Genomic DNA, 144,179 nt, shown 5'->3' with positions numbered 1-144,179 from the left:
CAATCTTTACTTAAATATACTGTTTTATTTAATGGGAAACCACGTCCCAAATCTAATATAAACTCTTTGAAAAGTGCTTGGTGTTGTGCAGCTTTTCAGACCTTCTATCTCAATGGCAGGTGAACCACTCTCAGAAACAATTTTCAATAAGTGGTATCAAGTGGGCCCAAAATATCCATTGACCCTGAAAGCAAGAAAATAGAAATAGTCACTTCAAACTATGTAATTTGTATTCTTCAATAATGTTAGAGTGAATAACATCCAGCTAATCTGTAAAACTCTCAAACCATTATAATTTACCCTATAAAATAGCTTCATTGTCAAATAAAGAATCTGTGATACTGGAGGAGCACTGTATACTCAGCTTTTACACAAAGTCAAGAGATTTCTGTAACGCTCTCAGGAATGTAACCTCCACAAAAATTCTCAAGAAGACATAGCCTATATTTTTTGCACAGATCACGACAATATAAAAACACTTCCAGAAAGTGAATGACAGCAATTTAAGAACAATGGATTAAAAACAAGATCTTTAGAATTCCTTAATATGAGATTATTCAAAAGACTTAAGTAGGATAGAAAACCCAGGGCTTGCCAATAATTTATATTTTACATTATCAAAAGGCAATAAAAAAAAAATGAGTTAAAATAAACATAAAATAAAAACCTCTCCCCTGGCACTGATCAGCAGAACTGGAAAGCCATTATACACAGAAGGAGCAGTTTTATTTCTTGCGGACAACAGTGTATAAAAAAAAAGAAAATTCAACCACCTCTTCCTCCCAAGCAGTCCATATTTCAAAAGTCTAAGTTAAAGGCCATGAGCACTTACTACCACTAACAGTAGTAACTGTAGTAACTAGCACAATTCTTCCTCCACCTTTCAGAGTATTGAGCGTATCACTATGTTAGCATATTAGCAGATACACACTTCTTATAATTTCCAACCTAACTATGAATGTTTGAAAGTACAGTACTTCATCCTTATACCGCAGACTAGACTTTTCTCTAAACATGGACACATAATGCCCTCTCCTCCTTCCTGCCTTTTAATAGCAATCTGTTTATAATACGATCATATCAGCATGCAAACATTTCTCCCCACCTAAATAAGCCAGACTTTCATGTTTTCTCATAGAATCAGCTCTCCCTTTCCTTGAAAGTATTTGCATCTCAACACCTCTCCTCCATACACACAGATATTCCATCCGGAATGAGTCTTCTTGGATGCAGGTAATCAGACTGCACGTGAAAGGTCTCACAGTTCTCATACAATGAAATAAATACTTCTCCCACCTTACAGAAAATACCTCACATGACAGAAACCTGCATATATATATTATTCCCCCCCCCCCCCCCCCCGAGCCATCAATCACAACCATCCTCCCTTCCCAGTCAATGTAGTTTTGCAGTACTATCATGGCATAGAATGCAACAAAGTCATAGAATACACTGGCCATATTTCACAGCCAAACATCTAGATTGAATCATAAGTCTATCATTAATATTGTCAAATGCAAGCTATAAGGGAAAAGCATAATAGTGATAATGACATAATTCCAGCATCCATCTACAAATGTGACTGAAACTAGCAACATCTAGATGTCACATGGTCTGTGGGAACCATTCAGAATATTTTAGGAAAGTCCTAAACTACTTCAATGAAAATGTATTATCTGATCTCAGGTCAAATTCTTCAGACTTCTAGCAGATACTATTAATTTCAAATTATCCCACGACTACCACTTTATTTGGGAAAAAAAAAAGTATACAATTTCCTACTGTAACATGATTACATGCATCACTTATGATTGAAAGAAACTTAACTTGGTATTAAATAGAATTTATACTCTTGTAACAAGGAAGAGAAACCACAGTGTACAAGGTGTTCTACTGAAATATATTGAAAAAAATTCTATTTTAATTAATTTTGGCCTATGCACCAGTTATTCTTATAATCATTTTATCATATCATTAATGAGATTTATTCCAGTTTATCAATTAGTTTTGTTTTCATATTGTTCATGCTATTACTTTTAATTTTATTATGTTAGAGTTGTACAGTTTCTAGAATTCTTTCCTCTTTAGACAGAGCAAATGTTATATTATTATTACTTTAGATTCTGACTTATAGGATGATTGGTACAAAGAATATTTGATCTGGCAGCATATAAGGAAAGAAGGTGAATCTTGAATGCAAACACACGTAATAAGAAGTGCTCAGACAGAAGCAAGGCTTTGAATTCTTCACACTAGGAAGCAATACAAACTGTGAAATAAGTAGATAGTATCTGGCCCAGACACAGAGGGGTATATTGGGTCCAAACAGTTCCTATCACACAGACTTGTCCATTGCACAAAATTTAAAAATCCAGTTAAATTATGGTGTCTCCCTTGTGAATAAAGGGAGTACATAAACTTCATGACATAATTTATTAAACTACCCTAGTTCTGCATATCTATTTTAAATATTTCTTTTAATAGTTTTGCACTCCTAGAATAAACTGCTGCTCACAGACATCCTATTTTTTTTTTAAAGAAGCCCTTTGTTACACCATCACTTCTCTTTTTTTTCCAGTTTAGAGCTGGCCAGTACATTGGAGGAATCATTTCTCATACATGAATGGGAATGAGAATATCCGTTCTGCTCATGTCATATTGCATCTTGCTAAATACATCCCAGTTAATAATGGTGCCTTTTCTTCAGGTATCAATACCATAGCAGTAGGTAAATGTGCCTCAAACGTATGTTAATATGCCTTCAATACACATACTAAATACTTACAGTAAGCCCAACCTGAGAGAAAATCCAAAATATAACATAATATGAAGTGCATGCCCACACTTTGAGTTTCAGATAGATGTATTGTGAATGCCAGTAAAGCTCTCATATATTTAGGTTGTGTTATATCAGCCTTACTACAGCTGTAAAATGGAGTAACAGCAAAGTATAACAAACCTTTAATAACTTTTGCAAAACCACAGGCTGCAGCTTTCCAGCCTGCATTCTCCCAGTATCTAAAAGCACCCCTTGCTTTATGTTGGAACTCTGAGAAAACTGAAGAGAATTTACTGTCAAATCTCCACAAATCAGCAAGTTAACTTTTGAGCCAATACTTAATAATACTTGAGTAGTAAACCAATGATATTTCAGACACTATATTGTGGGAGTAAAGCACCAGGGATGCATAGAAGACAATTCACCTTAATTTGAGACCTTTTTTATGACATAAACACTTTAGTCTCAGACCATTTCTGCTCCATGCTTCCACAGCAGTTAGAACAACAAGGTGCTGTTTACCAGGCTTCCTAAACATTCTATGGAAAACAGGGGATGCAGATCACATAAAGCTGCTGTTTGGTGTGTGCCCATTTCCAGTGTTTTGAACGTGTTATTGTTTTTCCAAGCCAGAAGGGAAATGCAAACTCCCTGAATGGATTCCAGCTTGAGAATTCTAAATAATCTTCATTTGGCAGAAAAAAATTAAGAAAAGACAGTTAAATATGCTATGTAGGTAAATACCATTCCATGCTACCATTGGATGTTTACGACATCATTTGCTTTAGATGTCAAAATATTATCCACTGCAATATCCAATCCAAAATGAAATGTAAAAAATTGCAGCCTCTAAAAACAAAAACAAAGTTTGAACCATGTCTCCCACATGAAAGTAAATGAAAACATTAAATTCCTGCAGAAGTTTCAACTTTTGAGCAAATTATTTTTCTAATGGAAAAACTATTCCACAGCTTTAGAAGATTAGTTGTAATAGGCATCCATGGTACGTATCTATACTGAAGAGCTTTGTAACTAGTGTAATAAAAGTCACCTTTGTTTCCAGTTTGAGCCAACTGGATTAGAATGAACTTAAAATCTATAGTTTAGAAGACCTTGTTTACCAAAATCTAAAACTACTAGAAAGTATTTATTCTTCTTCAATAATAAAAGGAAAGAAAATATATAAGCAATCTGTTTTGGGAATGTGATTTAAATAAAACTAAACATAGCAGAGAAAGCTAACCTGGAAATAAAACCTGCACATCACCTATCTTGTGACCAAATGCACCTCTTCCAAAACTTCCTGAGAACATACTTTCTCATGCATTGTTTCACTGTAAGTAACATTATAATTACATTACCTGACTGTGGAATTGATTTATAGACAGAATGATTGTAATAATGTCTGCTTTTAGTTTTGGTAGAGAAATAACAAAGGATTCATGAGGTTTTGGTCAAAATATTATTTCATTGAAATATATGAGATACAATAGACCATAAGGAATTTTATGTCCACTGTGCCCTTGGCAAAGTAGTAAGACTTCTTTTTTTTTTTTTTTTTAAAAAAAAACTTATTATTTTTAAAATTATCTGTCTTCCTATCAGAGGAATAAGAAGGTTCTTTTGTTCTGTCCTAAGAAATTCTGCTCAGTAGGGTAAAAAAAGAAAAAAGTTCTGCATAAATAGGTAAGAATTCTGAGGTGTCTATCAATGTAAGGTTTCAATTCATCTTTTTAAACTTCAATAAGACTTCTATGACATCTGTATCTTACAGCTGTATTTTCAGCAAGGTAATGTCTTTGCCTTGGACTTCAGAATTAAAGCAAGCACATTAGTAGTCCCACTGAGTGTAATGGGAAGACATGCAAGACAGACTACAGCTGGGGCCAAGGAAAGTACCTCTGTACTCCACTAACAGACTTAGAAGCTGCAATACAGGGACTTTTGGTTTCTCATGTTGTTATTGAGAAACCACTGGCACAGATCTCAGGTAACATATCGGTGGAAATCAACACCACCTGACAGATATGTGTTTGCATAGAAAGTCCATACTGAGCACAAATGAAAGCTAAACCTGTGCCCTTGTACACAGGTTGACATAAAGTGATTCAGAGTTCAAACTTTGAAACATTGTAAGTACAGGGGAAAAATAGTCTCATGGCCCATTCTTGTCGCACCTGATGTTTTTCCACCATGCTTGAAAGTTCCCAGAACAAAAATAAAATTGAAATTATGTATTTTTTGAATCTATGCCAAAAAAAGATATTTCCTTTCTCGAGAAAGAGATTTGTTTCTCCAGTTCTGAAAATCTATTTCATTATTTTCCTATGATTGCCTTCAATACCCCACCTTTCCTGGAAGGAAAACAAATCCACCTTCCTAATTTAACTGGTTTTATACTTTTTTTTCTTATTATGTATTTTTTTTCAAAAAATATCAAGTTAACAAGCTTGTGACTAAGCCTTGCCATCTCTCTTCATTTCATTATCGGAAAGAACACCCTCAAGTCAGTCATGTTTCAGTTTCCTGTTCTCTTGACTACATACCTGTCCTCTTTGAACATGCCAGAGCAATTTTTTTTGCTTTAGAAATAAATTAATTTTCTGCTTTCTTCCAGAATAGCTGACATCATTTACAATAAGTAATGGTATTATTAATACTATGAAAGGTACTAATTTTTGCATATGGATGATTGAAATAAAGACTTAGATTACACTGGAATCATAATACTGCTAATGGAAAGTTAGCCTTACATATTCATCCTATATTCCACTTCCTCCTCTCTTGTATACATACTATTTGAAAAATACTGTTAGCTTAATTTCTGAGTACTATACATTCTGATTTCTTCTGTTAATTATCTTGATGGAATTAATTCACAAAAATTGTACTTTTCTCAGTATGAATGAAATACTTTTTATTTTTAATATATTAAATTCTTGACATAAAATAATGTTAATCAAAGCAAATAAACTACTGTATTTTACACATGGATGCAGGTTAATGTACACATTTAATGCAAAACACTTGGAAAATGTTCATTTACTTTAGGCTCTGTACATAGAAGCCCACAAAATCTTCAGTTAAGCTTCCAAGTCTAATCCAAGATCTACTTTTTACAGATAACTTCTATTCAGAGAGATTGCTGAATCCGTATTTGGGACTAAATTCTGCTTTTGTGTTATTTATAATCTAGATTAATATTTGGCTCTTGGGACAATATACACTATGCTTTTCCCTAATTGAATTGCTATTGACCACTATACTGCCCAGAGCACATGAGTTCAGGAATTTTCATTGCATATATTTTCTACAAAGCACAAGAACTTAATGACTGCTTATTTAAAATTACTTGGGTTTACCACCTCTTCGTATTCTGTCCCCATCCTTTCCTTCTTTGACTAAAGCAGATTTATAGAGGAGAATAAAAGTATGGGCTTGACTTTAAAGAAGTTATATGCTGTTGTTGCAGAAAACATGCTGGGAACAACATTTAGTTTCTGTGTTTCTTCACTTGTTTAGGTTAAATCAAGCGTATTTTTAGGAGCAGACTTTGAAAACAGAATTATCTGAGTACATTTCTTTGCATCCCAAATACTTTCTGGAGAGCTCATGTCACATCAGAGGTGTGCCTCGGTGGACCTAACTAATCAAATAGATTTTAAAATCCAATCAAATGAAACTAAGCAGTCTTGCTCCTTAGGGACACATGGTAGTAAATGAAACACCTAACAATGAAAGAGGGAGATAATAGCAGTCACAGGACTACATTATTCTTACACACATATGTATATAACATACAGAAAAGAAAATGTCTTGTGCAGCATGAATAGTAAATTCCATCCTCAATAGATTACCTCAGTGATAAACCAATGTTACCTCAAAAGGTTGTCATTTCAGAAAAAAAAAAATAATCTTTATATGTAAAAGAAATGTGTTTTTAAATACATATTTCAGCCTTCAAAATGTCATGCTATTGTCACATAGGAAAAAAATGCCTGTATAATAGAAAAAGTAGATGGTGTAGCAAGCTGTAAAAACAATACTGAAAATATTGTCTTAAAAATTAGTATCCTTTGTTCTGTTCCATGGGTTGCCATAAACCTCAATGAGAGTACTTTAGAAAGGCCTAAACTGTTTACAGGTGATGACAATTTCACCGGTTTGATATTCATAACAGCAGGAAACAGCACCTGCAACCATTTAGTGGCAAGATGATATTATCTACAGAAGGTGTGGCTTTAATATACAGTATTAGATTAATGTCAGTATCTCACAGGACAGTATGAATAAAAATATTAATGCCAGGATAAATGCAGTTTCAGAAACTGCTGACATTTGGAAAACAACTATTTGACACTTGAACCCCTGGCTTAGTTTTACAATTTATATGAGGTGTCCAGAGCCGATAGGTAGTTTATTAAAATGTATTTGCTATCATGAAATAAAGATTTAAACAAGTTCTGCTGAAATTGTAATTGAATTAAAGCTCAAAATATTCTTCTGCTGCAGAATCCAAGTGGCTGTCATGTAAATTACCTGCTTTAAAACCAAATCAAGTAATAACTATCTGTGATTTTCAAGGAAGGACATTATGATCAGTCATCAGGTATATTTTGCAAAAGCAGTCCCTTGACCTTTGGGCTCTTCTGTCACTTACCAGATGGGTTGGAATTTAACATTGGTGTGATACCAATGGAACTGGGCCAATAAGGAGTAAAAAGTTGTAGTGATTACATAAAGATATAGATGTACGATTGACCCAATTTAGCAGAAAGCACTCATAACCAACAGAATAACCAACTTAGCATCCATCAGGAACACAAGTATTTTTTCAGTGGTTTCTCTTTTTACTCTTTTTCTCCAAAAGCTACACAAAACAATCACATTTGAAATCAAGTGACTGTTTTAATTATGATAGTTTGTTTTACTGATATAGATATACTCTCACACTTGGCTGATATTTTAGAATTCTTCATTCATTATTTTATTACTATTGGTCCCTTAAGATTGTCATATTGAGTTTTCATAGTCTCTGAAGTAATGAATATTGTAATTAAATCTTGGTTAAAAGTAGTTCATGGCCAAATGGTGCTCATTTCTTCCAAGCATCTGGTTGCAATTCAACTTTTAGGTTGCCAGCTTTTATAATTCTTTGACCCCTATCAAAGAACTTTTTAATAGAGCTCTTAATGGCTATTTACATGGGAAGATGAGAAGCAGAGAACAAAACTACAGAAAAAGCCAATCAGGCACTAAAATTCTGATGGCTTTTACCACATCTTATGCTCTTCTCCTTCAGAATAATCACAAGGATACAGAAGTGAAAACAGGTGGAGTTAACTAAAAAAAGTCTGTTCATTGCCCCAAAGGGACTACAAATTACATTAACAGTTAGATCCTGTCCTTAATCCCATGGAATTCAGTGGTAGTTTCAAGTAAAGCAGAAGTCAGTCCTACTTGTTATATATATTCATGAAGTTAGAATGTGAATTCTACACATAGTGAGAATCTACATTTAGTGAGACCTCCTTATGCAGATGCTGAGTAACAATTAGCATGAGAGCTGAACTTTTGTCATGCTCTGATTCAACTCTTTCAGGTGCCACGTGCTCTAATTCGCACTACATCTTGGACAAAAACGTATCACAACAGTAGAAGGAACTAGAAAAGACACAACACGGGGGATGCAAGGAGAGGTCTGGTAAGAGCTGCAGTGGGGAAAGAGCTATCTCCAGTCAGGCTCGGAGGTAAACAGGCCTGTGAGAGCTCTGTTGGATGCTGTCACTGAGATCCACTGACCTAAAGTAGACAGAGCATGTGTCCAGAGGGTTTTGAGATGAATGAATGAATGAATGAATGAATGAATGAATGAATGAATGAATGAAAAAAGGAGCTGCAGAGGAGGATATAACAGGCATCATAAGAAATGAATGAGCAGAATATGCAAACTTACTAAGTTGGAGGACACAGGCTAGGGAGATAAGCCAGGGTACCTGTCCTCACATCAAGTATAGTCCTTTCCAGAGCGTGAACAGAGCTTTCCCTTGTCAGAAAAACTCCATAGAAACTTGGGTAATAAGTTAAATATTCCACCCTTTTCACCCAGGAGTTTAATCAAAGGGATGCAGTATAATCTACGTTTCTACTCTGGCAGACAGTTTTGGATCATACTGCAAAATCAGCATGTGCACTCTTAGAAAACTGCTGTGACCTAGAGTATACTGACATTGTACTACACAAGTTCAAAAAATGACTGCACCTTGCCCATACCCAAAGGGGCCATAACAGAGAGGGGAGGCAGAATAGGTTTCCACCTCCAAGATGATGTATGTAGTCCGCAATTACCTCCTGGCTGTACTCTTTCAGTTTAGGTAGTAAAGTACAAGCCATATATACAACTCCGGCACCAATATTATGTCCCAAATCACAAGATGGGGATCACTTACTCCAAGTTAGGCATTTATTGTCTATTCATTTTCTATAATGCATCTTGAGTGATCTACAGAAGAACTGAGCAGTCACAGCATTCAGCAAGGTCAGTGGAAGAGCTCTTTTGGGAGTGGGGGACATACTCTAAAAGGGTCCTAAATGTCTTCAATATAAGAGATAGCATTATTTGGTATTTCTGACTTTATAACTCCTGAATTTCTAAGATAAAGATATCAGCTTCTTGAATTACAGAGGGACTGGAAAAATACATCAAAATTGGCAAAATCCCTAATCTTTCTATTGATGAACACCTCAGAAATTAATAATTCTGTCTTGACAGCAAAGTTTGAAATAACATGCAGTAAATAAACTCACATGCACCTATAGATCAATAAGATGGAAGGTAATCAATGTTGTGTTATAAGTGAGCAACCCTTTGGACTAAGTAAAACTACCATCCTAACGAAAAAATAGTATGAAATCACAGCCTAACAGGTGAGGTTTTTGACTCTGTAATTGCAAACATTTAGGAAAACGATAGATAAGTATTTTTTAGGAATACACAGTACAGTTGATTTAATTGTGGACCTATGACAGCAATTAGCGGAGATCAAGATCTCTCCCAGTGCTATGATTTTGTGAGTCAAGACTATTGTAACACCTAGTTATGAGCAAGAAAACGCAAAAACTGTGTGAGCAAACTTTTTCAATCTTTTGCTAACTTCTCACTGGTTAACTTAATTAAAAACAAAAAAAGTGTTATTTAGTTCTCATTTCTATTCTGTAAAAGGATTATTTGGCAAATACACTCTAACATGTTGACAACCATCCTGCATACATAGATAGAAAGATATACATGCGCATATATATATATATATATATTTAATGGATATTAAAACCCCCTACATTTTCCTCCAAACAATTTTAAAACTCAGATTGCACATTTAGGTGGAATGTTTGCTGTCCTAATAATATCAAAATATCATATATATAAGTATGCACAGAACAAAGCCTCCAGAGTGTAACTAAACTGTTTGCAAACAATGAGTACCCATATGTTTCGATACAGACAACTTTAAACTTTTAGAATAAAACATTGTGTGGTCTGCCCAGTCTCAGATAAAAATACTACAGCTATCAATTTTCTTATTAAGAAGGCTTTTCTAACCACTATAAAAATACGAACAACACCTTCTTGTTCTCCCAGACATTAATTTTCTCTTGGTGGACATTTCCTTATTTTTATTTTATTGCTTTACAAAGAATGGCATACTGTTGTGTCATTACCAATGTAAGGTTTATCTCTCTTTCCCTCTGTCTCTAGAGGAAAGTATATCTCTAAAAATAAAACAATTCAGCAGATTGAACCATCATATTCTGTTTTCTAGATAAAATTAAGTCTATTTCCATGATCTTATAAACAGCAGACTATTACAGTAAACTAAAATAATCCTCTGACAAGGAACAGAACACAAGCCATTTCACTCGTGCTCCTCCCACTGCTGGCAGGACTTGCAGAAACTCAGCCCTAACCAGCAGAAATATACCTGAAATGTTAAATATGGTTTTCCTAGACAATTAAAAGCTTCCAATCTACAAAGTTTTGCACAAGTAAAGATACCTCAACATAAAGTAGAAATGTTTCCTATGCATTGATGTTTGCAGTGCCATCAGAAGGGATCTGGTAAGGTGTTTTTTTTCATTAGGGGTTTTTCATCTTTATTTAAAGAAGCCTTTTTAGATCCATTTTTAAAGGTGTATAATGGATTGAAGTTTGGCAAATTCTCCACCTGAATACCAGTATTATGTAGATGTAAATAAAACACATGAACATCACTCTTTTTTCAACATCAGTTTTGCTATTATTGTATTTTTGGACTCCTAAATTGTCTTTAACATGGTAATATTGAGAAATATGAGTTAGATAAATTACACCCTCAAAACCCAAACACCCCCCCCCCCAAAAAAAAAAAAAACAAACAAAAAACAAACAAACAAATGAACAAAAAACCCACCACTTTTTGGAGAAGATTTTCAAGTGGGAGTTTTATAGTTTGAACAAAGGTTGAGAAGTTGTGGTTTCTAGCCTTAGAGGAGTTATAGCACTGTCAATGGGACACTTGCCACAAGCCCACAACTACCTATCTAATAGGATTAGCTAAACAGCAAATCATGCTGTGTGCCTCTGGCATCTGTCACTGTCTTACAATGTCACTGTACCAGCTCTTCTATTATATTTCATTACAGGCACAGAAAACTACTCTATGTATATGCATTATACTCTTTCAATACTTCCAAGGTACTCTGTCTACTTGCAAGAAGTGTGTTTAGCCTTGTAATAACATCAGTATTTTGTTAAGGACTAAATAATCATTAAATAGTAAAGATAGTAACAAAGTTAAATTAGAGGTCTATTGATATAGAAACAGCCTGCATACATTATTTGGAAAAAAAAAAACCAACAAAACAAACAACACACCAAAAAACCCCCCAAAACAACAAAAAAACCAAACCACCAAACCAAACAAAAAAACCCCTAAACCCAGAAAAAAACCACCACCCCCAAAAAACCAACCCAGATAATCAAAATAATACAGAAAAGAGTCTAGAGCAGATGATGGTTTGTAGCAACTTTTGGCACAAATTGGAACCAACTACTGGCAAAGAAACATCTGAAACCTTTTTGAAGAGAGATCTTGCTGGATCAACAAAATAAAAATAACACTATATAAGATGCTGTTCAGCATTCACAAATAATGCATGGAATAATTTCATTTCCCCATTTTACCTCTGTTTTCTTGAGATTATACATTAAAAGTCTCTTTTGTCTACCATGTCTGATCATTTCAGACAAAAGATTCCAAGTCACAATGAAGTAAGCAAATATTACGCTTACAATGTTAACCTATATCCACTTCCACATGACCAGGCTGACACACCCTGGATTGCGCATTTATCTGATTTTGATCACTGACTAGATATATCACCAGCTTCTAAGAAATATGTCAAATTGTCATCATCTCTTGAACTCTTGAGAAAAAAAAAATAAAACCACTGTAGCAATAAATAATTTTGAGCCTAAAGTTCCTCGTTTTTTCAAACTCCACAGGTGTAAGAGTAGTTATCACCCTAGTTTTGCATCAGTGCAGTTACAAAGTAAGTTGAACAGCCTACTAAGAAATAAGAACATGAAAGTGAAGCTTAGACCTCCTTATTCCATCCATGATTTTCCTTCTGAAAACTTTCCTCTAGAGCCCGAAGAGTTTTCTTGTCTTCCTGACAATACTATGACTGCCTTATATATCACATATGAATTTCTTTATCACAGGGTAAAGCAGAACTTCCTTTAATAGTAAGGATGAAATTTAAGTGGAACATGAAACTATGCAGAAATATGGAAGTCAGGCTTACTGTTGACATTTGAGTCAACGTCCCAAACCAAAGCAACCAGCCTTAACCTGATTGATTTATGTATCACACACATGTATTTCAATGACCTGAAGCAGTTATGTTTTCAAAGAACATTAAGAATATGATCCCTCCTGGTACAACTGTTGGCTTTCTTTTAAGACTAATGAGAACAAATTCTACCCAATCCTAGACCAAGTGGAAAATTCAGTTAGCTTGACAACTGAATGACGGTGATATAATTACTAAACCGTACAGCTTCCACAAGCTCACAATTCTTTCCATGTAATAATTAAAGAAAATGATTTTTAGTTCAGTGCACAAGATGCTCTCTAACCTTATAAAATAAATAAGTAAAAGTAAAAATAAGTCTCAGAAAAAATCTCTTAATATACCTCAGCATTTTTCATAGCTTTCTTGTTAATCACAATCTATCCTTCTATTTCTGTGTTTTTACTTTAGGGGTAGGAAGGGGAAAGAAGTGTCTTTTACGTCCTATTCTAATACAATACGAAATGCTCAGGAGAGCAGAGAATGGTGTCTTGATGGGTTTTTCTAACATTCTTACACATTCTCTCTCACAAGACTAAACCCAGGAAGACGGATGGTGCTTTCTCTACCTCTGTGGTAATTAGATTCCACTTATCTATTCAGGGCTTGAAAATACTTCTTTGCCGACCCACTTAATATTTTTGAACAGCAGAATTATTGCAAATAGCAAGGTGAAGGCAAAAGTCTGAGCAAGATTTGACTCATTCAAAGTCAAAAGAGCAGTAAAAAAGTAATTTGGAAATGTCTATCTGAAAGGACGGCATGTTTCTAGCCCTTCAGAAAGTCCCTTGCAGATCAATTTCACCCAAAACAAATACACCCCAGGTTCCCTGACTACCTGGGGGATATTTCCCAGGAGGTTTCAAAAGCAGGAGTTTCTCCATGTTTTTTCAAGTTGCATTCAAATAACAACCTTTTTTCCTTAACTACACTGTGCTCTGTTATGTTCCTGTACTGCTTTCTCCAAGATTAGGAAACTACACAGAGCTCGAGGAATTGGTTGTATCCATTAAGTAATCAGTCCAAAAAAGGAGTGTGTGTTGGGGGGGAAGCAGTTAATTGCAGTCACTGGCTTTTTGGTGCTGGGACTGCTGGACTCCTGGCAGAAAATCATGCTGAGTAGAGCCAAATCTGAAGGCTTTTAAGGCAACTATTGTACCACAGAAATTTCTCTTGAATCAGGAAAATACTGGGTGAACTAATTCTATAGGAAATAACACAAACCCTTCCACCCAGCTGAAAAAAACAGACAAGGAATACCTGAAGTAAAATTATTATTCTCAGTTCCAGTTACTAGCTCATTTCATACCTCAGGATTGCTTGACCGACAGGGGTTATGTTTTTTTTAATCTAGATTGTCATGCTGAGGGAATGACAGAGTTTGTCTCCCTTAAGATCCCTGCAGAAGAAAATGTCACAGAATTAAATTTTATTTCCTATCTTTCTTTCGTTTGGTTTTATTACTTACAAAGAACTTGGATTCCAAATTTCATACAGGATCTTTTAGTTTTTTGAAGAAGGAATGAAGTTTGGTGGTTTTTTTATGAAAACATGTTTCTGAATATGTATTTAATTATATCCACCCACTGAGCAATGGCACATTAAAGAAAAAGAAGATCAGTTTATAAATTTTCAAGTACAACAGAAGTGCAGAGAACACGAGAAAAATACGTAATTTGTTGAACTAAAATTTGGCTAGCACGCTCAACCCCAGTCCTTCCCAAAAATATACACATGGTGGGAAGAGGAGGGCATACTACATTACAAGTGGTCAATTTTAGCTTGGCAATTCACATAACTCTAAGTAAAGCATACTCCTCTTAAAAACGGTGCTCAAATCATCTATATTTTTAAAGATTTAAATATGCAAAAATGCATCTTCCAGGGAGGATTCTTACTTGGATTTGGAAACCTGCATATATAGGTATGTATGTAAAATTTTTGAGTTTGTTCTTCCGTGGAAACAGCAGGGAAATTATGCTGAGGAGTTTGATTTATATTTCCACTTGCTGACAGTCTTTGCAGAATGATACAATGCCTTACTCTATGAACTCCATCCTCATTATAATATCACACTTGGGAGTCAAATGTTTTAATCATTACAGAGGATGTAGCAATTCAAGTGGTCATAATGAGATTAATAAAGCAAGAAGGTCCTTCAGATAGAACCTTATGGCACGTTAGGTCTTGTTAGAAGACGAAAGTATCTTGCCGCTGTGCAGCATATTCTGAAGGGATTGTCAATAACTGTCGCATGGTTGTTCATTAATTGTGATTCACTGCTTTGAGAAATTTATTTTTCATCTAGGAAACCAGAACCCTGGAACTTATTACATTTAGGATGCTGCAAATTCATACCACCCTACAGCAAATTTCAGGACGCCAAAAATTTCAGGAAGGTTCCTCTAATTAAGGTGTTCAGTACAGGGGGGAAATGAAGTTGGCTGCTCCTGGCCTAATGGAGTAACATGCTTTGCTGATCTGCAAACAGATAACATATTCCTGAAGCTATAAACGGGCTTTCTCCTCTGCTGGGAAGAATGCTATCCGCACATTAATTACTCCCGCTAAAAAACACTCCCTGCACACCGGGGCCTCGGTTAGTATGTGTGTCATACAATCACAAGCCTGCGAGTAAAAACATTTTCAAATTTCACTAGATTTATAGCTAACTGTGATACATTTGCTTGACTTTAACATAGCTGCTAATATTCAAAAAGCAACTGAATGAATCTCTGCAAACCAAACCCTCCCCTACACCATATTTTCTGATTAAATACAGAATGATATTTGACAATTTACCTTTGTAGTTAGAGCAGCATGTGGTGAGGCAGGCCAGGGCCAGGGCCGCCATGGCGCCAGGGCACAGCGATGGCCGCCTGCCCCATCAGGCAGGGTGCAGCAGGCAGGGCAGGCCTGCTGGTGGTGGCCGCCCCAGCCCCCAGCCTGGGTCAGGGGGTAGTGGTGAGGGACATCCAAGGCCGAGCCAGGGAGTCACTCTGTGGTTCAAGGTTGGGCTGCGGTGCGGTGGTTGCTGGTCTGGTCTGTGGAGAAGAGGTCAGTCTGGAAGCCATCCCGGGGCTGGGGTCCAGGCTGGAGACCCCGGAGCTGGGGGCATAGGGCGCAGCCAACAGGCTCTGGGCAGGCAAGGCTGGAGGCCCCAGGTGAGGCTTGTTATGGCCATTAAGGCTGATTAGTGCCCTCAGGGCCCTGACGCGTGCATCCTAAGGACACATTTTCTTTCATTTTGCAAACAAGTGAGAACTGGGAGAAAATCCTTCCATAAAACCGCAATTTATGTGGGGAGATGGGAATGTAAACCTCAATTTCATCGCTCCAGTGGCTCCAGCCCTGCTGCAGTGTGGAGCAGAGCACACAGTCCTTTCCAGAGCAGCTGACAGCCAGAGTCACAGGCAAAAGAAAAGGATGTGTCTGACTGTGGCATGATGGCTCAGGACAAACAAACAAACAAACAAAAGGTTTTCCTGTAAAATAAATACATACCCACACAGGCTGATGTCTCTGAAACACAGTAGTGTAGAGAGAGCTGGCATCCTTCATTTTCCTGCAGACCCGAGCTATCAGTGAGGAAGCCTCCCAAAGATTTGAGTCTCACCTTAAAAACAGAATATAAGCATGAAGACATTAATAACTATTCCTTCCTGCAAGGTTCTTTCAAAAATCATACCTGTTTGGGAAAGATGCATTTTAATCACGTGCTTAAATAACATTCTGAAATTTCACTTGAGATCTCTGTCATATTTGAAAACAAATCCACCTAATAAAACAGCTGTTATGAGACCTGATCTTCCTAATAGCATGGTCTCAAACATTTGAATGCATTCTTCAAACAATAAATCACTTCTTGCACTGACCTTGTGAATTAGTTCCTTTATTTTTAATTTTGAAGCTACACCAAAAGTAGATATTTCCACTGTCAGCTGTCACAATCTTCCTTTAAATGGTTAAAATGTAGTAGGATACACAAGATATTTGTTCTAAGAAATGTATGTTCAGGGAAGAGACAGAACTGCTACCTGAGGAAGGACACTAAGTGATAAACCTGGCCATTTCTTTACAAGATAAATTTTCTTCAGTCAGAAACTATAGAGAAGCATCTGTCCATAGGAGCACAGAATAGCAATTAAGAGTATAATGTGGACCTTGCATACCATTAAAACCTCGGGCACTTCTGTTGAGAACATTCTTTAAGACATAAGAACGACTATGTGCATATTTAACTCATCAGGGAATTATATATCCAGGTAGTTACTTAAAGTTAATCCCCCATAAGCCAGAATGGCAAAAAATTCAATTTCAAGAGTTGAGGAAAGTTTTCCATATATACACAGGATAAAGAATGACTTAGTTTACCACCTGTCATCCTAACAAAACTTTTCCCCTTCCAGACAGACAAGGTAGTATGTTTACTTTTTATGTTTACCCAGACTGCTGCAAGAATTTCCTATAAGTTTAAAGTAATACTTAGAGAAGAATAAAAAATAAATTAATTACATCAAAACATGTCTACAACATCACAAGGTTACAACCAAAGCTTTTGATTAACTGCCTAAACTACACTTAATCCGGGTGCTTCAAATTCTGCTAGAAGAACAACACGGAGTGCCATACAGCCTAACCACCCCAGTGTTCAACCCGGTGTGCCACTGGTGTGCCAAGGTCTTTACCAGGTTGAAATATGATGTTTACAGGGTGGGGGAAGAGACAGGGAAGGAACGAAGGAAGGAAGGTGTCTTCCCTGGGAAGGCAAGTCTTAGTTATGCTTATGTTAGTTATGCTCATGTTTTTGCACATTCTTACCATTTTCAGCTTCCTTCCCACTGGATGACTGCCACTGATAGCAGGTGCCCATGTGTCTTCCCCAGCATCACCAGGGTGCGGGTGGTTACCCACTGACCCCCAGAGCTGTGATGCACCAACGGACCAGGGCTGCCAGCCTTTCCCAGCTCTGTCACTTACAAAGCTGAAGCTACAGCCAGGGAAGGCCACAGGCACAAGGCTGTTGAAGACAGGAAAAATAGTCCCAACCAGACCTGGACAATGCAAGCCCAGATAGCTCTCAGGGCCCTGCTCTGCCAGGACATTGAAAACTATGGCCTTCTACTGACAACAGCAAAAATACTGAGCTTCTGATCCCCTCTTCATAGCCACTGAATGACAGGCCATCACTCAGGAGTGCAGCAAAAACATTGCAAACTGTACAACCCCTCAAGGATTCTGGATCCAATACAAGCAACATATCTTTCTGATGTGCTTGCTTTTTCCTGCCTAGTCTTGTCTTATGAAAAGCTGCATAGATCTGAGGGAGTCTCACATTTCCTTTATCACCATGCATGGCCATTACTTCACCTGGTAAGTGACTGATTTTTATAGCCAGTACAATTTTCACTGTCAGTAAAAACACTAAGTCGTGACTCAACAGACTTCCTGCCTGCTACTCAGAGCAGGGAATCTGCTTCATCGGTTATAGGCCTGGGCGGTGCAAACAAACACTGGGACTCACCGTGTGATTAATATGATTACTTTAATAAACACCATAGATCAATACTTACTAGCAAACCACTATCCCTGTTGATATAATGGGGGTAGTGATCATATGGTGATCACCCTTGATAGTATTATAATAAACAACACACAGAAAGGTGAAGAAATAAGACTACAGAGTTGATCAACACACTATAGTAAGTTACAAGCAGAAAAAGTAAATAGACATATGACCTGCTCAGAGGGAAAGTGCTGCCTGACTATGATAAGAGACCTCCACAGAGGGCTTGCTCTCTGAGTTGAGATTTTAAACCCTTACAGTAACGTAGGCTTTTCTTATGGATAACTTTGATAGGCAAGCCTTTAATATCAGTTTATACACAACATGGAGGTGTTACAACTCTGGATGTGTATTCCCTCTATAGCCGATAGATAGTTTTTCTCTTTGGGCTTTGTTCCCATTGAGACAGAGGGTGTGAGCAAGATGGTGTTATCACACACACACTGTAGGGATCTAGGGCATCAGAAAGGAGAAACTCCGCAGCCTAACCCAGTCCTGCTCCTCTCCTTATAGCTTCAATGGCTGTTTCCTTTCCTCAGCACACTTCCTCTCTGTTGTGGGTTTTGTTTTTTTTTTCCAAATAACAGCCTGAACCTCACACACTATGATTGTAGCACTTACAACTATTTGCAACTTAACTTGCAAAGTTAAGCTCAAAATTCTTGCAGTTGTTGCAAACCACACTGTTACTTTTAAGGGTGCAGTATAATTAAAATCACACTTTTTTAACATAAGCATCTATTATGAGGCAGGTCATAATCAATAAGGTAGTTTATAACAATTTCTAAGCACTGAGTAAATGTATAAACATGATTAGTTCCCACATAAATGAGTATATGCTGATTAGAAAACTCCAAATTCATAAATAAAAAAATAGCCAAATTTTGATCTAAAAAGTCACCTGAATTTTGAAAACAAATACCATTGTATATATCATGAATATATTAAGCTGCTGTTTGCTGGCAGCTTCCCTAGAGACAATTGGGAACATTTCTTTTGGTGGCTAGCTCATTCTCATAGATACATATCTCAGAAACACAATAACACATTCCCAAAGTTACTAAATCAGAACCTTTGTAATAAAAATAACTATTTCTAGCAAATTCAGAAGTGATTAAATACCTTCTGTATATGTAGTATTTTGGTATTTCCATAACTGAGAACTTCCACACCATTTGTTAATATCTATATGTTTTAAAATATCTCCAGGGCAGCAAAGAGTGAAGTCTTAGTGTTAGAGTGCTACACTTTCTAGTGTGATTTAAAAAAACAAACAAACATAAAAACCAAAACAAAAAAAAAAACAAACCACAAAACAAAAAAAACACTTCCAAACTGTAAAGTTTTTTTTTTAAAAATACTTGATCAGTTCAACTTTGCTTCTTACAGCTATGAAACTATTGTTTTATAAACACAACAAGTTTCATCCATTTATAGATTATATATGAAATATTGCAATAATAGGGTTTGTATATTGGCAATCTACTAATTATTATCATTATTAATAATAAAACGAACATCTGTCCTCATCCAAGGAAACAACGCTGTTCTTGTTTGGCTACAGAAACACCTGAAACTGGATCTTTTTTTCCTTATTACCTATTATGCATATTTTTCTCTGATTTTAACTTCAGCCAAGACAACTGATCTGGAAAACCCTTGCAAGTTTCTTTTTTCAAATAGGCATATTAGCTAATAAAACAAAATTAAAACCAGCTAATGCAAAGTTAAACAATATATAATTAATGATAGACAAATTGTTGGAACAGAGTACTTACTATTCTGTGATATCAGTGGAAGAGAAAAATAGTTAAGACTTTAATCAACACCTACTTTAGTTATCCAACAAAAAGCATGTTCCACCATCAGATTTTCTGGTAATATTAAGGTTGTTTAGTATGCTTGTTTCTGACATGTTTATTATTAAGCATATTATTGTTACTTAATACATTTTACTCAGTATTCTTAAAAACTGTTTATTAGCCTTCTATTTTTGTTTGTTAACTTTTGGTTCTGTCTCTCCTTTATAACAGACTTTAACATTGATAATAGTCATGATACTTGTACTTGATAGATTTCACCCTTCTTAGTTTTTCCTTCTCTTACAATTCAAAGACACACTTCTTAAAACATGAATTAAAAACATTCATTATAGGTAAACTTCTGACTGTGGAAGTTAACTCTACCCCAGTCCAGTTAGAACTAATTACATTCTGAGAGCAGTACATGTTGCACTATTTAAAACCCTGCTTTTTTTCCCCTTCTCCGTTTTGATATCCCTTTTCACCTTCTGCTCATCTCTCAAAATTATTCCTGTTTATTGGACCTATTCCGCCAGGTCTACCAGTGGCAGTAACCGTCCAGTCTATTTTAGTTTAACCAAGCAGGTATTGTCAGTATTTCTCACATCCTGTGTGTTCAGATGCTGCAGCAGGACATTGCACATCGGCAGTCACAGCTTTCACAGCACCTTTGGTTGCACATGTCACCATCTTTCCCTTTCTTTCATTCCTCCATCTTTTATTTTTGCAGTGACCTGAGTAGCAATAAGCACAAAAGGATTTGCCTTAAAAATACCCAGTGTTCATTAACAGGATCATAAGATCTCGTAACCTTTTTTTTTTTTCCTTCTCTGGGAATGGATTGTCATTTGGGTCAAAGCACCCACTGTGAGTCTCATCCCGTTGATAGGAGGTTGCTTTAGAAAGGGCCATAATCACACCTTGTTTTGTTCCTGGTGCTCCTTTAAACCCTTCAGCTTCAGCCTTACAGACTCAACTGTGAGATCCTTCTCTTTCAAGATATTTCCTGCATCAGTACTTAGATTTGTGTTACTATACATAAAACCCTGCCTAGATTTTTTTTTTTCTAAAAAAGGCAAAACAAAAACAAAACAAAACCAAAAACAACAACAAAAACAAACAAAGAAAAAGGTACTCAGGGAAGAGAGAGTTTTCCCAGCGTCTTCCCCAAATTCAGTAAGAAAGGCCAATCAATCCAGTGCAGGTTTTCTCTCTTTTACAGAGCAGTATGGGGTTTTAAATCCTCAAAAGCCTTCTTGGCCTCTCTATAAATTAAAACTGGCAAGTTAGAGGGGACAAGCATAAGAAAGCAAAAACATTCAGATCATGCAATGACAGGTAGCAACAGAAGTTTCTGAATGGTAGAAAGTGCTGCATGAAAGGGGCTCTCAATTTGAAAAACACTTCTTCCAAGATTCAGTGGAGTTTAGCAGTAGAGAGAAATCTCACATTAACGTCATGGCAGCTAAAATTGATTTCCCAGATTATCCACAAATGTTGTAAACCAGGACAAGTACATGTAAACAGTTGGGTGGGGAGGGGGCAGTAAGAAACCATGTGCTAACTTACTACAAGGGTCTCCTGATTCTTTGAAGAGGCTTTTTTACAAAAACTACAAAAGGACTAAAAGTAACACAGAACTTTGCTGTGCAATTCAGTTATCCGATATACAGAGAATCAAAAAAGGGTCACACTTGTCTAGTTCAAGTATATTATCCATTATCTTCTGCTTTCTCCTGCCACACCTTGCCAGCCTTACTGTCTTGCAAAATTTCTCTGAAAAATAGGATCCTCTGACACTACTGTAGTAAAAATAAAGAACACAACCCTGGGTGCTCTGGGTAAGATAAAAGAATTCCTTTTGTACCCTTGGTATTTAATAGGTGCTTAATTGACTGAAATAAAATTTTTAAAAGTTTGCTACACTTGTATAAGTGACTCTTGCAAAATTAGCAAAATATCAAACTGTATTCATACTATTATTAAGCAAAAGAAAAGCAGCTGAAAAGCAGAAATAAACTTAGAAGATTGACATTGAATATGATTATGTAAGTACCATAATTATACTAGTCTACTACACATATTGGTTTGCAAAAATACAGTTTAAAAAAAATCTTTCACAAACTTTTCTTATTCTATTTCTTGGGATGAAATAACAATACAATATTTTAAGATATCTGTATCCACTTTTGAATATGGAAAAGATCCATCTTAAATGAAATATGTTGAACAAAGACATCTGGGGCAGGACTCTCGAATCTTTATAACTAAAAAAATGAGTTAGTAAGGAAAAGCTGTTACTAGCATACATAGTTATTGCATCCCTGCCATAATGTGAATACATTTGGGTTTTATTAGCAAGGGTAAATGAGTATAATTTGACATTTATACTTCTTCAGCAACAAAATTTTAAAAGGCTTTAAAACATGCTAAATTTGGAGTTTGAGCACACAAGGAAAACTGAACAAACACTTTAATTTAATTTATTTCATTTTACCAACAGTTTAATGGCTCTAACAATATTGGCAGTAATGCACATACTTATAATAACCAGAACTATATCTTCCTTTTAATCATTAGTATATGAATATTAACATTGCAAAATACTACTTTTAACATAAATTGCACCCAAAATCACACAAAAGTCATCCAGAGATTGTACTACATTGAAGACATCAGTACAATACTAAAAAGACAATTCTGTTAAACTTAAAACAGTGAGGCTGAAACATGGAGGGAGGAAAAAAAAATTACACAACTTTCACTTATCTGTACATTGTCACCAAACTTCACAGGTAAGTCTGAATCCTGCTGTCTGAGAGAGGTAGTATGTTGTCTGTATGTATTATCTGTCATAAACTAATAGATGATTGACTGGCTACCTAGAGTTTGCAATACTTTCAGTCCTGCACTTCCCCATTGTCAACAAGTAATAACTAGATCTCAACCTGAAAAACTTTCAGGATGATGTATTTTTTTTCTCAAATTCAAAATCTACTGAAATACACTTCCCCATTATAGCCATGCAGGTAAGCCAGGTTCTCAGCAGATGCTAAAATGGTGCAGAACTACTGAAGACAAGACTCAAGCAGTAAATCTCTGAAAGAAAGTAAATGTAAATTCCTGGACCAACACAACCAATACAGGGTTTGCGTTTCAGAGCCCAGGTTGTTTTGGATGTGTGAATGCTCTTATAATTCAAAGTCAATGACCCAAGTCCAAATTATGACAAAAACAAACTATGACCAAAACCCTGACTCTGATGACTGTATACATCACATGATGAAGATGAGCAAAGGATTACCTGAGCTGCTGCCAGCCACAAACTAACTCAGTTACATCGACACACCATACCAGCCATGGTAACACAGCCACACTGCTCTGGGATCTAAGCTTCTGTCTCTGCATATAGCATCTGTGCCGTGCCAGGTACTGACCAGTGCTTGCTCAGCATTTTGTATCCTGTTTCACAGCCAGAGCAGAGGTTTGGTGCTTGCCACAAGTACTTATGGCACATATAAAACTTAGAGAGCACTCCTTATATTTTCAATTATGGAATGAAGGCAAATACTTGTTTGCAGGCATTGTTGTAAACTGGCATTGATTTGGAATTTCAACGTAATTTTTCAACCCCTAATTAAAAATCAGCCAAATAACCCTGGTTCTGAGAAAATGACTGAGCCAGAATACAGTGCTGTATAAAGACAGACACTTGATTCTCCTTTTCCCCTCTTTAATATTTCTTCTCTTCTCTGGAATTCATCTGTCAAAAAAATTACAATAAATTTCTTCAATCATTTGCATCTTCCAGAGGGAGTTCTGACATTTTTGCTAGGCAACACCATACCTTAACACATAATCTTCACTAGATACCATTCACATCAGTATAACAAAAAGAGATTGTTTTTAGAATAATTTTTCCCTGAATCATATGCCATAATCAGGGAAAGGGAAAAAGAAAAGCTATTAGGAGGATGTAAGAAAAAGAGTTTCTTTCTTTTTTTTTTTTTTTTAATACAAATATCATACCTTTCTCCTACGGTTTCCTAGTACTAATTTTAATAACTATTAGATATTTTTTTAGCAGCATTGGTTTCAGGTTTAGACTTTGATATTTTACAGAGAATGACAATTTTCTGCCTAAATCTTTTTTATGATTTTATTATTTTTTACCTAGTGAATCTATACCTATATAATCTGAATTAGTTTACCTAGACGTAGTCCAGTGAATCCAGTGGGGGCTGGATTCTATGCAGTTACTTCTGACAACTAATTTTCATCTGAGTTACATCTGGATGAGATATTATTTCAATAAAAGGTCAGCTCCTGGACTTCAACAGTCAAAGAGCCATTTGGAAAGTAAGAGGTTGTCAAAAGCCTCCTTAAATTAGAAGCTTCAATAGAAAGTGGTATGGAACTCTGGATTTGTTTCAGAGGTAAGTGATTAAATGTTTGTGTTCATAGAAATTACAATGACTATACACAATGCTGAAGCCATCTGCTGAAAGAGTCTTATAAAAGATTAAACACTGAGTATACTGGAAAAATCCTATAGGAATATCTTGCACAATTGGAAGCTAGCATTCTTGCGCACACAGCAGCCTGCAGGAAAAAAAAAAAAAAAAAAAAAAAAAAGCACAGCACAAGCTCTTTAATCATAAATCCTGTGAGTTTGTTTTTTTTTTTAAATCCTGCATATCGTCAATTTATAGTGTTTGTTTTGTAAACAAACAGCCTGTGAAGTTAAGAAACAGCCAAGCCTTTTACTTATCAGAAGAACTGATGGGTTTCTTTTGTAATCAGAGGGATCGAAAAGAGCAAGCCCAAAGTGCACCTTGGTAATTGTCTAGGATTCCTCTTATCAAGGTATGTGTGTCTATCCCATTTCATTGGCCAAACTAACTCTCAGCACCATCATTCCTCAAATATTTTTAGTAGCTCATTACTCAGCCTATACCAAAATATTGTATTGGGACTGGAAAAATCCAAAACATGTGTAAAATAAATAATTAGGAAGAAACCAACACATTTGGTGAGCAATAGAGAAAACGATATTTGCACAGAAATGTTTTATGATTACTGGTTTACAAAGCGAAATAATTGTTTTACATTTACAATAATGCTCAAACTTCAGAAAATACAGGCAGTTTTTTACAAATCAGATAGTTTGGAGTAACCTTCTACCCATTACACACAAAATTAATCTTACGAAACTTTCCATCCAATATTGCTTCTACTCCAGATGGCTACCATCTAATAACTATCCATTTGCATTAATTTGTTGAATTATACTTCTTACTGTCATATACTTCCTGCAAGACAGAAAATCATCTTGTTTTGTCAAAAGTGTCCATAAATTATGAAATTATGCTTTCTATGTTTTGCATGCTGTGAGCTAGCTAAATAATGTAGCTTATTTATTTATTCCAGAGGAACAGCATCAGCTTTGAAATACAGTGACATTAGACAATGCTCTTCAGTTTTCCAAAACTTTTCTTCAAAAGCTTTGTGAACTATAGAATACAATTCATTCACTTGAGAAATAACAGCTTTTAAATTATGTATAACATTAAAGAGCTTTTCAAAACACTGGCCAAAGACTACATCAGTCTGTGGAACTGGAAGTAGACCAAACAAATTGTTTAACTTGCATTCTGGCCAGGATATCAGGTCAAGCTTCCTCTCCTTATGAAATGATGTAGGATGCTTAATAAACAAGTGAGTAAAGAACTCTGGCCTCTTAAATTTCCAACACTATACCTACTCTGTAGTTGTGGTTCATCTAGACATGAGAAGTAATTTTAACTAAACCCAGAAAAAAACCAAACCAAACTAACAACCCCACCCCCCCGCAAACCAACACAAACCACCAGACTGAAATGGTCTTAAGATCTTCAGAATACACCAGGCCAAAACCCTGGGTAGTCACTGGCTCAGGCAGCCAAGGTTATGTTGTTCTAGCACCTATGCCACCTTGCTGCAGAAGCTTCACACAGATGGCAAAGCAGACATACCTTAATAAAGTCAAGCCTACATGTCCCTAACACTAGAAAAATGAGAGTATGAGCATCACTTGTTGCGTAACCATATCATATGTTACTTCTAAACTTTTGTTTGATCTCTTCACCCAGGAAAATACACCAGAATTTCCACCCACTTTTTCCCCTAAAAGTTATATGGCATCAGTGGGTCTCAAAGTACTAGATATCCAAGGTAATGGGGTTAGATATTTCTACTTAATGTTTGAAAAATGCTAAGGTTCCCAAGGCTGTTATTTGTTCTAATTTATACTAATTCCCAATAGGAATTTGTGCCATATATAATCCAGCCCTTATTAGAAAGCTTCCCTAGGTTCACCCCTTTGGCAATGAAGCTATTTGGCATCTGTTGCTGCAGAACTGAACAGCCAATCTACTGTGCCATTTGTTCCATCACATCACTTCTCCTCCAGAAAGACACCTGAGCCTCACTCTAGTGCATCACAGAAACACACACCTAATAACCTTTCCTTGGGAATCCTTCTGACTTCAGGCTCTGCCTCTTTCCCATTACCCTTCTAATCCGTGTTATTTTGCTACTGCTCTTGAGACACTTCCAAACCAAAGGATTTTGCTCGGAAGAGCCAGAAGAAAAAAAGACTCTTCTTATAAGACTGTCATTCTTATTATAGCAATACTTCAGGAAAAATTATCCAAGTCCATTCTTCACTGCATTTTGAAACACAAAACAAAGAGAAAATCACAGAAAACAAGAGCCAAACATAATGAACCCTGAGGAAAAAATATCAACCATATTAGAGCTTTACAGTTTGGCATGACAGGTGAGTATTTCTTTTCTTCAGAGACTCCAGTAAATCAGAACAATAGTGCTGATGGCATGGTATAATTGTCTCTGATATGCTGCAGTGAGTGTTATTTATGGTTGTTTATAAAATATGCTGTCAGAATGGCAGGCTGCCTAGGACCTTCACATTATTTATGGTTTCTCCTGTCTTCACATGCCCTTTTGTGTACCAAATTTAAAAAAAAAAACACAACAAAACAACAACAAAAAAAACCAAACAAACAAACAACCACAAGTTTAAACTTCATGGTCTTGAAACAAGAACACTTCCTTCAGAAAACATGATTTTTTTTTTTTTTTTGTATTACAAATCTGTTATTCTTGTTATTCTGTGAATACTTATTATGAAAAATATTTACAGCCTCAGGAAAATATTTCCCATGTTCTCTCTCAGCAAAAGCACAAATTATTTACTGAATGATGGCATGTAATGCTACTTATGCCATTAGCATTATACTTGATATAAATCAAGAACCTGGACTTTTGTTTGGGGCTTTCACAGGTGCCTTATTGAAATATATCAGCCTGTTCCCACACAGTTTTAAAAATATGGTCTTAAATACCCAATACCTGTAAAACATCTTTGAAAATATTTACATAAAAAGTTTTGAGGTTCAATTTTCTTCTTAGGTATAGCAAATATCAATTTTGCCAAATATGCCTTTTATTTAAATCAGAAAAAAAACCCAAACCTTTAAAGACTTACAAAAGGCTAATTTTAGAACCGATATTCTTGTTTTGTTTCAAAAAAGATTTAACCAAGAAGAGTTCATTAATACCAAGCACCCATTAGCTTCTTCAGTAAAATCATGCTTTTCCTCAAAATTTGTTGTTTAGCAACAGAAAATGGCTAGTAGAAGACATGCAAGACAAGTAGAGCTGCTTGAAGTGTTAAAGTAGCAGAAAACAGGCATGCAGACAAGATAGATCTGCAATCAACAATGTAGATTTTTTTTAATGTTCTGACCCCAAAAGAACTGCAGCAATGCCAGCCACTTGAATCAAAATCTAAGTGTTAAAGCAAGCAGGTGGATTTATTCATACATCTTCTTCAAATATTTTTGACACCTTGCAGATTCCAGATACTGTCTAATAAGGTGCAATTTGTCAATGGCAAGATATAATAAATAAAAGAATGAGGAAAACATTTTATTTATTGTGATCCAAACAAGTATTATAGAGATATCTAAGTTGTTATACTTTTTGTCACCAGTTATTTAAATATGGTAATGAAATACAAAACTACAAGACATATTACAAGAAAACCTTTTTCTTTTTCATCAGATAAGTAGTTATTCTTAAAAAAAATAGAGTACAAGTCACATTCACATTTAGTTCTCAGGTTCCTAAAACCGCACATATCCAATAAGCACGTGTTTTTCATTCAAAAGCATCTTTCCTCCTCTTTAACTAACTACATGACATGTAGGAGATGCTCAAGTTTGTTTTCAAACTTCTTACTAAATCACAAATTAAATAAGGATAAATGAATTAGGAATCCGATAATGATTCTAATGTGCCAGATCTCAGTAGCCACTGATGATACCTTATTGCAGTACACATTTTTACCTAAGACTGTTAGTTGCAGAAATTTTGTCATTATTTTCAGATGGCCTGAGCCTTGGGAACAGTTCCAAAACCCCAAAACAATTCCACCCACCTTTTTTATTTACAGCATTGGAGGAGAGAGTTCAGAGGTAAGATGCTTTATTTTCTTACATCTTTCAATCCAGTTGGAGTCATGTATCATCTTCAGTCTTCCAATATATGTGCCCTGCATATTAATGTTAACTAAATGGCTTTAACACCTTGTCCTGCCAAAATTAGCAATCAGCATCTGATGGATAACAGATTACCTTCACACATCTCTACATGGTTTTAGACAAATATGGAAGGCTGAAACACAAGGAAGGTTAGAAAGTATGATTTCATTCATGAGAAAAAGTCAAGGTTTTAGTTTTGAAACTTGTCATGGAAAAGAAAACTTAAATGGTTGTGTTTTTTAAATTAAAAGGATCAATATGGTTTCCTTTAAAAACATCCAAAGGATTTCAACATGAACTAAAAAAATTACAAATAATCCAATGCTTTACCTTTAATCTTTAGTTGCAGCTTGAGATTCCTCAGCTTTATTATAAAACTGAGTTACACAGCCACAATGTGATCTTACTAAACATCCTGGCCTTTGGCAGTTTACTAAGAATATTTTCTGAAATATAATGAACTCCTTGCTTTATATTTTGCATTATATTTTAATTGTACTATTTCTAGCCATGATTTCAAAATACCACATAAGGAATACATATATGCTTTAGCTGTTTCCTACTATAAAATTAACTGGTCCCAGAATTCTCAATAAAGTTATGCTAACAAGATGATGACTAGAGGGCAGACAAAATATCTACTTTCCAAAAAGACTTTGCTGTCTTTAGGTATACTTGTTTACACTCCCCAGCTGTTTGACAGGAATCCATAGTGCAGGTTTTGTTACAGATCATAACACCTGTAACTTCAATGAGTAAATCTAATTTATAGTTGAAATTGAAGAGAACTCATCTCCTGAAGTTTCTGTCCTGTTGCTATAGAATTTGCAGATATTTTGAGCAGACTATTGTCTGCACAACAAAACATTTCCTCATCACAGGACTATATAAATTTATTCCCAGAAAAGGGAATCTAGTTTAAACAAGCTGTAAGCTATATGAAATTGGTTAAGTTTTTACGGAGTAGAGCACAGCCATGGCAGACATTATTAAGAAATCTCTGCATCACAGCCAGTCAAATTTATCCCAGGGGTTTTGCCACTGGTACTGCCAGACGTTAACCTACTTGTATCATTTCTTGCTGATCACAAATGCAGTGGGGAGAGGATAGCCCAAAACCTAGCCAGCAAACAATACTACAGGAAGAGGCAAACCCATGGGTTGTAATCCTCAGTAGTTCACTATTGCTCCTAGGAAAAGTAAGAGACTATAATTTCTACTACCCCATGAGATCTCCTTAAAACCATCCCCTTTTACAGCCCGCTGGGAGAAACAGACATTTTAAATGATTGAGTTGTATCAAAACACTCAAAGACCACTCAAAACATATCACTTAAGCTCAGGCTACAGAAATCAGATGCTTACACTGGCAAACATCCAAAAATTCAGGCCCAAAGTGTGCCTGTCTACAAAAGTAACGTCTAAAATAGAAAGACGCTTTCTTGGTCAGGTGTTCATTAGGATACTGACCAATACTTAGAGGTCTTGCACTCATCCAGGCACACACTGGATCACCAAGTTCTTACAGTTTCCGATTCTCAAAAAGGTGGCAAACATTTCTGACTGTTTTCTGTAAATGTGGATTTCACAAAGAAGAATTAAGAATATTTAAATCCTGCCATTTATTTACCAAAGGGACATACTACATCAGGACCAGTTTTGAAAGAATGTTGAATGATGATGCTCTAACTTCAGGGTCTAAAATTCTTAGCAGCCTGCTCTCATTGTATCAACTAGGTATCATTCAGAATCCAGAGGGGAATAATGGCCTTGACCCCTTAAAAGGAAGTTCAGATAAGGTCCTCTAAAATGTTACTCTGCATTTTGCACAGTGTTCTTTGCGAAAGGCTTTTCTGAACAGACCTTCAACTAAAAAAACCCAAACATGTTCCAAAACAAAAATGAGAGGCTTTTATGGAGATAAAGCTGGAAAAATGACAGAAGACAAACAGAAGCAAAATGCAGCTTCCCATTCACAAATTTTGAATTTTGAAAAACTTGAATTTTGGAGGAAAAAAGTATTCCACAAGGGGAGCAAAATAAGAGGGATTTGAAAAAGATTTGCCTTTGGGGTGGCAAAATCAAATTCTTCATTTCAGAAATCAAATTCTCCATTCATTAAATCAGTGGGAAGTAGAATAGAAGAGGATTCAAAGGAGAAGTCTGCACAACATCCCTCAACCATCTTCACAGCAATTAGTGAAGAGGTTAGAGCTAACTACAGCAGTTTTAGCTGGGCCCATGTGGAAAACAGGCACACACATAGTGGTAGGAAAGAACCAACCAGTTTAAATTGATTGCATCACAAACTGAACAGGAGCAGAACATGCAATACACCATGATCAATCTGAACATTAAGGAATTGCATAGTGTCACCCAGGAGATAAGAGATATTTTTATGAAAAAAGAATGAAGTAATCCCAGCTTATTGACTAAGATCCAGAAATTGTCCAGAATCTTGCCCAGCCTTCCCCTCCCTTATCCACTGATTGTACATCATCTAGTAATCATGTATTTTATGCTGCTGGCTTGCTTTCAGTGCAAGGACAGATGCCATGAGCTTCCTATTAGCACAATGCAGACGGTAGCAGCACTTGTAAATCAACATGATGGATTACCCCAGGACACGAGCCGATTCTGATTGCAGCATTAGGCAACACAGAAAGGGGAAAACTCTCTTATGCTTAGGCAGCATATCACCAATGTTTTAATTCTTTCTCTGAAAAAGAAATGTTATATATATATATATGTATGTATGTATTGGTATTTATTATATATTTGGGAATCACACTAATAAATCACATCATTTTTGCCAGTATTTTGCATGGTTATTTCACACACTCTTCTTCCTGCAGCAAGTTACTGCCTTTGTACATATCTGTAAAAGAGTTAATTGAAATTAGTTAAATGCACATGCAGTGATATGTGCCAGTTTATTTAATACTATATGAATTAACATTAAACTTCAAAATGAATACTTTATGGGCAAAAAAAGAAGCGATTAGACATATGTGGTTAAAATATAGTTTACAAACATAACTTTAAACCAGATGACATTATCACATCCTTCAGAAGGAGAGATCTTATTTTTCAACTATGGCTTAATCAGCATTGACTTTTATAGATACAAGGTCATGCAGTAACCATGAAATGTTGTTGTTGAGTTTTTTTGGGGTTTTTTTTTATGAGCAAAGAAATCTACAGAAAATTCTTTGCACCGTTTTAGCAAACACAACTGTAACATACATTCTGTTCAGAAAGTTGTATCTTATTTTTCAATTTCCTTCTAACCTTCCTAAAGGTTAGGATTTGAGATCAAAATGGATATTTACAGAAGCATCTTCCAACTTTCTTTTGCCAGATGTTCCTCTCCCTTAAAAAAAAAAAAAAAAAAATGCAGGGGTGATGGTTCTGGTGATTCAATGCAATACAGTGGGTAAATATGTAAACCATAGAAAGCAAAGTTAAAAAAAAAAAACAAAACCAAACCCTCCCCCCAAAAAACCCTACCTGAAAGTGGTGGCCAAGCTAATTTTAACTTTCTCTCTCACAAAGCATATAAACAGTATCTTCAGACTGAAGCAAATATCAGGTTAATACAGAGTACGGGAAATATCACTGGATTAATCAGTACAACACACAGTACTTTTGCTAGACCTACAGAATAGCTTAAGAACTGGTAACAAAAGGTAAAAGACTCTCAACCAAGTCAGTAGATTTTGGATGAGCTTCTCAAATGAAGAAGCCAACCAGAAGACAGACCTCTGTTTCCTCTGTTTTCATACCAACATACTTAGACTCTGAACAAGGACCAGAGAGAACAATAAGCCATGGGAAAAATGTTCATCTACTTTTTTTTTACCTTAGAAGTTTTGTTATCTGTTCCACACCTATTTTAGACAATTCTGTCAGTGAGGTATAAGGATGACAGTGAGAATGTAAGAGCTACATGGGCAGCATATGGCCCTGTCTCTGCTGAAAGGAAGACTGGCATAGGTCTTTATTCTCCTTTCTGATAATGACAGGATCATGCAGAAGCTGATTTCATGGTGACTTTTCTTTCTTTCTTCACAATGTTTGCAGAGCACCCCTGTTTCTCATTCTGCCCTTTTTGAAACTAGACATCAAAAAGGTAAGACTACCTACACTCTGAAATCAATAGTTAATAGAAGCAGAACACAAGGATAAGATAGTATACCACAGATAAGAAGTGCCACTAGCCACTCCACTAGGGCAAAAAAATACAGCACTTCAGCTTAAAATATATATTAAATTTAAATTTGATCAGAATACTTATGAGATAGACAATAAACTTAATAGGCTTTAAAAGGCAATAATGTCATTCATTACCAGTAAAAGGACCCTACAAGTACTAATTTAGCTGTAAAATGACATTCTGGGTTTTCCTTCAATACCATGCCAATATCACAGTATCCCACGTGGTGGAAAATAGTGAGAAATCACACACAACTATACGTTATGTACAAACCTCACAATTTTATGGAGAAATCAGGCTGTTACAAAGTAAGTCCAAACTTTCTAATGCATACATCCTGCATTAGTCTGTTGCTTGTTGTTTCCTTTGTCAATGAAAAGATGCAGACTGAATAGAAAGGTGCTGATGCCAAGCTGTACTGTATGTCACTACTTAGGCACAAAAAGCCTACTAAGTCAGAAAAGAGATGCCTTTGTTTCTTCTGAGGAAACATTATGTTTTACTAAAATCCTGACCTATTTTGTGATCAGTGCTATAGCTGTAGTAGAAAACATGGATCCAATCACCTTCACTGTATCTTTAAATATTTTTATATTGATATTACCTGCATTGCAGATTTCTTTAATATGAAAACAAAGCATCACTTAAATCAGATCCATTTATACATAGATGGAGCCTCACACTGAACATATTATGAACTGCTTCTAAACTATTCAAACTGACTAAATCGTAAGTGAACCCCTTGATGAAGTGCAGCACTGTGAGGAATCCATCCTGCACATTTCCTTCACTTCAGAAATGTGTTTCACAGATGCCAGTTTAAAGGCTTTTTAGAGCAGTTTCAACAACTAACCAGTAAATAAACCTGGAAATTGAGCCAGGTGCTTTATTTTCTGCTTCAAAATAGATGTAGAAATCTCTACTTCTTCACTGCCTCCTTCTTTCCACCATATTAACACATAAAGAAAGTACATTGACAACAAATTACTGAACCAGAAGGATTACATGCAGCCCCAAACATGCCCAGTCATAAGTACCCTTACCAAATGTCGCAGCATGATGGTTCAAGCCCTATTGCATAGCTGGTCTATCTATCAATTAGGCAACAAAGAAAAACTTAAGTAGGAACCCCATGTGGTTCACAAAAACATCCCTAATGCTTATTAGCCGCAAGAAGCTTAATTCCAGCAAGCAGGTTTTGGTTGGTTTGTTGATTGGTTGGGAATTTTTCATCTGTTAAAGACTTGCTGATCCACAGATTTCAAAGGATGAGAAGGAAAAACTTTTCACCTTTAAAGGGCATGAAATGTCCTGCCAGACTAAAAGAAGTAATGAAAAATATGTGTTACTGAAAGCAGCCAATACTTTTCATCATGAAACCACATTAGAGTAAACCATGCCATCAAAAAAGGAATACTTGAGCTTTCAGCATCATGCATTACAAACACTTCTAGGTGACAGGAGTGCTATTTGCAGTTTAAGTACAGCTAAACCTGATATTTTTTGCTTCCAACAGCAGCATTTCCCTAATACTAAACAACTAAAAATATTAGCTACTTATGAGCAATTCAATTTATGACTTCTATCAATTTTTCATGTACCCTTCTAATCAGAAAGATCAGCTGTGACATATCCTAACAATAGAAGCTGTAGCATCCTCCATTTTGTAGATATTTTCTTCAGTCTACTCAACATTAATACACTGTAATTGCTTGTCTCCTTAAGCAGGATGTTTACAAAATAGTTTTGTAAACTCAGCTTTAGAAACTTTGCGTAACTTAAAAATCAGACTGAAAGTTTTGTTTCAAAAATTGTTAGTTTCAGAAACATCACCATGAATCCTGCTAATTTGGATTAGCACTCCAGAATTTTAGTATTATGTCAGCTCACTGATCCCCAGGACAGTTGGGCCAAAATGTAAATACGTTATCAAACTGCTGAAGATCAAAGCACCACATCCTCCTGTAAGTTTCCTTCGGGTTTCTGATATGTAAATATCCAGGGGATTTTATCAAGGGCAGAGGACATGCAAATCATCATAAACCCAGTCAAAAATTCTATTGCAGATATCAAGACCTTTTTGGTGTAGGAGAGGTTTTATCACTTCTATTGCAATATTCTTCTAAGTGTCTAGTTTAAACATATAGCTAATAGCACAAAGAAAAGTTTGCTTGCTTCTCTTTAATGACTGGAAAGTGAAAAGTCTCACAAGAAAAAAAGCCACCCTCCTAGAAGACTCCAAATGTTATCATGGCAAGTTATAACAGTCTAACTGGAACTAGTGTTTAGAAAGAAAGAAAGAAGAAAAAATCCCTACATATACACTAGAAGAAAAATCTCCTCCATCAACAAATCTAGGAGGTTTGATCTTGCACAAGACACTTTTTAAACTGCCTTGGAGGTGAATTTCACTTTCCATCCTTACAGACAGCAAGGACAGATGGTTTAAATCTGCATCTATTCATTGAGTTATTGAAAAAAATGCAAATTTATTCAAAGGATCCAGATTTGTGTCTTCTTTTTCCTGCAAAATATAAGCGAGAGGGATGGAAATATGCTTGATATATAATTTGAGTGAGATTTAATTGCAAACTAGAATATTCCAGTAAGTAAACAGATTTGTGAATTCCTACAGGATCGGTATGTCATTGTACTTTTCACAGGCCTCAGCTAAGCACCGAAAGGAAATCTGTCCCAGGAGATATGGCCACACTTGGGGGCAGGGGGGAAGCATCAACACATTTATAGCAAGTTTACAGAAATCTCCTTAATCTACAGAAAGACCATACGTACTGCTAACAAACTTCAGAATCAGCTGAAGATTCATCTACATGAGAATTCCGAACTGAACCTGGTCCAGCTAAATCTGTGTTAACACCCACGGAAACTTATTTGTTTTATTTCTGAAAGGACATATGCTACAAAGGCAGAGCGCTCAACTACATGTGCCACTGCACAGGTGGGCCTTCCTTGTTACCTCAGCACAGCTTCATTGGATGCTCCTTGCTCCACACTGCCATAGTCCCTCTGAGAAAATGAGGATAATACCACTATTGGTCACCCGTCCTGGCTGGGCAGCAGGCAGCTTCAACAAACTAGACCCCGGAAACAAAAAGAGCAATGATGTGCAGCCTTTTCTAACCAAAGAAAAACAGCGTGGCAGGGTCAGGCCTCACACCTCTCCTACATCAAGTGCTCAGCTGTTCTACAGGCTACAGAGACGTATAGACAAAAGTTCATTGTACTTTATTAATTGAACACAGGAACAACATTATTGTATTTTGTCAATTTCCTAAAGAATAATATTAGTAGAATATTTTTTACAAATTGCTTCAAAATAGGACTATTAATGACACCATGGTCCTCTAGCACAGTCTTTTTACACACTTTAGGTCCCAGCATGCCCAACTTTTGCACTAAAGCATCTTCTGGAAAAAAAGTAATCCAATTCTAATTTTAAAATCACTAGTAATGGAAAAAACCAGAGAAATGCCTAGTAGCTTCTGTGATGGCTAATTACTCTTTTTGTAGAAAATGCCAATTTAAAGCAAAAAACAAAAACAGACAAACAACAAAAAAAATGCATAAAACACTAAATCCCAAACACTGTATATTTTCTGATGTATTTTCTCTGAACAGGCTTATGTACTGGTAGAGTTGGTCCTCAGCACTCTTTCTGCTGATACTCAGTGTTGAATACTTTTTATCTTTCACCATTAAGCATGTTTTCCATCACTGTCATGGCTTTATGAACCTGTCTGAATTTACTGGCATCTTTTTTGATATGGTAACTCCAAAACTGAACACACTATTCTCCTTTGATTATAAAAGTGACAAATGCAGTGAAAATAACATCTTTAACTTAGATTTTCTGTTTCAACACCTAAAAATATATTATCCTTTGGCTGTAACCCTAGGAGTATACATTCAACTGCTCAGCACTGGATCAGCACCAGTATAATTTCATCATTATTCAACTTATGTTTTCTTCTTGGTCACTTAGAAAAGTGTTCCAATCAATAGCCTGAAAAAGCTATTACTAGCCCAAATACTGCTAAAATTACTAACTTACGAATTTACTTCTTTCAAGGTCCTCAACATGGTTTAGCAACCTTCCCTTTTCTCAACCAATATCTTAAACAAGTGCTTACAGGAATCTGTTACTTAAAACACCATTACCTTTATCAGCCCATCTAAATGACATTAAAAATTATACCAAGCCAACTTGGCAAGATTTATCTTCCATCAAGCTTTTTCAGGAGTCATTAATTATCTTCCCACTTTCAGTTCTTCATTATTCAAGCCTTTTCTCAATCATTCCATTATTTTGCATGGACTGAGAAAAAGATGAAGACTCTGAAACTGAGTCCTAACACTTGGAAAAACTGTTAATTTTCTTTTGATCTCTTTTCACTTTTCTAAAAAAGAACTAAAAAGATGTCCACTTTGAAGATCTTATCTTAAGGCATTCCGTAGAAAGAAATCTTTGAAAATTAGGTGGGTTTTTTTGAATGCCTTTGTATATTTTGTAACATTTTTTTATGTTCATTCAGTGATTTGCTATACAATGTTTTTATGTCCCCTTTCTTAATATATTTACATTCCATGTATTTTTCACTGAGTCATTACTCACAATTGTGATTCACATGTTTAATCTAGTTCATCCTCAGATGGATTTTGGCAATTGCACGCATCTATTACCTTTCAATATAACGTAACAGGTTAGTTTCACTATTTCAAGTACATTAATTCCATTCAATACTATAATCGGACTGTATCCATTTAACCAAAACCTTTCAGCTTGAGATTTTTTTTTTTTAAATATCCATTTCTTTCACATCATCTGGCTTTCTGCAGCTCTTACTTCTTACTTTGCATTTTCTCTGTTTCTGTAGTTCTCCTTTGGTTAAACCTAATTTTCCAACGTTATCGAGTTGCATCTAACTTCTCCCTAAAATAGACCTGTTTGTTTTCAAAAGTGAAGGGATATTCTGTATCAAATGTGGCATTAGGATTTTTTTTATAATACACTGAATGTTTTATAAACCTTTCAGTTTTTATTATATTATCTCATTTAATTTTGTCTTCTAATTAATTTGATTAGATTTCTTAAATGAGCAGAATCCTTTCAATTGCTTTTGACCAATTTTTGGTCTAGATGAGGTCCAAATTAATTTTTTTTATTATTAATATTCATCACACAATTGATTCAGGAATTTTCTTCTAGGATGCTGAGACATTTGAAATTACTTCTAAATTAGTTGAATGCAGGTTCTAGCATGAAAACTCCATGTAAAAATTTCCATGATCTCCAGAGCGAAGTATACTTTTTTTCTTGCTTCATATAAATAAACCTTTACAGAACTGTCATTCTGTTCTTACGACTGATCATTATAAAGCAGACACCCACTGTTACCATTTTGTGCTTCAGTTCTTGCAAGATTTATCCATTGTCACTGGAAGCTTCCCAAGCTATTGGTAATTCAAACGGCTAAAACTGTATTTGGCATAAAGCATCATTTCCTCTCCTTCTGCCTCTTCAGTCTTCCCCAATATGCTAAATATTGAATCATATCAGTCATGCCACTGGGCTTCAGTGTTGCCATAATGGTATTATATTTGTTAATTTTCTTCCTCAGTTGCTGAGCAACTTTTAGACTATCCTCTAAATTCAGTCTCCCATGAAAATGATCTAATAGCTTTACATTAGCATGAAACCATGTTTGTTTAATTCACATTTTAACTTTATGGCTTTCACCCTCACTCTATTCTTGTTTAAAAGAAGAAATATGTCAGAATCACTTGGATGGGCTTGAAAATCGTTCTACTCTATAGACACACTGCAACATTCCTTCCAATATCTTTCTATTAACAATATGCAGCCCTCCCACTGAGACTGAATTTACATCCCTTGTCTTTCTTCCCCTAAAAAGCATTTCCCAGACCACTGATAAAGTTTCCCCTTCTGAACAGATGATTAGGATGGAGAGGAGCTAAACTATATTTGACATAATTTTTACCTGAAAAAGCTTTGATTTTATGCAACTGAATATCTTTACTCTTTGCAATAATTTCTTTGTTAGACCTTTATGCATAACAGTTTAAAGATTTGATTTAATCTTAAACTATTTTTTTCGTTGAATAATTTTGCATCTTAGGACCTGCTTCTGTCAATGAGCATACTTTGTTTCCACAGCATTTCATTAGGTGTTAAAAAAAAATACTAATTCAGAACCTCTTCCCTCAATGCATTTGTAGTTTCCAACTTACATCTTGAAGATATTACTCTCCAATTAGCTTCCAGATGTCTCTTTCTGTACATGTTAGTAACATATCAATATGAAAAAAATCAAATCACTATTGATTTACAACACATAATTAGGGATGAATGTGTAGTAAAGCTTTCTAATAGAATTCTGTCAATCATTTTCAAGCACTACTTTCTCATCATGTGTTTGCTGAAGATATATGATGGAATTCTGCTGGTGACATTTGAGTGATAGTGACTTTGATTTCAAAGGAAATGTTTCAGGTTCATTTCATTACCTTGGAAAAGTAAAAGCAAATTTGCCTTATAAAAAGCAATTACTTCTTAGCTGACCAGTGCACAATAGCAATATAAAAAAAGATTTCTCATTCCACTATTCAAATCCTAAACTAGCAAACTAGTGTTTGATTTTGCTTTAAACCAATTTTACCTTGTTTGAATTGCAAAACCATTTAATCTTCATAAAGTAGGTTATTATAATGGAGATCATATTTCATTGGTACAGTACACCAGCCTGGGACAAACCGGGGGGGGGTGTTGTAGCTTGTTTTTTTCTGTGGTTTGTTTTTTGTTTGGGTTTTGGTTTTGGGGCTTTTCTTTTGTTTGTTTTTTAAATCTAAGGAAGGAATGCTTGTATTCTGAAGAACACCCACACCTTTTAGGTATACAACATTTTGGAACTTTTTACAAATACCTACAATAAAATGTACTCAAACTATAAGAAGTAAACACATATATTCATGCTGTATGGATCGTACAGCCAACAAAATTTCAGATGTTATATAAAATACAAGATCTTACTCAGTTAACTGTTCTCTTTCACAATAATTTTTATAAGAAGATCCACGATAAACGTGAGTTGAGTATTTCACTTAGATGGTTTCTACAATGAGTTGTATAAATTCTTTTGTTCCCAGACTTGAAAGCCATAATTCGCAACAATTTATATGGCAGTGAAGGCATAACATTTAAAGCAGGATCAACGTAACTACAACCATTTTAGATAAATGCAGTTTTAAAAATTATCCTCCATGTTTAAACACAAATAGAGAATACTGTATTTTCTGTTACTTATTAGTCATGTCTACTAATTTAGTTATAGAATTTACTTGGAGTTGTCAACCTGAGTTTACTGTGCATCATAACAGTATTCCACAGCATTCCACAGCAACTTCTATTTTAAAGTCACTTTGTAAAATAAATAGATCAATATGTAATTATAAGCATAAGCAATAGGCATATGATTCAGCAAGTCTAAGCAATTAATTAAAACTAATGGAAAGAAAATCACAAGAAGCTGTCATATTTTCTGATCATATTTTTAAAAGGGACTAAAATAAAATCCCTAGTTATCCCTGTAACACAGCATGTCCAGATGTATAAATTATAGGTAAGAAGCACAATTCCAGAGCTTTTTAAGACCCTCCAATTGAAATAATCTAAAATCAAAATGCATAAATTGGAAACAAAACAAAGCAGAGAAACCATGAAATCAATGGTAATAAAAACTAGAAATCCAAGCAAAAGCTTCAGAAAAAAGAGCAACATGAAATATCTTGAACTAAAAGCAGACGACTTTCTGCATTTGAGTTCAAGACATGTACCAATGTATGTTAGCAACTGGAGGAATTGCTACAAAGATTTTAAAAGGTAGTTCCAACATAATTTCTACCTTTAATAGATAAGGTAGAATATCCAGCTTTGACTTTTGAAAGAAAGAGGCAATTAACATAAGCAGGTACTTCATTGTTAAGGACTGTACAATGTCAGAGATAAACACATAATTGCACTAGTGGAAAAGGTTAGGAAGAGGCCACACTTAAAGGCAAAGAATGAAAACATTTCAGACAGTCCCCTGGACTGAATAAAGGCTTTTTCTCCTGCATGCCTTTTGCACTTGATGCGTACAGAGGGGCCACATAAGAGTTGAGTTTATGATCTGATGACACATATGGTTAAGTGTTATCTTGAATTTTAAATGATGCAATTTATCTTTGTTACTAGGCTGGAGTAATTTCCAGACCACACAGCAACCTTCCTATTAAGAAAAGTTCAGATTACCCTGTTATTTCCTACATAACTCAATTAATCTTTTCACTTGCATGCATGTGCAAATGTAACACATGCTCTGACCAATAGACTTGCTCACTTTAGAGGGGAAAGAAGATCTTATTCCCACTAGACAGCAAATAATAAAATGCAATTTTTGTTGTTTATTCCTCTAAAGACCTACATTCATTTTTTCTTTTTTTGGCCACTGTAAAGAAAAAACATATTTCTGAATAAAGTTCTATTAAAAAAAATGAGAAGTGATAGTAACAGTTTCCTTAAATTATAAATTCTAATTATTTCTAGACAAGATTTTTCTCTAGGTAAGAGAAAAAATATAGATTTTTATTATATGGAAATAATAAAGATATTTAACACACATAAATCCTTAATGCAATTGCAATCGCTATCCTTTGTAACTGAATACTCCAAAGGAATTGAGCAAGAATGGTCACATTCATCTGGATTTGTCTGGATCCCATGCCACAGACATATGGTGGCATACAAAGCAAGAAAGTTTTTTCTGTCTTCACAAAGCATGTGTTTACACCCTGAGCAGAGCGTACAAACTGAGCCTAAATCTGGGACTGAGAAGATGAGACAAGAGCATCACTATGGCTTCTGCTTTAAGCAGCAGAGCTGAGCTGTCTCACTCACCTGGACAAGCCCATTTGTTCTTCCCATGATGTACACTGCTCAGGATCTTCCGGTCAAACAGTCTCCTGCCAGCAACTTCTTGTGCCTTGCCTCCCACTGAGAGCCTGGGCTGTGGCTCTAATAGGGAGGGTGAGAGCATGAGAAAGGACTGGGAAAACCCTCGAGACCATGTGACCTGAGAAGATGATGTTTTGTCTTCCACTCTGACACAAGTCATTCTTCCCAAAACTCATTCCAACACCAGAAATCTTTCTTTTTTCAGTGCAAATAAAAAAGGAACTTATATTTTCTGTGTAGAGTTCTAAATAAAGTAAGTATGGTGCTATTATTGCTAGTAATAGGCCTTGCATTAAGCTAACGATGCAAACATCAGGACTTGTCCAACCTTGCTGTCTGAAGCTTTGCTTTATCTTCTTATAGCTGCAACAGTACTGTCTAAAGACTCAATGACTATTACCTTATTTGTTTAAGCTTTGCTTTACTTTGTACAGCTCTACAGTGTACCATCTATTCTTATACACCTATTTTAACTAATAGATAATAGCAAGCATTTAGTCTGTGTGGGATGAGCTATCTATATGACCTTACAAAAAAAATGCAGAACAGGCATGGCAGGAAAGGTGAGGCCTTGAAAGCACAAGCATACAATAATATGAGGTCTCTCATGGCTACAACCAACTTACCAGCAGCCAGTTTCTGGTTAACAAAGAATGAAGTCTTTGCTACAACCACTTCTAGCTAAAACAAAGAATCCCACACATACTAAATACATCACTTCTCATGAACTCAGATGTAATAAGGAACTGCAAACCAATGGAGAAAGAACAAGCAAATAGACTGTGTTGGTGATCCCAGGAAATTAATTTCAAGCGTATTTAAGCCTGAAAAGGAAGAAACCATCAATGTCAATTCCTTCCAGCCATGGACTTGCAATGCTTAAAAATCATCATAATCCATGGACAGGAAATTAACATAGAAGATCACTTTTGTTTTACAAAAAGCATGTACACACTTCTACATACTAAAATCTAAACTTAGCTGAAATAGAAAATTTGAATGTTAGATCATCAGAAAGTAAAGGGGGAAAACATACCTCACCAATGGGTTGTAAAGAAAGATAACTTGGACATGCAACTGGCAGTGCATAATCCAGAATCCGAAATAAAATCATCAGCAACATAGTGTCATGTAAAGAAAGATTAAAAATATTTCCATTTAAAACAGCATTATATTACAAGTCAACAAATTAGTTTCTTTTCTACAGAGACACAGACAATCCCTTCCACTGAACGACAGATATTACAAAGCCAGGCAGAGATGAAGTAACACTGTCCTTGATTCAAGATAAATGTCAAATGAAATTATACATCATCTTCATGAAGAGAAAAAACAAATGACAATCCTCAGATATAAATATTAAACGAGGAGAACCAGATATTTCTGAAAAAGAGTGCTGTAAGTCACCGTATAACACAAAATTAGTCCTGTGAGATTCAAAGTGATTAAAACTACTACTGAGCTTTAAAAATATAACAAAGAAATAGTTAACATCGTAGGCTGACTACACAGAGAGTGAGGAAGGTACTTTAATTAGAAAGCCCATTTCACTACTTTATTGAAGGAATTAAATCTCCCCACTAAAAAATATCGTCTTTTTTGACCATTCTTTCCTGTTCAACAGCATTCCCGTGGCAAACCAACGCCCCTGCATTTTCCAGAATGTTTTGCAAGAAATCTGAACACTTTTCATAATAATGTTTTGATTTTGTAAATTGTGATCCCCTTTTCTTAGGCAGAATCTAGAACCTTTACTAGAACACAAATGGAAGGATTTTTTTTTCCTACATGAAAAGGTATTTTAATTTGTGCTACATAGCTTCTTCCTTCCATTATTTCCAAAAAAACCCAATAGAAAATAATTTTAACAAGCCTATCAAAGTCTCCCTATATACTGTTGCTTTATCAGTGCTCTGCCTATGAACAATTTTTTTAATAAATTAGTTTTTCATAATGCCATCATTGTTTTGATTCAAAGTCTGCAATAATTTTTCAGGAAAAAAAATCAACAACAAAACACACACCACAAAGATGGACTAGTAATATAAATGACACTCAGAATAAGACTTTAATAGAACGGAAACAGTGAATTCAGCGATAACTGGAATTCTTCTTCCATACAGTAATAAGTTTTAGAAGCTAAAATCAACCACAGAGATTTGTATCAAAGAGTCTTAATGATGTTTGTATATTTCTTGTCAATAAGATAGCCTTAAGAGCAATTCCTCTTTACCAAAGATATATGACTTCCAGCTATGTAAATCATGACACTTCCAGCAGCATAAATGCTGCAATAATGTTAGTTGTCAAAAGACATGTTACCAGTTAAAATAGATCAAGGGGGAGAAGCTACAAACACCTAATAAAATTTAAACCCAAAGATGCCAATGCTGACAAATCCTTTGACATGTTACCAAAAGCACATCTCTGTAACACTGCAGCTGAAATTCTTACCACTAATGGATTAGTAGGACTACAAATGTTTACTGCCTCCTCATGTTCCTTTTTCCCCTCTATGTTTTCAGCCTGGATTAGAAAACATTTTCCTTAACTCTGAGGAAAAAAGGATTTTCACAATTTTTAAACATACACTAAATCAAAGTGGTTACAGAGATTCCAGGAATCTCAGCATAGTAATGTAGCCACACAATTAAATCAGTACCACAGCAGATGCAATAACCTGCTGCAGAATAGGATGGCTGCTCATTAAAATCTAGAGTTGAAAGTTCAAAGGAAGAACTGGGAGAAGTCAAGCTGTCCTCAGGTCTGAAATACGTTTTGATGAGACATAGAGGTGATCAAGTCAAACTCAATCAAAGGAAAAAATGAATAATCAAGTTAAAAAGGAAAAAAAATCACCACATTACAAAGGTAAAGATTAAGGTAATGCATACCATAAAGATTTTTTTTTTTTTTTTTAATTTAGTGCTTCTAAAAAAGAGTCAGATTGACATCAACAGAAACAGAACTCTTTTGTTCCCAGAACAAGCTCAGTACAATCAGCACTAGAAAGCACAGGCTCCTGCCACTGACCAGCCACTCCACTAAACCCAGACCTGGCAGGGGCAACCTTCCTACAGAGATAAAAGATAAATTCATTTTCTGTGTTCATCCTCACATTGTTGCCTCCTGCAAGACTGTCAGCTAGTGAAATAGCTAGTAGTGGTTGGTATGGCCTAGTTTATTGATATCCATACCGCAGAAGGAAAAGGCCAGCAGATGATTTAATAAGAGATTCAATAAACCACTTTAGATCTAAAAGAACATATTTTTGTTCTAATACCGAACATTGAGAGAGCTGTGGATGTAGCCGGTGACCAAAATCCACTAAACCTTACACACTCGTGCATTTTTCTGATGGGTTATAAGCTACCTGCCAATTTCAGTCTAGTTGTGGCCAAATATTTAAAAAAAAATCCAGGTAACCACATCCTTTAATGACACAAAGCCCAGCCCAGGCACTGCCACTGTTCTCTGCTTGGTGGTTCTAAAGAGAGTTCACGGAGCCTTACACACACATTCATACACACTGGGAAACCACTTCAGAAAGTCAGGCTTTTTTCTGTAATCACCTTCCTTTACTAAGGGGTAAAAATACACAAAGAACTGTGGCAAAACCTGTGGCAGCAAGCCTCAGAAACATGAGTTTTCATTGTTGTCTGATAAACAAAATGCAAAATCGGCCAGACACAACTGACTTGGTTCCACAATGCCAGCAAAATAACGCAAGTCACTCCTATGCAACTCTTCTCTCCCTCAGGGTGTTAACTACTACTTGTGCTATTACATCGGAGCGCCTGCCGTCAATGAAATAGATTTCTGTAGCAATCATTTGGCAGCATTGTGCTGCTTCGAATGGTCATCATCTCCAGTGACCTACTGTGAAAATGAAATGTATTTTCTCCTCTTTCTTAGATGTTCATACAGAATCTCAATGAAATTTGAAAATAATTTATACCTGCTTCAGGTGCCATGAAGCCACTTGCTTCCAAGCAGGCATTACCAGCAGCAACAGAAACAGAATCCCAGCAATTAGCAGGCAGACAGAAAAGCCCTGACTGGGGTTTGTCAGCAGTCATACTGCAGCTTACAGAGCCGTGACAGCTGTTAAGACCTTTCTGCATTCGCATTGATGGAAGCAGAGTTTAAAAATTTAGCAGATAACGTGTGGGTCTCCAACCTTCCAGTAGAAACATTTCATTCATCGTTTGCAGCTCTTACAGATTTTACAGAGAGATGTTACAGAGGCTGCAATCAAACTGGCACTTGTCAGAAAAGCTTGTCTTTAATAAGTGTTATATAAGCATACAGAGCTGACCTCCAATGTCAGCGGACAGCATTAACCTCTTACATAAGCTCTTTAGCAATTTGCAACAAATGCATGATTACCAAACTATGGTAGATTACAGAGTTACTGATAAGTGTCATACACCTATAAATTGTCTTACTTACCAGACCAGATTATGACAATCTTTCTATGAGTTACATTATTCTTCATTGATACCCTACAGAACAGATAATTTCACGTAAAAAGGGATAATCAGGATTTCTTATTCTAATTACCCCATATTCACTTTTTAAATGTTTAAAACAAAAAACACCTTCTGCAACATAATCTTCCTTCCCTGTTTCCTGTATTTATTTAATAACATTGAAAATAAACACTGCTTTTAAAATGCAAGGGGTTTGCTCTATAAATAGTCAGTTCCAAATACCGAGTAGTATATTTATAAATATTTGAAAACAGTCAAGCAGAAAAAAGCCTATCATAATATAGAAAGGGTTGCAACATCTCTTCCTCTTCCATCCCTCCTTTTTTACAAAGGAAAGACTAAGTGACCCTTGCATGAATTTACAATATACATATTATTTGTTAAAATATGCATGGCAACTTAGAATCTGAACATGCTGAAATCCATTTGGTTTTTTTCTAGAGCATACAGGTAATTGGCTTTGTTTCTGTTAAGTTTCTGTTAGAAATCCACGTTCATTTAAGCTTTTTGTATGTCATACTGCGTAACTAACTTGCATGCATTTCTCTGCCACCACATTCAGTACTCTGATGTCCCTCTACAACTTGCTTGAAAGCTCTAGGTACAGCTCTTCACAGCAGTCGGTCTCTGCAGGAGGGAAAACCCAAGGCCTGAGCCGTGTAATGCCTTCTCATTTAATAAAGCCCAAAGAGACCCAGATGGCCAAGCAACATCCTCTTACATTCAGGTCATCTTTGGACACTACAAAGACTCCTTACTGCAGATTCCAGTGTAAATATCTGACTTCTTCTCTACTCCCTTGCTGTGCTGAAATACTTGTGTTTTCTCCAGGCAGCCCAGTGCAAGGCATGACGGACTGCCTTCAGTGGGGGTGTATAGGAATGGAGACAAGGGACCAGTCAAATATTAGACACTTGTATGCAGGCTTAATTTTCATTATTTCCCCTCATGTTGCTGTTAATGAGAAGCAAACGTGCACCACCATAAATATTAAAAGGTCTGAGAGACACACTGAGGGCTTAAGCTTACAAAGCAGACAGAATAGTTTTCATGGTCTAGAAACAAAACTGAAGGAAATACTACAGAGGGGAAGCTCATTAAAGTCAAGCTTGCTCGAGGTAGCTAGAGTGTCAATGAAAGAAATATCTCTAAAAATTTCTGCATAAATGGACCATGTTTGGGCCTAATTAACTGTGATTACCCTCTGCTGAAGAAGCATGTGTGAAACTCTGGGCTGTAGAGCTCTTCCAAACAGTTGAGAACATGAGCAATGCAGACTGTCAGCAGTGGTGTGGTTCATGTCATAACATTTACAAACATATACATTGAATTTATTGCAATATTTTTTAGTGGTGGGCTGAAATAAGCAAGGGTGGACAAAATGGTTCTTTTCCTCTCCTTCAGTTCCTAATCACAGCTGGAAAATCCATATGCATATTCATATAATAGGACATTGTTTTGCCTGATGCTTACAGTGCTATCAAACTTTTCTTACTCCTGAGAGGACCAGAGCTCCTGGCATAGATGACAGACAACACTGCAGTGTAAGGCAGACAGACAGACTTGTTTCTGTAACTATGTGTGAGCTATCTGAGCGGTTATAATTATATCCCCCGAGTCAAAGTGGCTATTCACAAGAAGAAGTTGTTCTTAGTTTTAACCATCACCAAAGGTGTTTTAAGCAACCCTATTATACTTTCTGGTATAACATGGACTATGATCCTTGCTGTGGTTGAATGAAGGATTAATGGTTTTCAGCTGATGGGAAGAAAGAACAGCAAAACCTCAGATAACTCTCTGCTCAATTGCAAGAGCAGAATTGAAAACACTCATGCTGCAGTCATTGATTCATTTATCAGGTTTTCCCTAGGACTCCACCCTGTTCAGTAAATAAGATGGATGACGCTCACTTGGTGAACAAAAAAGTATTCTATTTTATTCTGTCTCCCTTATTCAATATGATGCCACAGGTCTTTAATGTCACTTAAAAAAACCTGCTTTGAATACCTCATTTTTAATTTCTTCATAAGTTTGGTTTTTTTTCTGTCATGCTTTAACCTGTATCATTTGAATGACTAATAGCCACCAATCAATTTACCATCAGGATGTAAAGTGGTATTCCCTTATCTCCAGTGGAGAACTGAGGCATAGGAGTATGTCTAACCTGTTATCACAGGGTGTCAAGAATGTGACATAAAGGCATCCACAGAATTTCAACAAGCCAGTAGCAGCTTGTCTGTAACATTGGAATTCACTTTGGATTATTTATCCTGCTGCCCAAAGCTAGCTGTGCACAGCATTTCAGTTGTTCTTATAATCCATTGTCCCTGCAAATGCAGAGGTTTTACACTCATTTGGGTAGTCTTCTCTAGTTACTTTTTCCTGAGTATTTGGCATTCTATTGCACTTTGAATGATGCAACTGATACCACATAACTCAGTATATGGCAATTGTGCAACACAGGCCTCTGGATTCACTAAGGAGTTTAATGTCCTACCCCACTTTTTAAGAAATCCTGTGAGTAGGGGTATGAAAAATAGGTTACTGAGAGATAACCATGAACTAATAGCAAATAATCTAATTCACAGTAACCTGGTTATCTAATTATATGAATTATGTTAAGCACATCTCTATTAATAGGTTAAATTATTCATGTGTCTACGTGACAGAACAGAGGTTTTCCAAGGTGACCTATAACTGCAGTGGCTTGACTTTTCACTATATGCATTCTGCAACCCAGAGAGAACAACCTGCATTCAAGATCCTCCATCAACATAAAGCACTGATACTCATCATATATCCTCATAATGAATAGAGTAACATACGTTTGAGGGGTTGGAAATTATGTGATCCTCTAAGTTAAAGACCGTACCATAATATCAATGCAGAAATAAAGGATTTGCCAAACTCTTATTAATTTGATTGTGGTGTTATTTTGTATGCACTTGGGCTTATTTGGGTGTACGTACACACACACACACACGCAACAACATGAAAAAAGCTACCCAAGCCACAAGTCTGCATGGTTAAGACCTTTTTCTAAAGGAAACTATCATCAGCCTCCTACTAGAATTCTTATAAATCATAACTTCTACATATATGGTTTAACATCTGTATAAGGTATATAGTAGCTGTTTGAAAATTGTTAGTTCTGTGAAGTACTCAATGTTGAATAATGCACAGCAGGGGTAAAAGAAGTGCAACTTCAGTTTGTGTTTGTTTACACAACTCAGTAGGTCCTGAATGTCTTTCAGTATGCATGACATCCAGTGTAACAATAACACACACTAAGAGAGGATCCATCTGAAACAGTGTCCCAGGCAAGCTCTGACAGAAAGATGTTCTTTCAAATCATATAAAAAGAGTTGTATGAGCTTTTTTAAAAGATGTATTTTTCCTCCAATAGGTTTTCATTTATAAACTAAGTCCTGAATATGAAAAATATATATTCAGGTCACTCAAGTTGATAAGGGAACGTTTCTTATATTATGATAAAACAAAGGTGATGACTCAGTGTTTCAGCTTCCATAAGTACTCTTTAAAATTGGTTCTATTGATTACAGTGAAAACAAATTTCCTTCAACCACCTGCATTTCCTTGTATTGAATAAGAAAACACACTTGGCATATATTTGGGATGCATAACTGCATTTATTACAATCTCATATTTTATTATGCACTTGATTTGTAAAAGTCTCAAAATTATGGAAAAATGCTCTGATGTATTATTCTGTTTTGAAAAGATGCAGATTACATATATATATATGCAGGCTACTGCTACAGCTGAATTTCTTTTACTAATGACAATAGAGTGATAAAGGTCAAATTATCTTCCATTCTTATAAGCTTTGTTATTTCTAAAATCATTTTTATCCCAGGGTTTTCTGAGTAATGGTTTAAAAAGACTCTTTAAATATTAAACATACCAAAATATTGATGGATTAAATGAGACCTAGTTTCATAATCATAATGCACAGTGTTTAGTGCACAATGTTTTGAGTGTACTTAGTACCAGCTTTCAAGAGGATGCCTTGCAATTTAAAATAGACTGTTTCATTATTGTAGATGTTTTCTCCTTTTGAAAACATTTAGTCATTCAGATATATTTTTTTTTAATTTCCCGGTTCCTAAACCCCTGGTGGGATAATCTCATACCAGTCCATATGGGGAAGGCAGTTTTGTGGACCAACAAATCCTACAATTATTTGATTTGATCTAAGAAGAATTTAATTGAAAAAACACAAAGTCGTTAAGAACGGTTCTTATACACAACCTAGTTAACATAAATGACAGAGTTTAAAATAATGAAAATTGTTATGACCAGTAGATGAACCCATTTTCATATTAAGTAAATCCAGGATTTTCTTACGTATACAGTACCCATCTTGGTCACAGATGATGGTTAGTTTTGTACCAAAGGAAGTGAACAGCTTCTAACAGCTATTACGCACACAGTGTAACACACACATATGTGGAGTATAAAAAAGCACTGTTAAACAGGCACATGCCATAATCCAGGTAAAGTATCTGAGGCAACAAAAATTCTCCTCAGAGATATTACATTGAAGTGGGTTTTCATTTCAATATATAAATCTAAAAAAGTTATTCTAGGCTATAAAAATAAAAATAATGAAACTGCAGTGACTCATCTAAGCAAAAAAGCTGTACGAACATGAAGCTTTTATTGCCTTTGCAATTAAAGCAAGTCTTTAGCATTTAGCTAGCATTAGAGAGACTTAAGACAGAGAAATTATTAGGCTACTGAAATATATTCAAAACCACAAAGAAGTTTGTCTAATTCAGGGGTGTTCTTGTCTTCTAAAAGTACGAACATCTTACTGAAGCTACTTCATGTTTTGCTGCTTTTGAACAAACTGTGGGTGAAAAAGACATTTCCTATGTACACAAAAGAACAGATTTTAGTACTAGTCTTTAGGCAGTCAAAGCTCCAACATTCTTATTAGGGACTCAAAGATATTTTCTGGTAGAAAACACATTTTTTGGGGTAGGGGGGGGGGGGGGGGAAACCATGAGGATTTTCCTAATCAGCTTTTTCTTAAATCTGTCAAGGTAGATGAAATTGCACGTCATTTCACTTCATTTCAAATAGAAGAGAAAAAACTGTACTTGTAAGAGGGGAACTCTATGCCCCGCAAAATCTTCCTGTCAAAAAATCTGGTCGGCGCATCACTCTTCTACTGCAACATAATGAATCACTTCACTCAGAAAAAGAGTAACAATACCCATTGCAATTCATGTATTATTTTTATGCAAGTTTGTTTGATACTTTCTGAAAACACTCACAACCAAGTTTTTCTTCATGAATATCTGCAGAAGGAGAATTTCAGAGTTAGTTCTATTTACAAATACCAATGACCAAAAATACTTGTACAGGCTATAGCATTTATATACTCGAGGAGGAGTAAGAACAGGATCTCACAGAGTATCCAAGCAACTAGACTAACTATCCAAGCAACTATACTATATAGCAACTAACTAACAAGATATGAATCCTGAATAGCTGGGAATAAAATTCCAGAGTTAAAATTTCATACCACTGAACTGACACGTTCAACTTGCAAAGCAAATAAAATCAAGGGCTAAAATAATCAACTAACTTTTTTTTTTCTGCAAATTATCCTCTCAGTCCAGGTATTTTTCTTATATTTGCAAATACCACAGTAACGTAGATAAGTTGTTTTGCAAATTAGATAAATTGTTTGCTGCTCCTGAGTAGAAAGTTCTTGTTGTTCTTGAGATAGCAGTAAGCCTTTCTAATATGCCACACATTGGTTGTTTCATGCATAGAAATGACAAACCCAATCTTCACATTTTCTACACCACAGGTATATTGCTAAAGCTTACCATCATTTCTCTGAGAATGTCTCCCTAACCAATAAAACCAGTTTACCATTTATTTCAGTTTATTCAATGATCTCCTGGGAAAACCCACATTCTTGATGTAAATCAATATAATTTGTGCTCAAATTCCAACACAAATTATTGTACATATTCTGTATGTTTGAAACATACTGTATATATTTAAATTATCAATGTGAAACTATCGTGATTACCTGATCTTATCTATAAGTTTTTTAACCGGCATATGATATGTACTATTTTGGTAGCTCTCCATTAAATCTAATAGTTACCCTATGTTCTGGGTTTGGCTAAGATAGCAATTTTCTTCACAGTAGCTAGTATGAAGCTACGTTTTGGACGTGTGCTGGAAGCAGCATTGGTAGTAGAGGGATGCATTCATTATCACTGAGCAGCACTTACACAGAGCCGAGGCCCTTCCTGCATCTCACCCCAACCCCACCAGTGAGTAGGCTGGGAGTGCCCAACAAGTCAGCTGGGACAGCTGACCCTGGCTGACCAAAGGGGTATGGCATCTTGCTCAGCATATAAAGCTGTGGGAAGAAGGAGGAAGGGGGAGACGTTTGAAGTGATGGTGTTTGTCTTCCCAAGTAACCATTACACATGATGGAGCCCTGCTTTCCTGGAGGTGGCTTGAACACCTGATGAGAAGCAGTGAATTAATTCTTTGTTTTGTTTTGCTTTGTGCTTTGCTTGACTTTTGCTTTACTTATTAAATTGTCTTTATCTCAACTCTGGAGTTTTCTCGCTTTTGCTCCTCCAATTCTCTTCTCCATCCCACCGGAGGAGAGTGACCGAGCAGCTGCGTGGGGCTTACTTGCCAGCTGGGGTTAAGCTATGATACCCTAGCTTTGGATGCTTCCACTATATTGAAAGAAACACACAACCAAGATGACCCTACCGACATTTGACTGACACATTTGATCGTTCACAAGTTGAAGACATTGTACATATTCTACAGAAACAGTGTTTGGCACCAAATCTGCCAGGCCATCTCACATGTAGTATGACTCATGATGCAGACCACTTCTTGGACTGTAAATATGCAAGTTTAAGAAGGCTCCAGAAAAGTAAACACTGTTTTAGACTGGTTTATTTTATTCACTACCTGATTATTACTGCTCTCTTTACACCTTTTGAAAGTTGTGTTCCAAATTATCAGTTGATTCTTGCTCAGGTCAAAACACACTGAAGACTAATCAGATTAAATGCCTCCCAGGCCTCCTTTTTGGTGACCACATAAACTCTTTTTGAGGAAAATAACTGGTAAAGCTTGAATAATACCTTAAGTGTCTGAGATACTCACTGATAAGTGACAGTAACGTTTTGTTGGTTTTAACTTTAGAGTGAAAGGTTCAAATATCAGTTGGACTTTAAATTCCATGAAAGCAGGAAAGAAAAAAAATGAAATATTTTAATATGCTTTTCTTTAGTATTCTTAATATACTTTTCTTCTTTATCCTAATAGAACACTGTCTTCTGTAGTGCTGATTTCTGTAGGTTTTCCAATTCAAAAATTCAGAATAGGTTAATGTTTCAAACCCCACTGCACTCTTTATGAAAAGATATGAGAAAATAAAAGAAAAATCAGAACTGTGCTCCTAATTAAAGGGCAAATAACTGCAAGTTGCTTTAGCAAGAGCCACTAATGTTACTGAAAAGAAAATAATGCTAAATTAGAATGGTGCAGAATTACTTCTTTCATACTCTAAATTATCTCTGAATCTTTGAAGCAATACAGCGGTTTATACTTCATCTTTGTTATCTGCCCTTTAAATCCGTTAAAATCAGAGCTAAATAATAGCAAGAGTTATTCCTCACTGGAATAACTGAGGATACCATCTTGTCAGCAATACACTGCTCACGCTATGGGAAGAATTTTTCATTCTATTTATGTACCATGACATTCAAAGCTACCAGATTTTAGTTTTGTTATCTAGATGAACAACAAGACCAGTTTCTCATTAACACGTACATTGGGTCACAAAATTACAAGGATTTTAAAATTTTATGTATTCCTTAATAGAAATCATAATCCACTGTTGTCTGTGACATCGCAGCTGGTTACTGTGGGGATGCTGAGAGTGCTGCAAATAGAGGATTATTACTCCAGGTGAAAGGAAAAAACTGCAGGAATAGATTAGCTGTAATAAGGGGTAAAGATCCTGCTGTTTGTGAAAAAGCTGTAGAAAACACAAATGAGAAGAAGATAGGCTGCAGGTGATATATACAGACAGAATTGTTTAATCAGACTGTTTTCAACCAGGTTCATTCAAACAAAAGAGTCTGTGTTATGTTAAAACAACTAGGGGTTTAGAGTTAGTGACAAAGGGTCAAAATATTCACTGTCAGGAAAAAACCTCTTACCTTCCAGTTCATCCTGCAGGTTTTCAGTACTTCATGGCAAGAAATAATTTTTCCAGTTCAAAGACAAATCATTAGATTTAACTCCATGTTTTAACATTAAGAACAAAATGTAACCATACCTGTATTTCAGACTGAATTAGGATTTCTGCAAATGAAACACCTAGATAGATTTTTTGTTAAATTATCCATCTAGTTTATTTCTCTATCTATGTTCACCAGTTCATATAACTAAATTCATGTAATCATAAGGGAAATCTTAAAAAGACTAATTTTTATCTTGCTCTATTACAGTCAGTTTTCAGAAAACCTCAACAAAACTTCTCCTTTTGGGTAGAACAGATGTATAGATCACCTATACCAACTCATCACTACATTGTCCGACCTGATGATCCACCAGTCTAGGGAGGTTGTAAAGGTGGTGTTTTAAATTCACTGTCGCTTCTGAGCAGATGATTATCACATAGAAGAACCTAACTTCCCCAAGGGCAATGCAACAGATCATAAAATAAGGTAACTGCGTCCATATAATGTACCATTTTCCCTACGGACATAGAGTGATTGATTGATTGATTAATTGTAGTTATTAAACCAGAATATCCACCCTCTGCCTTGTCACATCTCATTTACAATCTGTTTGTTGTCATAGGCAAAGTCATTTCATATATATCTTCATTTGAGAGGCATATTTTTGTTGTAGATGTGAGGATAAAAGCCAAAAGATAAAGCACAGCAGCAGAATCCTAAGCTAAACAAATGGAAGGGATTTTAGATGTTGGTTGTGTTCATAGTATCAGTCACAAATTACAAATATACTCATTGCTATTGAAATCAGCGGCAGCAGAATGAAATCACCATTATCTCAAATGTGATAATGCAAAGCTCAAACTATTCTCCTTCAGGTTCTGTGTGGCAACATATTGCAGGTATGTCCTGAATCCTCACTAAAAAGGCATTATCTCCCTATCAACGTGACCAGCAGAGGTCTTGATACCTTTCTTCCCTTTACTAGATGTTCTTAGCTGAAAAGATCAGTACCAAAACTATATTGTGGAGAAGTTGAAGGACAAACTTCCCTCTGTTCTTATTTAACTTCCCCGTTCCCATTTTCGCAATTTCTTCTTTCTCCTTGGTTTCTAACATCCATTGCAATTCACTGCCTCTTGTCCTACTTTTAATACAAATCCTTATTTAAAGGATTTATTTCTATTGCACCTTTGCATCAAGCTCTGTTTAACCTGGCCTTCCCCCTATACAAATACAACGTCCGAAGTGACCTGAATCTGTGCCATATTTGCAATAGGCGTCAAGGTCTCACTTGTGAGATATCATGGAAATGACTTCTTTATTCCACAGCTATTTATGCCTATTACTTTCCCGGGGAATTCTGCAAAATTCCAATGCCCTGTCCATATTTTTTAATTATCTTAAGAGATGAAAATAAACAAATGAGCTTATCTTACACTGAATCCATAAGCTGACAGAATCTTCCCCAAAGTGAGAGTCTAGGAGGTCTTTTTTAGTGTCTATCCATTAAAATCACTCTTTTTGCACCATTAGGTGTGTAAGAGTCCATGTGTGAATTACTACCAGCAGCCTAGAAGTCCCAATTAGAAAGATGACGACCTTCTGCTAGCCATTAATGATGTGCATATCACAAGACAAGTAAAATTATTTGAAAAACTAGTAACCAATATATGCCAGATATTTAAATATTAAAGCAAACATAACTAAACCTAAAATACAAATTCATCATTACTTCATATCATGTTTGTTGCCATTGTAAACCCCGCTATAACCACTCCTCCTTTCATCCAGTTATTGTATTCACTCAAGACCAATATCACCACTAAAACAGGAAACTAAAAAGGTGGTTAAAGAATGCCAACAGGTTCACTAAATGGAAAAGGAGCTCTACCATCAAAGAGTCTTCACAGAAGCAGTTATAATTCTTAGCCATGCCTGCTACATGTTCAGGGATGAAGCTGCAGCATTTGTTCCCTATCTGAGTATGAATAAGACAGTATCACACAAGAAAACTTTCTCACAGGACCAAATCCAAAACCATTTAAGTCTTAAAAAAACCAAACAAAAACCTCATCTAATTTCTGAGACTTGCTAGGCAGACACAGACAACTACTGCAGCAAACAGAACACTAATTTTATATTCTCCCAGCACCATTGGCTACTTAATAAACAAACTGACAGTTTTCTTTTCTACCTGATGACAAGAAATAGTCCCATACAGGCCACATTACAATGTTCTCATCATACAGTGCTAAAAACCAATCACCACATACAACCAAAACCATAGGTACGCAAATTATATCACGTTGCTCCAAGATAGAGCCAGCATACCACAGCTTCACCAGCAGAGTGTAGTAGCTTGCAAGAAGAAAAAAAAAAATCCTTTATCTTTGAGGTTTCCTGTCTCATTCACTCTCAAAAAATAAAAGCAAACAAAACCAAAAAAGATAAAATACTTCAGACTATTTTACACATGCTCCAAGCAATACAATGAACAAAGACTCTAGAGAGATTAGCATGCTTATACTAATTGTGTTTAGCATTTTACATTTTATAAATAAGCTATGGGGCAACTGTATCATCTTATGAAATTGCAGTGGTTAGGATATATTCCCAAAAGTATAAACATTTGAGTTTGGTTAAGTTCTTTACTTGTATTGCCTCAGGCACCAATGGGTTTATCCTTCGCATGGCTAAAGTTGGCATTTCTCAAGATCATGGAAAGCTCATGATGCCCTTCAAAAAAAAAAAAAAAAAATCAACCTGCTTTTGCAAGGTAACTTGTCTAATGCGAAAAATGTCTGTGGGTGTTTTTTGTTTTTTTTTGGTTTGGTTTGGTTTGGTTTTTTTTTACTATGTAGTGAGTAAAATTGGTCTTCCATGGTGATTAAATTGGGGTGAAAAGCCAGGTTAGCAAGGGAGGGGTTGCTGAGTGGAAATTTGTATTCACCTACAGGTTTGATTCACCTTTGCAGACAGAAATCCATTAGGTGGTACAGAGCTCCACCAAGGAACAGAATACTAACAAAGAGAAAAGATTAAAACAGAATTATGCAAACAAGACAGCAAATACTTTCTTTGGGACTAGAAGAAAGCTATATCATTCAGCCACAGCAATAAGACAAACCCCAAGAATACCAGCAAATAGGCACAACTTTTACTATTATCCACAATTCATAGCCTGTACGTGTCATGGTGAAGAGAAAATGAGTTAAATAAGCAAAGAGAAGATATTTGGTGGATAGTGGTCTCAGGATAGGCACAGTTATGTCTTCATCACAAATCTGGAGACTTGTAGTGAATGGATGCTTTCACTGAAAAGGCCAAATAAAGATTTTATTTTTATGATATTCCATTTTTTGAGCGAACAAAATGGTTAATGGTTAGGCAGAATGATTTATGTATTACCAGACTGGAGTGGCAAACAGGGTTACGCAGCTTCTTTGTTGATGAGATGAATAACCTTGAGCAAGTAATAACATCTGTGCATTTATCAATAAACAAAATAGTTTATTGTGAGTTTTTTAAAGCAGAAGCTATCCTCTATGTGTCTGTCCATCTCCTATCACAGCAGTCTCAGATGGGCTTGGCAGACCATGCTGTAATTCAGTTCATCAGCATCAATAGAAATAGAACATGTGGAAATTGGCTATGAGACCAAGAATTTCAAATATTTTTTTTTTCTATATAACTTAAGAGGTTACAGTACAACCGGTGCTAAAAGATCCTTACAGCTAAAGAAGTTTGGGAGATTTTGTTTATAACAAAACATAGAGAATACTGCTGGCTGCTGAAAGGATACAGGGTTGTTCATGTCAGCAAAAGTATGTCCCTCAGAAATCTAAGTCGCTAGCAGTGGTGATATTATTCCTATTAAACAGAAAGCAGGGAAAGGACTTCAGATCCCAATGAATTACCTTTCTCCAGCTTATGCCTTTTCATCCTCAGTATCAAGAAACATCCCCAATATCAGGAACTGCTGGTCCAGTGCCTGGGTTATTTTCCAGCAGGTCACCACAAGGAAACCTCTGTAAGGTTGATTCTTCACTTCTCAAGCCAAACCAGGGACAGTCACAAGAAGCCAAGAAATCTGCAATGTGGAATGCCACAGGCTTCGGGTTGGGTGTCAGCTCAAGAAACAGGACAGAATGGTGACACCCTGAAATAAAACGAGCTTTTAACTCCAAGGGGCCAAGGATTTACTTTCTGTTTGACTGCCATTTCAAGAAAGGATCCTTTAGAGAGGAGGACCTATTAGAAAAAAATGAAATTAAAAAAGTTAAAGCAACAAGGCACCTCACTGTATTTACAAATATGTGAAATTACTGTTATGCAGAGTTCGTTTCCTTGGTTTCACAAACTGGGGAAAGAAAAGTGCTGTTTCCATGTTTCATTTACTGTTTTTAGGATATAGTGCTTCATACCTGTTACACATACGGTATTAAGTGCCCAACAGTGAAAATAATCTGTAAGAGATAATATTTCCCCTATGATTTGTCTCCTCAGAAGGCATTTTAGCTGGAAGAGAACAAGAAATAGAAGTGGAATCACAGATGAGGAATCATATCTTTCAGACTCATTGGTCCAAGCTGATTTGGAATTAATTATTTTGTTACGTTGAGGCTCTGGCCAGAATTCAGATCCCGAACAAAGCATGCCTATCCAACATCCCGCCTCTTACTGATTGCTGGAAAAGGATGTAGTAGTAGATATAAAATGACCTAATAAAATCCTGAACAGAATAAGGGAGAAGTTAAACATTTAGCAGAACTGAAACATCAGTGGAAATTAAGTGGAAATTAAGACAATGGCTAGGGAAGGTTTAAACACTCTTTTGCTCTAATGCACAGATAAGTTATCAGTGAAATTAGCTGGAACTTAGCCACAACTAATGACAGAAATCTAAAACAAATCTAAAACAATCTACACTTCCTGCAAAAATTAAACCTATAAAAGGATTTTTTTGATTGTTTCCTCCACTCAAATATTGATGCAAAATCAAGAAGGATCAGAAGAGTTTTATACCCAATACAAAGCTGAAGAGATTCTTAATGCAGTAGGGTCCATAACTCATTAGTGGCTGGGCTAATATCTTATCAATTGATACAGGAACAACTTGGTCCTAAGGTGGAGCTGAGCTCAGTCAAGCTCAAACCTGGGCTGCAGCCAGTACTTTTTGTTGCCTCCAGGATGCAATCAAGCATCCCTGCACACTGGCATACTGTGGAAGCAGAACTCGTTCAGCGCATGCTTCATGACCCTGAATGTACTTCAAGGTCACACTGTCAGTGCTCTGAAGAAATTCCTAAAAAGTAATCCATTAATACAAAGAGGCACCTAACCAAATTATCCACCTGTAAATGTCTTACACCAGTCTGGCCAAAACATGATCTTGAGATACACACATAGTGGCAGCAGACCTCAAGTTCAGTAAAAACTTGGAGAGTAACATTCAGTCTAGCCTTCTGAGGTTCAGCCACTGTTAACTGGTAAAGAAAGTTGAGATGTTGCTTTTATTTTATTATTTTTTATTATTATTTTATCATAGCAGGTACCTTCTCAAAAATACTCTGAAGGATAGCTTTTCCACACGATGCTGGACAGGTATGCCAGTGGTCCTCCAGGACTTTGCAAAGAAAATCAAACACCTTAGATGTCTTATTCCAATTGTGCGCAGGAATCTAACATGCACTCAGATGCCTCTAAAACAGCCTTCAGGCCAGTGCAGGGCCACATAGTGTGAAACAGTCATGTTTCCCTGATGCAGGCTAACAATTATGTAAGAAAAATTGTGTATAATGGTAAGAAAAATGTTATTCCTACTTAGAGCATCAGTACAGTGCATGCTCTTCAGTGACTTCTAAAACCGGTCTTCTTTTGCTGTCAGATATGCAGACTATAACACTACTACCTTGTAATAACTGAAGGCCATACTGTTTGTTGCACATCTTTCATTCAAATTAAATAAATTTCAGTTTAATTGCAAGGCTTATAATGCAATAATTTCCTTTTGGAAAGAGTGCCTGCTATTTTCTGGTTTTGTGTCTGCTGTCAGCAGTTTGAAATAAGTTTTCTTGAGATCTCGGGTCTGTACACAATGCTATAATGAATGAGAGACAGTAATTACATGTTTGGGTTGTGGAGGTTTGTACTGCAGGGGGAAAGTATTGCAGTAACACACAGGATGAAACATAGATGTGCCTTGTCACATTTTTTTTGTGAAGACTGATCATAAGCAGGTAAGCCCCCATTCTGTTACTGCTTTGTTATATTTTTACTGTTTGCACTCAAAAATGAAAATTATGTTTGTGAAATCTTAACTTTTTAAAGATGGAATAAGCACTATTACAACAGGACTACTCATTTGGACTGATGTGAATGGCTGGAAAAAGACACTCCAAAAATAAAAGTGTTTGGCCGGGCTAGCAGAGAGCAACAGAAGCAAATCCCGTTCCCACACCTGTCTCAAAGCCTCCTGCCCTTCTTACCTTTTCATGACTGTTTGTTAAAGGTAACAACAACAGTAAATAACTTTGGTTGATTAGGAGAAAACGTGCTGATCCTTAGAAAATAAACACAACAAATATCACCAACCCACAAGTTCCTGCAGAAGTTAGTGGAGGAGGGGGAATGACATCTAGAAAATATCAGATGGGCCAATACCCTTATTTATCAGGGTGACTTTCATCTACAGAAAGTTACAGATACCCTCATCAGAATAATTCTGTTAATAAGCATGTACAAAAAAGAACTTCAGATCTTTTCCTCAGTGCTTTGAAAAGCACTTTTCTTACATTACCATTTATTTAAAGGCATCTGGACGTGCTGATAACTATGTTGTGTACATGTTGCAAACAAATGGCAAAGCCAGCCCATACATAGCTACATAATATGTCCATTTCAGGAAGCACTTGGTAAAGTACTGCTTTCTTATAACACTGGATATTTACAGACATGCTCCCTGGCTTCTAAAATAGTAATAAATGCCACAATTGATATTAAAATGGAACATTACTTGGTTTCTAAAGCTGTCCTTGCCAGCGTTAGTGGTTTCTAACATTATAACAAATCTCTTTCATCACTGAGGTAAATGCCTTCTTAATTACATATGCTAGTATTTTCCTTATTAAAATATGCAATTTAGGATGACTTTTGTTTGCAATGGTACCTGAAAATAACCTCTTTTTTGTTTGTTTTTGGAGGAATTAGGTGCTCTTTGCTAACTGTTCGTGAGAGAGCAGCAATTACTACCTATGGGGCTTTTTGTTCTCACTAACCTAAAATATCTGTCTTCTGATGCAGCACAGATAAACTACTGCTGGGAGTCTATTTACATGTAATTTAAAAAAGGAACCGGAAAAGGGAAAAAAATTGGGAAGCCATGGCAGATTGCACTGTTAGGGTACTTGTGAGATGATCTTATTCTCGCTGCAATATAGCCATTATATGGATTATGCTTGAAGTGGGGCAGCAAAGTCTGTTTCAGAACTGCATTATCTAAAGTACCATAAAACATTTTTCTCCTTTCAGAACTGGTGACAAAACCTGTTGGAATTATTTTTCCTCTACACATATACCTAGATAACATGTTATTTATCTGCATTTACTTAATATTCCAAGGAGATGGTTACTGCAGTTTATTATATGATGATGTTTTAATCTACATTGAATTTTTTAATAAACCTACAGTCTTAAACAGATCATTGGGACAGACATATCAGCATTTAATTCCACAGTAACCCAACAAGTCTTTCTGTCTTAGCATATGCAGAGATAAAAAGGGGTTAAGATGTAAGCAAATATGTGTTTTTGTACTGGGTCTGGCTGAGCTCCATAGCAGCCCTCATAGCACTGTGCTTATATCGGTAGCTAGAAAGGCGGTGATAACACACCCGTGTTCTGGCTGCTGCTGAGCAGGGCTCACGCGGCATCAAGGCTGTCTCTCCAACATTGCCCCCCAGACACCACCACCACCACTAGCTAGGGGTGGGCAAGATCTTGGGAGGGGACCTCACCAAGACAGCTGACCCAAAGTGACCAATGGGATATTCCAGACCATACAACATCTGCTCAGATATAAAAGCTAAGAGAAATGAGGAGGAAGGGAAGGGGGGGGGGGGGGGGGGGGGGCACTCATTATATATGATATTTGTCTTCTAGAGCAACCACGTATACTGAAGCCCTGCTTCCCAGGAAGTGGCCAAACTTTGCCTGCTGATGGGAAGGAGAGAATAACATATTTTGGTTTTCCTTTGCTTCTGCACATGTGACTTTTGTTATTGTCTTTATCTTGACCCACAAATTCTTTTCCATCTTATTTTCCCCTCCCTATTCTGCCCAGGAGTGGAGTCAGAGTGGCTTGGTGGACACCCTGGCTTCCAGCCAAGGTCAATCCACCAAAGTTATATATTAACAGCATCACTAAAATACAAAGCTGAGCTATAATATTACAGACTCCAATTGCACCATAAAAAACCACTTAATAAAAGATAACCATGGAAATAAATGAAACAAATTATTCTAAACTGTACATGGCATGACTGGTACATTAACATGGCATTGATTTTTTTTTCATGTGTTTATATTTTTTCAAACTACATTTTAATAACAGCGAAGAATACAGATATTTCTAACACTTGAACTAAATTTACTTTTTATGGTTATATATTAAAAATTTGAGACCAAATGTTAAGCCCTTACATGTTACAGTACTCAGTGAACAATCAAGTTCATAGCGTGGTCTACTGGTCCTGGGTATTTTATGTTCTGTAACATTCCGACAAGAATGAGTTTGAGACATAGGAATAAGGAATAAAATTTGCAATACCTCATCCAAATCTCCAAAACTGTAAGAAAGCCATATCAGCACACCATTTCTAAACATACTTTTCTGTACTCCAGCTTTGACACACCTTAACTCCTCTGAAAATGCTCTACACATGAAGGCACTTTACAGTAAGTCTAAGATGAGGAGAGGGAGGGATGAATAATTAAGTGAAACTGTTCAGCATGTGGGGTGTGTTCTGGACCTGTAGCATTCTGTCTTCCTTTTGAATTGACCTTTACAGTTTTCTGCCAAGGTATTACAGCCATACAACTCATTTGTGATCATGTTTTAGAGAAGGGGAAACAAAGACCACTAAAATAGGATTTCTGCATAAGGAGAGAATAAAAGTGCTGACTGAAGAAGCATACCCAGAAAGAGATTTCCATGTTAAAAAAAAAAAAAAGTACTTCTCCCCCTTCTAGTAAAAATACACTTTTAAAAGCTACTTAATGTAAGACTGTGATGTAACTTATTTCTCATGAGGAAAAAAGGTAGCTATAAACAGAATTCATCATCTTTGGGAGTTGATGTTTGGTTTTTGGAATGCTGACTTAAAAGTGTGCCTAAGTTGACATAAGTCAAACATCATTATCACATGGCCTGTAAGTCACAACATGCAACATGACAGGACATCATACAGGAAGATATGGTTAAAAAAACCCGAACAAACAAACAAACAAACCCCAACAACAAACAAAATGAAACAACACCCACCATTACAAGAACGTGTTGGTAAAGAGCCTGAATAGGAAACCTAAGACTAGAATGAACTGAGAAACCAGAACCTTTTCATACCACAAGTTGCTCAATTGTTTGTTATACTGCTTCTACAGATAAATACTTCCAGTATAGCAAAATTGATATACTGCAGGAACACTGAAATATCTGTAAATAATTGATGAAAAATAAAATTGATGATACAATGAAGGAGCAAGGAAATAACAATTAAAATGGTGTCAGTTAAAGGGAGTCAGGCAGAGGTCATCAATCAGTAAGATGAGATGACGTGTTCACTTTCTATTGCGTACAGTCCATATTTTTGTAACACTTGCAACTGATGAACTAAGGCATTCTCTCACTCTAATAGTTTGGTTATATTGCTTATTCTTTTTCTGTTTGAAAAATAAAACATCTGCCCACTACAACCTCTTCACATTGTTTCAGGACAATTAAGTCCCTGAAAACCAGAAACAAGACTGAAATGTGGAGCATCACTAGACATGCAGTAAGTATTGACTTTACTGATGGCTGATACCTGTAATTCAGGAGCTGGAGAATACTAGCCTGCCTCAAAACCCCTGTTCACTATAGACACATACTAAAACAAAATTATTGAAAGTAACTCTCACGTGATCTATGATGTTTTCCCTTCTGACAGACTGACCAATATTTTATTTTGAAACAGTGACAACTGTATTCAAGAATAACCCTGCATATAATAATTCTGCATTACGGAGAAGCATGGAAAGGGTGCAAGAGAGTCAAGGGAATCTGTTCATCTCCATTCGTATTCTAAACTAAGTTTTGTAGCCTAAGAATAATCCAAGGGAAAAGGACAATAACTTGCCAAATAATTTTACTGCTCATTAGCTAGAGTTTTTACAGACTCATACTTTATTCCCTAAAGAATACAGGCTCACATACACAACCCAAAATATCTGCAGTTTCAGCCTCACAAAAGATGGAGAAGTCACCTAATCATATCCAGAAAGAACAAATGCCCCTGCCATATAGGGCTATACTGAAAAACAACAGAACACCATAAAAATAAAATCTGTGACTGCTAACTATTAAGTGCCATCTCCATCATTAAATCCAAACCTAGTTACTCACTATGGTCCATGCTAAGCACAAAAGTAGCCAGTACAGCACAATGAGCAGAGCTGCCTGCAGCAGACATGAGAAACCTGGCAAAAGGGAACGGCTTAAATCGTGTGGTCCTCAACCACACCACTGATGGCTGAGAAAAGGCTTCATTTTTGGTATGCTGTCTGGAGTTCCTCCCCAAAAGCAGGCTTTCTCAAAGAAACAAAACAGCAGCAGCAAAAAAACCCACCACCCAATAATCAAAACGTAATGTTCCTTCTTTAAAGAAAGCACTTTAAAGAAAGCAGCCAGATGAGAAGAGGGTTTATCGAGCACACTCCTGCTCAATAATACCTCTATAGTTAAAATGGTCATAGAGACGAGCATAGGAAATTAAAATGTACTTTCTTCCTCCACTGAAGGATTTACTACTTCATCTCTTATCAGGAAAATAAAATTGTAGCTATGCAGTTATAGGTTGGCACTGGTTGGAGACAATTGTACTGCAATCACCCCACTGTACAATAGAGAAATTTAGAATATATCGACTACAGAAAGGGAAAGTGGTCAGGGCATTTATCTGTGAGTATGAACATCTCAATCTCTACTATAAATTGCTTTTCATAAAGCAACCATTGGAAGAGAGATAGTGCCTCAGCTGTTCCTCTTCATATGAAGGCAAGAGGGACAACCTCTGTGCTTTGAGACTCTCACTCCTGGTTACTGTCACAGTCCCTCCGGACTGTACTTGGTAAGTAAGGCCCAACATACTCTCAACCTTTCTTTCAAAATGCAGGTGGAAGGAGCAGGGTTTGTAAATGAACGAATAGTTTTAACTTAAATAATATCAAGAGGTCAGTGGGGTTTTAGGGATTTCAGAGGATACATACAAAGGAAGTTTCTCTCTTATTTCATTTCACAGTTGAATTGAATTTCCTGATTAATTACAATATATTTGAAGGGAACAAACAACAAAGGAATCCTGTCTGGAGCTCATTTTTTAGATAACTGTGTTACTTGACTCTAGCAACACAACTGTGATTCTTTTTTCAGTCTGCATTGTACGTGGCAAACATGAAAAACCAAAAGTCAGAATAGCCAGGTCTTCTCGTACCATTTTTCCAGGGAAACTGAAAAGTCTTTCACACAAATCTGAGCAACACGAAGATAACCTGGTAATGCTTGAGCAATAATGCACTATATTTATAAACAGTTCTTGAACAATGAGATCACAGAGATACTGTTATCTTTACTTTCCAATAACTAAGTTCCATTATTCATCTACTGTGAGTGGATCATTTTCATGAATTCATTTGCATCACAAATCTAAACGTTTTCTAGTTAAAGCTTTCATATCACTTTTCTATGGTTCTAATATTTCCTAACAGAAAACAAAACAAATTTACCTAGTGTTTTGAATTAGTAGAGCAATATATTCAGTCTACAAATTCCAAATGAGGGTAGTTTTCAATAAACTGAGATAGACATTTTGAAAATCTCTTCTTAAAGGATTTGCACATTTAAAAACACTTCACAGTCTAATCTAATGGCTTGTGTTTGCCAACAATAGTAGTGACACAATTTTGTGCTGTATTAGATGCTGTCTTTGCAAGTGCTTGCAGGCTACTCCTTATACTATCACTGTTATCCTTTGATAGGGCCTTCTCCAGCAGCAAGAAGTATTCGGTAACTCCAGTATGACCATCTTAAGTGAATTGTAAACAACTGGAAAACTGCATAACCAAGAATAAGATACCTATTTAGCAACAAATTACAAAGTATTTTGCTGCTTATTCCAATATTTCACAGTATGTACCTTGCACAAACTAGCACATAAAGACAAATAATGAACTGACAGGACACTGAAGATCTGAGCTGCAGAGTATTAAAGAGTAAACATGGGCCTTTGTTCTGCTATGTTTTCATCAAGGAGAGAAAAATGTATCAGTTTCCCAGCATTCACTGAAAGAACAAACGCCTCCATATGCTAACCTGTTCCACAAGGGAGCTGCATTTGACTGCCCAAGGAGCTCCAAAGCTTCCTCCGCTCCCCTGACTTGTCTTTTCCCAAGTGCTGAGTTTTTACAGTAGGTTCACAAGAAAGAACCTTTAAAACCCAATACCTCAGTTGGCCCTGCATCCAATAACAAAGGCACTTTCAAAACCCCAAGATTTAATATGAAGCATCACTATTCTTTGATAGCTATCCCAAATAAAACCTGTTAACACTAAACTCATACCTTTGCACAGAAGGTTATTTGTTACAGCACTGAGGCTGCTGTGACAGAAGTGACTGACATTTCCATTACAACATATTTTTGCTACGCTACACTACAGCAAAGTCACTGCTTAGAACATAAACCTAAAAGCCAGGAGAACTCAACAAACAAGTCGGGTGCATTGTCACAAGTCAGGCAACAAGAAAGGGCAAAGCCTGGGCTTGCAAGGCAACAAGACGAGGGCAGGGAAAGGAGCTCACTGCTCTGAATTCACAGCTCATTCATCTTCCAGCTCTTGCTTGTGAAAACAGCCCCTCAGAATTGGGAGAAAGAAAGAACTGCAGATAGCATCTTTGAAAGCTAGGCTCTGCAGCAACTCACAGGCAAGGGGGTACAAATGAGAGCTGAGCAGGCAAATGCTACTGGGTTATGACACATAAATGCAACCAAAAATTGATGAATATAACATTAGAACTTTTCAGAAAATCCCAATACATGCAGTTGTATTCATCAAACTTACCTTGCAGCTATTGCATCTTAAATATTGTGGTACTAGCAACCTGAGAGTGGAAAAGATTACCAGCCCCCTGAAACTAACTTCATCGATTTTCCCTGTCTAAACAAAGTGCAATGCAAAAAAGGTAATCAAACAAACAACCTTAACTGTGAAAACAAAATTGGATTTTTAAAATACTGTCATTTTTTTTTAATCTGAGTTGGTATTACTTAGCTGAAGATTGCCCTTTCATTTACAACAAATGCATTCTTTCAAGTTAACATTCACTAACTGAACAAAGAGTTACTTTAAAAAAAAAAATCTGCTGTATTTCAGACAAAAGCTATTTTTTTACCATGAAGTCATAAAACCCCATGAAAGGAATTTACAATGGGGGCATTGACATCCCCTTAACTGCAGCAGCACCAGCTAAGGCAAATGTAATAGGGGAAAAGTTTCAAAGACAAGAATCAAAGTACTTTATCAAGGTTGTTCATCCTATTACAATCTCCACTTTTACAAAGCTTTTAATGTAGAAAGTCACCTGCTGGACAGAAAGCTGTTGGTATGAATCTGTATATAAAAGCATTTTTCAGTTACTGTCTGTGCCTGAAATGCCTATAGGATTTCTTCTGTGGAATTTCTTTTTAATGAATTTTGGCTTAACTGATGGTTCTAAAGTAGGTTGAGCTTGTCATATTATTTTTTTTTCTTTTTTAAAAATACAAAATTGTATTCAGTGTAATAAAAGTCATATTCTGTTCTCAAAAATACAGCCAAAATAAAAGCACTGAAATGTCATATTTTACCACAGGTTTACATTGCTGAAGCTCAAATCAGAATCCAGTTTTTGAGTCCTTGAATGTTGCTGTTGGACTGACCTTGGAAATACTGAGAATAAGCTGAATATAGCCAAGAGAATTTATATCTGAGTAGACACTCATTTTCAAATGTGAAAACAATTTTAAGAAGAAAGGGGGGAAATATTTTAAATGCACTGCCAAACTGATAGAATAATTCTGAGAGTTCAAATTTACCTGCATAAATTAAGTAGTTAACTATTTTCTCCCTCCAATTCTTTTTGAGTTTGCTGATTTGTAGCATACTCTCACAAGAGTTAGTAGTGTCAGTAAGATCCCACTGGATTTGTTTTTATGGAGATGTGTACATATTAATTAAAAAAACAGATGAAAATACTGCAAGTTTCTTTCATTGAACTACGAACATCTACTGAAGTATTTCTTGAGAATGACTGCATATTTCTTATTTGTAAAATAGAAGTAAAGTATTCCAGCAGATACCATTAACTAACACCACACAAATAACATAATCTGTTTATGTATTTGGCTAGACTCATTTGTTTCGCAGCATAAGACAATGGTATCTGGAGAAATGTGTATACAATAAAATTATCTCTTCACCCAGTTGTCCTGACAGATGCATTGTGTGATTTAATTGGCCATGTCTTCTATCATAATGAGCCAAGTTTTTTGAATACATTAGCTGTGAGATTTAAGACAGAGCTGAGACTGAAAAGGCCCAAGAAAGAGCAAAATACATTTGCAAAGTAATAACGACTTTCTAGACATTCCTAGGTACCCACAAAAGGAAATGGATGGGCCAAACATTTGTGCTTAATACAAATCCTTGTATTTTGTATAACAAAGTTAAATCTGTTCAGGAGCGAAGACTTGTAAAGCTTCTCTAACAAAATATGAAACATTTTACTGGAAGCCTTTCACCTCTATGATTTGGTTATGAAAAGGAGGGTTTCTTTACCCATATAAATCAATGGTTTATAAATTCAGAAGCCTGGAAAATCACTGTTTCTTCATTTATGTCAACACACCTAAGCCTGAGCCAATGTGAACAGCCTGCAAGGGGCTTAAAGTGTGAAAGAATTTTTGTGTGAGGAGACAATTTTTAGCCAAGGATAGTAATCTCCAACTCCAGGATACTAAGTTGAGCATTTATCTATTAAACTGATTACTACAGAGTGCAGTTTCAGTATTCTATATGAGGGAATGGCTTGATCAACATTTTTTCTTTATTCTCTCCATGGGAAAAAATAAAATTATATATAAATTTCAGGCAGAATAAACCCAGCTTGAAAAATTGCAGTTGCAATACTGCAGAATACTCGAGTCAATGCAACATTTTGTTTAAACTATCAATGGAGCTGGAATGTTACAGAGAAGCTGTCTGAAATATGCGTCACTAGCTTGTTCTTGCTCACAGCTGATATCCATTGGCACTTATGTCATTTGTATGATGCCAAAGAGTGTTGTGACTTGCGAAAGACCAGTGTGCGCCTCCCATATATTTAAGGGGGGTTTTTTTGTGCTCTGGTTCTCATGGTTGCTTTTTAATACGGTTTAAATCTTTGAGCACCGAGCAATGAGGAGTCCTATAGGACTTGGCAGGAATCATGTCTGGATGTTATCACATCAAGTGGCAGGTGACTGGCAGAAATTCTGGGATGTGAGTGTGCAGTTACAGCCAGAGTACCCAAACCATTGCAAATGCAAAGCAAAGGCCAAATTTTCCAAAACTCTGCCTCTGTGCACCATTATCTATTTTAAAACACCTCCTTCTTCAAAAAATGTGCATTTCCTGCCCAGTGCTCTCTGAAGCTGTCCCTGACATGGAATACTCTGCATAACGTCTGATTCCTTCCAAGGAAACAGTAATACATAATGAAGAAGGCTTTAATTAAGATTTCCCCTTAACAGTGAACTAGCCAGGGACCAGCTGCACCATTCTTCACTTTCCAGGATTTTTTCTGAGGAAGACGTGCCAGTCATGTCCAATTTAGGCCAAAATTGAGAGGAGAGGCTTTAGGGAATTAAATGCATCCTGTATTTCTAAAATATGTCTCTTCTTCGTTCTGGACCAAAAAAACTTTGTAGAATTTGCTGACATTATATTTTATAACATGGGCTATTTAAAAAATCCAGTGGTTTTCCTTTTCTCCTCCTTTTGTTTGGGTTACATTATTACCTTCTTTCTTAGTCCATTTTTCTCCATTCCTTGACAGTCCTTTTGACAAGAAAAAGAATCCTGTAAACCGAGAGACCTGACATACATCCACAAACTTGCAGGATTTACCATAAAGCAACAGAATGTCTATTATGGATCACAAAAAACAGAATAAAATATTTTTTTTAAAAAAAAAACAACAACATTAAAATAATTAATTTGTCCTGAAATTGATAAACAAATAGCATGAAACAGGCTACAAGCCACCCCAAGAATCACTAGCAGCACATGCATTGCAACATCATTTAAATTGCTTCTTCATAGGAAAGGGAAAAAGCATGGGTGGACATATAGGGGTAAATTTCAGCTGTTGATCAAGGATTGATCTACACATTGGTAACAGATTGCTAAAAGGGGTAAAAGACCCCAAACACAAAAAAATAATCTCCGTGTTATTCTTTCTTTAGTTTGAATTTCCATCCACATAAAACTGTTAGTCCAAAGTTCAAGATGATTGTTGATGTGACTATACTATCAGAAGCAAATTTTCAGAACAAAAGCAACTGCAACCACACAGGAGCAAAGCCCAGTCCCTAAATCTGCACCTGCACTTTTGTCCTTATGATAACCTAGAACTGCCAAAAGTACTGAGCGTGTAGCAAAGCTCATATGCATGAGCATACTGAGAAAGCACATGGACCATGGATGAGTTGTTTTCAGGCACAGCACATTTTAGCATGGATGACTTACAGGTGCACTTCACAAGATTAAACTGTAAACATATGCAAGCATTTCATACCACACTTTGTAGAGAAACTGTTTATAGTGATAAAATTAATCCTCTTTGCAAGTGTCTGAAGATCATAAGAATGGCCATATTTTGTTTGAACAAAGGTCCACAGTTGGGAAACTGAATACTTTTACTATAAGTAACTAGGAAAATACAGAAAGGCACGTCCTTCTAGCAGGATATTATATCTGGAAGCAGAGGCAGGAATTATATCTGAGAATTGCATGTTCTTTAAAACCCACAAAATTAGGCTTATTCATTGCAGCATGAGGTAATCAAATGCCATTTGAGCCTTTTCACATTTCAGATTTCCATCATACCCTCTGACAGGGAATTCCACAATTTAATTATCAATTTATGAAACAAATATTTTATTTTATTGGTTTTAAAACTGCTGCATGATTATGTTATTCAGTATAACTTCATTTTTACTTTATAAGAACTAGTAAAAAATGCTACCTTTCCTATATTATTTGTGTTTTATTAGACCTTTACCACAACTCTAGTCCTCTCTTTTCCAAGGAGAATATATAAAGCCATTTAATTGGTCCTCAACAAGAAACCCTTCCACACCTTTATTGTTCTTGCTCTTTGTAGGTCTTCTAGTTCCTCTGGGGACTTCTACCAGTCTTGCCTGTAATATTCAGGTTAACAATGCAACTTAGGTTTCAAAAGGATTTTATTAATTTTCTTATTTTTCTTTTTTTTTTTTTTTTCCTGGACATTTTGTAAAACTGTATTTTCCTTTTTAACATTGAGATAACAGTTTTACTAAACTAATCACAATAATGCTAGAATCTCCATCCTGCATAGTAACTAGCAAGTCAAAATGCATATCTAAATACACGCATTCCTTTGCATTTACCAAAATGGAATTTCACCTGTCATTCAGCTTCATAAAAATCATTTTTTACCTCTGTAGAGTCAGTTTTGCTTTGAAGCATTTGAAAATATTTAATCAATCAACAGCCTGTATCTCATAACTAATCACCCCTTTCCAAGGTTATTTACCAGCATGCTGAATAGAATTGATATCTATCTGAGCAGCTAGATTGAAAATCCTGCCTTCAAAATTCAGGTTCCCAAATATCAGTGACACCCTTACAGTGAAGGTTCGAAGCTTATTTTGGAGCGTTTTGACTTGGATTGCAAATATTTCACTTTCTAAAAATTTTATTCCATACGGGAATGTAAATGTTAGAGCTAGTGAAACACGGGAAATGTTTTCAGAACAACTCACCGGAGCAAAACTAATCTTAATTTGGACTGTTTATGATATATTACTTGTGTGAATTTTCACTCATCTTTGCAAATACTGAATTTTGAGTTATTAGTAGATTTTGTTTGCTTGTTTTACAGAAGAAAACGTAATTCTTTACTGAAGAAAAGAACAGAGAAGTGGACAAGTTTTCTAGAAAATGTTATACAGTTTAGTGAGAGCAACTACAAGCAATGACATATGGGGACAACTCTACAGCTCACATCACAGATTTTAAAAGCCTAAACCATACGCTGAGTAGACACCATAAACGTTCTGTCCCTATCTTTGCTAAAAGAGTTAAAATGTTTTAAATTTAGCCATAAAGCATTTAACTACTCTCCAAACAAAAAGTATAGGTTGTTGAAATTATTATTATTTACCCATAATTAATCTGGCCAACTTCAACCATGACTCATTTAGTTATTTGACTGCTTTGATGGCATATAACCCACTCAATGGCAAACAATTTCCTCAAATACAGAATAACATCTATTATACTAGAGTTTGAGAGAAAGCAATGAAAAAGAGATGTGGGAAAGCAGAGAGCTGCAGTTCCAGAAATAGTTTTCAAATTTAAATCCTTCTGGTTGGTCTCTGTGCACTGTAAAAGACTATAATAACAGGCAGTCACCTCACAAACATTAAACTTGACATTTTATGTCCTTTTCAGAAACAACTGGGGATAATCAAATCCTGCTCCCAAAACCACAAAACTTGCTGATGATGCAGGTAACAATCAGAAGTGACTGTTTCTAAGCCTGTGCCCACTTCAGAATCCCATCTTGACAGCAAGTCCTACCCAGAATCAATGTACTTTATTGTTAATAGTAATTAATTCTCATCTTATACTCCTTATTATATTGCCTCTGCAGTAGTTATGTGGGCTTGTTCAATGCCCTAATTTTTCCTCATTCACAGTCATTTAAAATAAGCTTTTTGAAACTTGTGAGCTTGCTGAGCTGAGGAGTTCTTTTTCTTTTTAATGTGTGTGCTTGCCTGGCATTTCTATCTAAGCTCCTACAGCTCTGCTCAAGAGTTAAAAACTGTAATAAAATTGAAATATGTTAATATAAAAATGAAGAATGGGATTTGTCTTACCATATTAAGAAGATTAAGCAATGGCTAGATAGTCCTGGACCATCTAGGGTTTAACTTCTACTTGTCAAAGCTGCTTCCTCATCTCTATAAAGACACTAGATTATAGCCCTTTTCCAAGGTCAGGCTACTCTGTCTCTGCAAGTGAAAAACATGAAAGAGATTTATTAGGCAGCAATATACATCTATGCATTTTATCTTTTTGCAGTCTAAACACCTAGGAGATGCTTGAAAGCAAAGTTTAAGAGGAACTCAAATGAATTATAAATGATGATAAAATCTAACTTGATTCAAAACTGATGGGGTTGCATCATTTAACATTGTCAGTAATGTTGAGAGCCGTTTTTTAAATGGTACATTTTTTTGTTTGAACATGTCATACACTATCTATTAGCAAGATATCAATATATGTCAGACTAGCTTTCAATTGGAAGTTCATTATAGACATATTTTATATTACAATGAGCTTTTAAAATTGTAATCAATTTATATGCAGTACTTGAAGTGTGAACCATCTCCACCGTTCCCATGGCCCACACAAACGCAGACATATTGTGTGTATATCTGCATACGCGCACACATACATATCTCTCCATATATAATATTGAACAAGGAAAGAAAAGTAAAAGTAAGGAATCTTTTTTCAGACAGTACTTCATAGGCAGGTAATGAACTGACAGCTATATAAAAAACATTTAAATAGATAAAGTATATCAATAGTATATATTTCTGTTAAACAAAGCACTGGCAATATACTAAACCGGAGAGATTCCCCGGCACAGATCATTTTAGAGTAAATCTACAGAAATTAATAACAATAACATAATAACATTGTTGATATTGTTATTCATATTATTTCTCCTATGGTATCCTGAAGGCAAGGTCAATGTTACGATGTCTGTACTGCTTTGTGCCACACATCACCTTTCACACAACTGGAGTATTAAAGTAAAACTTTCTGTTTGCAAACAGAAACAGTGTCTTAAATGTTAGCATTGACCTATCCATTCTTGTCCATTTAGTAAAAGAGAACAATTTTTTTTAAGCAAAGAGTCCAAACACCTTTGTAGCTAAAGAATGCAGCCAGAAAAATCTGTTCCTCAGTCTTTGAGATAATTTTCTTACAAAAATAAAATATTCAAAATTTGAAGACAAATTTTGTAGGCACACTTCCCACAATGAAGAACTTTGGTTCCTCTTGTTGTCTGTTTTCTTCTTTCCTTGCAAGCATTCAAAGCTAGATTTGGAAAAAGGGGGGAAAAGCACCAAACCCACTCAGCAGATGACATTAAAAGTGTCCCCATGAATAAAACGAATCAAATATGTAAGATTGTTTTCAGCTGAACCCAGGCAGCCTGTGTTTATTATGAAAGTGTCACACTTACACAATTCAGAATAAACCTGTAATTTAACACAAACTTGGTATTTTAGAAATCAACCCAGACAGCATATTCTGACACCAAAGTTGCATTCTCCCTCTCAAGTCACCCCTGCTTAGCTCTGGTGGGCATCGACACTCCTCCAGCCCAGTGCCTGCAGCTATCTGCACCCCAGTGCTGCAGGAGCATGTTGCAAGTGTTCTTCACCTCTGCTTAACATTCCAAGTGCAAGTTTATAACTCTGAGAATCTCTGGACCTTATTTTTTCCAAACCTTGGTTTATTTATAATATGTATTCCTCTGGAGGTTCTCATAAAAATCCACTGAGGATTTTTTGGCAATAAAAGCAGTAAAGCCAAAAAAAATATACAACTTTCCCTAATCCTCAATCCTGAAAATTCTTTCCCAGTTGTATTTGAAACACTAACCTTAATGAGTTATTCAGGCATGTACCATACTTACCTGTCTTTGTACAGATATTCTTTGGGTAGTACTGATGCAGCTAAACCAAAATCTCTACTTGTCCATTAAATTTGGTCCTAATAGAAGTGGACCTATTTGAACAGACGGCAGAAAATTGGAAGAAGCTTGGGAAGATGAGATTTCTGATGAATGTCACAATACAGTGCTGTACATATTGGAGGACAGAGTTTTAAGTGCTTTTCATCCGTTTATTATTTCTTGCTCCTCCTGTGTTGGGATGCATTTTTGCCTATCATCCTTTGCTTGAGATCTGGTTTTACCACAGCTCAGAATATCTCCATAATATGTCATTTTGGATCATGTATTTATCACACTGTAAAGATCCTTGGAATTCAACTCCCACAAAAAATGTCATCCGGACCCTTGTGTATTGTTTAGGTTGACACAGGCTATTTAAATGGTAATAGCTGCAAATGTTCGCATACGGTATTTCCCCCAAATATCCTATCACTCCCTCTCTCTGAAACCGTCACCAGTTGTTATCTCAAGCTGAAGGTTAAACAAGAATTCTAAAAATCTTTACATTGGATTAACCAATATAATCAGAGCTTGATGGTTTCATAAACATCAACATATCCACAAAACAGGTCTTGAAATCTCTAAATAAAGGCAGGTGCACACTTTTTTTCTATGTAGAGATCTTAAATGCTATTGGTTTGAACTTCAGGTTTAGTGATGAAAAAATGGATAAAGTATTGATTAACTTGACAAAAACAAGGAAAAATTATGGATTCAGCTAGATCTGAGAAGGAATATTGTTGAAATTAATTGCATCTACCAACTCAACCTTAAACATTTTATATAATTTAGCCCTCAAAAAAAGAAATTGGAACAAAACAGTAAAATTCAGAATAGACAAAACTGAAAGCTCAAACTTTTTATTGTTTATACTGGATGAAACAATTTCATGAATTTCTATATTTATAAGATTTTATTTACAAAGAGTTCTAGTCCATTCATATATACACTACAAAAAAACCAAAAACGGTTGAGACGAAAGCTATGCAGTAAACCTTCCACTGAACTTCCCACATGTTTACATTTCAGTTGAATGAGAACACCTCTAAAGACAGCAGAATCATTGATAGATTATGACCCAGCACACTGGAAAATTGATCTACCTACAGCGACTCAGAAAAAAAAAAAAAGTCAGCTGCTGAAGAACTGCTATCTGCAGCAGTTATGTTTTAGTGATTCCAACCCATACAAACTAAAAAGGCCAGCTGTATTTAGTTTTCATAATTCATATAACTAGAATGTATTTTTATAGGCCCCACATGCACAGACTCATTAAGAAAGAGACATGTACATTAACAAAAGTCTAAGGAACATAGTCAAAAGGCAAAGAGATTATCAAAAGCAAAGTCAGCCAGGGGCCTTACTCAAATTCTTGAAAACCATCAGGCTGCGGCTGTGCAAACACTGTTACTTGCCAATACAGAGTGCTTTGCTATATGTAGCTTTCATAGCATCAAACTTTTCCTGGTTTGTGGTCATCACCTGGTTTTGCCTGGCAAGGGTTTACTGTTTGATGTTGATTCAGCTGGCACACTTAATGATGGAATTTGTTACGAAAGACATTGTGAGGTTTTAAGCACCATTATGTATATAGCACCTGAAACCACCTCATTTATAACACTTACAGTGTTTGCTGTAATCTATGTCACATGGCAACAATTTCTCTGTTAAAAACAAAGCAAAATATCTTTTGAATAGATTGACCAACATAGATCAAATATCATACAAACTTTCACAGGTCTTTCTGCCAAGTCCTCCTGGACAAACCAGCATAACTCTACCGATTCACAGAATTATCCTAATTTGTATTTGTGTCAGTTGAAAGGCTGATCACATATGCTTATATTTTACTTCATGGTCAAACATGATTAGTAGTTTATAACAACTATGGAAATCAATAGTTTTATTATATAGATACTTTAGATAAAATATACACTCCCCGGTATCTTGAACATTCAATGCCATTTGTGTTCCTATACCATCAGAATTTATAGAGTTTTTTGAAGCAATCAGATGATTAACTAAGATCTAGCATTTGGGATTGTCGGTTTTGAATAAACTGGAGTACACAACTAAAACATTACAAGAAAGTGTCAAAAACATAGTTCTGTTTATACTGGCACTGAGGATTTAACACTAACTGATGTACATACACAGAGAAATACCTCCTCCTCCTCCTCTTTATCCTTCCACTGAAGAACAGCAGTAATTCCAAAATCCTCTGCAAAAGATGTTGGAGACTTCTATAAACTCAACATTTTTTGTGGTGGTTTTTTTTGTTTTTCCTAAGTAATCAGCTGATTTAGACCCACAGATGTAGCTTGTACTGTTCACAAAACTTACTTTCTGCTGGTACCTGTGTACAGCATGGAGACAATCTTTTTTTTCCTCATAGGCTTTGACGACAAATATGAAAATGTTGCAAATGCAAAAAAAAAACCCACCAACACTTTTTTTTTTTTTTTGGCAGTTCTCCACTAATCAAACGTCACATCACTGAAGGTGTGCTTTGCTTGTAGCCTTGTAATATTCAATCAGCCTCTCAACCACATACCATAACACTGCTGCAGTTAAAGTTTCTAAGCCCTCAAGAGCATTGCTTTACATCTTAAAATTTGACAAACAGCATGCAGGATCTTTACCTGTTTCTTGCAGGATATAATGACAACACAGAGTCGCTTGAAACATTCAACAAGGCAAATGAGATCAAACCAGATTTTGCTGCTACGCTGCAGAATGAAAATACACAGGTATTTATCTTTGACTGCATGCCTCCTTCACCACAGGATGTAACTTCAATATCTTCAAGTGTGTTAAACTCTGTTATCCCCTAGGGCATTTTTTCTGACAATCAGTTCCCTAAAGTTCCTCCAACTTTCTTGTTTGCCAGATATTGTGCATGAAATTAAACTTTCTTCTTGTGCTGCTTGTGTAGTTATGTGATAGTCACTTTCCTTGCCAGTCAGTTTTCTGAAGCCTTCTGTCCAAGCCTTTGTGGACCACATGCCTCATCACTATATTATGACCTGTGAGAACTCTGGGGTTTGGGTTTTTGCCAAATTTGTTTTACTATTATTATTTTTGTATTTTACAAAGCTAAGGATCTCTGGCAAAGTACTACACGCCACATACTTACCACTGATCTGCTCCAGCATCTTCCAGTTGAACCATAGCAGAATCATGCTTGTGTCAGTTATTTAGAATAATTCAGCTTTCTCTTAATGGACTTAATCTCCTATCTATGCTGTGAATCCCAGATGGATGGTACCATTTAACTCCTTACTAGTTGCTTGCTGGTGCAGAATAACAATCTGCACCAGCACATAACTCAGGAAAGCTGACATTAGAAATGTATTCTTTTTGTGCAAAAACATAATTGGTAAGATGCTAGCACCTGGGCTGTGGAATCATCCTAGCTGTCTGGAGCTTGTCAGCTTGTTATAATACCCTGATGACTAGCAAGTTTGTCAGCACCCGGTGTTAATGATATTTTGACATTTGAATTTTCCTTACCCACAAATTATGATGGCATATATTAGCCAAATTTCAAAGTCACAACCAAGATTGGATCAAAATGCCTAGTATAATGTGTGCTTGTTTGTGGAGCAAACTTAACAGCGTATTGGAGCAAGACTCTTCAACTCCATGAGTTTGCGTCACAGAGCACTGCAGTCAGTGGTGGTACAGCAAACATGAGAGAGCTCTTCCCAGCATTGGTAGACCATCACTGGAAACGGATAAATGGAAGTGTAAAATGCACACAAATGTAATGCCTTTAGGCTTGAAAAGTAATTTCTTACAGGACTTGAGTAGAGAAATCAGCATGTTAAGATAACATTTGAAATTAAAATACTGGAAGTAAAAAAATACTTTTTTAAAAAAATGTATTTTTATTTTTATGTATTTTTATGGAATTAACAGAAACAGTTACAACATTCAAAATTTAAGTGAAGGCCTTGGTATATGTTGTAAAACATTTGTTTTGCTAAAAGAAGTCATCAGACGACCTTCCATTTAAAAAAAATAAATTGCAGGTTAACACATGCATTTGTTTTCTGTAGTTCCATACTAATGTGTCAATATTTCTGATCTCATTCATGCCAGTAAAATATATAAATGAAACATGATAAGCTTTAAAACTGGTGACTTAAAATTCCAAATCCATTTTACACTTTTGAGCCAAATAACTTTGGAAGAAGAGTGTGCTTGCTGGGTGAATTTCAATGACTTCTTCCAATTTTAATACAATTGCATTACAATTACCATATTTGCAAAACAAAGAGCACAAACCAGAAAAGCATAAAAAAAAAACGGATGATGACATTTGCATTTGCACAGTACTTTCAATGTAAGTTTGATTTTTTTTCTACTCAGCATCACAAATGTGTTTTGAAATCTCAGTGCAGTAAGCATTATGCGTTCATTTGTGGAGTTTCATTTGCATTTAATTTGCCTTCAATAGCTGAATAGGATATTAATTTTGGATGCTTATAATCATTTCTTATGAAATAATACTATGATCTAGACATGAGAAATCTACATATTTTTACTTCATTTTTTCACTCAGCGCTATCCTGTTTTTATTATATGTTTGAAACTGGAAAATATTAGCACAAAGTATTTCATTCTTTCAAAAACCCCATGCTCTATAGTTCTGAATCTCCCTTGAAACTGTTTTTAATGTAGAAGATTATAGTAATTTTTTCATTAGCAGACATTAATACATCTTACTAATATGCATGCTAGATCTTCCTTGGTGCTGCTGGTCTCAAAGTTCTCCTGCTGTCTAAGGCTCATCGAGTATTGAGAAAGTTTCACCTGAAGCTTAGTGATTAGAAGCATAACTGTAAGAAACTTTGGTACCCTGTGACAGCCTTCACCATGGTACAGATACCAGGTCCTGGAGGGAAGAAACTTCTTTTACTCCTAGTATAACACCACTGATTTGATCACTGACTCAGTGAATTGTTCTTACCTGGATGACTTGACCATTTGACAGCCAAGGAAGATATAAAAAAGGAGGATAACTGAAGAAATTAATTTTATTAGACTTGAAGTAAGATGGAAGAGAAACAGATATACAGAAATGGAAGGTTATTCCAAGAATTAATGCAGCTATAAAGCTTGTCGTGAGAAAAAAAACTATACCTTATTCCTCTACAGAGGAGAATTCTGCTCAGCCTCAAGAGTTCTGTATGAACTGAACATCATCTCTGGCCAAATCCTCTGAAGATTACAGAAACAAGTGGACAGACCCTGAGAGCAACCATAGTGACCAAAGAGATCCTAATTTTCATCAGTAAACTTTAGATTTTTTTAATATATTTCTTTTTAAACTTTGCTTTCCTACCACAATGGAAATGATACAAGACAAGAAATAACAAGAGGGAGAAATTTGGTTAGACGAAACTTATTTTTATTGCATCCAAGCTGAAAAGCTTTAAGTTGGCCAGATACAGAGATGAATAATAGGAAAATAAAACAAGTACTTAGCTAGATTAGATTTAGCAGAAATAGAAGGAAATTAAAGCTAAGGGGGTTGCAGAGACAGAACAAGAGAAAATGAGGAAAAGAGGCGACACAGTATAGTGTGTCAGGAATCTACAGACAAGCAGAAAAGAATGTGGTCAAAATGATAGTGAAAAAAAAATTAACCTACTACAGTCAAGAGAACAAAGTGAGGGCAGAGGTATGGCTGAAAAGATCCTTGCTCATGTCTCAGAAGTATTCCCCCCCAACAAGAGGAAGGGAAATCCTCAAATTCAAATCCTGCTGAACCTCTTATTCCAAACCCGATCACTACAGTACATAAATAACACATACATAACTGAGACCTTCCATCCAGTTTAAACACAGGTCAAGATCTCTTTCTATTTCTGCGACTCCTTTGAAGGCCTTTATTAGAGCATGTATTTAATGGACTACCATGGGATGCAGTTCTCTCAGAGATTGTATAGGGAGGTCCACCCACATATATGCTAAAGAAATAATTAGGGACATTCATTTGGGAGACTGAAGAATTTAATTATATGTGATTAAATTATATATGTTAAAGCTGCAAATGTTCCTGAAGAATCAAACAGTTTTTTGGATGCTCTGTCATCATGCCAACTGCAGCAGTGCTAGTTCTTAATGACAGAAGAAGAAACAGAGCTGGTATTCATGCTGGTTACTTTTTAAAATACTGGCCACTGGGTGTTATGTTCAGTTAAGAGATTTGTGGTCTCACAAATTTCAACAATTAAGAGAGAAAAATTAGTTCATGGCATTTAGGCTTCAAAGAAGGCTGGCTAACAGCTGGCTGAATTCAATGGATCAGTTAATTCAGTTTTTATGGTCAGAAATAGATAAAAGTTCAGTGTATTCAGAAAACAGACATAGTCAGCACTACTTTTGATAGCAAATTCATCAGTATGGGTGATCTGGCTAAGGGTTCATTAAAAGGAAATTCTAAATTACTGGCCATCTGTTAGCAATGAGTAAGGAATATTTACAGAAGCAATTTCTGATAGGTCTACAATGCAATTTATAACCATACAGTATCACTTGACTTGAACCTTCTTATATAACAAGAATTGATTCCAATCGCTTTGATTCCTTACTCCCCCCACCCCCCCTTCTGAAACAACAGAGAATTCATTACTTCTTAAATAGCAATTGAAGAATGCGGGAAGGAAATCCTACATAATTTTAAGAGGTTGCCTTTAAGAGTGGGAATGATTACATTGATCAAGTTGTTCTGATCCTACACCTGACTTCAGTGACACTCCTTTATAAGTTCAGAGATCCACCCATACTGCCATACACCCATTCAGTTTTAAAACATAATTTCCTAATTCAAGGACTAAATGTTCATATTTTTTAATCTTTAGTGCAATTTTTCTTTCCCGATTAAAAGTCAATTCCTGTGAGAAATAAAATTTTGTATTATCAGAAGATAGAAAACATAAAAGGAGAATTCTAACTAGTTCTAACTAACACTAGTTCTAGGAGCATCCTTTTTTCCTCAGTAACTGTTTGGATATCATTTCCTCACCATGAAAATGGTGTAGGGCAGTAATGTATGAAACTGTTACAAAACAGGTTTTTTTCCTGTTCTTTGCTATGGGAGGATTGATCACTGCAGTGAATTTGCATGAAAAATAGTGAGGAAGTTCAGAGGTTGCACAGAAGGCTGCAATGATTCTTCTTGTAGGTAATAACTGAGCCAGACTCTTCCATTCAGTTCCATACAGCCCTTAATATTTGCCACACACAAATGAAACTTTTGGTGCTGACACTTCTTGAGCTACACTCCATACGGAAATTAAGGCAATTACCTTTGCTGACTTCTCTAGACAGAATATGTCACATCTTCACAGCTGAGAAGAATAACACACAAAACCAGTGAGTGTTCTAAAACTTCATCTTAATTCTCTGTGTTAGTATACAGCACTAAAAGAAAAAAAAATAATTGTCCATTCTCAAGATTATAGTAAATTGGGCTTAAACAAGACTGCTTCAAAATTCAGAGTTAGGTCTTCACCATGGTAAGATCATACAGTCATCACTTTTTCTCACCGCAGCCTTGCTACACATAACCGATTACAAAAAGTCCATGCAGTTGACCACTGCAGAGGCAACTGCTCCACAAACAAAATTCCAGGAATTTTCATTGCTCAGGTGGTAGCTGCACAGACTCATCCCTAGTCATCTGCTCAGCCTCCCACCCAAACAGATGGTGAATTCCTGATCCCAGTGGTGGACTATGCCAATGAATTCTGTACAACCTTGAACTGACTGGGATGCATAACCTGTGTGCTTGTAACCAGGTTTTGTTATTAACTTGATTCTTGGAAGATCAGCACAAGATAAACACAGTTAAGGTGTACAAATGCACCACAATTATCTCACCACCACCACCACTGTGACCGCACTAGCAGCATTTGCCAAACACAGGCTTCTGGAGAAGAGCTGCCAGTGAGACCAAAATTCCTAACTCGGCTTGGGACTTCTGGCTAGGTCAAATGTGCACACCAAATAGGAAATTGCCTTTACAGCATCACTCCACACAGGCATCTCACTCTGCTTTCCAAGACAAACAATACCTGACAAATCTCATTAGCAGTATCATATAACACTTAAAGTAGATGATAAACACAGATATTCTGCTTGGCAGAACCTCTTTTCTACCTTAGAAAGGGTCATTACCGAGGTAGTGATATCTTTGTTCAGGAGTGATCTTAACAGCGTTTGTCCCACGTAACAGCAACGATAACCCATACAATGCATACGATGATAATTCACAGTAACATTTTAGGTCTTTCACCACCAATGTTTTTTAAATAAAATACTTATGAGCAATTAATAAACTAACATAAATAATCATACCATAAAAAAGCAAGTATTAGTGATCACAGATCAAAACTGGTTACTAAGGATGGCTACTTTATCTAAAGCATTACTTGCACACTCCCTTACAGTGTGCAGTATGTATTTTAACCCTGTGTTGTATTTGTAGAAGAGGGTATGCAAGACCAAATGCTGACAAGAATGACCATACTGGGTTGAACGGGTTAAGGCCATTGATCCATAAACTCATAACTGCCATCCCATTTGCTAGATCTTTGGATTGGCTTTTTGTTTGTTTGTTTTAATGTGAAAATTTCCAGTGCTCTATTCTTTATGCAAGGAAGACTTGCTTAAAATAGACTTACACGTTAATTTAACTCTCATAACCTCATTCATCACTATATTAAATCAATCTTGTATCAATTTCTCTCCACAGAACTTAAGAGCACTACATGTACATAAATGAGACAAAATCATTTGACTTCACAGGGGTTACCACAGCTCACAAGAATGGGGAGAAAACTACCAGAAGCCTAGTCAGTCTAATAGGTGAGTTACAGTTACAAAATGTTATAAAGAATAGAATGAGGATTCAGTTGCTAGGAATAGTTGAGAAAGCAAAGATGATGATAATAAATATTATTTTGGAAAACAAGTATCACTTCTATTATTTAGTGTTCTAAGGACCATCTTGGGCTAGTAGAAATGTTTTTGTCTCAAGACCCGTTCTCACCATGTGACTATTTTTTCCTCTTTACATAATGAAACAAGTTTCAACACATATTTAAGATCAATATATTGATCGACATAATGATCAATAATTGCCTTCTGTGATTATTTTTTTCTGACAAAATTTTAAAATTAGAGAATCTCTCTTTTCTATTTTATGCAGCAGTTTATTCTAGTAAAACACAATATGTTGTTTGGTTTTTTTTTCTTTTCTGCTGTCCATTATACAATTCCCTTTAACAAAGAGTTTTTGGCACATTCTGTAACATCTGAAGCGTAACTATGTTTGTGCTTTAAAGAAATTCAAGCAGGCAATGCATATCGCTGAACTCATGTACTGCTTGAAGACTGTGTCAGCCCCTAGAAGTCCTATTCTATCATTACAGCTACTTTTCCAAATACATCTGGATTTTTGAGCACTTGTTATAGTATACTGCACCTTCATTTATCGCCTGAATGGGCAGCATTTTCCTATCCAGTATGTTCTGGGAACAGACACAAATCTAGTCGTTCTCTCTGAATGACAACTGCATTGTAGAAACTCTCCTGTTGCTGCTTTGCACTTGAAGTTAGTTTACAACAATAGTACAACTCAGCTTTTTGAAAAATAAATCAGACCCCACAGATGTTTATATTAAACAATTGCACTAATAAGTCAAATGTTCAAGGTCAAACATACCTGTAGTAGTAAATTACATTAACTGATCTACATACCAAAGGTGGTCAGATTTCCTTTAGTCTAGTCTAATAAACAGCACCAACTATGTCACTATCCTGAAAAACAAGCCTCTGCTTCACTTGGGATAAATACAAGGTTTTTACTGTCAAAACTGCAACTTAGACCGAATAGGGAAAAGATGCACTATAGTTAACACAGAGCATTTTGGACCTCTTCAGTTAATACGTGCAAAGCTAGGGGAAGTTCACCATTGAGGAGCTGCCCTAATTACAGACAACAGCAGCGAACACTGGTGCAGATTGTAAAATCTTCCCATAGACTGGTGGAGCTTGTACAGCCTGAGAGTTCCCCTACTGCAAATAATGCTCCACAAGTCACAGCCTACAGTAGCCTTGCCACCATATGAGTTGCAGTGATACAGTTGCTCCTCTTGGCTGCCCACAGGCAGCTGAAATCCCAAACCAGCTGGATGACAACTCCTATGGTCATAATAAAAACAACAAAAATCCCAGGCAACAGCTTTTGTCCAAAAGTGTCCAGATATATTTTTAAATCTTTAGACACAAAATAAAGGTGAATTTTTCATTACACTACACTTCTGTGAAAATATGGCCACTTCTTCTGGTGCAAGGTAGGGAGTAACTTTTGAAAAATCCGTCTTTGCTGGCAAGTGGGAATGTTGAGTGGGAAGGCATGACTCTTGGAAGAAAAGGAATTTAGAAGCTTCCAATCTTTTTTACTGAAAAAGCCATCAATACCCATTATCTTCTGGCACAGCAGAAACTCTTATTTCCTCAAATTGTAATGACTATGTTGTAATGTGAAGTAAATAATTTTGAAAGCTGAGTGGTGTAAGACCATTCTGGTAGAGAACATTTAATGGCTTTTATATGGAAAGCAGCCATTGCCTTGATAAAACAACTGATACAATTGCAATAAATTCCATTCAAAAACTACAAAAGGTTTCCAACTAAGATCAAGGGTTAGTCAGCATAACATTTACATTAATTAAAAATAAATGTGTTCATGGATACAGCTACAAAGGTTATTTACGTACAAACTGCATAAATACAAAAGCTTGTGTAGTGCTGAGAACTGCCTGTTTTTCTATTTATTTTTTTTTTTAAAGAAAAAGTAATGTGTAGAAGGTAGGAAAAAGTAAAATTAACTGATACTGGTGATCTTTGTTTTGTACATTTGTTTAGCTTGACACAAACAACAAGAGAGAATTTGGGGTAGAAGGCTTAGCACCAGTTTTTTCCTTCCCTGATACTAAGAACAAAGATGTGCAAGTGGAAGAAGAAAAAGACTAATTTTTGATAAACTACAAAGATTCTGGAAAAGGGATGTAAGAGCTGATCTGTTATTTCTACAGTTTTCAGCTTCTGTTGGCTGAGAGCAAAAGCACTAAGGAAAAGGTACAGTCTTGCAGCACAAACTGTGGTTGTTTGGAAGGAAGTTACTGCTATTTAACAGAACTCATTTTGCATTATAAGAAATCACTTTCACTAGCATTAAACCAGCAGGACCTACAAATACATGGAAGGAACTATACTGGATATACCTACCTAAAACTGGTTTAAACAAAAGGTCTGTCTGGCATATTCTAATCTTGCTGTAAGTAGATTCAGCTCCTACTTTTGACCATATATGTTAGCTGTAAACCCTTTGGGGAAAATAGGAAATTTGACTGCATGTCTGGAAGAGCAAAAGTATAAATCTGTCACAACATTATTAAGAAGAAAAGTTGTCTCAGGTTTGAAGTGCTTCCCGTTGAGCCAGCGCTCAAAATTTCTCCTTAAAGAACAACAGCAGTTTCTATAACTGTACAAATTATGATTATGTACAGTTTACATATAAAGAGAGGAATATAGGTAAGCATTTCCCATAAACAATGGGATATTAAAATTATACCCTAATTCACTATGTAAGTCAGATCTAAATAAAGTTTATCTTAGTTTTTTGATGACAAAGACAAATACCTTAGGGAAGATCTAGCACATCACATTTCGCTTCTGAGGAATTTTGTAGCCATCTATTTAGACAGTCCTTACTTTTATCATCCAAAATGCACAGCTGCCATATTGATAGAATCCAGTATATTTAAATCAGTCAGTGTGTTGGTTAGAACAGGACAGAAGTTTCAAACATGTAAGTCAAATATTGATACAAATTGTTTTTCCAAGATTATCTTTTGGGAGGCAGCAGATGTATAACACTCCTGAAAATGAAATGGACTATGACAGGTATGCTAAATTCTGCTTAGATAGGCTTCAGTGGGAACTGGCCCTCCTTCATAATTTAAACTACTGCTCTGTCACATTTTAATGGAAGAAACAGTGTCTCTGCTCATAGGATTTTCCCAGTTTTTAAATGCAGAGGAAAAGTAGGTCCTAGATTTTTTGTTTTATGATTAACAGTGAGATTTATTTTAAGGAAAGAAAAAAGAAATAAATAATTAAAAAAACCCACCAACATCCCAGCAAACCAACCAAACAAAAAATCCCAGAAGAAAATATACATATACGTCTGCGTAAAAAAAAAAATATTCTCATCCAACTTGTATATTTTAATAGAGTGTAATATAGTTGAGGATGAGGTCAGCATTACCTAGTTTAGAGTGCATCAGTCTACACATTTTGTGTTTTATGCATATTTACTTTAAAATATTTTTTGAGAATGCATTCTTTAGGCTTACGAGTGACTCTTTTAGTGGCAAATACCATCTTAGGCTATTTTAAGCTGATCTAGGTTAACTTTCTAAGGACTGTCTCCTAGACCTAACCAGAGCAATACCTTTCTCATCTAGATCACAGGGCTGTCTACAGCTACTTTCTTGTGTGTGCACAATGGAATTATTAAACCAAAAGGAGATTAGTGGGTGTCTCAAATACATCTTGTCTTTAATAAATGTCCTTCAAGTCATGCAGATTTTTTGATTTTACAGCTGTGTTTTAGCTGAGATTTCTGGGTCTTTTTAGGGAATCTAAATTACTAAGAAATTAATTTCTAAACAACTGCAAAAAAAATTCAGTTTTTAAATAAATTATTCGGTATTAAAGAAATTTTAAATGATCTTTTTGTCTGGCATTTTTAACAAATACATAATGGGTTGAGAAGCCTCTAGCGTCCAAATAATCTTTAGATGACAATACAGTTGATAACATTAATGACAATACTTATTTGGTCCTTTATGAGCTCTAAACTAACGTGTTTTTGACAGGTAAAAATGTATATTTGCTCAAGTAATTTGTAATAGCTGCTAAATTTATTAGCTGAACCACTTTTTAACATTCCCATGTTATTTTTTTTTTGTCTAATCACCCAAGATGTTCCTCTAGTGCAAGATTTTGTCTTCCAGTTTAGTATTTCTTGCTTCTTCTACCCCGATAATTGAAAATGGCACTAAGATAGAATGCATTACATTTTTACTATGACATAAACCACCACACAGATCTCTACAACCAAAAATGAAGAACAGTTTGTACAACTGAATGGATCTGAGCAGCTAGACTTGAAATTATCTGATTAACTTTCTAAAAGAAAATACCAAGGCTATTAGCCTCTATTCCTGTGAAAATTGTGGTCACCAGTAGGCCATCCTTTCAAGATTTTCTTCAAAAAATATAAACTTTGATGAAATTAGGACTTTTAAGGAGCACAGCAATGCTGGGTCTTTCAGTTTGGAAAGAATTCCCATCTGTTATCAAAATGGGTCATCTCATTACCGAATTACTTCACAAGTACACAAAACACTGCAAAATAGGTATTTGGATTTTCATTAAAGTTTACTTCAACTGCCTTTGTCCTTTCCTGTAACTCTGAATAGAAAAATATAAAAATGTAGACATGCACCATAATGGTTAAGCCATTGCAGTTTTGTCACAAGCAAAATTTTCCCTTCTTGTTCAAGTCTGAACATTTCAGAGGCTCCAAACATGATGTGATCAGCCAACTGAGAAAGGGACAACTTAAGGGCATACAGAATTGACAGCTGCTTAGAAAAAAATTAAGTGCCTATATCTTTTGGATGAACGGTCAGTCCAGCCACTGTAAAATTTTCTAGATCCAGTTCACAGCCATTAATAAAATATTATGAACATTGCTTGGCATAGTCTATTAAATTTAACATAGCATTTGCCTGGATATTTACCGTGTATTATGTGAGATATTTTATTGTCCCAAATTCACATACCCATCCAGATTCAATCCTTAATGGACTTTATGTGAAATGCCAAAGCTTTCACAGCAGACAATGACAGAGTTAAAAAAAAATCCTTGAAGAACAAAATACTTTTTCACCAGTTTGAACACCAAAAGTCTAGAAATGTATGACCTAGATTTTCACAGCAACTGGTCATTTTTGAATCTGCAGTATCTGGATGCTCGATTCTGGGTAGCCTGATTTTCAGAGATTACATTATGTTTAACTATTTTCAATGCAAACTCCTCTACAATGTAGTAAATTCAGTATCTCAGAATGAAGGTGTCCAAACCCACTAATCCTTTTCTAAAATTCTAGTGGTGAACCCCGATTTCTTTCATTCAATCAAAAATACAGATGGAGAAAACCAAATGAGAAGAGTGTATGCGAAAATCAAATCTATTTAGAAATGTGATAATTTCCCTTTACTTGACAATTTGCAATCACCTCATGCAAAAGGAAAACAAAACCAGTAGCTATGTAAGAACTGTTGCATTATTTTGATCAGTCCACTTAGCATATATTTAAAAATAAAAATATCATCACTTCCAACACATAGAAACAGCTTGTCTTGTCCCCGATTGTAGTTTTCGGGCTGCTTGATCTAATTCTGACATCAATTTCACAAGATACCCTCTGTCTAGGGTTTGCCAACAAAAGTAACTTGAACATAAAATCTAAAGGCTGGTTGCCTGGCCCGTACTCTGTTTCCCACCCCTACCATTTATAAACTGCACTTTAAATTTAATCTTTATCAACAATCACTTAATTAAATGACATACAGGTGTTTAAAGTTGTTCTGCTTTTCTTGAAGATGATAAAAATGGGTGTAACAGTTGACAAGCACCTGAACTTAAAAGAGAACCTGCCTTTGATGTCGTGTGTCCAAAGGATTCTCAAGTAAGAGTAAGATGAAAATGGGCTCACCACCACTCAATGTATTCCCAACAGCTACCTGCTGGTCTAAGTGCCTCTGTACCATTATAAAAATCTGTCAAGCATTCAAAACCAATTACACACAGGATGTCAAATGCTGTCATGCCAGCTGTCCTTCCAGTCCACAGCAGCTCTCACTGCCCATTTCCAGTTAAAAACACATTGAGCTATACTGTTGTTTTTCTCAGCTGTGATTCACTGCAGTATGTTAATCTGACCTCTACGTACCTTAATACCTTTATATAAGGAAATTAATATTTATACATAACAATAGTATTCTAAAATTTGCATAAGTTACAAGTATAATTAAGAATTAAAAGCTATTTCAGACAGCTTAACATCAAGCTACAATTTTAAGGGGAAACCATTAAATGCTTAAGTCGTTTGTATGAATTGCTTTTTTTTAATGATTGTACATGACATTAAAACAGAAAGGGAGGTTTCCAAATCTTTCTTCTGCCGTTTCATTTACATGGGACATGGACTTTCATGGATTTTTTAAAAATGACATGCAGTAGGAATGCGTGGTACAATTAAAGATGTGAATCCTAAAAGGCTGTCCACTTGGCTACACAGGCAGCCTTCCCAATCTTCTGTTGAATCACATACTACTCCCAGTGCTAGAACCTGTCTCAATATCCAGATATCTAGAGGAGCAAGATGTTCAACTAAATAAATGTTATTCATTAAATTCAAATCAAATACAGTTAACTAAAAAAAATATCCCACTATTAACCCTTAACTTCTTTCTTCATGGTAACTAATTTTGATTTTGCTATTATTTGTTGAAATAATTTTTTTCCCTTTTCCATTTTGGCATTGTTCTATTTGCATCATAGTGACTGAAGTCTTTCTGAGAAGCAAGCTTTTGTTCCAGGCTAAGCTTTTAAATGGCCTGCAAAATTCATAAAAGTTGGTGCAATGGCCTTTCATTGAAACCAAAATGGTAATGGAAACAATTTTGTATTCCTACAATGTTTTTTTAATAGAAATGTTTTAGAAAATTTTTGAAACTTTTGAATAAAAAGAGAAAAATCAGGGCTGCTGAATTGAAAGCATCTGTTCTGACACAATTCTATTGCAAGAAAATATTCAAAATGCTTCATTTTCAGTCCAGTGTGAAAAAAAATAATCAAATCAAAGCTGTTGTGTGGAAGAACTGACATACACCAAAAAGCCAAAAGAAGTTTTCTGATAGTGTCAGGGACACTTTTCAGTAAAAGCTCCAGAGGAATTAAACATGAGTTATTTGTCAAAAGCATTTGTATATGCACTTATTGTCCAACTCAGCCTTCACTGGAGATGAGAGCAAAATACCCCTTTTGAAACCATGGTGTTAAGGGAGTGAACAGCAAAGCACATCTATTGCAAAGGTACATCTAGTGACAACTGTATTCTTCTAGTATTTATCAAGTTCACACTTCCTTTGCAAAACCTCTATAAAATAAATCTTAAAATATTTTGAAGGCCCCTAGTCTTCCCACATAGCTGCTTTTACTGTTCCTGCTGAAGTTCAGTCTCTTGCGAGCTACCATATGTAGCTGTGAAACAGAGGTTAAGTCAGATAGCACGGTGAAAAACCAGTGTTGGGATTTTAGAAGAGGCTCCACGTGTGCTAACAATATGATGACATTCTGTTTCTGATACACACACATTATTACTGCTAAGGAAAGCTATAAACATATTTCAGTCTTGCTTCAAAATGGAAAGACAGAGTGCTAATTGATTTTATGATTTGTCTGCACATTAAATAATCGTGTCTTACTGCATATGCATAACTACCAGTAACACTGAAAGATGAGGTTACTCCTCCAAAATATTAGTGATTTTTCACACACATCCATTTTAAATCAATGCTAAAACTTAATTTCAATAATTAAATAAGGTTGAGAGTATGCTCTCTAAATTAGTGTAATCAGTTATGCAATATTAATACTTGTAATTTCAAACAAAAAAAGAAAATAAATGCCCAATTTATTTTTACATTTAGTTACTTGTCACAGCCTTCTCCAAACTATTTTAATCCTCGCATGAGCTGACTATAAATGGGACCCTTCTTATAAAGCTTTCTGAAATCAATCTGTTTAGCAAGAAACAACTTTACCTGTCTCCATTAGGCCTTTGAACATGGTCTCTGTGAAGCAAAGACTCTTTCTAAAGAGAATCCAAGATCTCGTGTTTTATTCCTCAGTTAAATTCTTAAATGCCACAAAACTGCAAAGTGTTCATTAAATATACTACTACAATTAGTAATAGCTTAAGAGTGAAAACAACAGCAGCCAAGTCATATAAATATTTTTTTAACAAATTAAACAGTTTACTTCACTTTTTATCCAAATCATTTGGACACTATTGTAATAAACTGATTGTCCCCAAAATGAACATACGTCATAGTTTCCAAGGTTACAGAAGTCTGCAGTCCTGAATAGTTTTTGTGTTAATTTAAAAATACTGAAAATTTTGCACTAGTGATTCACAGCAGCAGTACTAACATGATAACCTAATGCATAGACCTGTTAATGCAGTATATATTGAACAATTTGTAAAAGACAAAGGATAAAACAATCTCGTCGGACATCCTCCTTGGATTGTAAACAGACATTGGCCTGAATAAATTATTGGATGTAGCAGGTTCAAATGACATCCATTAGAAACTTGACACTGGAAATCTATGATGTTAATATAGCTGAAAAGAGAATGATTTTGATGGCTTTGCAATGTTTCTTCATACTTGACAGCCACTCCCTGTAATGCCCATCTGAAGAGTGTAATATATGACCAATAACAGAAAAAAAAAAAAAAAAAAGAACAGAAAAAAAAATAATGAATGTTTACTTAAAGATGATGTCCCTTCAGTGACCCCACCGGGAAACTTAGAAAATGTCACCATCTATCAGAATCACAATCACAACATAAACCAATGTCTCCGAAAAAGGTCAGAAATCAAAATGAAATGCAAAAAACAAAAACAAAAACAAAACAAAACAACCCAAAAAAACCCCTTAAAGTGCAATAAAAAGAGCAGAATTACCTGCATCTTATGTATCCTTGACCTGTATATATGCATAGAAACCCTTAAATAAAGGGACAGAGAAATGCCAACTATTGTTTTCATGGTCTGTTCAAACAGGGGAGGAACTTAAACAACAGCATCACAAACTTCACGGCTGCAGTTATTTGAGAACTTCCTATTGTTTTTAAAGGATAAAGTTAGAAAGGCTCAAAGCTAAGCTTGTATAAAGTCAGCATTTTCCCATATATTTTAAAGAATTATGCCTACTTACACTGCTTAAATAATTACTTTTCTCCCTTTCCAGACATCTTAGCAGTTGACACCCATTTTTATCATACTGGTATACTAAAGCCACACTGAAACGTGTATATAGAGCAAAAAGTAGTAACAATTTTCAGTTTATGTGAAAAAAACATTGCTTCTAATACACATGACACATAATGAATGGATATAGGTCTAGTCAATAAATAATAGACAATGCTGGGAATATCCTAATTTATAGCAGTGTTGTTAAGCTACCAATCCTTGTGTCTCATGGACTTACAATAGGGGAAAATCTGCTTAGTGCAGCCACAGTGTGGTATATCACTTTCCTGCTAAAGATGAATCTGAAACTCTTCAAACATTAAACACCTGCCTCCTCCAACCTAGACCCCAGATGATGTAGCTGTAGACTGAGTATGGAATACAGTCTTTGTATTGGAGAGAGCTTTACAACAGTATGTGTTCCCTCTCTTGCACAGGCTTATCAGCTATGGGCACATCTTCCAAAAGCTCTACCAAGTTGACAGGGCACTGCAGCAAACCAAAGCAAAGGTTTGGCAATTCTGTATAGTCTCTTGCAGACTTCCTGTTCCATTTTTGATGCATGTTCCAAGTTATTTTTCTCTCTAAAGCTGTAAATAACTGAAACTGAAAAGTGGACAGTAAGCTGGATCATTCAGGTCTCGTTCCCACTCTTAGATCTATTACCAACTCTGCTGTTTGACCAAGGTAATAAATAACTCCCGATATAAAAGTGTGTACACCTGTGCCTAATGAAAGCATCATCTTCTGTCATACACTCAGACATACACCCTAAAAAAACTTCTTCAATCAGCTTATCACAATTGTAACTCTTCTTTAAAAATAAAAGAATTAGAAGCAAGGTTTAAGAGCAGCTTAATTTAAGAGGCTGACGTTTACTCAGGGAGGAAGGAAGGGCTATGAGCTGAAGACCACCTACAAGACACTGAAAATTCCTCTCGTCGGGAAACATAATTTTTTAAGAAAACTTGAGCTCTGAGAATCCAGAATTCATGGTGTACTACCATATCAAGGTGTACAATCCTTTGCTGGGCAGAGAGCAAACAAAGTTCATCCTAAAAAATTTCAACAAGCCTGTAATGAAAACATAACACCACGACTTTTAGTGTTTGCCTTGAACTCACAGCACAGTGCATTCTGCTTATGGAGGATAAATACCAAGTTCTGTAAAGCAAGTCACACATGTGGAAACTTCTTAAAATAATCCTGCATATAAATCAGGAAAACATCTGATCCTTTGAACCCAGCTGTATGATGAGCTCTACAATGGTGAAATACTACATCAGTAACAGCTAAGTATAGTAAACAGGGATTTAAGGTGCCAAGATATTCTCTTCCTACCTGAAGTGAGATCCTCCCCTACACACACGGCAGCAGATATCTGAAAGTTTAGACATAGAATACATGCACACAATTCATTCACCCCTGCACTGTATTGTGCAGAGCCTAAGAGCCCATCCTGTGGGCTAGAAACTCCCTGTGGGATTGTGGGTCTGTCACAGTACAAATGCAATCAAAAAAGATCCAGTTCCTCACCTTAAGGAAAATAAATCAGTTCAAATACCTAGTGCTCTATAACAAGAGCATGCGATAATGGTTGAAAAATAAATCTTGAGAGTGCTTTCATGATGAAAAAGGTAACAATGGGTTTTTGATGATGATTAACTTATATTTAATAGCTGACTAAAAACAGTTGTTAGAACTAAACCCTTGCTTAATGGCAAAAAAAATAAATATCTTTCTATAGTCCTCTTAAAAACCATTACACCTCTTCACCTAATTTTCAAGTCTCTGTCAAGTCCACACTTTTTATCACTGGCTGCTAGTGATCTCAAACAAAGAAGCAGCATAGAGAATTTAGATCCAATTAGAGGACTACATTCAAAATGGTCAAGACACTGAGGAAATAGAACTACTATGGTTGCAACCCCACAAACAGGCTGTACTTCACAACACTGCCTTTTAAATAGACTTTGTCAGCTCATCTCTGGGAGTGAGCTAAATCTACCTTAATCAAACTAAACAAAGGTATTATGACAGCAAACAAATGCAGTTGGGGAAGAACAACCACACAGTAAAGAAATTCTTTGTGTAGTTGACCCATAAATGACACTGCTCAACCTGATGTTACAGAATGTGTTTAAGACCTAGGACCAGAGTAAATCCCTCATTTTGTTTATGAAAACATTTTCACACACCAGTTCTATCTGGCAACACTTTGTCTTAAAATGCTTTAAAGCCAATGATTTCAAGGCTGGCTCGTTTGCACCAGGAGAATTTACATCAACTCACATTGGAGACTTAGTACACCGATACATTTGGCTGCATGGTCAAAGGAGGTCTAATTGCCATATGATCTGCTTATAATGAATATTATTCTTCCTCATCTCCTTTTCAGTTAGTCATAAGGATGTACGGAAACAAGATTGTGTGTTTGATTCACAAGAGGAATAAGGGGAAGCCAGAAGACTCACTGTTGAACATGCAGAGAGAAGCACATAAAGAGCAGCGAAGAGGTATTTCATGTCCTTTTTGTGCTGTTAGGCAGAGAAGTAGCAGCTACTTGATAACCTGGTTGTGCATTTGAATAAGTGATGTGAGAAAGCCATTTGCTTTGGAACTGAGAGGAAAGTCACAAAGGCATGTCAGATAATTTACAACTTGGCTGCCATTCCAGAGGCACAGACTGATGCCTGATACTTGCAGGACACCTTATGCACAAAACTCCATTACAACATTACAGAAATGCTGACAGACACGTGAAAACACAACACTCATGGGTGAGCTGTTCTGTTTTCCCATCACTCATTTACTGAAGAAGGTTATATTTGTTTGAATGCCTTTTCAGATTGGATTGGAGACTGTCTAGAGTGGCTTGTGGCATGAAGCAGCAGTGGGGAGGTGGGGCCCCAGGCCCTGAAGGTTTGGGGAACACATTCCCACATGTACTGGCAGTGGTAGCCAGATGTGAAGGGCTAGTCCTCTGAAAGAAAATGCAAGACAGATTGATGGACTCGGTGGCTCAACAGCTCATTCTGCAGCAATAAAGGGCACGAAGTAGGAGGGCACTAAGCTTTTTCTTTAAAAGAGGATATATATTTTCAAGTAGCACAATCAGAATGAAGCATCCTTCACTGAGCACGGGCTATGCATGAAACTGCATAGGGACATAGGGAAGTAACTATAAGTATCTATTAATTTCTTTAATATCTAACACAGTTGTGTTGTGCTGTTCAGTTCTGCTTCAACTTTATCTTCCTTTCAGATTATGACTGAGCCAACACATTAAAGGGTGCTTCCAGGAGGAAGTAAATGATTGGTTCCCTATGTCCCTGGGGAAAAGGAGAAAAAAAACCCAAACAAAAAACCACAAAACAGAATTTGACTACAAGAAGATATTTAACTGACAGATTATGATTACTATTTTGGGGGACATTATGGACAATTAACCAGCACAACACACCAGGCTGCAGAAAGAGGATCCATCTTTTTAACTCACTCCCTCATTTTAACTCATTCCTAAAAACATACAGCCATTCATGAAAGCAAAGACCTGGATTTGAGGTTTATCCAGCCCAATATCACAGAGCTAAAGAAATCTAATATATAAAGAGAAAAATGCATAAGGTGCGTTACAAAGCAGTATGTATCGAAATGCGTAAAATGGCTTATTACCAAATATAAGCTTGTTAAATAAATCTCCAAAAACATTTTCAGTTTTCCTCTTCAGCGATATTCCACCTACTGTGGGATAATATCCAGCTATCCATAGGTGGATAGTTTTATCATTGCAAATGGTCTTTACTTTTGACCTACACATCACTGCGTACTAAACTGAAAGGGTTTTAAATTTGGGGTTTAGGTAACCGCAATGTTTACAACTTCAGCTTTTCTGAAGAATTTTCTTAGCATTTTAAAAATTAAACTAAATTCATAGCCTGATAGATTGTACCTGTATTCTTTAAAATTGCTACCCTGTAGATTTCATAACACTTAATGTATTAAATTGTTATGATGAGTCAGAGTTCAATTGAAATGCAAGTTTTGAAAAGTCACGGGTTGTAAATTATTAAGCCAGAAAAACCTCAAGATTACTAATCCCTTTTACCATCTGTATGTATAGGTTTTTAACAGGATGGTGACTGATCCTCTTCCTTTGAGACCATTTGTCAATTCTGTCAGTATTCAGTGCAGTGTAATATTATTCTCCAGGTAATGCAGCTTTGTTGCTTAGCAGCAGGTTCTGCTGGTGTACCTGACAATTCTTGGCTAATTTAGACATAAGTTAAAAAAAAAAAAAGAAAAACTAACCCAACCCCCCAAAACACCACTAGTAAGAAGGTTCTACTGTTATTATCACTGGATACTGAAACAAGACTGGAGGAAAAAAAAAAAAAAAAAAAAAAAAAAAAAAAAAAGGAATACTTTGAGCTCTGACTTGTACTGAAGAAAATAATCTGACAATATTAAACTTTGAAAAATTCACATTTTGCATAAAACTTTGTTTAGCAACGCATTGGTTCTCAGAGAAAGAAACAAGCGATGGTGTATATGCATTCAGTGGGACTGAGATATCAAGGCAAAGCTGAAAAAGTCAACCTGTGTGCTTTTTTTATCATTATCTATGGATAACAAAGTTCACACCCCATTGCAGAATATTCTACTAGACTAGAGACAGAAAGAGTCATAAAGTACAAAATCCAGATCTTCAATTACAAATATATATATTTAAGCAGTACAAGCAACAGCCTGGCTTGCACTGACCAAGTTTTCTCACCCAAATTTGCCCAAATTTTTCAATGGGACCCTGGGCTCATTTATTCTATCTCAGAAGAAATACAGTAGTGAACAATTCGCCATCCCCACCTTTTGTCTACATAAGTGATAGCCACTTCTGCAGAGACTTTTTCCTACATTGTTCAGTGCAAGCCACAGCAATACTTTTAGTGATACTGTGACAAAGGTGGTATTATAAATCTCATACGCTGATGTAAAGCCTTAGATTTAGGCTTCTTTTTAGATAAGATGTAGTAAACCAGTTATATATTGGGGGAATAGTAGAGCGGAAGAGATTACTGAAACATGATGGTCTGCTGCCAAAATTTTGTCTGAAATTCACGGAAGGGCCATAAAAAAAATTGTCAATGAAAAAAAAGTTAGAGTTAGATACAAAGTCAAACAAGCTTTAGTTAGGTGTGGGCATATACGTATGTGAGAACCCCCTTCCCTTGAGACATCTGTGAATTATGTTCTAATGGGTGGACAAGTATTTTCCCTGTGGCTGTTTGGGAACCTTGCTATGCACCCCAGTGCACTGTAAGAGACAAACACATGAGTGAGCAGGACAAAAAGTGGGACCTAGAGGTGGCAAAAGAGAAAGTCTTTAAGCGAACTAACAGGAATAGCACAGCCCCTTTCTGATTTTTAATCACATCATGCATTTGATAACACTACTGAATGCAGATGAAACAAGAAGGTTTACCACCAAAAGTACAACACAGTTACCTCCTGAGATCAGTGGGACCATTCCCCTAAGACTCCTTACCACAAATGAGAGAAAACAATCTACTAGCTTTGATTTGAAAAAAGGTGACAATAGGTCACATCACAAACACGTCAAACTATGTTTTAGCATTTTGGGAAACCTGAGCATACAGAAATAAACACACTGGCTGAATAAACATACTTCTACAAATGTTAACAGCAGGACAGAATCTGTATGAAAAAATGTTAGGTAGATTGCCCATGTACTTTAAAAGGAGGAAATTATTGAATTATCTTCAGTAATCACACCAAATCAATAACTAGGCCAGATTCTTGTGATGAAATAGCTACTTAAAGTTTTGGGGGATGCAGGTGGGGGGTGTTTGTGCATTTTAAATAGTTTATTACAATTAAATTTACAAGACTGTAACCAAAACTGTTTCACCATGTTGGAAACTGAACAAACGCATACCAGGATCGGTCTGGTCTTAAAATGTTTACACTCTAAATAGGAAAACAATAAGAAGGAAGATCAGAATATAAAAAGTTAAAGGAACTACCCCTGAAGCCACAATACACACCACTTACGGAACCATCCATTGAAATCTTCTCTCAATCTTGACCATCATACGTAAAAATGTTAGAAATTACTGGTGCTTTTTATTTGGAGAAAATATCAAAAGGACTGAGATAATGTTAGCAGCATATTAAAAGGGTATCCCTAAAAAATATATTTGGAAAGCATAGTACTTGTAGGACTTTCAAAAATAAAACTGTTTATAATATTGGACAGAAAGGTAGACAAGGTATTTAAAACATGGATCTAAGCCATCTCTATTTATAGACCTTATTCTTTTGTCATTTGTTCCTTAAGTAATACGTATTTTCAAATAAGCAAGTATTAGTAAATAATAAAATCTGAATCTACAAAAACTTCAGCCACTTCAGATGCTCATGCTGCCTCATTTTTGGAGTAAAACATTTTTGGAGTAAAACATTTCTCAGTTTAAGAAAATCGCTCCCTTGCTGTACATATGAGACAAAACTGATTCTGAAATGGCAAGGAAAATATCGTTCTTCTTTATTCATCTTTAAGTATTTCACAAAACCCTGGTTTTCACTATTGAAGCTATTTCCTGCCATGACCACTGACTGAATGGATAGTGCCAGAAGCAGATAGCAAAGTATACACATTATCCACTCTAGTTCAAATGCATTGTCCCTAAGTATCTAGTGAATAGAACACTATTTGAAAAATCTTTTCTAGACACAATGTAGGTATTTCTCTCTGCAATACTAGACAAAGAAAAGGAGCTTACAGCGGGTGTAGATAAAGCCACTTAGTTTACTGACTTTTTAAAATAGAATAATTCACTGCAGTTTGGATTGCTTAACATAGTTTAATAATATGGAGCACACACAGAAGAAACATACATTGAAATAGGGGAAAACACAAAAAACCCCAAACAGCCCAGCCCCAAATCCTGGTCCAGTCAAAATGAACCATCAGATTCTGAGGTTTGGCTCTTGAAACTGTAGAAACAAGGCAGTAGGCAATGGAATGGAAAATAGCATCTATTTTAAGGGAATGCAAAGATCAGACTGATTAATTATCTATTCTCAAATTCAGGTGCATGGTAGAGCTGACTGTGGTTTTGATATTTGACAGAAGAAATTATTATTTCACATGCTTTTGTTTCACCATCAGTACGTAAAAGGCAGACCAAAACCTAGATAGGTCACTTAGTTTACCCTTTGGAAGAAATTATTGTAGCTTCTTTCTGACCTAAAGGAATAAAACTAATTTTCTAACAAAGAAACTTTCATTGAGGTCTTCTCACAAAAGTGACCAGCATAAACAGCTGAGTGAATCTGAAAACACTTTTTCCTTTTTAATTTGGAGGGAAATAACTGACAAAACATGTATTTGGCACCTGTTCTTTACAGTGGACACTCAACCTGTGTCCATTTTCCAAAATATCTTTATTTGTCATAGCTGTAGGTTCAGCACCACAGTAGGTACGCTCCAATTTTATCACAGAATTGTGGGTACTTTTTACAGGCGCATTCTTCAAAATTGTTTGTTTTGTGCTAGAAGGAGTATGTTATCAAATAATGGAATTTAGGTAGTGAGGTGGGTTTTACTCTGTGGAGCATAAGAGGGAGAGAGAATAAAGTCCTGATGAGTGTGATGAGAAACAGCATCCCACTACAGAATTGCTCTTTCAACAATAAAGCTCTGTTTCTGCTGGTGCTTTTTTTCGGACTGCCATGTCGTTGTAAAATTTCTTTGCAGTCCTAAAGGAGAGTAACAGTTGTGTTGCAGGTTTTTACAATAAAGTCTTTTAATTCATGAAGACAACAGTGTAGAAAGATATTTTAGGTGCTCACCTGAATACTCAAAAAACTACCAACTTTACTGTTCCTTGGTGGCGTAGAAATCAAAATCAAAGCCAGCTTTTAGACCTCCTACACCCGCACCGGGTGTATGCCCTGACACAGTCCCAACATCTCAGAGGGCAACCCAAATGAGCACCAGATCTCTTCTTTTCCACAGGAAGGGGGGGAAGCAGCTGCACTGACCAGGATGATCAGTAGACCACAGTATGACACATGAATACCTGCAGGTCTGTTTCTCTTAATTCTTGCTACCAGCTGTGCTTATCTTCAAGCTGCGTGGAAAACAGACATTGCTCATGCGCATGAAAGCCAGAAAGTTAAAATTACAAAATTCTGAATTCATCATACTCTTTATCTAGGTTAATCATATCTATACAAAAAGCTTTAGTATGCTCATAGCCAAATTAGCCATTTACTAAAAATAAAACACATTTTCAGCACCTCACAACAAAGGTGCTTGCCACACACGCTTCCTAGTAACACAAGAATATTTTATAGCAAGAATAGCTGCATTACTTTCAGTAAAGAGACAAGTGAAGAAAAGCAGCTTAGCGTACCAACAGATAAAGTACACTTCCCTTTTTTCTCTTGTAAAACAGAAAGAACCTCTGGGTTTGCATAGTGCAAATTACTGAAATGGGATAAACAGTCCTTTATAAATCAAACTTTCAGATTAAAGGATTTGTCATTGAATATTCTATAAAAATAAAGTTGTGTAAAGCCTCTGGCATTATGAAGAACCCACCTGAGTTTGAAGAAACAGAAAGAAAAATATTTCACTGATTAAAAGTTCTTGAATTAATCTGTATGATGTAGCTGTCATATTTTCATTTTTTGTCTAAAAGACAGTATGGTTACAATACATTCCTTTGTTCTGTCAATAGCAGATCAAAAGCAGACATGAAACAAGGCAGGATTCTTTTGTTTCCCTGTTTATCACTTCATGCTTTTTTATGCATGACTCCTTGCAAAGTGCTGAAGGCCTAAATCATACCCAGCTTAGCCGAAAATGGACAAGTTGTTTTTATCATTTGCAAAACTGCTTGAACATATTTGAAACATTTGGGCCCACATCTTCAAAGGTGTCTAGGCTGATAATGAGATCATTGAAAGTATAGCCTTTTGAGGAGACAAGTCTTGATTTCTGAAATAATTTCAGTTCATGTGAGATTTTTAAGCAGGGTTATGTTCCAGAAAGAGTTAATTGTAGCTGCCATTTATGTGGCAATAAAAGGGTCATTTTTTACTTTCGTATATGAGAAAACATCTGAAATAGAAGCTTATACAAGTAATGAATACTAAACTTTATCTTCTTATCACTTTTTAGCTTGAAGGCTATGAAGAAGCATATAGCATACTCTTGGGTATACTTCAAGGCAACATTAGTTTCAAGCTACAAAGATACTACTTGAAGAGGTAGGTAAGCTCTGTAGACTTTTGTTTCCAGAAACCTGGCTGAGGATCCTGATGTTTCATTACAGGCAAAACTGCATGAGCACATGTCTCTCTGTATCTATCTGGCAGGGCCAACAGACTCAGATGAACAATGTATTTAGGAATGCCACACCTAAAAACAGTTAAAAATACAAATGCATAAACTTTAAAACTTTATGAAATAGCCTGAACTGAAATGTACTTAGAAGAAATCACCATACAAAATACTGTGGAAAACATGAAGATGTCATGACTTAAGTCTAAATCATCATCTTAAAATCATGCAAAGGACATAGTTTTCTGATGTGTGACCCTTGCTAAAAGGAGACAACTTGAATTCTTCTAAAAACACCTCCCTGATATTAAGAGAGTGCCATCTTTTCTGAAAGTCACAGAAAACCTGCATTATAGAAAATCATTAAGAAGTGGTTAAGATACTATCTAGGGGTGTCTTATAAAGCTGTGGATCTGAGCCACACATTTTCAAAGGTTGGCAGTCAAACCTGGCAAACAATGAAATGAGGTAAATACCTTTTGAAAGAACAGTGTAATCACTGATTTAATAGGATGAGTCAAACCAGAAGACATAGAACAGCACACAATTGTTCTGTTAATTTTCCATGCATTTTACTAGTTTTGCAACATAAAAAGGAAACTGTCTCAATCAGATTAACCAATAGAATCTGTTTCTTCTCAACTTTCATCACTGTCCTCAGATTCAAACAGAATTTTTTACCTGCTTTTGCTTTATCCTTTATTCATATACCCTACGTATATGGCTTCATACAACTGTGATAGACAAATAGTTTTAAAGAAATGAAATACAATCATTAACTGCAGAAATATGAAGTTTAATTATTTCCAAAAACAGCTTTCATCTGGGCAGCCCTTGCCAACAAAAAAGGCCCCTGGCTAGCAGCAGGACTTCAGAACTTAACATTTTACTATCCAGGCAACATTAAGCTATTATAGATGCCACCCAGGAACAGAAGGAAAAATAACTTATTTTGTCTGACACTGATGGATTGAAATTAAAATATAAATGAATTAGGCACATTATGGATAATTGTTTTCATAACTACAGTTACTAGATATCAGGATTTCAGTGTAAATCTCACATAGAATATTATTTTATGACTTCCCTTGACAAACAGATGGTCTTCTCCAATGAGAAGGGACACCAGAAAGAGAAAAGAGTGAGCCTGCACTAATTCTGACAGCATACTTTAAAGAGAAATTAATCTTTTCTTCAGTCTAGAGTTAAATAATCATTTAGGTCTCAAATCAGTAACAATGTTTGGCTTCTATACTAGAATAGCCCACGTATTGCCACAGAGGCCTTCCGCAGCCCAGCATGACCATCTGCAACGTAGGAGCCTGAACATATTTTTTTTCTTTAAATTGAATTGTACCCTTTGGTGGTAGCCACCCAGGTCCTATAATTATCCAGGAGCACAGCGGCAGCTTATAAAAACAAAAGCAAAAACAAAAAGCACACACACACAAAAAACCCCAACCAACATAGCACGATGTGTATGGGAGGTGAGGGGAGATTTATGTGGTTGCTGCGTAGGGGCTAGGCTCTGCACCAGGTGACAGCTGTCCCCGGAGGGCACCCAGTGCAGAGGGGGTGGGTGCCCAGCTCTGCTGCCCCTCGGACCCTCTGCGGGGCACAGCGAACGCCCAGGGGTCCCCATCAACCCCAAGCAGCTGCAGCCCTCCCCAGGTGAAGGCAACAAACCAGCCAGGAATTCTGTAGAAGACTGCAGGAGACAGGGGTACCTACAGCATAGCTTGGACAACACCAGGGGCCTGGAACTGAGGTTAAAAGGGTGGGTTTGGAGCTGGGGAGCTAGGTGACTGCTCAGGCAAAATGCTGAGGTCCCCATAGAGGTCTCCTGTGCATCTGGGGCCCTGACTTGCAGCAGCGCTCATGACACAGGTGACAACGTGCTAGGCCAGGCCCAGACACCTCTCTACTGAGGTGACAACTTGGTAGGAACTCATGCCAGCTCATGCTAAATGATGGAAGTCTTCATTCATCAGCTAACAGAGGTTTCTTCAGACTGCAGACACCGTAACAAAACGTCTATGAAACAACCATGCAGCTATCACACAGCACTACATTTACAGCACACGAAAATTTCCTAGCTGGATTTCTTTGTGACTAAAAGCACACCACACAAAAGCTACCCAAACCAGTCTCACCATGCCCCATCCTCAACTGAATTAAAAGCCTCCTCTGGGTAGCAACTTGGTGCCATAAAATGCTTACTCTCATTTTCACATGAATAATTTTAACACTTAACAGTACATTTGTTTGAATCCAAAACAATATTGCAAAATAATGGCTGAATGGAAGGAAAAGCTGAAAGAATTTGATACTGTCTTCGATAAGAAGTCCAATACTTCTTATAATTGGCATTTGGCTAGAACTCTGAAGCTTCCTACTGCCTATAAGTAACTCATCTGAGCGAAATTCCTGATATCAAAATAGTTATTCATTCAAAAACTTGTAAACAAAAAGAACTAATCAATATCAAATTTCATGAAGCTAACCTTGTTAACACCAGGAGAAATGAATCCTTCTCTCAGTTCATCTTAATGTGATGTTTCATTATGATGAACAATTCTAAGAAGAAAAACATACAGACCTAAAAATCCAACCGCAGTCTTTAAAACTGCTGAATTATGGAACACCGGGTTCTTTTTTGAATACTGCTAAATGCTTTCAGAGGAACCTATATAGCCAAAATCCAACTGCAGCATCTTAGATTAGGTTTGAGAAACTGCAAATTTGAGATGAGACATCTCAAGCTGTACTGGTGCCAAGTAAAGGAATACAGTTTTGTTCTAATCCACACCATCAAAGATGAACAGATTCCAAAGGCCAACATTGGAAGGTCCCTAACAGGTAAAAAATATTAAATACAGCCAGATATACTTAGCATAAAAATCAGTAGCATTTTTAAATAGTAATCTCTGTTTTTTTTAAAAATACTGTATCAAAAAGTGAAAGTTTCTAAGCAAAACAAATGATAATTGCTGCTCAAAAGTGACAAACCATGTACAGTCCTGCATGAATATCACTGCATGGGCCCCATTCCCTTCTTTCATTTTTACATCACACTGATCACCTAAAATGTCCCCATACTAGGAGGTTGTTCTCCTAACACCCAGCTAATATTATCATCATGTCCACTTCTGCTTGCAGATGTATCTCCCTATTTATGGCTAGATTTAGAGCAGGAATCACAGAATCAGAGTGTGTAAATCAAGAACAGAGTGTCTCTGCTCTTGTGTTGCAAATATTTATTTGTAGCAACATGGCATTATTCAAATAGCATCCATATAATGGGCTTCTTAAAAGTGAACATAACAGGCAGTTATTGAAGAGAAAATAAGAAGTTAGAAATTCAGTTTAAAGTTACTTTAGGTTTAATTTCTCATTCCTTCTGTATTGTGACTTTTTCCCCCCTGAAGAAATACCAGTTATAATAGCACAAACCATTTTAAACACATCTCTTCCATTGCTCCATTCTGATTCTGCTTTCCTCTGAGCTTAAAATGTAGGATTTATTAGAAGTAGATAAGTTAAAATATTCTCACGTAGCATTTATTTGAAACACATTCACAGGAATTTCACTCCTTTTTCTCAAATGTTCTTGATAATAAAACATTGTTTTTTAAACACATTTTGATTGTAATAGAAAGGGCTTGTTAACATAAATAAGCACATGATGAGCAGTCACAAAAATAGCCACATTTTCACCTGTTTTCATATGTCTGAAATTTCACGTCATCAAAAGTTATCACATACCAAAAAGAGAGGCCACCTTTAACAGCAACAACTGCATTATAACTTCAGCTATAAAGCTGAAGGCACTTCAGCACCATCTGATTTTTTCTATTATTTTTCTTTTTTAAAAAATTCAGCTGCTACATTTACCTTTTTTATCTCTATGGATATTTCAAAATATCTAGAGTCTTGAAAGTGGATCAAGAATGTTCTTTATTGGAGGAACCCTTTGCAGTTAGATTTGATGAAGACTGTTTATCTAAAGAAAGCTAGCACAGGTAGTTTGATATTCATGTAAACAATAGCACTTCTCCAGTCATTTGAGTTTATATCTAAACTAAATCAACACTGTCTTATGAGAACAATTCAAACAGACAGTATTTTTGCACTAAGGCAGTAGAAATTTTTATCTGTGCCCTTTTTTTCCCCCAAGACACACAATTACACATATAGTAAACAGTATACCTGTTGTTACTTCAAGCTTTAAGTGTAAGCTGCTCTGTTATTTCTACTTATGTTTCCATGAACTGAACAAAGAATAAATTCCTAGAAATTCTTTTGCACAGCCCCAGATCCTTCAGAATTCTGTTGCTAGTTAGAAGTAAGTGGGGGTTTTTGTGTGAAATCAATGGCATTTAATGGAATGTGTCTTTCAAGGCTGTTTTCAAATGATTACCTTTTTAAAATATATATTTGAGTGTTGCTTTAAAGCACACCATCTTTCAACTAATAGGAAATTGTTGCAGTTTCAAAGAGAACTGTGATTGATGGAATTAGGCATGCAGATGTCAATGAAAATAAACAGGAAAATAAAGACAGTTAATAACAAGCCACTTTAAACAGTTAGAAGTCTCTGCTCAGTACCTAAAAGAATAAATCTAAAAATGTGGTTGTGCACTATGGTATCTGCAGTACTAAGAAATTCCAAAAAGTATACGTCAGAATACTTTATCTATAGCACGCATGTATCTATATACACACACACACTGTTCACATACCCCACATAAACGAACCCTATTCCAGTTTCCCACAAAAAGTGATCACTTGTGCTGAAACTATGAAAGAACTCGAGAGCAATGTCCAACAAGAAATGTGCACCTATGCAGAGCTTCATCCATGAAACACTGCCTCTGTATCAAACAGTCAGCAGAAACAAGCATTCAGCTTGCAAGTTTCCCCTAACGCAGGTCATCTCTTCATTAAATAAGCCACAGATGTTGAAAAGGGTACATAGTCTTTCTTATGGCCTTGAAGTTGTGCTGGTTTTTGGAAAATGCAGCCTGCACTTATTTTCTGTGGTACTCCATTCCTGTTTTGAACAGAGCGTATAACTAAAGGAGAACTCCAGTACAAGCTAGCACTTTTTATTAGTTTCTAATGAAACAAAATCTCCTTAAAATACAGGACATTGTGCTCTAGAAGCGATAACATGACCATTCAGAGAGCTACCCTGAAAGTAAATGGCAAAGAAAAAAAAAAAAGTAACAGGAAATAAGTAATATAAATATGTAAAAGCAGACAGCACAAATACAGACCCTGGAAGCTCAAATTTTTAATTGATTATATGCTGGCCACAATAAAAGGCAGAACTCCCTTAAAGTGACATTTTTGCTGTCGTGCACCTGGAGGCACAGGAAAAAGCTTTTCTTATGGTACACCCAGAAGCAGTTAGCCATTTCACAGGAATTGATTTCAACAGTGATTTTTATAGTTATTTTTCTATCACAATCCATTCTCTCATCCCACTAACTGTATAAATGTCTTTAGGTGGTTCTGTAGACACAGTGTGTAGGATATGACACCAGAGGACAGCAGCTGGTTTTATCCTAAAAGTAATGGTCATTTCTAGAGAGAAGAATGACATTTTGGGATATTGAATTTCTTAAGCAAAAATTTTTAATCATTGCGCAATATATTTCTTGCTAATAACTTGCCCTTCTCTATCAATTTTAGACTAGAATCAAAGGAAAATGTGCTTAGCGATATTTCTTTCTTTGCAAATTGAAGCAATGTATATAATGAGCATTTCATCTTTAAAAATATAAAGTGCAGCTTTTTCCTCTTCTCCACCCCCCACCTCCAGCTAAGTTAAAAAATGCCCCAAAACACTTGAATCAGGCATTGTTTATTTCTGGATAGCTATGGTAACCAGTCAACTATGAGATTTAGAAGGACGTGCATAGAAAACCAAAAGTCTTGAAATTAAGTAGAAAATAGGAGTCTGTAAATTAAGAATATTTTTTTCTTGGAGAGGAAAAAGGATTTTTCACAATGAAGCAAAGTAATTAGCATTCCAGAAAAAAAAAAAATTCAAAACTAAAAATACCCATGGTAATTCTACAAACATACAAAGATTTTGCGTGCTTACTTCTGACCCCTGCATTTCTCTTTGAAAGTGTACCCCAGTGAGTCGCTATAGCTGAAAGGCAGCAGTAACCACTGCAAAGTTTTATGTGCCTATTTATTCTGCAGTTCTATAAAAATACCCATTAGTTACCAGCATTTCCCATTTCACATGGTGTATACATTCTATTCATGAGATGGAAGAAACTGTAAATGAAGTCATGAAACTGCCAAGAAGTGCTGCACAATAGGAGCAGATCTGTAGATTGAAATTATTGCTGCTAAGTAACCAGTGTCCACTCAGCACACATCTCAGACTAGCACTAATCTGCTACTAACAATGAACTGCTACTAGTGGAACATCCCCGCAGTGATCTTCTGTGTTAGCGTCAGGGGGAATAAATCCCTTCCAGAACACTCGTACCCTGCAACATGAACCAAATGAAGGTAGTGGGGAATACTCAAGGAATTCACAGCAGAAAAGCAGTACTGGAGTGATCTGAAATGATAACACAGGCACACCCAGAAAAGACAACCCCAACCACAAAATGATCTGATCACCCTGCATCCTTAGAGAGTGAATCCAAGAGGTTTTGTACAGTCTGAACTGTTTCAGATATTGCCCATAAGAAAGCAGAAGGAGCGTGTCCCACTAGGGCAAATAAACAGGGGGCAGCTAAAGCAAGAAAAAAGTACTTGTTCTATTTTTACTGTCAACTATCGCCACAAGTGGTCTGTTTCTATAATGTGATTACGTTGCTGTTAGGTGTGGCCACTGATTCACTGTTATACAATGAAAGATATTTCATTAATGAAGAAAGAAGAGTTATTGGTTATTACAATAATTTCTCCTGATAGTAACCTAGGTGTTAGAAAGATTTTGTTTGCATCACAGGTTTTAACACTTTTAAAGATACTTCAGAAAAAAACCCTACAATGTATTTATAACTAAACCTGTGTGAAGTAATGACCAGTGGCAATCAGACAGAGCAACTAATTTAGTAACCAACAGTACAGGCATGAGAAGTGCAGTGGGAGGGAAATAATGAGAAAGATTGTAAGTGTTAAGCTGATAGTAAGAATAACGAGGGAAAGAATGATCACTGAAGATCACTTCTACAGTTGCCCATAGTATTTCAAATGCTCCAACAGGAGTATTATAAAGCCGATGACACTCAGAATCAAGCTTTAGCCATCCAAGTCTTAGATCTGCTAACTGCTAGTTATGAACATAGGGATTTCACCTACAACAGGAACAATTCCTGAACATCAGAGTATTGATTTGATCACACAGGTGAAGGATGACATGAATATGGAAGAAGGGTTCAATAACAGACCAGTGTGCATTTATACATCCACAGGTGCGAAACTTCAGACATCCTAGTGTCCAGCACACAGGCTCAGGAGATAAAGTCTCTTTCTCAAATTTGTTCTTGTACAAATATGGAGCAGGCCTGTGTTTAGGAACCAATCTACACTTCCATGCAGGCCTACCACTCTGCCTTCTGGTATTTAAAGGTGCAAAATTTTTAGTCTTTGACCATAGTGAGAGGTCTCGCAGTCTACAAATATTTTCTCATTTTTCTCCTTCTCAGTAGCTGTAAACTATGCAGGACCTGACATAAACGTGTCAATCAAGTTCACCCTGTGAAACCAGTCCTAAAAATAGCAAGTCACAGTGATTCATCAGGGAAGGGTCTGGGGTAAAATCTACCATATGTTTTTTCCCGAACCTAAATAAACTATCTCTCTGAAAATCAGTCACCTACCAGCATTCATACTCCATCAAAAGCTGATGTTGAAGCCCTACGGAAATGACAGCAATGGATAACTGCACCACAATATCCCTCCAAACAGATTTTCCTAATCTCTCTGGATCAGATGAGACATACATGCAATGGAGAGGCATACATGTATAATAACTTTTAAGCACAAAGAAAAGTCTCAAATATTATTTCCTGAATCTGTCATAAAGTGAAGACTCTTTCAGGGTTGTGAGGGTCTAAAGAGATGCTCTGATTGCTTTAAAATTGTTCTTTTTAGACCTGATAGACTGAGACAGCAAAGTAAAAATTAACCTTGAAAGAACACACACTTTATTACAAAATTTTATGTACATGTGCAGACATAACTAAAGCTAGTTTGAAAAAAGGCAAAAAAAACCCCTGGGTGTCTAGGTGAATTCTTAAGTTCTTACCTTGTTAAGGAAATATAAATTCTTGCTTTAAGTCTGATAGAACACTCAAATGTATTCTAATTGGCTTAAGTTCAGGTTATATTAAAAAAAATTATTTACCCACAGGGAAGAAGTCTTCAAAATAGTAAGAGAAAACACCTGGAATTTGGAATTTTAAATGCACATTTACTTAATGATTTACTTGTTTAAAAGCTGGTTCTCAGCCCTTTTGAAGTTCAGGTCATATTTCCACTTGACTTTTATGAAAACTGAACCAGCGCTTCAAATATCAAAGAAAAAAAAACCTGAAGTACAAACAATGAATAAGAACAAAATCAGATTTGTAAAGTTAATGAAGCAGAAACTGAAGTTTTCTTGCACTCAAAGTAAAGGGCTGTATTGCAAAATCTCAAGCACCTTTTATGCTTAATATATTACAGAAATCAGACTTCTAGGATAAGGTTCAGTAAACTGTATTAATTTTTTCAGATTTCATACTGCAAATGTTCAGTAAATGAGTCCTTAATATTTACAGGAGCCATTCAGTCTCCTTTCAGGGAGGGGAAGAAACTCTTTGAGCATAAATGCAAGTAACTGAACATCATCATCAATTAAATATATTTTGTCTTTTAAAAAAACTGAATACCAAAATCTTTATCCTCAACTTCATGAAAGAATAAGAAAAGTTTTTGAGCTTGAATACATAATGACATTCCAGAACTATGCATATATACTGATTTTTATAATATGCTAGAATGCCAATATGGATATTCTAACTCCTGTTGTTTCTATTATATCATGCTCTTTCTTTAAAAGCTGTTCCATGAATTTACCTCACTTTACTAAAGGTGTTTGAGGAGGCAATTTTCCCTTCAGAGAAACAAAACCAAATAGAATATGTCTGTCTCTGACACAACCTGCTTTTACAAACTTTAATCCTCAAAAATTCCTACAAATGTGAGTGGTGAATCCTTCTAACAGAACTAGGTTTGGTGTAACACTTGGTATATGTTAGGAAGATGCCGCTGCCTTCACAATTATATAGTCCCATGATGAAACATTCTCTTTGATGATCCCCAAGAGCAGTATTCCTCATTTAGCAAATTTTTCTCTCTGGAATCACTTTGTTTTATTGTCTGAACCTTTCTGGTTTATGTCCTATTGTGTATAATGGCATTTAAAGTTGAAAGGAATAAATGAATCTCTTCACTTCTCAGGCAATTCACCCCACTACAAGAAAAAGCTTTGGGTTTTTTCATGGGTTTTTTTTTCCTTCATGTTTGTCTTTTTACCAATTTAAAATTCTAAGAGTCTAACAGTCCCATTAAAATCAAAGTAAAAATTTACAAGTTAAATAAGCACCATGAAGCCACTTTAAATCAGATTCTTAAAAAAAAAAAAAAAAAAAAAAAAAAAAAAGGTTCTTTATCAGGATTTTTTTTTTTTCAGTAAGTATTTATTTATCTATATACCTTATGGGACAACACAGACAGCCACACCAGATCAGACAAAAGGTCCATTTAACCTACCACTTCATCTCCAGAATGGCAGACAGCAAACATCTGTGGAATGGCACAATAATAGGACAAGTCTACTGTGGTGTTTCTTCAGAACCTTCTCTGATGCACTTCTGCAGCAACATCTTTTAAAAGCAGGTATAATTACTTGCTTGCTTAGAAAAATGCAAACACTTCTTTTTGAAGTATTTAAATGATCATTGGTTTATATATATATATATATAAATATATAAGTAATTATATAAGTAATATTACATCTTTACAAATTCTTCCAGTCAGTTTATCAGAAATAACAAGAATCAGTTGTTGCCCTCCATTTTTCCTAAGTCAGTGAGAGGGAAACAGTCATTATCTCTGTAAGTCACAGGGATAAACAGTGTTTATCTGTTCAAGCATTACAGTCCTGAAACATTTTTTCAAATCCCAGCCAAACCTGCAGTACTGAGACCCTACTCCTGCATAGAATTGGATCCACTGAACTGGCTCGTCATGCCCAATTCAAACAAACTCTTTTTTTCTTTAAGGGGGTGGGGGGTGAGAAATCCCTTAGCATTTTAGCTGAGCTGCAGCCAACTGTTCTCCACTTCAACAAATTCAAATAGTAGTACCCTACACTGCACTGATGTGGCTCCACCCCAGGTACTGTGTGCAGTTTTGGATGCCTCAATATAAGGAGGACATCAAACTGTTAGGGTGCGTCCAGAGGAGGGCTACCAAGATGATGAAAGGCCTCAAGGGCAAGAATTACAAGGAGCAGCTGAGCTCACTTGGTTTGTTCAGCTTGGAGAAGAGAAGGCTGAAGGGTGCCCTCATGACAGTTCAGTCTGGACATTAGGAATAGGTTCTTCACTGACTGACCACCCAGTCAGTAGAACAGGCTCCCCAGTAAAGCGGTCACAGCCAAAGCCTGTCAAGAAGCATTAGGATGACAGTCATACAGTTTAACTTTAGTGAGACCTGTGAGGAGCAGGGAGTTGAACTCTATGATCCTTATGAGTCCCTTCCAACCTAAGGTCTTCCATGATTCTATACTCTTCATCACTTTTTGAAGTTCACCAGTTAGCACACTCTGACCAAAGCTTTGGATAGTGGTATTGAGTTCCTGAACCATGAAACTGCATGGTAAGATACACAATACAGAGATTGAAATAAAAGTTATTGGTTTGGGGTTTTGGGGTTCTTTTTTGGTTGGTTAGGTTTTTTGTGGGTTTTGAGGTTTTTTTAAGCTAGTCTTACTTGCAACATTTCTCAAATTCTAAACCACTGAAACTTTAAATCTTAACTATATAAGGAATTTTATAAAGAACATGCTTTCACAGTTCAACAATTTTGAAAACTAACTGTAATTTTCAACACATAAATCTTGGATTTTCCAACATTCTTCAAGTGATTAAAAACACTTTGGACAATGAGACGTGGGCACCTACCAAGCACTGTACTGAATTTTTTAAATCCCACCATGCACACTTCTTCACTTATAGTTCTAACCTTATCCCCCAGCCTTAAAAAATAAAACCTCATATGTCAGATTTACAGTGATTGTTTACTCCAATACTTTGATTCTTTAATACCCCTTAGTTGCAAGTCCTTTTTTAGCTTTTAAGAGATGAAGCACCCCCTATTAAAATCAGACCATCAAAAAAGATAAGCAAATTAAGAAGCACCCTGATACTGTGGCGCTTCTATCTGTGGAAGCTGATTTGTAAAAACTTTCCTCTGTGATCTGCTGTGCAGCCTGCACGTAACTTCAGCTACTTAAGAAAAGAGTTAATTCAGAAACACTCTGCCTGGAGCAGCACAGATTTCTGCAAGACATCTTGGCACAGTTCTGCAACCTTAAGTGCAGATGCAAAGTTTTGAGCTGTTTTGCTCAGCTGATAATCGATCAAAGGATATAATATTATAAAATAATTTAATCACTGGCCAGGTAATTTTACAAGTACCTGTACAAGGCAGTCACCAAAGGGACAATAAAGATGCACACAGGAGATATACAAGTAACAAAACTTGCCATAAAAAGGACAAGATAAGCATAATGCTCTGCAAATAGGTAGCATATCCACCTGGACACAAACAATGACTAACAAAAAGAAAGAAAACAGGACATGCAATGTCTAGGCAGAGCAGAGAAGACTCCCATCCCATTCTGGAGAGGGACAACAGCATAAAATCAAAAGATGTTAACATAGAATATCCAACAAGAAAGACAAGACCACTTCAGTGTGCCTTCTTTCAAACAGTTCTCAAGCCTATCACCTTAATCTCAGCAGCTATGAACCACCAAAGACCATGAGCTATCAGCACTAACTATACAGGAGCTCCCTATATTTAACTCCATTGTACAGTATACTCACAGGTTACTTCAAATATAATTGTTAAAACAGTTTTGTGTACATCACGGTGATGATTAATGTGAATAACTGACAACTAGCAAGATGTACTATTATGGAATAAATTTAAGACTAGCGTGATTTGTCAATCTTATGAATAATCCCATCACAACTATTTCCAATTCCCTGATATTGATATATGTACGTGTGGTGTGAATATTTTTATATACACAAATATCTATCTAGTTATATGTTATCCCGTATGTTCAGTTGAAACATACTCCTCAAAATCCCGAACAAACAGATACGCTGCTTAATCATGAAAAGACCAGGAATCAGAGACACATCTCATAGCAGAAAGGTCAGCAGTAAATGGGAACTTGATTAAAAAAACTAGTTCATTGACTCAAATGCATCTGTTTCCAGATGTGAATTTTGCTGGACTCCCTCTCTCTTCACTGCAAAGCTCTTGATCTTTAGATGGTACTCTGATTACTTTCTTCAACACATCATCATAATAAGCCTCAGCTGAAGAACGCTTTCTCATCCTTCTCCCATGAGTGGGAGGGTGTGTAGTAACCAGCTCTCAAGCTCTTGACAACAGGAATGTCTTCTTTAGACAATGAAAACATGTAATTTGCATTAGCATTCACATTTTAAGGTCACTGTAGTCCTTGAAAAATAGTTTTAGAAAGCTCACAAGACCACAGCTATAGGCAAAAGTGTGGCAAATTTTCCCTTATTCTCTGAGCTATTTCATAATTTAATATTTAAATTTTAAGAACATTCCAGACTAATTAATTGCTATTGCAGAGATAATTTGCATGCATCATCATATTTACTCATCAAAAATAAAACTTAATTTGCTAAAGGAAGTCTTATACTGTGCATTTTACAACATTACAGGCACTAGAATTAATTAGATCTTGTTTAAAATCCTCAGAGTCTTTTCCTTCACACCTTTTTGAAAAGAAGTTATTCTATTTTTTGTTTTGCCTTCCACTGGGATGTGGAAAATGCTTCAGCACTTTACAATCATTTTGTAGAGTATAAACTAGCAATAGGTGTCAAATGATGATCTGAATATTTATGATGTGATGTATAGAGAGCAATTTATAACATTTACATTGCAAATATTTGAAAATAGAAGTCAAAATAGAAATGATGCTATCTAATTAGACAGGTCTTACAATTAATTCAAACTTTGTTTAGCAGTCTGGGAGCCCTCTTTCAAGGTACCTTGATCAGGTTAATTGGATTCTGAAGAACATGACAGAAACCCCTTGGTAAAACCAGTGTTTAAAGGTTTAAAAGTTGAGACATTATTACCGGACTGGTGAACAAAGTGGCCACTAAAATATACTCCACAGAGATGGGACAGTTCAAAACATTCTCTCTAAGCAAAGCTGCTGTTTTGGTTAACAACATGAGAATAGAATAAAAATTGTTTGTTTAGTAATATCACAACTACTTGGTGGTTTTGGCATGTGTTTCAAGACAATTGTTAAAAGCACCAATAAAATATGCCAGCCCAGTACTACGCAGCTTACCTAAGATTTCTGTACGCAAAACCAGAAAAGCTTAAATCAATTGAGAAGTTGTGACCATTCTAACTTCTTTGTTAAGCTACTGTGAATTTTTAACATAAATGCTTTTACAGTTATTGACATGTTTACATTAGTTCTGTTTGTGGGGGAAAATTACAACAGTTTTCAGCCATTGCAAGAAAGTCATGATCTTGTCTCAGAACAGCTGAATTATACAGAAGGTTACAATTTCTAGTCATACATATTCCAGTCAGAAGCCTTACCCAGGTACAGAAAACATTTTTTATGTGCTTTAGGGGTAAGGAAAACAAAACTCTCCAGGCCTTGCAAGGAAGCATGAGTAAACAAGAGAAAGAGCCAAATCCATAAGATCTTGAAGATCTTGAGGATCCCGACACTTCCGTACGTACTTTATTTCTTGTCTTTGGCCTTAGTTCACAGTCCCAATACCTATTATTCATTGCTTGCTGAGGACATTGGTAAGGAAGGTTGCAGGTGACCTTAGTGCACACTGCTGTGTGGCAGACAGGTCCAGGGGAGCACGCTCCCTTGACAATCCACGCTAATGACCACAGAACTCACAGAAGGTAGGAACTGGGCGACCTTGGTAAGCCCTTTCTGTGTCATTATGTTGATAAAGAAACCATATTTATAATGTCCCTGATAGCTGCATTTCTGTCACTACACCTGCATTTGGAATTTTCCAGTAATTAAAATTATACCTCCCCCCCCCAACATACAAGGAAAAGACAGACTGAAATGTTGCAGCCCTTCCGTGGCAGGTGCATGGTGCTTTGCATAATGAAGGTGACCGTAAAAATGTGGTTTTACAGTCCCTACCAAAAAAAACCAAAACAAAAAAAAACCCAAAAAATCCACCACAACACACACTCACAAACAAACAAACAAACAAACAAAAAAACCAACACCAAACTGTAAGGTGTACTTATTTCCCTTATTTCAGCCCTCATTCTGTTTTCATTTAAGTGTACTGTTCTTTCAAAGCTACTTTCAGTAGTCTGGGCCTTCTTTTCTCTACTTTAAAGCTTTGTCCTCACAGAAACTGAATATTGGTCCACTTCTCCTTGAACATGAAACAGAGGATGCCAAGTTACATAAACACCTTTAAAAAACTTACTCTTCATGCAATATTTTTTTTTAACTTCCTACAATTATGCATGATTTGCTTTTATCTGCAAGAAATGAAGCTCCCTCTAACTCACGTGGCACACATTTCTCCCTGTTCCCACCTTGTTTTCTATCCAGAGCTGCACAGAGCACTAAATTAATGTATTGGCTTCTTGTTTTCACTCCAATTCATCTTTATGGAAATAGTTAACAATAATTTACAGGGAAATTTAAACTGCATTAATTGAAAACTAGATATGGAAACCTGAAAAGTATAGGGCTGCGATACTTCTTTCCTTTTTAATTTTTTTTTGTTTGTTTTTATATTAAAAAATTAAAATTTTTTTACCCTTATGACATGCTATCACTGGAAAGACATAAAATAAATAAGAAATTTACCAAGACTTAACTAGGCTTTCTAAAATCATCTCAAATTAATACAATTTTTAAAAATCACAGACATATTTATAAACACTTTAAATGATTCAGATATTCAATTTTCCCTTCATAGCGTTAGTCACAGCTAAATATGGCATTAAATAATTACATGGTATGGGCAAAAAAGAATTTGACATAATCTCTAGTGCATACATTAATATTCTAATTTTACAGTTTTGTTTAGGGTATATGCAGTATTATGGTTATAAATTAATTATGCAGTGGTTCATCTTTTGTATGTTAACTACCTTCACAAGTAATCAGCCAAGAAAACAGGAAAAAACTATCTGAAAAAATTCATTTCACCACACTGTTCTTTGATCTCTTTAATATGTTGCACATTCATTAACTCTTGATTATATTTTCATGATTATATTCTCTGTGTAGCTAAAAACAAATCCAGCTTCCTTCAGGCAAATATATGCAATCTAAGAAAGTTGATTTCTATAAATATAATCAATATTATGCATGAAATTTTAACACATATCCTACCCTACCCTAAAAAAATAAAACCCCACAACCTAAACTCCCTAAAGTAACATATTTGATTGTCAATTGTTATTCCATTCTAACTGACAACAGAAAATAATTAAAGGTTTCCACTGGATAGCACACTAACTGAAATCTCATATCTTGGGCAGACTGGATGAACTTCTTCAAGGAAAGTAGTATTAGGTGAAGTTGCTTCTGTATCTCTATGAAGTTGCTTAAATTATATTTGTGCATATTTTTTTTTAAAGAACATTTAAACTCTTTCAAATATAAAGCAATGTGTGGGTTTCTTTTTTTCTATTAGCTTTTTTATTTTGGAAAGGACTGCTTAAACAATAGTTCTTCTGCATGGTGGTTTTGCAATTGAAAGAAGTACTCCTTTATATTAGAATTGTATATATGCAAATTCAATTAAGAATATTCTTAAGGAATGTCTAAAAATATCTCAAGTGAGTACAAAAATTGGTAAATTATTCAAGTCTATATTAAGAATCAGAAGTTCTGGAAAGAATGTTTTCCCTGGTTAAAACTCTAGCTACCTACATATCTTCAACTTCTTTGTAACCACTCACTAATTTCCTTCTGAGTGTTTGTGTTTTTCACAAGTCCTCAGTCACAGGGCATTTTGGGAGATCATATGTGCAAAATTTCAGGGCTTCCAGATGAAAAAAAATATATGTAGCTTGAACAACAGATTTATCCTACAAAAAGTTTAACTATTGAAGAAGTTTTCTCCTGCATACTTATTTATTTTCAACAGTTGTGCATATGAAGAATGAAGTGCTTTGAGAATATTAATTTATTAAAAAGAACACATTGGCCTTGCAAGAATGTTCCCCCTTTAGAAAAAAAAAAAAAACCAAAACAAAAACCCAAAACAAACAAAAAACCCAACACAACAACCAACCAAATGACCACCCAAAAAAAATCCCAACACAGAACCTTTAAACAACTGAATGCAAGTCCCAGCCATCCGAACAACCATAGACCTTTGCATAAACTTTACTCTTAACTTGGACAAATGCACTAAAATCAAAGGTATCTTGCAGCATTGTTTCTCATAGAGGCTGGAAGAAACAGAAGGAATCAGCATCTCTAAGGAGTGACCTATCAAGGAGATGTTTGTCAGAAGTAGTTTTTCTCTTATGGCTGTCACTGCTAGAAACAAATTAGAGCTCAGTCTTTTCATGCAGCAAGTTAATGTCCAACAAATAAAGGACCATGGAAATGTCTCAGTGTTTCTTATATGCCTTGTGCTGCCAGAGTTAAAAACTAAACCATGTGGCATCTGGACTGAGCTCTTTGCAGAGATTTTCTCATTCACATGACGCATAACTGTACTGCAGCCACCTTCCAGGAGGAGGAGAGCAAACAGCACACCTTTCCATCTGTCAGTAGGTAGGCTGCTAACAGGTCTAAGGTATGGTGTGCTTAATAGGACAGACAGTGGAACCCTAATTTACGTAACAACTTCAATGAACATACCACTTACTTATTCTGTCAAAACTGTTACACGTATGATTGACCGTCATTAGCCATTATCTACCCTAAGCATTATTTTATCTAAATATGAAGATTCCGAAGGTAATTGGACAAAATGTAGATCCTGTAATCCATACTATTCACCTCATTAGTGTTAATCCTTTCCCCAATCCTCTGATTTAATTGCAAATGTTTGGTTCAGTGAAGCTAATATCCTTTTTGTCATTGTTCAGTTAAAATCAACACAACTCTGCAAAAGATATAGATTACCAATAAAGGTTTATCCTTTTATAATTACTTTAAATCTCACAGCAGGCAAACAAAAGTCATTATTATGCAGGCTAAACAAAATGACAAAGGATTTTCTGAAGTTGAATATTCAACAAATCAATGCAGGTACATTGTCTTCATAAACACATTGCAAGAATTTATTATTGCTCAAGTGCAAATGTGAACAGCTTTTGAAACCTTATGGCTCAATAAATTTTTCCAACTTTCTCAAAAGCCACTGTTTTCAAAGAGACTAAGCCAAAATTAAAATTTTAACTTCTGAACCTCTGACCTCTTTTGAATTTCTATTTATGATCCTAATAAACCTTGCATTGGTTCTACAGATACAATATTTAATACTTTAACTTCTTAATCTGATTTGTGATACTCTGAACATGTAAAATCACAGAATTAACTCAGCTGGTCAACTAATCCTTTTTAAAAGCTGCTCCCTTTAGGTGAACTCTACTGGGAATAAGAGATTGCTTTAGTAGTAAAATTAATCACCTGCAGATACTTTTCTTGAAAATGTCATAGCTGTAACCATAACTTCATTCTAGTAAGCCCTGAATTGAATACAAAGCAAAAAAATATTATATTCTATTTATTTATTATATGGTCCCATGTACTGCCAGCTTGAAAATGAAAGGTACGTTAATACATGGGAGATAATGAAATAATTATTAATTTCAAACCACTACTCTAGGATGTTTACAATAGAAAGCAAATAATATGGATTCCAATTTTCTCTTAGCTTATTGATATTTTTCTGACAGTAGCTATTTCTATGACAAAATTATTTTTTTAAAAAGCGGTTTCCTGGGAATACTATGGATTCAATACTGCCCCAAAACCTCAGGACCTTATTTTTTAAAACTGCAGATACTGTTCTTGTACTCTCAGGAAGTAGTGCAACTTGCACTGAAATAAGAACATACTTGCTGACCAAAAATCTTGTCTTCCAAATGTTTTCAAGGAAACAGCAACAAGTTAGCAATAATAATTAAGACTAAGTATTAGTCTTGGTGATATGCTTTGTTAATTTCATTTTATATGATGCTTTAAAGTGTGTAAAGTGTGCTTGGCCCAGTAAGACACGCTGGAAACTAAGTAATGCTCATTTATTTAGCCTATCCTCAGAACTCAACAGAGCCACAAAAAATTTATAGGATCATATGCTACCTCATCTGTCTGCTAACTTTTGTCAAGATAAATACCAGCACACAGTGAAGATGTGAGAATTTACTCTTATACCTTGTGTGGCAAAACCCCATATTAGTACAGATTGGGAGAGAGAAATGAAATCAAAAGAATTTTGTGAAATAAAAACCAGAGGAGCCAGTGCTAAAACATATACACTACTATCCTAAATATATGTTCAAAAATCATATCACAAAAATGTACAGACTACATTATTCATATGTAAGTAAAAAATGAAAAAGAGTCATCGCTTGGAGGGAATCATGCTCCATAACCACCTGGTGGCATAGTGTTTCTCGATCCATTTGAGGCCATTTAAAACGTTTCTTACAGGGGACGTGACTTGAGCAGACAAGTCCAGGAAAACTAGGATTGTCCAGCAACTTGCCAGTAGGAAGCTAGAGGTACTTTGCAGTCATATTGGTATTTGAACTCCAGAAGCAGACCTCAAACATGATGTTTTCTAATTGGTTACTCTGAGCATGTACTATCCTAAAGGTTTTATTCAGATGGGACTACCACACTAACTCTAAAGAACATGTCTGCCAAGTGAGGAAACAGATTCTCATTCTATTCAGCTGAGGAACTTTGCATGCATGAGCAATGTAATGAATGCAAAGAGACTGTTCACGTATATACAGTAATTCAGGCATTCTGTGGCATTGCTACAGCTGCTCACAATCACAAAGGATAAAGCCACCACACTTAAAGTATTTTGAAGTTTTACTAGATAAAAGTTTTGGTTTGTTTGCATAGTGTCACAGTGAGCACAGATTTTGCTGTGAAGAGCCTTACAAAAGAGCTAACAGAATACAGCCAGTGATTTGGGCCAACACCATAATTCAAGAGGAGCTACACAAGCCACTAGTGAAAGAGAATATGCAGTTGTGTCATTATTTTCATGTGTATAACAGTATAGAAATCCTCTTGCAACTTATAGTGAGACTGGTATGTTCTGAAGCATCTGTGCTTCCAGATCAAACGTGAAATCTGGGTATTTTCATTTGAGTTATTGAATCTAATTTGCTTATATTCAGTTTAATATTCTTGATAAACAAAGGGGGTTCCACTTAATCACTGTTGAACTTTAGCCAAGCACATTCACAGCACAGAAAAGTTAAGAAACATTCAAAATAAAAGATAACTTTTCATTAGATACATCAACACATTATCTTGAGAATTAACAGCAAAAAACCCTGCAACGTTACCATCAAAATGCTACTTTGTTGACATATGTATGTTGGAAATTGTGCAATTTTATCAGAACACCATTTGTATTTTGAAAAACATTCATGCTTAAATCAGCTCAGCTTAAACTTATCCAGAAATCTATGCCCTGATAATTCTTGCTGAACAAAAGGGACAGAGCACTGAGCCAGCTACAGTAACTGCATCTCAGGACTTGATGTCTCATCACTTGCACCATCTAACCTCATCAGGGAAGTTCTCACTGGGGAAAGTGATACTGGACTCTCCAGAAGTGCTGCCAGTGAACAGGGAAAGCCCCAGCCTGCTACATTCTCTGCCGCTCTATTGTCATATTCAGTCCCCTGATTGTATCTCTTCCTTTCCATGGGTGGGGTAACTGCAGAAAGAGAGTTTACTGATTCAGCCCACAGAAGATGTAGGGTTTGTTGCACTGACACTTGGGAAGGGGGGGGGGGGGGGGCTGCGCAGGGGCAGGCAGGGGACAGAGGGAGGGAGGAAGTGAGTGTTATTGGTAAAGGGTAACCATCACATGAGGGATCACATCACATAAACAATACAGGCAGCCTCTGTGTCTGGATGACTGGGTGATGATGGGAGTTTCCATTGCAAAAGTCCTTACAAAGTCTAAATGGAGTCAAATGCCCTAAACTGCCATTCTGCTCAGCTCTGCAAGTAGCAGACGGTCCTTAGGACCACTCCAGCACATGTGCAATACATCACTGTTGATTATCCTAAACTACATATAAAAGACTGCATCTACTACTGCATCTACAGTAACAGTTTCTACTGATTCAGCAAGTAGTCTGTGTACAGCTTGACCTGTTTCACAGCAGGTGATGCCTATAGTAGTCTCTGCAAAACACCAAATTCTCCACTCACAGTATTAATCAACATGTGGAAACATAGGCATTGTTCTAGACACTGCAGAAGCTGCTTGCAGGAATCTTCAGGACAGTCCAAAACTCTCAGTTGGAGACCGCTTACAACAATTAGTCAAATGCCTAGTTGTGAAGGTGACTAGGCTCGGTCACTCACCCTGTCTCAAGTCTGTCCAGCTTGGGAGTTCGTGCACTGCCCAGGGAGTTAATGACCAGGGCACTGGCTATGCACACAGCCACAGTCCCGACAGCCAGCTACATCACAATTATAAGACAAGCTTAAGTTTCATATCTCTTAAATTCCATAGCTCTTGCCAAATGCTGTCTTCTGCTCCTTTACATCACAAATTTGTTCAGCAGATCAGAAAAACACTCACCTGCAGTCTTCTGAGCTGCATAATGCAGAAAAACTTCACATGCTGCCTCTTGATAGACCAACTGTTAGTCAAGGAGGCCTTGCTACAAAAGCCTCAGTAACATGAATCTCTCCCAAAGGGGAATTTTTGTTGTTTTTAGCAGTACTTGTGAAGTGCAAAAACAACCTTGTTTCAGAGTTCTGGTAACAGAGTGCCATCGAGGGAAATTCTTTTGACAAAATGCAGTAGCCATAGCCATGTCTTAAAGAGACTTAAGTGAAACTGATGTGGTAGATAGTATGTGACAGTTACTAACCATGTAATCTCCAGGACACCCTCTCTAAATATTCTTTAAAAGCGTCCCTTAACCCCCATATCCCTGAGACACCACAGCTTTTCTGACCCATAAATTTAGACCGTACTTTCCAGAGATTTTGTGTTAGATGGAGAAAGTTTACAATTTAGATTGGCCAGGTTGGCTGTACTTCTTTTAAGGAGGCTTTTTATTAGATTTTAAGTGACAGCTGGTGGCAAAGAACTTATTTAATTAAAATAAGAAAGAGCTTTCAGTGTATGTTACCATATGTAATTATGGCTGATTAAACTGACATTCTGATTTTGCATCTGTTTGGTTGAGAAGACAACACAAATTATGAAGTACTGAGCTCTTAGGCACCACACTCTGCTACTTATAATTTTCAAAGAGGTCTCAAAGGATTTAGTGCACTCCAGCAAAGGTCAAACTAGCTAGCACTGTTTGGAAGTGCAATGAGAGCTACTATTTGGGTTATATGAGATCTTTTATAAATATTTTTCCTGAGTCAGTCAGAAAACTTTTTTTTTTCCCCATAAGCAACCTAACTGAAAAATCACCTTTTTAAATACTTTGAAAATAAATCTTATTGGGAAAGACAAAATATTTTCTGTAAAAAAATACTTCAGAGCAATTGTTTCATTCTTCGAATAAAATCTGCATATTCAGTTAGCATTTGACTACAACGTATCACATGACACCCTTCACTTTTAAATCCAACCTCTATTTTGCGTGCTATGTGCTGTTCTCTGTGCTCAAAGGAGCAACCAGACAACCTGGTGACAACTGGCATTGCAGACACCACTGGCCCAGAGAAAGCTATCCAACAACCTGATCAACTGAATTACAAGATTTCTTATTCCCCTCTAAACATGGCCTAGTCAGTGGAAAATTATTTCTTTATAAGGAGTGGTCAGGTAGAACAGGTTGGACTTTTCCAGCCACTGCTTACAGCGAAAAAAAAGTATGTGTGTCACACAACCGCTTCACTGGTATCTTCCAAGACAGCAAAATACACTGGATACAGCTCTGCTCCACAGGATTGGATGAGCAGTACACAAGGTGAGGGTGCTGGAAGTAAAATTTAATTCACGTGACAGATCCATGCCCAGCCACTCCCTGGGGACATAGCTATGCAGTCTTCTGAAAAATTCCAGCAGCCTACGACTTGTGTTCCAGGCTAAGAAGCTGGTGAATCTCAAAGACTAGATTGCATTGATGAGACGTTAAACAACACACAGCAATACATAGAAAAATCCTCCAAACAATGAAATTTGTTACTTTCTAGATAGTTCTCCCCCAGTTTGTTGTTCATTAGATGTTATTCATTTGACACTGAACCACCTGTTTCTCAAGGGTGCCATAGTGCTCCTTGTTACTTTGTACGTTGAACCTGACATTTTGTTTTCCCTTACATCTCAATTTCGTTGTCAGTCAGACCTTTAGAATTGGTTGATGTAATACTGTAATCTATTCTCATAGTGATATTTAAATACTGTGTATTCCATTTGGATCTGATCTGATAGTTCCCTTGAAACTCCTTGTCAATACGGATTATCAGTCATATTTTGTTTCCTATTAATCAGCTCCTATTTCTCAATATCACTCTGTAATACAACTGATTTTGGTCCTGCCTCCCTGTAACAGGACATAATTTTAAAATGTATCCTAAAAAGAAAGTAAATCAGTCTACCTTAATTCTGCACATTTTTTCTTTTATTAAAGTAGAACTGATGTTGCAGTTGCTATTAGATGTATTTATAAACAGCTATTTCAGTTCACCATTCTTGTTTATCAGTTACTTAATAAGGTCAAACACAAGGTATACTGAAGATGTTCTGTACTAACAAAGGCATCCCAAAAAATTGATAGAACCACAATGAATAACATAAATAAGGAAAATCAACAAATTAGCTTAAAGTTACAAAACAAACTTCTACCCTGTGGAACTTCTCCCGTGGTTTGCCTGAAAGCTGTAGACATTTCAACTACAAAAGGCAACAGAAAAAAGCTTCAGTAGTCAAAGCTCATAATGTGCCTTAATGTAGCACATTAGCCAGCGTTGTCTTCATTTTGCTACAACAATAACAAAATTACAAAACACTTTAAGGTAAAAAGCTTGTAAACTGCTAACTAATAAGTAGTATATGAACTTGCTGCTATCAGCGGCAACTAATGCTTTTAAACTGGTGGGGATCGCAACCATATAGCTCACCCATTTTCAGTAGTATTGACACTACTATATAGAGTTGTGCAGGAAAACAACATAAAAAAATACCATTAACTTGCAAGAGACTTTGTAACTTCCTCCTACAGGCCTCATTTCATGCGCTGTCAGAATTGCCAACTGCTCATCTCCACAACCTTGACATTAAGCAGCAAATACCTGAGGCTGGTACACATGTAAATGAAAGCACAAGAACCCTGTTAGAAGGTTTTTTTCACTGTAAAAAAAAAAAAAAAAAATGGGGCAGGGAGTGAAACGCACAGTTATACAGTCAGGCCTTACAGCTCATCTCAGGAATAGGATCACAAGACAACAATCTCAATATTTCAAACATGTTGTCTCTTCCACACTCTGCCTGGGCTGCTGCATGGTCATTCTCTGCAAGATCAGGGACAGCCATAAAAATTGGCATGGAAGACTATTGTGCAGACCCAACGTACTACTTGTTCCAGTACGTTTTACTGCTGGGCTTGGTGCCAGCACATGCATCATCCATGCTTAGCCCAAGATGAAAATGACATTCAGAAGATTTTACAAAGGATTATAAAGCACTGGAGGAGACAACTTCAGGATAGTGAAGTCTAAGAGCCACCCCTGGAGGACACCAAAAGCGGTGGGGGAACCAAACCTAAAGAAGCCAAAAAAACCCCAGAAGCATATTCATAAGCACGGATTATTTATCTGTAGGTAACGATCTGCAACCAACATTCAGGAATACACTGATTATTTGCATTACTATTATTTACACAGTTCTTAGTAAAAAGTTAGGACTGAGGGATAGAGTATCAGTGTCAAACTTCAGAAACCAGACATTAATAGTAAGAGCTGTTTATGTCCCTGCTTAACTTTGTTTAGAACATATTTCTACCAGTTTTCATGGTGAAGATAGCACTGGATGCAAAATCACCTTTCCTGATAAATACTTATTACATTTCATGTGTTTAGGGAAAGTTAGAATAACAATATCTACAGTTCTTACTTGGCACAACCCTTAAAAAAGCCCTACATTGTTAACCAGTGCTCCGTCCCACATTCCCTCCAAAAACAAACCTGAGTAAAAAGACAAAAAAATTCAACAACTGTATTTTTTGAAATATCTTATTGGGTGTTTTGTTGCCATACACTGTAAGAATTATCTAGTCTCATTACTTCCCTCTCGACAACAGTATATTATGTTCAGAAATACAGTACTATTGCATTAGCACAGTGAGGCATTGCAGAGCAGTGGGAAAAGTATCCACACAAAACAGAAAATGTGCTTTGGTCTGGTTTTTTTTTCCTAGAATGACCACAGAATATGTAGCCTTCTCGGCTGCTTTAAATATTTCTCAGACAAGTCAGAGAACTTTTTTTCCCAAAATGAAGTTGCATGCTTGGGTTAATTTGCTCATACAATGGATGCAACACATAGAACTCTGGTTCCCCAAATCTTATTAATTAATCCCCAAATTTAAATTCATTTTTTTAATCAGAATAGACACTTTAAACATAAAATAGAAAAATGAAGAAAAAAAAACCCCTGTGCATCTTTCATTTACTGTTCACATTGAAGATTGTAAAATTGTTTTCTTAGGATGCAAACTCTCACGGCAAATAACTACTGTCATTTCTAGTACCATAGAACATAATCCTCTTGATCATATACTCAAGAACAACACCTGATATGAAAAGAAAACACAAGAAGCTACTGATTTCTCAAGTCACCAGCACTTTGCAGTAGTGGTCCTACTATGTAAAATCAATTTATTTTTTTTTTTAGAAACATGGTATAAACTAAACAATTTTTTTCACACATTTTCCTTGTGTTCTGGCATCCCAAATCTAAATGAATTTTAAACATGCTATTGAAAGCTTTTAATCAGAAAACACGTCTTAAAGTATACCTGACAGTACTTACTGTTCAATACTACTAAAAAGAGATGCTTAAGTTGAATGTGAAAGACAAAAGAAATGGTGGCTAGGAAAGCAGTTTTACAGGGTTATACAGTGCTTCCTCCAATATGTTACTAGATATTCTAATCTATTTAACTGTGCTCTTTTAGTACTATTCCTTGGCATTTATAGACCAGGTTAAGAGATACACGTAGGTGTGTCCAACTGGTTCAGCCACTTGTCCCTCTTGTCAGTTTGGAACAGATAACAATTGCAATATGATTTAAAATATATAAATCATGCAAGATTCAACCAATGTCACCTGGACCAGGAACAAGTATAAGACACAAAAGCTTTGGGGAGGGGTGAAAGAACATCAAGATTTTGGCACTTCATCCAACAAGGTCTCTTAATAAACACCAGGGGAATTTTTAGACTCTCCTGATCGTGGGTACAGAAGACAGATATTTATTTTTTTTAACCAAGCACAGGATATACTTTATCTTTGGGTAGATATAATACAGTTATAATTGAAAATTGTAGCTAGCTATTCAATTTGGTCATTTCAACCTTTTCCCTGTATCAGACTCAATGTGGAAAGTTTATCAGTACTTGCTAAATGAGTTTATGAAATACAGATACACACTATCAGATTTTTAAAAAAAAAAGATACATAATCTTCATACAAAATAATTAGAGCCAGATTGTTGATAACTTCATTCAGATTAATTGATATCTTAATTCACATGTACTCCCTTTATCCTTACTGTTTGACACAATTTAATCAATCAGTCTACAGAAACCACATTCTAATATTATGTTAGCACTCGCCAATTACTAAGTGGCCACTAATGTCAGCCTCCTTCAGAGCGTTGACTGAAAACTTACAAAAACATTGGCAAGGTAACAGTTTGGAAGACAACTGTTCCACAGAGCAACACAGAACAATCTGCAAGGCTGGCCCAAAGCAGCTGCTTTGTAGATTGAGATAAAATTGCCTCTTCTGTATTGGATAAATTCTTGGCTCGAACAATATAAGGTCTACAGCACGGAACGGCTATCTAACTGTGGCTGAAACAATGCCAAACACATTTATTACCATGGACAACACAGTCTGAATGCTTACCAGCTTAACTCAGAGAGGCCAAACAGTATATTTAGGATGGCTGCAACGTATGAAAATTGTTCAGAATTTCTGGCCATTTTTCTTGATTTTACTATAAGAACTTTGTGGTATTCAGTATTTGCCTCAGATTCATGGCCTCCAGAGGCATGCGATTACATCAGGTATCTTTCCTTAGATGAAATACACTTCAAAATATGATCCAGTTTTCATATAGACTTTGAAACCAAAAGACAAAGGAAACTAACAACAAACTCTCAGAACTGGCAATATTAGCAGCATTCATGTGTGCCAGTTTGTACAGGCACTAATCTGGGGGTTGAGAGAAGAGAATTTCAGTTTTGGTTAGCACCTGACTCAATAGCTGTCTATTTGTGAAAGTGTAATTTATTTTCAATTATTTCAGTGAACAAGCTTTCTTAAAGTGTGTTGATACTTTGAGATATTTAATTAACTAATAATAAGAGGTGTTATAAGCAATCAAACAGATAAATACATTTCTTCAGCAATTTAACACTTGCATTAGTGCTCAGCTTCTTTGAATTATTTGTGTGACTCTCCAGGCTTCACCTTTTACTCAAATCTTGCATCAAGCTGTACCCTTCCTGAAATCTGATATTTTAGCTTCAGCTTCAAATTTTCCCTCTTTTCCAGAATAATCTCACAAAGAGAGCAAAACAGTGAAGAGACCAGCAGGGAAACTGCTGGGAACTCTGCAACTGAAAGAGTCAAATTATCAAGTTGATTTGTAAATAACTATAATGCAAAGCAGACAATTTATTGGTGCACTGTAAACTTTTGGCTAATTTATCAGCCCAGGTACTGTGTTGTGCAGAAAGCACTTGGAAGGAAAGAGTCAGAGAGAGGTCACTGCCTGAGCTGCAGCTCATTTCCTCTGCACAAGCACCAGCTCTAACACACATCACTTTGAAAAGTCTTCTCCATGTCTGCCTTTCCCAGCCAAACATGACAAGCAACAGGCATTAATACAGATTTGAAAAGTCTTATAACCACTCTGTTAGTTCAACTAATTCACCATATTTGATTAGTTTGTAAACTGTTTGCTGCTGCATCTGCAGACCTGAGCCATCACCATTACTGTTGCCAGGCAGGAGAAAATCTACTCATTCAAATCTCTGTCAGCACTGTTGCTGGGAGCACTTGCAGAAACCCGAGTGCTTTTTGTCAGTTTTGCAGATGTTGTGTTTCTTTAATTCCTTCAGTTTCTGAAAATCATGATCAAAATACGTACCTCGGGGACAACAGATGTTTTGCCATTTCAAACCAGACATGATGAGGGCATGGCGATACAGTGCAGAGAAGAGAGGACTGAGATGTCGGTCATCATGTTCTCCCCAATGCTTTCCTGCAACGCCCTCCAAGCAGCTCCACTACTCAAACAACAGCATCTGGGCAATACAAGGCCAACCAGACTCCTTGCTGTACCTCATCTAACAGCCTGCAAGGTGTCAGTACAACTTATTCAGAGTCCTTCAGCTACCAAAATTTGAGTAAACCTCCCAGCACAGCCACTGCGATTGGTAGGGGAACCCATTCCCTGTGCTCCTTCAGTTCCTGTACATTCTGTGGGAAGCAGCAAGAGCCCTGTCCCCTTACTCACAGACTGGCACATTAAGGTTGGAGCTATTCTTTTCACTAACATTTCACTTAAGCAACAAAATTGTTAATATGATACTATTAATATAGCCTAAGGACAATATACGATTATTAATTGTCTCAGAAATGCTATATCTGTACAGGCACGGGGGAAAGAGACAACAGAAAACAGACAGGCTGCTAAAAGAATTTTCCTGACCTGAAGATGCCAAGACCATCTGCTCCACTTCAACTTCTGCTCTCCTTGTCCTTTTTGCTACACTACCACAATCAAATGACTTGCTAGATTCTCTCCTCCACAGATCTATTGTGAAGGGTACATATCTTTGTGAATAGAAAAGCTGCCAACCTAGCATTCTCTTAACTCAGCAAGTCTGTTTCTCAGGACAAAGGCAAGTGTCCATTTCCCAGCTTTGGGAAAAACTCGCTTCTGTTCTTTGATAAAAAAAAGTATTTTCCATGACCCTCAGAGGCTGCGTGGTTAACAGATGCTATTTTTGCTCAGTGAAGTAGCACAACAGGTTCCCATTGTGGAGAAAAGAAAACTAGGAAGTTCACATGGCATTTACAGCTGCCTTGAGCAGGCATGCAAAAGGATTCTGTAGAGACCTCCACAGTGGCTTTATGCCTCACCTGCTCAGAAGGTAAAGGGCAAAGCCAGAAAGGAGGCTTTACCAGGGTGCCATGCACAGCATCCTTACGACAATCCCAGCCCAAAAGCATCAGCTAGCATTGCTCAAGTGTTTAAACACAGAAAAGATTAATACAGTATTTTCACCTGATGAATATGATCATGATTTCTCAACAGAAAATTCAGTTCCGCGACTTCTTAAAAGTGTAGAACATGCTTTTTTTTCTAGCTTATAGTGTTACTTTGGACTCACTTCATTAAGCCACAAAGAACACGTTACCATTTAGAGACGCAGAAGAAAATGTTTTGATACTCCCAAATCTGTTTCTACATCAGTGTCATGGATATTAAAAAAAAAAAAGAAAAATATATTTATATTTGTAAACATATTCAATTTAAATTAATTTTCTTTCTTAGGATAGCATTGTACCTTGTATAACCTGTAAGATGACAAAAATGAAATGCATACATTTTTGACCTGGGGTTTAATTTTATATATTTAAGCACAATTTGCTGGCTTACAACACTAGCTGAGCTAGAGCAAATACTGCATTTTAAAACTTTATGGAACTAATTTATAGTGTAGGGCAGGCACAGACTTGATCTCCTGGCAGCAAAATTTTATGTTTCCATTTCAGCAATACTGCCTAACACAATAATATCAGGCCAGCAAATCTTAAATATAAGTTAAGCTAACATGATCCATTGCCTTATAAAGCAAGAGTACCCTGTGGAGTCATGCTGAATATGCCAAGTGATTTTTCAAAATTTAATCATCCTAAATGTCAGATAAAGGTGCTTTTTCTGTCATTCTTTAAAACCAGGAAAAATATCTGAGTATGCCTTCAAGTTATACAGAAAACTGTTCAAAAATAGCTATGTTAAAATATCAGTCTGCTGTTTGCTAAACGTAAGGAAGGAAATATTGATGTGTTTTATTGCAAAATAAAGAACTGCATTTTTTGTCCAATGAGGATTACCAGTTTTCATATCAATATACATATTACTGTTTCCTTCCAAGATCAATTTATCTTTTGATGTTGTCTCTACAGTAGATGTTGTACAATGAAAACAATGACATTCTGATAAAAAAAATTTAGTACACTTCAAAACAAACTTTTGTTGGCTTTGACTGTTGAGCTGATCAAATAAACAAGTTGGAATATTTCATAAGAATGCTCATTACCAACCCCACTCATGGGATGGGATTGATATGAAGACTGTTCACTAGAAGGTTGCACAGGTATATAGGATATCACAGGGTAGAAAGTAGGAATTGAATTATACTGATGAAATTAAATATTTGTAAAGTGAATTATAACAGATATTTAAAATGCCTCCCCTAAAGGCCAACGTCTTTTGGGGGTAGGGGGGTAGGGGGGTGTTTCCCAATTTTTTGTTACTATTTCACCTAAAAGGCTGGATATCATTATATAAATTTAAGTTAAATAAATAACCAGCATATCATAACCACTGATACTAGAACATCTCAGAATTACAAGATAAAAAAATGTTATGGCTAGGTAAATGATTAAGTTAACAACTTGACTCGAGTGCGAATAGGCATGGTCTGTGAACTGTGGATGGTGTCTATGGATTTCAGACTACCCATTCTCTTTTCTGTTTATACTAATGTAATATACGAAATACTTCCCCACATTACAGTTTGTACACTACCACATGGATCAAACCTTTCTTTAAAATGTCATATGTCCTGCAACACACAGAATTTAATTTTATGAGGATGTCAGGCTTGCAATAAGCTTAGAGCTATAATCTCTTCAAATCTGTAACCTTGGCAATTTACACACACAAATGAAATGTTCATAGTGAGAAATGGTCAAATTCAGGCAGTACTGTAAACAAGGATGTGATGGAAATCCACATCAGAATTGCTGTATCCTGGTGACCTGGTTTTGACTGGGATAGAGTAAATTTTCTTCCTAGTAGCTAGTACAGTGCTGTGTTTTGCATTTAGCAGGAGAATAATCTTGATAACTTACTGACAGTTTAGTTGTCGCTGCTTACTCAAAATCAAGAACTTTTCAGTTTCACATGCTCTCCTAGCGAGCAGGTACACTTAGCTGGGAGGGGCCCCAGCTAAGACAGCTGACCCCAACTAGCCACAGGGATATTCCATAACGTGTGATATCATACTCATTATATAAACCAGGGGGAACTGGCCAGGGCCTTCCAATTGCTGCTTGGGTACTGGCTGGGTATTGGTCAGCAGGTGGTGAGCAACTGTATTGTGCATCACTTGTCTTTCTTGGCTTTTATTCCTCTCTTTTTCCTTTGTAATAGTTACTATATTTTACTTCATTTCTATTATTCAACGGCTCCGATCTCAAACCATCAGTTTTACCTTTCTCCACTTCTCTTCCCCATCCCACTGGGGTGGTGGTGGAGGAAAGCGAGCAAGCACCTGTGCAGTACTTAGTTGCCACCTGGGATTAAGCCATGATATCCATTTAGCACACACAATCTTCCATTCAGGAGCAATGGAATATTAAAACACCCATTGCAAAAAACTGCAACCACACAATAAAATAAAAAACAAAACCAAACCACTCACACCGAAGTAAAACAAAAGCCACACACCCCCAAAAAAACCATCCCCAACAACAAATACAGAAAACCCTAACAAAACCCAAAGGGAACATAGACAATGCTTAATTCATGAAAGGTGCTCAGAGCACCTACCACTCTGTATGTTGCAATGCAAGTTGAAGAGATACCAAGAACCTTGCAAAAAAGTTTTCCTGGAAATTCTCAGTGCAAACCCCACATATTAAATTCTAGGAAGAGATAAATGCATTTTCGTACTTCGAGAGCACCAGAAACATACCTATGTCTGACTACTTCCACTAGTCTGAAGTCAACATACCTGTAAAACAGACTGGCCCAGTTACTGTAAAGGCTTTCTTTGTTTTCATGAGTAGTGAATCTCACCCATATTACTAAATCTGTAGAAAAAAAATACAGTAGACGCATGATGCCCATGCCTCCTGTGAATGAATGTCCCATCTTCACATTGACTACCAATTAAAAAACAGAACAAATAAAATTTTTTTTGTCCATTTGCCAATTCTGTTTTAATTTTGTTCATGTTCTTTGCAATCCACTGATATCAAATATAAATACTGTCAGGACCATTATGACTGAGAGCACGAAAGTCTTCACTGGGTCATTAAAATACAGTTTTCTCCCTCACACAAACTGTTTTCTGTATGTGTGATTCATCCGTGTGTTCTAGGAATAAGGCTTATCATTTTTATAGCAAAGCACTGGTTATTTAAATCTCTTTTTTATATATTTGATTCTTTGCCCCAAGTGACATAAATGATGCTTATGACAAGGCCTAAAGTAGGGTTATAAACATGTGAAGTCTAACATCTCTTGTCAATGAAACAAAACAAGAGGCCTCCAGCGTGCAACTAATGAAACCACTGCCATTATTCATCATCTCTGTACTCAATGACTATGAGAAAGACATAAAAGGCAGCTCTAGAAACTTTGTGTTAGACACTTTAGACAATTTTTTACTCATCTTGAAAGAGGAAAGACCCCAAGCTGTCAAATGAATGGTAGCAGGAGTAACCATTTAATCATATTTACTATTTCCTGTAACTTAGTAAGTAACAAGCAGTGCCTTTGAAACATTCTGCTACTGCGTTATTACTTCAATAACTCTAGGCAACAGATCAGAGAAACACATAGCCTAGCATAAAAAGCCAAGGACATGTACAGTTTCCACACTGTTTCAGATACTTTGTCTATTTAATCAAACTACTTTAATAATGTCGTCTGCATGCAATGAATACTACCCAAGAAATGGCTTCACTCTTTCTTAGGTGTTACACTGCACATATGTTTTAACATGTTGATTCAAACTTTGACTAGGACATGGTATGTACTAATTTGTAAGGTGAAACATTCATGGCCAGTTTACAGCAGCTACTTTAGCTGTGGAGGGAACCACATTCATGCTGAATTGGAGAGCTTGGAGCTGGGGCAGGATACAGCTGCAGTGCTCGGGCAGCACTGGTTGCTGAAAGGGCAGCCCAGGGACTGTCAGCAGACATTAAAATTTTGAGTAGCCGTACTCCAACATCCCACAAAAGAGCTAACAATCCGTGAAAGAAGCAAATACTATACCAACCTGAAGATAGTTCATGCTCTTATTTTATTATTTTTTTCTTTTTCATCTTTTCCAAAGATGGCTAGAATATTGCCCAACATGCTTAAAGCTATTCCCTTTGGTCAGCACCCTGTCTTATACACATATGCTGAAAGCACTGTAATAATATTAAGAAAATTATTTCTGCATCTTAATGAAACGTAGGATAGTTATTTCTGTATTTTCTTTAGCAAAATATGTAAATGCATATAATTGTCATGTTGTAAAAGTCACTGCCTTTTTGATAATTCATCGAGGGAATATAAAATCTAGAGGATGAAAAAATAAGCAATAGACACTTAGAGGCTATCACTTGTCAGAATAAGCATTTTATTGTGCATGGGAAAGAGAAGAGTTTATGCTTAACTGCATTTTCTACTAAACCTACGAATTGCTTGTCAGTTTATCTTTTTTTAAAATCACATTCTTAGTTTAGTTTACTGCAGCTAAGCAACTTCTAATATGAATATTTGTCCTACTCACCTGTGTCCATATAGCTCATCTCCATCAATTATATTTTTGTCCTGTTGAAATTCCTCTCATTTTCTTGCTTAAGACAAGAGAAATCATTAATGTAAAATGGATTAAATACACATCTATTATGCAACCACATCTCAGTGACACTGACTTAGGACTGCCAATGTCACAATTCTGTTTAGTGTTTCGTTTACATTTGACTATTCATTTGGTTTTGGTAACCACCAGACTCTGATGCACAGGTTTCTGATTCTTGTTGTATTATTGTAAGGTAATGCATGTGTTCTCAAGGTAGCAAGCCTGTGCAATTACTATTTATAAGGAAAACAGTCCTACCAGCCACAAACAAAATCAGTTCCCAGCTGACCAGCTACAGGTTTAAAAGCATTAAAAACATAACAGCACTCTCAATCTAGATACAAATGATGGTACGAGTGAGCAAGATCGAATAATTTCTACAGTTAAATATTTTTTTACAATTTCTACTGGAGATAAAAGAAAAAATTTCTGAAAAAATATTTGTATTATCAACTCTTCCTGCTAGACACTACCTGAGTTTTAGCTGTCCTTTGCCTTAAGTTCTACAATGCAAGTATGAGCTAATCAACAGATCACTGAATAAATATTAACAAACAAGACTGCAAACAAGTGTCAGTTTTTTAGACCCAACCAAGTGAAGGGCAAAGTGAAAGCATATAAAAAAGGAACACAAAGAAATGCAGGAGGAAAAGACTCCAGGAATGCAAGGCACAGAAAACAATTATTAAAAACATTGAAGCAATCACATATATTTGTTCTCTTTTGAATGTAGAAAGGATATAAAATATGATTAAATTACAAATTTGTTAAGAAGCACAGCATAAATTAATAGCTATGCTGGAGCCCAATTTTTACCACAAATTCAAAGCAAGGCAAAAAGTTAACAAAAGATGGGCAAGAACTGGGCCATTCCCCACATTCAAAAAAACCCCAACATACACATTAACTAATTCCCTTGCCTTGAAACATAAAACAAGTTCATGTTTTTGAAAGTCTAGTGAGAGGGTCTTAAAAAATAATAATAAATGGGAGTGACTTAGCAGAAAGAATAAGTCATGCCACATATTTTGATCTTCTCTAATATAAGGAGGATCTAGAACTAAGAAAAAGAAATAGAAAACCTCTAAAGGTTCATAAAAGCTACTAAGATTTGAGTACTTGCTTATATTAAAAACACAGTTTTCCTTACACAAATATAAAATCTAATTGCTGGAAGCTTCCTTTTGCTTGGATCAAAGGACCTATTAATATGACAAGTCAATCAGCTTCCTTGATTGATGCCATCTGCAGCATAAAGCCAGGGAGAATCATTCTCTTTGGGCTGAGTGATCACATTCTCAGCATTTTCATAAAGAAACTTCAGATACCCCAGAGCTTTCCAGCTTATAAACCATTCAGGATTCTCAGCCAGGTAACCTTCTGGGATTTCTTACTCACAGTTTAATCACTGGAATGAAGTCTGTGATACCAGTACTTAGCTCCACCTGGGACAAATTCTCACAATATTGCAACAAGTGCTTTAGACAAGCAACTAAAGGCACTTGGGGGGGTGGGGGATGAGGAATGTTTTCAAGTACGTACTACTGTTATTGCAAAGGAAAATGTAAGTAAAAATTTACATTCTTGGGTTTCTCTTTTTCCCTTAAAGACAGATAAAAAGCCAAATCAAACAAATAAACTACAAGTAATAGGAAAGAGAATCATAGAATCATTTAGGTTGGAAATGACCTTCAGGTTCATCAAGCCCAACTGATAACTCAGGACTGCCAAGTCCCTCACTAAACCATGGCCACACATTTTTTGAACAGTTCCAAGGATGGCGGTTCTGTCATCTCCCTGGGAAGCCTGTTCCAATGCTCAACACCATAAACTGTAAAGAAAGTTTTCCTAATGTCCTATCTAAACCTCCCCTGGCACAACTGGAAGCCGTTTCCTCTTGTCTTCTTGCTCATTATCTAGGAGAAAAGACCTATTCCCTACCTGCCTACAACTGTCTTTCAGGTACTTGTAGAGAGCAATAAGATCTCCCCTGAGTATTCTCTCCAGGCTAAACAGCCCCAGCTCCCTCAGCTGCTCCTCGTAAGACTTGTTCTCTAGACCTTTCACCAGACTCATTGCCCATCTCTGGACACGCTCCAGCCCCTCTGCATCCTTTCTGAAGTGAGAATCTCCAAAGTGAACATGGTATTCGAGGTGCAGCCTCACCAGTGCTGAGCACTGGGGGATGATCACTTCCCTTGTGCTGCTGACCACAGTTTCAGATACAAGTGAGGATGCTGTTGGCCTTCTCGGCCACCTGGACACACTGCTGGCTCATGTTCAGTCAGCCATCAACCAGCACTCCCAGGTTCTTTTCTGCCAGGCAGTAGAGTCTCCCTCTGCAGATATTCAGAAGGTGTGCTCTTCATGGTCCTGCTTGAGCACAGAGATTGAACAAGATCCCCTCAACCATTCAGTGATTTTGTGAAAATGAGTTATAGAGGACTTTAGAAACTATTGTGAGTAGTTTATCAGTTTGTAGTTTTATCAGGCTCCCCTTCAATGACACAACACAACTCCAGTAATTTTTTTTTTCTTTTTCTTTCATCATGGAATCCTCATATCTCCTTGTAACTGAATTTTTAACTGGTGAACTCCAAAGAAGATAATAATCCAAGAAAAAAACCTTAAAGCTGCTGAGACTATATTCTTTCATATCTTTCTGATTTGAGTTTTAGGTAAATGCAATATAATAGAATCACATTTCTCTTATCTTTACCATATCACACTTATCTAGGTAACCCTTTTAGCACTGATGCCATATCATAAACTACTCCATGAATTTTCCTGAATTTTCTCTTCACTCTCCAAACCAAAGTTTTCCTTAGCCATTGGACCACAGAGACGCTCAGACCAAAAGACACCGTATAGCAGGTTCTGAACAGCCACACTCAGCTTACAGTCCCTCCAGCTGCTATTGGCTCTACAGAAAAAACCAGAGGAGTTTGGGACCAAATAAACAGCTATCTATTAAAACGTTTTTCAAAAAAAAAAAACAAAAACAAAAAAACCCAAAAAACCAAAAAAAAAAAAAACCCAACCAAAAAAACCACCACAAAAAACCCCCAAAATACCCAAAAAAACCCAACTGTTGTTTTTTGTCATTTTTTTCCTTATGTTTGCATCGTTATGCTTATTGGAATCAAGAGACAACATTCCCATTATAAAGTAACTTTTTCACAAATATTGAAGTATTCCACCATCACCCTCCACCCATTTTATTTTCTAGTGTTTTCATAAATATTCATATATTTAATTTAAAAAATCAGGTTTTTTTAAATGAATAATTACTGTAAAAGATATATCACAACATTCTTTGGTTCAAATCAAGAAATAAACATTTCTAGTGTTGACTATTTCCACAGTCTTTCTCCACATTGCCGGTAAGTACGAGAGATCAGAATGTGCCAAATATTAAGAGCAGTTCAGGAGTCAATGGTCAGAGAGTCAAGAGAAGACACGAAATTGAAAGTCCTTACATATTAGGCAACCTGTGCTGTTGAAACTCATAACCATCTTTTCTAAAGGTTTAAACCAGGGGTCCTCAAACTTTTTAACCAGGGGGCCGGCGCGCGGATGCCGTGGCAGGCAGTCATCTGCGGCTGCTTGGTTTCCCCCCCGAACCCCCAGCGGGGGGGCTCTGTAAATACCGGGGGCCAGATTGAGGACCCTGGGGGGCCGTATCCGGCCCGCAGGCTGTAGTTTGAGAACCCCTGGTTTAAAGCAAGCATCTTAACCTCCTGTATTTAAATAACCGTCTAAATAGATTTAACTTGATTCTCTGCCTGCTAGACCCAAAAGTACTTTTGAAAGCTTTCAGGGGTGGGGAGTAAAGTAATGACCGAAAACCATACAAAGAGATTTTCAGGCATTATAGGTAACTCAAAACTCAAATGAGAACTCCAAGCCAAATGTAGCATCCCAGGATGGAATCGTCAGCGAAAAATACAATGCATAATGATCAAGAAAGGATGTATAAACAAGAGTTTGCATGGAGTTTAAACGTTCTCCTTTAGGCATTTTGTACTGAATGCAAAGGACATGCCAGAAAAACAGGTTCTCCTAACTTAATGTCATATTACAGGATTTCAAGAGAGATTTACCTTCAGTTTGGTTTACTAGAGATACATTTCACTCACAGAACTGCTGAAAAATTACTACTTTTGTTTTCATTAATTCAGAAAGATCAGTATTGTAGAAAAACTGTGAAATCATAGTCACACTGGCTGATAGTCTATGATAGACCAGAAATCTGTCTTCCCCGGAAGACATGCTTTTGTCATACTAAAAAACTATTTCAATATTACATATGGAATGCCTCATATTCATATGTGTGTCGATAAATGGGAAAATATGGTATTTGACGTCCTATGTCAGGTACTGCAATATTCCTTTTTGGTAACACATATATTTATTTTCAGAGCCACTTGCTCCATGGTTCAGTAAATAATCTGGGTACAGTCTGAAGTATTATCATCTGGCCTGTTAAACAGACTTAATATTAAGCACTGCATGAGGCTGCCAAATTGGCAACCTCCATGAGTAAATCTCATAATTGAAATTAATTCTCTAGAAGTGTATTAATTTGTATTAAATGCCAATATGTATATATTGTATCATATTTTATATATATACTTCTGTGTTACATATATATAACCCCTTCTTCACTTTTAAATCTTCCCTGGGTTGGGAAAAAAAGAAAGAGAAAAAAGAAAACATATTTGGAGCAGATGCTAAAGATGACACACTTTTTGTATCAGCCTTGTGTTCTTCTTTCTGGTTTTGCCATAGCAACTAAGCTAAATCTTCCTCACTTGGCATCATTATCTTGATGATTTGGCTGTGGAGAAAAGAAATTGTGATATCAGAGGGTTTTGAAGGCATGTGATTCATCTTCAGATTGGAATCTGTAGTGAAATTCTTACTTTGGGGTCAGTATAACCACCTCTGGCATGCAGTGGGCATACTTTTTTCAGGCACCAAATATAGGTTGACCTACCTCCAAACTCTAAATTTCAACGCTTTGCTAGATTCTCTGCACTTTCACAATCAGCAGTCTACCTACACAAGAAATAAAGGATTAAACTTGTCCTTCCACCCAGGCTAGCATGCCTGCCACACATAGAAATGATCTCCCATATCTGGCCGTGATGATGGTGCTGGAAGCAGTGCAGTCCCAGCACAGAAGCAGCGGTGGGTTCTCAGGGGCTGGACACTCACCACAGAGCACAGAGCAGATCAAATTTAGAAAGCCCTATAATATCACTTGCCCAGGTTATTCTCCTGTTAGGATCCTTTTTCCCCTCCAGCAGAGGATATATTCTATCAGAGCAGCTGTACAGGCTGGACAAGGATTTCTCAAGGCAGAGCAACACAAAGCCTAATACTTGGACCACTGAGTACCACACTGAATTTAGCCTCAGTGATTAAACTAGATAAAGGCTGCTATCCAATTTCACTCATTTTCTGCCCTAGATTGGAATTGAAAGTCAGGGCAGCCTTGTCTCAATTTCTAGCTAAATTCAAATACTTTCAATAAATTCTTTCTACAAACAAATATTTTAAGCATAATGTGCCAAACATTGAATCAAAACAATTTCCTCTGAGAATAGCTGTTCTTCATTCACCCAGAAAGAGAGCAAGATTATTTCTTAAAGGATTATTAAAAAGGAGCATCATATTAACCGCAATAAACAGAAACCTCATATTTAACTCAAAATAGTTACGATTTCTGACAACACCAATAACACTAAGTGCAGCTTTAAACTATTCAATAAAAATTGCACTGGTTTTAGAGAACAGTATTTGAGAGAGGAAAGCTATATACTAAACAATAAGATTACACCATTTACACAAATAACATCTGCATTTCTGTCATCATAGAAATAATGTCATGCATCAATGTGTATAAGCCATAAAAGCTGGATGATGAAGCAGTCCTAATAACAGAAAATTAGACAAACTTGTTAGCCATCTATTGGCAACTTTATCTCAAATAGACCATTTCACATCCTGACTTCCATCTGTATTTCCAGTAATGGATATCATATTCACTACATGACAGAGATGCAACTTTTTGCAAGAGCAAAAATTATCTATAAAAACGTCACTTGTTTATATGAAGCATGTAATTATCTTCAAATGAAAAATCACAGAATTGCCAGCAATTTTATTTATTTCCATGGTATAACTTCACAACCTTTTATTTTCAAATAGCATTTTAATGTCAAATTTAACTTTATAAAAGTTAAAGTTTTTAAAAGAGTTCTTTTGAGTCAAGATTTCTAAATTTTTTTCCTTAAGTAGGGTTACTCAAAATGCCTCTAAAAACCCCCAACTTTCAGATTTGGTTAATTTTTCTTAAGGTTTTTTTTTTTTTTTTTACTTTCCTTTTGTTTCAGTAGTCAAGCAAAAAAATCCATTATTTGCCTGGTTCTGCTATGCTATGCTTAACGGTTTTATGGTGCTCTCAGGAATTGAATACAAGACAGCATACCAATGACTATTTACAACACACTGAATAGTTCACATATTTAAGTCAGCGGGATCTCAGATTGCTCCCTGGTTCATAGAGGTCACTGACCCACATTTGAGACTGTGCTGTATGCTAAGCATTCGTAGTAGCAATCCTCAAAGGTATAAAAACTCTGTCTAATTGTGAGTGTAGCTATATTCAGAATGCAATGTAATATATACAAGATCATCAAGGATTTTCAACAGAAGTTGTCTGCGCTGTTCTTAGCTTTCAACCTTTTTGGCAAGTTTTGCCTTATTATGTCGATAAATATTAAGCTTCTGCAGATAGTGATCAGTTCTTAGCCTTATATTAAAAATATTTTGACTTGCCATTTGATCCTGTCATGCCCAGATGATACTACTGATGGACTCATGTGAAATGATTCCAGTAACACTGCTAAGCACTTTTCCCCTTTCTTCATACTGAGTTGACTTTAGCTTATATATTGCACTAGAT

This window comes from Falco cherrug, chromosome 12 (genome assembly GCF_023634085.1).
Source record: "Falco cherrug isolate bFalChe1 chromosome 12, bFalChe1.pri, whole genome shotgun sequence".
Taxonomy (NCBI): domain Eukaryota; kingdom Metazoa; phylum Chordata; class Aves; order Falconiformes; family Falconidae; genus Falco; species Falco cherrug.
The sequence above is the reverse complement of the archived record's forward strand: the minus strand, read 5'-3'. Positions refer to the sequence as shown.